At 44.1% G+C, this 110,673-nt stretch overlaps 1 protein-coding gene across 6 annotated transcripts; it reads left to right on the top strand.

Annotated features, from left to right (window-relative positions):
• The first annotated feature begins 16,118 nt into the window (after positions 1–16,118).
• On the top strand, positions 16,119–104,953 carry ENPP2 (ectonucleotide pyrophosphatase/phosphodiesterase 2). Of its 6 annotated transcripts, none has more exons than XM_083621954.1 (26): positions 16,324–16,599; positions 42,348–42,450; positions 49,846–50,001; positions 52,273–52,398; positions 53,673–53,733; positions 59,068–59,165; positions 60,456–60,535; positions 61,852–61,971; positions 64,951–65,006; positions 66,724–66,789; positions 67,899–67,971; positions 74,716–74,868; positions 77,266–77,374; positions 79,066–79,191; positions 81,144–81,175; positions 82,987–83,114; positions 84,455–84,542; positions 85,144–85,231; positions 86,173–86,345; positions 88,063–88,111; positions 89,533–89,672; positions 92,120–92,255; positions 94,533–94,610; positions 97,474–97,606; positions 100,572–100,728; positions 104,279–104,953. In XM_083621954.1, exons 1-26 carry the CDS (start codon positions 16,579–16,581, stop codon positions 104,450–104,452), a joined length of 2,724 nt encoding a protein of 907 aa, XP_083478080.1. In that variant the 5' UTR covers positions 16,324–16,578; the 3' UTR covers positions 104,453–104,953. The 6 variants fall into 6 exon arrangements, with proteins under 6 accessions (XP_083478083.1, XP_083478080.1, XP_083478081.1 ...); XM_083621953.1 differs by lacking the exon at positions 16,324–16,599 and adding an exon at positions 41,764–42,046; XM_083621957.1 differs by lacking the exon at positions 74,716–74,868 and having other exon boundaries at positions 16,119–16,599.
• Positions 104,954–110,673: the final 5,720 nt, after the last annotated feature.

Raw genomic sequence — 110,673 nt, 5'->3', positions numbered from 1 at the left:
TTCACATTTATTTTATTTTATTTTAGTGTTCATCTCTCAACACCAACTCTGACCCTGCTAACCCCTAACCCTAAAAGTCATCCTTTGCAGCATCCACACATCACAAACACTATCTATAACAAACACACCCCAGGGTGCAAATTCATTCCCTCTGTTTCTAATGTTCAGGCTGTGAGTGCAGAATGGGGCCATGGTTCGGTTGCCACCTGCTTTGCATGCAGGTGCTTTGCATGCAGAAGGCACGAAGCTCAATCCACAACATCTCCAGGTAGGGAGACCCCTGCCTGAAACCCTGGATAGCCACTGCACATCAGTGCAGACAATATGGGGCTACATGGACCAAGAGTCTGACTTGGTACAGTGGATGCTAGGGTTGTGAACATGATCTGTTGGGGATGCACGTCCGCAACCTGCAGCGGAGCGTCTGTGCACGCGTGGGTTGCGATTTGGCGCTTCTGCGCATGTGCAACCACTGAAACCCAGATGTAACCTGTTCCAGTACTTCCGGGTTCCAGCGGTGCGCAACCCGAAAAAACGCAACCTGAAGCGTCTGTAACCTGAGGTATGACTGTATAAGGAAGCTTCCAAGTGGAGATGGTCATGTAGCCAAAACAATCATTCATGCACAAGGAGAAGATATCAGCAGGCTTGGCGGAAACCCTAATATTTATGTTTTGCAGAAATGCACAAAAAATACAGTGGTACCTCGGGTTACATATGCTTCAGGTTACATACGCTTCAGGTTACAGACTCCACTAACCCAGAAATAGTACCTTGGGTTAAGAACTTTGCTTCAGGATGAGAACAGAAATTGTGCTATGGCGGCACAGCGGCAGCAGGAGGCCCCATTAGCTAAAGTGGTGCTTCAGGTTAAGAACAGTTTCAGGTTAAGAACAGACCTCCAGAACGAATTAAGTACTTAACCCGAGGTACCACTGTATTTAGAAAAGGAATCCTAAGGGAGGGGAAATCCAAAAACAGCTCCATGAGGAAGCCTTCAAGCTTTAACACGAGTATTATATCACTTTCCTCACTGGTATTTAGAAGCAAACTACCTCCAACAATGGATGCTGTAAAAAGCTACCACAGCTGTCATTGATGGCCCTATCCTCTCAGCGGCAGCAGACTTGGGCACTATGGTGCCCTGTGCAAGGCCAAAATTTTGCCCCCACCCCAAGCCTTCATACTGCTTTCCCAAAGGGGAAAGGAGGTGACTGGCTTTGGGAAGAAAGCATAAGGGTTATGCTTTCCTTGGGGAAGGAGACGGGAGGACTCTAGAATGTTCTCAGAGCCTCACGCTTCCTTCCCAAAGCATGCACACTCACTTGCACAACCCTAAATCTGCCCCTGCTCTTAGCCACATGCCATTTTTGTGTGAACATCATGCCCAGCTGGGTAAAGGTAAAGGTAAAGGTACCCCTGCCCGTACGGGCCAGTCGTGACCGACTCTAGGGTTGCGCGCTCATCTCGCTCAAGAGGCCGGGAGCTGGCGCCGTCCGAAGACACTTCTGGGTCACGTGGCCAGCGTGACGAAGCTGCAACTGGCGAGCCAGCACCAGCGCAGCACACGGAAACGCCGTTTACCTTCCCGCTATAAAGCGGTACCTATTTATCTACTTGTACTTAGGGGTGCTTTCAAACTGCTAGGTGGGTAGGAGCTGGGACCGAACGACGGGAGCTCACCCCGCCGCGGGATTCGAACCGCCGACCTTACGATCAGCAAGTCCTAGGCACTGAGGTTTTACCCACAGCGCCACCCGCGTTGGTAACCCAGCTGGGTAACCGCATCTAAACGTGCATGGAAATTGCTGATATGGTCTTTAGCCCATGCTGTGTCCGTTTTGGCCCTGAGAGATTCTATGTCGCTAGGCCACCTGGAAAATTAGTTCTCCAGTCCAGCGTCCTTGAAGTTAGTTGCTGTGAACTTTGCCTGAGGCGAAATCTAGTGGTTAACTTTACAGTTGAGGGCAATCTCTGCCCTGCCTTGCCCTGAGGACTGTTAATAATCTTTATTTTTGGAACACGGCTGGCTTCCCTCAGAATTTTTTACCTCAGGACAACTCCTGCGAATTTGGCTTGAAGGGGAATTTTGGTCTCCACTCTAGTTTTGATGGTTACCCATCCAAACAGAGCTCTCTCTCTCTCTCTCTCTCTTTAGAGAGAACAAAACCATAATCTTCCTAACTCTGCAGAAGCTGAGCACCACATACAACTTGACAAGGAAAGGGGAGGGGATTTAAAAGGAGCAATAAAATAAACTGAGGAGACACATACGCTGAAAGGAAGGAAGCCCACAAGGTTCTTTGTGACTTCACTTGCTACAAAAGTGTTTGGGAACCTTTTGTGCCACTCATCTGACCCCTGAGGTGTCGGAACAAGCGTACTAATTCCTGTTTTGTATCATAGTGGAGAGAGGATGATGAGAAAGAGCAGGCAGGTTTACTTATACCGTGACTTGTCAACTGGATGTGCAAATGCTCATGAAAGCCCTCATGTGTTTGTTTTCACTGAGTCGAAGAAAGTTTGCCATCTCCCTTCCATTGCATTTCCACCACGTCTAGAATATTAAGTTCAGTAAGCCCACAACTTAAGCACATTTGACTTGTGTGCATTCAGCTTTACATGCATGGCAAAAAGAGGAGAGAAAAAATAGAAAGGGGTGGGGATTCTGGGAGCAATTACTTTGGCAACCGCACCTGCCACTGAACCCAATGTGTTTTGACTATACACAATTTTGGCTTTAGGTGCAATCCCTATAAGTTGCAGGCTTACTGTAACCAAGGTACACTTTTTCTGTTTCATAACACAGCACATGTTAAGACCAGGGCTGTGTACATATCATACATTTAAAGTGCATGACTTGCCCCAAAGGATGCTGTGTGAGGAGTGAGATTGTTAAGGGTGCTGGGATTTGTAGCTTTGTGAGGAGTGTATTACAGTTCCCCAGGTATCTTCAGGGAAAGCAATGTGCTTTAAATGTGTGCTGTGTGTAAAGCAACCCTGGTTTAAAATGTGCAAATGTTTTCCTTGAAATTCTGCTAAAAAATAATAATTTCCAGTCATTTCTTTGCCTTAAGGGAACATTGGTAATTGTAAAAGAAAGTAAGTTGGGCAATGCTTTTATTAAGACCAACCAAAAAGTCACAAAAATGTGGCAAGCTTTCAGGGTCTCCAGAACTCTTCTTCAGGCAAATATGTTTCACAAAGCAGGAGGTGGTTGAATGAGGGGGAAAAACAGCAAAAAAGTAGAAAAATTAGGGTGGTTGTTAAAGTCACTAGGTCTAAGATGGAAATTGCAGTTGAAAGCTCACATCCACACCAGGTATTTAAAGCACTCTTATGCCACTTTAATAGATCTGATCTCCACCCCCTCCAACATTCTGGAAACCATACTTTGTGAAGGGTGCTAAGAGACTCTTAACAAACAACGGTTCCCAGGATTCTTTGCACAAAATCATGACTGTGAAAGTGGCCTTACTTGGAAAAGTATTTGCTGGTTTGGAGGAGGGGACCACTTGCAATCTCCAATGGAAGCAAGTTTATTTACGCCAGTGTTCCTCAACCTTATGCTCCCATGTACTGTGTGGAAGTGACCCACGTCTGTGCCAGCAGAGACCCAGTTTCTGAGATACCAGGTTACTCTAGGCTGTCCACTTTCACATAACCTAAATCAGAGGGAAACCAGTGACGAAAAGAAGAAGGAGAGGGCAGTTCATGATTAAAGCCTTTCAATGAAAGCAGGAGAAATTCCTCTGTGGATGTGTCCACTTCATCTTGGGCCTATTCAGCCAACCTTCGCCAACAGAAGTCTTGTCATGTGGCTACATCTCGGCTCTGTATTTCCTTTGTTTTCCCCTCAGCTGTTCTCGGACATGGAAAGATGGCAATTACTGTTGTCACACAGCAGTTACAAATGTTCCTTTAATGCTGGCTTCACCGCTCCCGATAACACGCAACCTTGGAGTTTGTGACGTGGCTGTTTTGGCACTGTTCTCCATGCGAAAGCTCAAGTTGACTGTTTTGTTTACAGGATCCCCTAGCTACGGTTCTCAGGCAAAGAAGGGCATTATCTCCTTCAGGAAACTTGTACACAATGTCCAAGAATGAGAATTTGTGGCAAAGTGTGGTCTTGTGTTTGCTCAAGCCTGCAACTGATTGCGAATTGCTGGGGGGAACAAGTTGGATGGGTGCTGGGGGGGGGCAGTGCTTGGGAAGGTGCCACTGAGCTAAACGTTTTGACTTAGCATTGGAGATAAGGGTTTATGTTTTGACTGGGAGGCCCCCTTCTGAATCTAGGGGTATAATATGGATTAGTGGATGAGAGTGGGGAAAGATTAGATAAAAGTAGAACTGGATTTGGGTGCATTGAGCATCCCAGAGCTTATCAGATCCCAGTACTATTCCACTCTTTCAGAGATGCTCTGGACTGACGCTGTCTCTTCTGACCCGCTTCCTGACCTAGAACATCGAGGGTGAAACTCTGCACAATACAAGGCACACCAAGCTCCAGGATGCCTTGGATGATCCCCATTTATTGCTCCCATTTATTGATTTGAAGCATTTGTGGACTGCCCCAAAACACAAGGTTCCCTTAGCAGCTTAAAATAAACAAAGCAAAGCAATTTATACCTGGTATGAATGTAGAATCATAGAATCATAGAGTTGGAAGAGACCACAAGGGCCATCGAGTCCAACCCCCTGCCAAGCAGGAACACCATCAGAGCACTCCTGACATATGGTTGTCAAGCCTCTGCTTAAAGACCTCCAAAGAAGGAGACTCCACCACACTCCTTGGCAGCAAATTCCACTGTCGAACAGCTCTTACTGTCAGGAAGTTCTTCCTAATGTTTAGGTGGAATCTTCTTTCTTGTAGTTTGGATCCATTGCTCCGTGTCCGCTTCTCTGGAGCAGCAGAAAACAACCTTTCTCCCTCCTCTATGTGACATCCTTTTATATATTTGAACATGGCTATCATATCACCCCTTAACCTCCTCTTCTCCAGGCTAAACATGCCCAGCTCGCTTAGCCGTTCCTCATAAGGCATCGCCTCCAGGCCTTTGATCATTTTGGTTGCCCTCCTCTGGACACGTTCCAGTTTGTCAGTGTCCCTCTTGAACTGTGGTGCCCAGAACTGGACACAGTACTCCAGGTGAGGTCTGACCAGAGCAGAATACAGTGGCACTATTACTTCCCTTGATCTAGATGCTATACTCCTATTGATGCAGCCCAGAATTGCATTGGCTTTTTTAGCTGCCGCGTCACACTGTTGGCTCATGTCAAGTTTGTGGTCAACCAAGACTCCTAGATCCTTTTCACATGTACTGCTCTCAAGCCAGGTGTCACCCATCTTGTATTTGTGCCTCTCATTTTTTTTGCCCAAGTGCAATACTTTACATTTCTCCCTGTTAAAATTCATCTTGTTTGTTTTGGCCCAGTTCTCTAATCTGTCAAGGTCATTTTGAAGTGTGATCCTGTCCTCTGGGGTGTTAGCCACCCCTCCCAGTTTGGTGTCATCTGCAAATTTGATCAGGATGCCCTTGAGTCCATCATCCAAGTCGTTGATAAAGATGTTGAATAAGACCGGGCCCAAGACAGAACCCTGTGGCACCCCACTAGTAACTCTTCTCCAGGATGAAGAGGAACCATTGATGAGCACCCTTTGGGTTCGGTCAGTCAGCCAGTTACAAATCCACTGAGTGGTAGCATAGTCAAGACCGCATTTTACCAGCTTCTTTACAAGAATATCATGGGGCACCTTGTCAAATGCCTTGCTGAAATCAGGGTAGGCTACATCCACTGCATTCCCTTCATCTACCAGGCTTGTAATTCTGTCAAAAAACGAGATCAGGTTAGTCTGACATGACTTATTTTTCAGAAATCCATGCTGACTATTGGTGATCACAGCATTCCTTTCTAGGTGTTCACAGACTGTTTGCTTAATGATCTGCTCCAGAATCTTCCCTGGTATTGATGTCAGACTGACTGGGCGGTAATTATTTGGGTCCTCTCTTTTCCCCTTTTTGAAAATAGGGACAACATTTGCCCTCCTCCAGTCTGCCGGGACTTTGCCTGTTCTCCAGGCGAAGAGCCCTGCTGAATTCGGCCAAAGGAACATCTGTTCCAGCATCCTGTTCTCACAGTGGGCAACCAGTAGATGCCCGTAGGTGCACCAGCACTCTCATCTTTATAATAATAATAATAATAATAATAATAATAATAATAATAATAACAACAATAATAATTTTTTATTTATATCCCGCCCTCCCCAGCCGAAGCCGGGCTCAGAGCGGCTAACAACAATAAAAGTAACACAGCATTCTAAAATCAATTCATTTTAAAATCAATTCAAAATCAAATTAATGGCAACCATTGGGCTAGAGTTCTGTGAGGATTACCAAAGGAGGGGGTCAGACTGTGCCCTGACCAAAGGCCTGGTGGAACAGCTCTGTCTTGCAGGCCCTGTGGGAAGATGTCAAGTCCCGCCGGGCCCTAGTCTCTTGTGATAGAGCGTTCCACCAGATCGGGGCCACAGCCGAAAAAGCCCTGGCTCTGGTTGAGGCCAGCCTAACCTCCCTGTGGCCCAGGACCTCCAAGATGTTTTTGTTTGAAGACCGTAAGGTCCTCCGTGGGACATACCAGGAGAGGCGATCCTCCCCATAAACATTCCCAGGCACCACGCAGTTAAGTGAAATTTCGTATATTGGGAACACCATTGAAAAAGCTTGCAAACATCCTCTAAACCTCTGGGAACCCTTGAAAAACCAGCAGCACTTACAAGATCCGCCCACAATCACTCTCCCCAAACCTCCTCGCTCAAAGTCCAACTCTTCATTGGCCTCAAAGGTCAATGCAAGGGCTCCTGGGATTGCACTTGCAAAGGCTCCTGGGATTGCTAGATGCTGTTTTTGTGCCATTTTTGTCATTTCCACACACTTTTAGGGCTGTTTTTGTCTCTTCCAGGTTTGCAGCAATGTGCACGCACCTTGAACATGCATGAATGGGGAGTTGCCTGTATATAAAAATGTAAGGCTGTGGCCATGCTGCAGTTCACGTGGCTGCCAATAGGCTGCCACACCAACTCCAATATGACAACAGAAACAGGCAGGCGAGTGAGCTGGGGTTGTGGCAAACCATTCTCCAAAGTGCCTCACCTCTCCTTTAAAAGGTTTGGGTAAGCTGTGAGGGGAGGTTGTGACTGACTGGGAATGCAGTCAACAGCAACTTGTGGCCACAGGTTTCCAAATGTAATAATAATAATAATTTATTATATATACCCCGCCCATCTGGCTGGGCTTCCCCAGCCACTCTGGGCGGCTTCCAAAAAACCATTAAAATACTGTAATACCTCAAACATTAAAAGCTTCCCTAAACACGGCTGCCTTCAGATGTCTTCTAAAAGTCTGGTAGTTGTTGTTCTCTTTGACATCTGGTGGGAGGGCGTTCCACAGGGAGGGCGCCACTACCGAGAAGGCCCTCTGCCTGGTTCTCTGTAACTTGGCTTCTCGCAGTGAGGGAACCGCCAGAAGGCCCTCGGCGCTGGACCTCAGTGTCCGGGTAGAACGATGGGGGTGGAGATGCTCTTTCAGATATACTGGACCGAGATTCGTCCTTGGTGCAAAGCTTGTTGCTCATTGAAAGTTTGGTCCTTATGGAAAAGGGCTCGCTGAACAGGAACAATCCATAAAAATTACATGCTTGGTTCTTTAGTAGTATTTAAGATGCCAGTTGTGACCTGTGATTACCAGCCTGTATTACAGAGTCTTTAATACCTGAACAGAACTAGAATCACTGCAGAGGGCTTGCTGCCAATAACATTTGAAGGAGAGCTCTCACATGGGTGGGGCAAACTGATGTAATCGCTTCTCGTGTCAGCGTTGCCCTGTCAGCATTACTAGACCAGTATTTTTTAAAAAAATCTTTATTTATTTAAAGCACTCGTTACCTGCTCCTCATTGTTTCCAACAATCCGAGAGGGATATGCAACGACTGCAAAATACAATTTCACCAACAGCAAATCGCACCACGGCCCCAGCATTAATGCTCAGCAAATATACAGGAGAGAGCCATAGTGCACAGGCCATCTGGGTAATAGCTATATGGCTCCAATCAATGAAACGGTCTCAAAACACATCAGACCATTGGTCTGCCTGAGCTCAGTATTATCTGACTATCTCTCCATACTGTTTCACAGAGATCTTTCCTACCTCTGCTATCTGAGATGGGAAGACCCTAGGGTAGCGGAGGGAAGCCTTTTTTCAGTCTGAGAGCCACATTAGCTTCTGGGCAACATTTTGAGGGCCGCATGTACCGTATTTTTTGCTCTATAAGACTCACTTTTTCCCTCCTAAAAAGTAAGGGGAAATGTGTGTGCGTCTTATGGAGCGAATGCAGGCTGCGCAGCTATCCCAGAAGCCAGAACAGCAAGAGGGATCGCTGCTTTTGCTGCGCAGCGATCTCTCTTGTTGTTCTGGCTTCTGAGATTCAGAATATTTTTTTCTTGTTTTCCTTCTCCAAAAACTAGGTGAGTCTTATGGACTGGTGGAAAATACGGTAAGTGATAGACAGGGCCTAAGGCAAATTGCTCACACAGCAACAAATGTAAATATTCCCCTTCAACACATATTCAAACCCCATTATCAGAGTTCAAGAGCACATGCCCAGTTAGGCAGGAATCAGGGCCAGTGAGGGGCATGGCCTGAAAAAAGTCCCAAGGGCCACATAGAGAGGGTGTTCGGTTCCCCATACCTGCACTAAGGACTGAACCTGAGATATTCAGCATGCAAAATACCTGTTGCTCTATCACTCAGCTTTGACTCTTTCCTGCAGGTATACTTTTAATGGCAATGGCCATCTCTCTTTGCACATATGTGCATACATGCTTGTGCACTGCACATGCGCACACTGGCTCATGTTTATTTTTCTATGTGCAATTGCATGTTACAAGATCACACACGAGAGAGGATAAAAGAGTTGCTCACATATGCAAGGATAAGCTTTTGTCTTTCCGATACATGTGGATAGTTCAAAATCCTGCTTGTCTACAAAATAGCTTGGTTCTTTGACCAAGGTGCCCTGTGCTTTATATTTTGAAGAGGGATCTCAAAGCTGTTTACAACCTACATTAAAACAGCAAATAAAACAATCCCAAATAAAACAATCCTGGAGAAAGTCAAAGTATGGGTTCAAAGCAACATAATTAACAGGAAACCAAAATATTGTCATAAAGATGTCGAAAGAAAACATTACCAAGGAGGACAACTGCAGGATGCATATTTAATGCAGCAAAGTTAACAATATTTTTTAAAATCTTAAATCTTACAAAAGAAAACATTGCTAAGGGAAGTCAACTATAAAAATACACATTTAAAACAGCATAATTACCGGTAGCAAGAGAATAAAATAAGAGATTCCCATTGGATTCCCTAGAAAATTTGAGCTCTTCTCTTTGCACCCTGACAAGGAGAGTTTGCTTAAGGATCACAAGATCACATACACCTGTAAACAAACCTTAACATGTGCATTTATAAGCCTAAATCACAGTGCACAGGCTGGAGGCTGTTATTCAGTGAAGTTTGCACCCTGGTTATATGCATGTTTATTTGAGAGAAAGTCAAAGTGAGCTCCATTACAGTGTGCTTTTTCTTAAGCACGCACAGAGCTCCAGCCAAGCCTACATACTTGAGATTTATAGCTGTAACCTTCTGTAGATAATATTTATTACATTTTTGTACTGCCCTTCATTTCAGGGCAGTTCACAGCGTAAAAACACAAGATAAAAACACAAAAGACATAATAGAAACAATAACAAAACAATAGCCTCTCCTCTTGCCTCAAACACATTTATAGGATGTTAAAGGCTTGATGGAAGAGGAACATTTCGCTTGGCGCCTAAAAGTGGATAATGAAGGCACTAGGCGAATCTCCCTGGGGAGAGCATTCCACAAACAGGGAGCCACCACAGAAAAGGCCCCTTATCCTGTTGCCACCCTCTGGATCTCTCATGGAGGAGGCACATGAAGAAGGGCCTCAGAAGATAATTGCAGGGTCTGGGTAGGTTCATATGGGGAGAAGCAGTCCTTTAGGGTATTGTGGTCCTGAGCTGTCTAAAGCTTTATAGGTCAAAACCAGCACTTTGAATTGGGCCCAGAAACTAATTGGCAGCCAGTGCAATTGGGCTAGGATCGGTGTAATATGCTCAAACCGTTTTGCCTCGGCAAGCTTCCTTAACTCTGCAGGGGACTGGACTGCCAATCTCTTTCATTAAGGATAATGAGTTAGTTAGCAAGCTTCTTTTCTGTTTTGCAGTCTCTGGTTTGCATGGGGTTTTTTTGTTTTGTTTACCAATAAATCCCTTGGAAAATGCAGGACATTGCCGAGTTGATGATCAAAGCGCAGTAACGGAAGCTCCTCCTCTTTCTCCCCACCCCCCTTGAAAGTGAACTCGACGAAGCTATGCCAAAAAAGCTAAATTATAGATGCAGCTCAAAAGCATACATTCTGATTGCGGGATGCGACACAAGGCCGACCCTCTCAAATACCATCTCAGAGTAAACTTTTTCTGCTAATTGAACCTTTGGGCTTCAGTGGGCACCACAGTACTGCTGTCCAGTTCAAGCCACATTCATCTAAGGCAGCAATTGCCAAATGATGGGTTGCAACTATCAGTTGAGTCACAGGAGGCTGGCAGTGTTGGCGAGTTGGCTGGGGATAGTTGGCTGTCCTCCAGGAGGGATTTCAGAGGTTGACTGTGCATACATGGAAAAGCAAATCTCCTGCATTTCAGTAAGCACCTCTACCTCCCAGTGTCCGAGGGGACAGAACATTAGATGGGGCCTTGCTTGGGAAACCAGGGATAGAAATAATTGATCAATGTTGGCAGGGCCCACCTCAGGGGTCAACACTTCTGGCCCCCAACCAAGGTGGTTACAGCAATCAGCGGTTGACTACCAGCCCAGGGAACCTTCTGTAATGCTGCAGGAGATATTGTCAAGGAGCTGTCAAGAGGCCAGGTCAACCACAGGGCAGGCACACACAGAGGGAGCATGGAATGCAATTAATAGTAATAATAATAATAATTTTCATTTATACCCTGCCCTCCCCAGCCAAGACCGGGCTCGGGGCAGCTAACACCAAATATAAAACAGTTGATTAAAATAGAACTTAAAAAAACAAGATTAATACAACATTAAAATGCAGCCTCATTTCAGCAGAAACTCAAAAACTTTTTTGGGGGTGAAAACGTCAAGTCTTCACCAAGGCTAACTATCCAGACTGGTCCTACGTGGGCCAGAAAAAGCCAGGGAAGTTCCGTCACAGAAGGAAAAAGAAAGAGGGGGAGGGGATCAAGTTAATTCCAAGCCAAAGGCCAGGCGGAACAACTCTGTCTTACAGGCCCTGCGGAAAGAAATCAGATCCTGCAGGGCCCTGGTCTCATGAGACAGAGCGTTCCACCAGGCCGGAGCCAGTGTTGAGAAGGCCCTGGCTCTGGTTGAGGCTAATCTGACTTCCTTAGGGCCAGGGACCACTAGGGTGTTGCTATTTATGGACTTTAATGTCCTCCGCGGGGCTGAAAATAACAACACAGCAGAGTCTGTCGGTTTGTCTTAATATAGCTGAGACATTGCTGCAACAGACCCTTTCATTCTGCATCCCTCCCGAGCGGATGAAGACTGCGTCGTGGGAGTGAGCTCCTCCTCTGGGCCTGTCTGGCCTGTTGCTCAGCAATGTGCATGACTCTCCTCAAGTGGGAGGGGAGGGGAGTCAACAGGACTGGGACTGTCTGCACTCACACCATGGCTAATGGCCTGTAACTCTGTTCTGGAAGGCCCTCCTTCTCCTGATGCCCCTTGATCGCTCAAACCCCCTGCTTCTAGCAGTTCCCAGCTCATCCCTTCTTCAGAATGTCTTCAGTTTCCCACCACCAGGCACCAGGCTTTAAGGTGTCGTCTTCTGAGCCCTCCCTGGGGAGCTCTTGGGCTGGTGGCTCCCACCACTCTTCCTCATCCAGCCAATCCCTGACAGATACCCTCAGGGAGTTGGGTCTCAATTGCAGAAGATGTATGTGTCTCCTCACCAATCAGGACCGGATTACAGAGGCAGCACCCTCCAAACAAACCAAGGCCAAGCACAGAGAATCCATCTATGTCCCAACGTGATCCCAAGGCAGCCAGGCAACCGTCCAAGGTCAATATTGCAGGGAGTTCAGGCAAGGTACAACACAGCAAGGCAGGGAGAGTAGCATCAGGAGCTATGAGCCAGGGACCTGCATCGTTTCCAACATCTAGGAGACACAAGTGGGCGACCTAAACCACAACCTAACCACAGCTGCTGACACTGAGGAAGTAGAAGGGATTGGTTACTCACGAGTAGGGATAGGGAAGAACTTGAATTCAGGTCGCATTTTAAAAAGTGGATCTACCAAATTTGCACTCTCTCAAACAATATGCAAACCGAAACTCAGCCATCCTTCAAAATTTGCCCTTCTCTGAATTTTGTACTGCAGTGCACATATTAGGGCACACTGTGCAACTGCACACACCCCAAAAATATTATATTATAAGGCTGTTTGTCAGTATGCTTTTTATTATGTTTTTATCATTGATGTTCTGTAATGTGTTTTTAATGTTGTTCATTGCCCTGGGATCTTTGGATAAAGGGTCTTGCTGCCACGATAGTAGCAGAACAGTTTCCTACTAGGAGGGATAATCCAAAATATCTATAAGATGAGGTTGTTTGTTTATACTGTGTAGTGTCATCGGTCCACCTGGCATTTTAACAAAGTAACTGGGGCAAAAGGAGATAGATGCCCCAATATGTTTACAGTATAAATTCTAGTAGTCAGGAAGACCATGAAAGTAGGGAAAGAATGGAAGCACAGAGAGGGATTGGATATGCAGTTAAAAGTATTTACGATTTCATTCCTGGGATGGGACAAAGTCAAAAAGTGTTAAACCAAAGGCTTTGTGGGAAAGATCAGTTTCAAGGAAGGATTTGTTTACTGTAAAATGAGCGGCTGTGCAATTTTGGCACGCTGCGGGCATGTTTATGGGTGGACTTAACAACATAATATGAATATATTTGAACGATGATTCACACTGGAAGATTGAATACGGAATTGTTCCATAACACTGGAAGAATATGCATTGACTATAAGACACAGGCTTGGTTTACTCCATTACAGTGGTACCTCGGGCTACATATGCTTCAGGTTACATATGCTTCAGGTTACAGACTCCGCTAACCCAGAAATATTACCTCAGTTTAAGAACTTTGCTTCAGGATGAGAACAGAAATCGTGCTCCAGCGGCATGGCAGCAGTGGGAGGCCCCATTAGCTAAAGTGGTGCTTCAGGTTAAGAACAGTTTCAGGTTAAGAATGGACCTCCGGAACGAATTAAGTACTTAACCCGAGGTACCAGTGTACTTTGGGAAGGGACGCGGGTGGCGCTGTGGGTAAAACCTCAGTGCCTAGGACTTGCCGATCGTATGGTCGGCGGTTCGAATCCCCACGGCGGGCTGAGCTCCCGTCTTTCGGTCCCAGCTCCTGCCCACCTAGCAGTTCGAAAGCACCCCTAAGTGCAAGTAGATAAATAGGTACCGCTTTATAGCGGGAAGGTAAACGGCGTTTCCGTGTGCTGCGCTGGTGCTGGCTCGCCAGAGCAGCTTCGTCACGCTGGCCATGTGACCCAGAAGTGTCTCCGGACAGCGCTGGCCCCCGGCCTCTTAAGCGAGATGGGCGTACAACCCTAGAGTTGGACACGACTGGCCCGTACGGGCAGGGGTACCTTTACCTTTAGCACTGTACTTTGGGAAGTAAGGCCCCACTCTGATATTTTGCTGCCTGAGGCAAAGGAGAAGATACACACAGAATACAATCACAACCTCCTACAGAATCTGACTAGACCGGCAATTGAATTTTATTTCGACACTGGTGATGGGGCAACCATTTCCACCTCATCTGAGACAGCAGGCTAGCTTAGGAGATGCAGAGCAGACTAACTTAGGGGAATTATGGCAAGTGGCCTGTCACCTCCCACCAACTGCCGCCTGAGGCAGATGCTTCGCCCTGCCAAATGGTAGGACCAGCTCTGTTAATTCATTTTTTGAATTAAATATTCGAGAGGCGGAAGGCATTTCCAAGGCCTGTGTTATAAAAACATGAGCATAAATATTGCGGGGGGGGGGGGGGCAAAAGTAATGAGGTGATACTTTTATGTGAAAATTGTCCAGTGCAGTATGACCAATCAACAAAACAAATGGCAACTTTCAAGCACCAGCTCGAGGCTTGACTCTTTGTTTGCTCTTCATGGTTTTGCAGACCAAGTCCGTATAAGGCTTCCTAATAAACAGTTGGATCCGAGTTACAATATTGCTGCAGGTCCCTTCCAGCTCCAAAAATTAATAATAATGATAATTTTATAAACTTTGAATTATTAAAAACTTCCCTAAACAGGGCTGACTTCAGATGTCTTCTAAATGATTCTATAACCCCATTCAGGCATCTAGGTGCCTCAAAGGGAGAGGATGAGCGTCGTGGCTTCACCCAGTGTTGCCAGCCCTGTCATACTTCACAAGTTGAAGGGATAACTTGGGCCCCATCTACACTATAGAATTAAAGCAGGATCATGCCACTTCATGGCTTTCCCCGAACCATCTCCCAGTATGCTAAGAGTGCTGGGAGATGTTAGGAGACCCCCATTCCCCTAAACAGAACTACAGTTCCCAGAGTTTCTCAGGAAGAAGGATTGGTTATTAAACGATTTCTGCCAAAAGACATCCATGCCGCTCATATTTCACATGTAAGCAGTTTTCAGAAAGAAACTGTGACCTTGTGATGCCTTCTCCAAATATGCAGCTCTGAGTATATTTTGCTCTGCTTCTCAAAATATCACAATGAGTTGGTGACTCATAAATAAAAACAAGATAAGGCAGGGGTTGGAATTTAGTTCCACGTTTAACTCACAAGTCCCTGGAAAACCAGCAGCCACCATGTACTGAAACTGCGTACAAATGCGATGTTCATTCAGCTTTCATGTTTTTCCTTTTTAAGATAGCAAGTTTCTAGCTCTCATGTTTGCAAAGCTAGTAGTGCCTGTTGAAACCTCAAAAGCCAGAGAGGCATGGACGAACAAGGTTTCCAGGGATTGGGGCTTCGATGCCATACATGGCTGCTTGCCTCTATCCATGACTGGCAAACAAACCCCTTCCTTTTGCCTAATTTATGCAGGTTGCAGAATTCCAACTTCTCTGCAGAACCGGGATTGTGCAGAATTGGTTTCTTTTAGGAAGGAAGTGGGGGATATAAATTTAATTAATCTATCTATCTATCGTTTATGCAGCTAGAAGAAAACAGTGCCACTGAAGCATCACAAAAGCACAACAAAACATTTACTGAGCCTAGTCTGCCCCTAAAGTTAACCTCACCCACGCTTTTAGTTTCTGTCTGGTACTTGCTAACGCATCAAGAGGCGAATGCATGGAGCATCTCCTCTCATCCTCCCCCCTTTTCTATACAGGTCCTGCTCCTGTGCTTTTAAGAACAGCTTGGCAGGCAGAAAGCCAGGTGGTAAGGGGGTAGGGAAAAATCCGTCTCTGCACCAGCAAAAAGCATCACCTGCTTATTTTCTGCAGGTGCTGGTCCGACTGCTACTAAGACCCAGGGACAGGTGGCTGTTATAAAACGCTTGCAATCCTAGGGGCATTATCAGATCTGCCTCATCACATTTCTGTGTGCATAGGGTTGTAGCCTTAAGTCTTACCTGGCAGTAAATACCACTGAACAGAGTGCAACTTAAAGAGAGCACACCCTACGTTTAAACCAGGTCGCCTGCTGCGAAAATGCGGGGAACTGCAGTTTACCCCTCACTGTGCTACAGTTCCCCAGTGTGTTTGGGGTTTTTTTTTGCAGGGAGGGGATGCTCTAAATGTATGGTGTGGGTGTGGCCTGAGTATAGGATCGTGCTGTTCAGGTACTTTTGGTTCCCTCTACAGGGAGGGTCTGCTATAAAGCAGTCTTTGCATTTTTTAGTCTGGGCTGTTGATAAGTTGAGGACATTTTACCACAAAAAAAAGGCTTTGAGCAATTCTACCAAAGGTCATCCCGTGAAACTATTCCAGTGGAATCCGGCTAGCTATGCATTGTTACCTCTGGATAAGAGACCCTCCCTTGAATTTGCTGCTGCTGCTGCTGTTGCTACTGGTGGTCAAACTCATTAAACTTGCCTAGCCAGCTTATGCTTTTAAAAGCCGGCCTCTGTGGGGGGTGGTAAGCGATGACACTTTTTTCCACGGAGTCATTTCAGGGAAAGGTTGTGTGTGGTGTGGGTCTGGGGAGAGAGAGTGAATCAATCCTGGAAGCAGCTCCTTTGTTTGAAAGACATCTTCCCATTGAACCATTGTCCTTCGGGGACAGCTGGCACCCTGAGTTCATCTGCACCGGACCAGTCTCAAACGCAAACGATACACTGGACAAAACAAGACAAGCCAGACTCAGGGTGGCCGCATCTCACACCAGGAGAGGGAAAGCTTTCGGAGACCACCAGAAAGAGAAAATAGGGCTGATCAGCCTTTTGTTCAACCCATGGATAAGAAAAGCAAACTGGTAAGACACACATATGTCTTTTGCCTTGTTCTGTTTTTCGTTTAATTGCTACACCATGAATATGCGATGCTGGGGGGGAAAGGGATATTGTCTGTTTTACTGCTTTGTAGCTGCACTCTTATTACACCCCTACTTTGGGATTTACTTTTGAGGAAATGTTTGGTGCTTGCAAGCAGACCTCTGCATAGGCAGAAATGGCTTTGGGCTAAGAGGCAAGGCAGGAAGCATTTACAATTGTGGGGATTGCTTATTGCATCACGAATATGTGGAGAATTTAAGGCAAGCCACATCTAATTGTAATATAGTATTAAGAGCAGTAGTCAGAAAAGCATTCCATGTTGGATACAGTGAATGTCGCAAGCCTAAGTAGGCTTACTAGGGACAGAGTCCAAACTATTGGAGAGAAATTAATCTTTTCCGAGTTTATTGTGACTTTTAGATTTATATCACTGGCTTCGAAACAACTTTTTTGCAGAGCACAAAGAATTTGTTGGCATTGTTCTGGAGTAAAATTGCTTTAAAGGTGGTCGGCCTATATCTGCTATGTCTGATGTTGGAGGGTTTAATTTGTGCAAGTGCTGGGTCTGTGATCCCTTGTAGTTAAGCTTATTTTATCAGAGAAATGTGCACAGACTTCCTTCCCAAAGTGATAATGCCTTCAAACAGCAGTTAAGCCTCTTTCCTGCTGCTTGCAAAATAGGAGCTGCTGTTTAGAGCACCATGATGATAAAAAATACCTTACACATCATTGTATGTATTTCCTAATGAGATATTTTATGGAGATGATATCTTGGGCTGGCTAACTTTGTAAAAACGAGACCCAATCCTACCATAATATTGTGCTTCTCAGATTCTCCCTACGTGGGTACCTATGTGAAAAAACTTTAGAATAATGATTCCTGCATTTCCTAGCAATCAAACTGTCAACATTTGCTTCTGTCCTTAAATTGCGGTTTCTCGCCAACACACTGCTTAAGTAATTAGCAGTGGTGATGTGTGTCCCCTCCTTTCATTACAGGAGAAGGCCAAGGATAGCTTCAAAAGCTATTTATCAGCAAAACCTGAGAAGCTGATAAAGCCAGTGGTGGGAAATAGAAAAAGAAAGAATTTTTTTAAAAGTGTAGAAAAGAGGTTAAAAGATCAAGATAGAAAAATAAGATTAAAAAAACAAAGAACTTCTGATTCTTCATCGGTCCACTATTTACAAAAAAATAAAATGACTTCATCCAATCCATTGGAACAGCCAACAAAGGCACTTCCTATACACAAACATGATCTCCACTCCTCAAATCCAGATATCATTATTTCCATTTTTTCCACGCAAAAAGTCTACGAGAGGTTTCCAATCTTTAACAAACGTTAACTGTGACTTTTCTCTGATTTAAACATGTTGATTTTTCCATTTCGGTGAAGTCGCTGCAGAGTTCTTAACCACCCATTTTCATGGCCCATCACTGGGTGTAGCGCCGGCCCACCCATGAGGCGAGTTGAGGCAGCTGCCTCAGGGGGCAGATCTGGGCCTGAGGAGCACGCTGCTCACTGCCGCCGCCGCCTCCTTTGCTGTGGGCGGTGGCAGCGGTGGCATGGCTTTGGCAGGGCAAGCTTGTGGCGATGGAGAAGGGGGCAGGAGGCAGCAGCAAGGCATTTTGCCTCCAGCAGCACAACTTCCAGGAGCTGCCCCTGTCTGGGTGGGTACCTCACTGGTAAGCTGTGCTGACATAGTGTCTACTACTCCCTTGTTATTTTCCATCATAGGAAAATTCCTTATGAAGGGGAACTCCAAATTGCTTCTTGCTAAGGGACTGGTTTGCTCTGTTAACCAGTTCTTAAATAATGCCTTTTCCGTTGTTCTCTTGGAGCCCTTGTCCCGAAAGAAGCAATGCAGCACTTCGGTTAAAAGCTATGAATCATATCCAGGAAACTCCTAGTTACCCTCAGAAGTAGATTGTGTTTCACAATAAACATGAGTTTGATCTGCAATGAGTAATTTTTTTAAAACTCCCAACTCTAGGGGTGCTGTTATGTTTTTTACTGGATGGATTTTTGGGGGTGTGGTGTGGGTGTGAGGACTTTACCTGATTATTTCTTTCCGCAGCAGCTAAATAATAAGTGACCTAATTTGTCATGACTTTTTGCTACCAGATATAACCACATGGCATGGGAGAGAAGGAAATCCTGAGCACAAAACAGCAATTATACTCAGAGTAGACCCGTTAAAATTAACAGGCACCTCTACATTAGGTAGATTAGTCTCAGCAAGTCTAACTTAGTTCTTAGTGGAACTGGGTCTTTAAAATATTTATTACTCTCGTAAAGGAATCGTACAGTATGAGTGATTCTTCGCATGTTAATTTTTTTAGGAATTCAATGGGACTTGTTCCCAAAATGGCATGCAGTCTTTCAGCTCGGAAGACTGCTGTTATACCAGAGCTTGGGTGTGCAAGAATTGCTGCTTCCCGTGCTGCTCTAGCAGCTATGTGAAAGCGAAATAGCCACAGTTTCCAGTGTAGGCTGAAAAGGGCAACTGTGTGTTTCCATCCACCGATCACAATGGCACTTGCTGAGGGTGCCTAGGAAGCACTAGTCAATACAGTGGTACCTCGGGTTACATACGCTTCAGGTTACATACGCTTCAGGTTACAGACGCCGCTAACCCAGAAATAGTGCTTCAGGTTAAGAACTTTGCTTCAGGATCTCCCGTACCTGAAGATGACTGGGGATTGAGCCTGGGACCTTCTGCATGCAAAGCAGGTGCTTTACCACTGAGCTAAGAGCCTATGTTTGCACCTACTGACATACCCCAGCATGGGCTCTATACATATTTTAACTTCAAAGCATTTGAATCACCTTATTTCCTTCAAGGGACGTGGGTGGCGCTGTGGGTTAAACCACGGAGCCTAGGACCTGCCGATCAGAAGGTCGGCGGTTCGAATCCCCGCAACAGGGTGAGCTCCCATTGCTCAGTCCCAGCTCCTGCCAACCTAGCAGTTTGAAAGCACGTCAAAGTACAAGTAGATAAATAGGTACTGCTCTGGCAGGAAGGTAAACGGCGTTTCCATGCGCTGCTCTGGTTCGCCAGAAGCGGCTTAGTCATGCTGGCCACATGGCCTGGAAGCTGTACGGCTGCTCCCTCGGCCAATAAAGTGAGATGAGCACCACAACCCCAGAGTCGGTCACGACTGGACCTAATGGTCAGGGGTCCCTTTACCGTTTTTATTTCCTTCAGAGAACTCTGGGCACTGTAGTTTAAGGGTTGCTGGGTACTGTAGCTGTGCAACAGGTAAACTACAGTAGCCAGAGTTCTTTGAGGAACAGAATCTGATTTGAATGTGTTCTAAAGGTACAGTGCACACAAAGTCGAACAACTACAGTCATCTCTGACAGCAGTGCAAGCCTCACTGTGGTTCAAATACATCCACTCGCATGGAAGGGAGAGAGGGATGGGAGCCATATGGGCAAGGAGGAAAGCGCATTACAAGCACATGGGCATAGGAGAAAATATGGACCCAGCTTAGTAACTCAGAGGGAAGCAGCAGTGTATGAAGAAAAGGGGGGGGGTCAAGTGGTTGTGTGGGTGCTTTTGGCCTAGTTAGGCTCCCCACTTTCTCCAGTTCAAGTGTGCTTCTAACGCCTAATTAGCCCAGCCTCCCAGCACATCCCTAAAAATGTCAGAACAACATAACAATGTAGACTTCAAACAAAGGTTAGTTCTGTTTCAGCACCATGCAACCAAGTAAAACGACAGGTAGGATTGTTCTTTACAATACAAAACACTGGAACGTGCAGAAAACTTTAATAAAAGCAATGAGCAATAATCCAAAAAAGGGGGAAACTGGGAGGTGACAAGGCCGTAGGAACAATCTGAAGCTGACAATTGTTATACAGCGTCAGGTTACAGACGCTTCAGGTTACAGACTCTGCTAACCCAGAAATCGTACCTCGGGTTAAGAACTTTGCTTCAGGATGAGAACAGAAATCGTGCGGCAGCAGTGGGAGACCCCATTAGCTAAAGTGGTGCTTCAGGTTAAGAACAGTTTCAGGTTAAGAATGGACCTCCGGAATGAATTAAGTACTTAACCCGAGGTACCACTGTAAAGTGAAAATGCAAAAAAGAAGAAGCAAGTATTTACTTCAAAAGAAGATGTATTCTTCTCTTGGCTTGGCCAACTGGAATATAACACAGTTTACTCATTGCAAATGGATAGCTGCGCTCGTTTACCCAGTGAGTCCCTCACCAGGTGAGCAAATTACTTAGTCCTTTGACCTGTTAGTCCTGTTTTATAAGCAAAACCCACACATTATTTTTTTGAATTTTAAAGGCCAAACCACCCAAATGGCAAGGCTGAGCCACCTCACAGCTATGTATGAGATCATCGGTTACCTAACTTATCCCCGAAAAGTGAAAAGGGGGTGATATTAACTGGGTGACATCACGGCACTTGAGCATATGACTAGTTCCACCAATGTGTGTCTTGGAGAGTAGGGGAGAGGTTTCTTAACCTACCTGCCTATTAAGTCATCTGTAGGTAGGTGAGCTTGGAGGGGAATGCACAGGTGAAGTGCACAGGTGTCGTTTTAACACTAGGGGGACTTACAAGCATCCTTAAATAGCACAACAATTCTGCCTCCAGACTGTCATTATTTTGCAGGAGTGCATAGAGGAAATTTGGGTTTGCGCCATTAAAAATCTGTCGACATGGTGCAACCATGTTTATTTATTGACATATAGCAACAAATACAAATAAACCATACTGGAAAATTAAATTACTGGAAAATTAAATTACATTAGAAGCGCAGGACATCTAGTACCATAGGTACACACAAGAATAACTCAAGAAAGCCGTATTTCCGAAGATGGTACAGATAGTGAGTGTTGTGCATCTGAATGCAAAACAGGAAATAAAGTCATATAAACATTCTGGGATTTCCATCCCTCTTCAGACCTGCAGCTTATGGTTTTGGGGCCTTGTTTTCTGCATTAGCCAAACCCCACAAGTTTTTGAACCATAAAGAAAGGTGTACATTTTGTAGTGCTTTCCATTGTTGAGCTATGGAAACTCTGGCTGCAGCCAACACTCTGCCGGAAGTTCTTTAGAAGGAGAAACTTGCATTTGATCATCCCACATGTTCAGCAAAGGAGAGACTTGATTTGATTATATTTCCGGATAGAAATCAGACCAAAATGATGAAACCAGGGGACATTCCCACCATAAGTGGAAAAAAAGTCCCTCTCCTCTCACAACCTGGCCAACAATCCTGTGCTGTTGTACAGCGCAACAAATTTTATACTATTCCAGGACTGTCAGCTTATCCTAATAAATTGGGTACTATGCTATGTGTTGCTGTTCTTTGATGTGAGTGGCTATGCAATGGATCAACACAGCTGCATTTCTTGGACTCTCTGTGGAGGGTTGTAGCTATGGGGGGCTGTCACAAAAAATTGCCTATACTGTACTTCAAAGCTGACCACAACACCAGTGGTCACACAGCTGGGTAGCCTTGAGGTAGCTTCCTCGATGTAAAGGCAAGCTTCAGAGAATCCTGTAACAAAGGACCATCCGCACTATACATTTAAAACAGTACCATGCCACTTTAAACAGTTGTCTCCCCCCCCCCCCCCAGTTAAGGTGAGCTGTTAGGAGACCACTATTCTCTTTCCAGAGAACTCTGGGAATTGTAGCTCTGGGAGGGGAATCTGGATTGCCTAATAAATCTCCGCACTCTTGACAAACTCTCCTGCCAACCTAGCAGTTCGAAAGCACGTCAAAGTGCAAGCAGATAAATAGGTACCACTCAGGCAGGAAGGTAAACAGTGTTTCCATGCACTGCTCTGGTTCTCCAGAAGCAGCTTAGTCATGCTGGCCACATGACCTGGAAGCTGTATGCCGGTTCCCTCGGCCAATAAAGTGAGATGAGTGCCGCAACCCCAGAGTCGGCCACGACTGGACCTAATGGTCAGGGGTCCTTTTACCTTTGCCTTTACTCTTGACAAACTACAGATCCCAGGAATCTTTAGGGAAGCCATGAGTGCTTAAAGGGGGATGATGTGGCAGATTGGGGCAGATGGGGCCTTGGTGTTCTAGACTGAAAGGAACCAAAAGCCTCCCATGCTAGAGAGAGCAATGCTGTAACCACCCAGTAACAGTAGGCCAAAGAGAAGCAGTTGGCATTCGTCTTTTTCCTAGAACCATCGAATTCTAGAGTTGGAAGGTACCCTGGCGATCATCTAGTCCAACCCCCAGCATTGCAGGAATATGCTGGCGTTCCATACGAAGATCAGACCTGCAACCTTGGCTCCAACCAGCTGAGCTATCCTGTTTCAGTAGACAAAGGAGGAGTGAAGGAATGAATTTTATTATTTCGGTCACAGACCAGTTCCAGCCCACATACAATATCAAGGACGTCATAAAACACAATAGGGATACATTTGAATTTGCAATTAGGTATAACATGGACAATACAGATATAGCAACAGTTAAAAATATATATAAATTAAAACTTAGTCACTAACATATAACCTAAAATTGTCATTTAAGGCCTTAATCATTACAATAGCACAGCTTGTTCCCTAAGTTTTACGGAAATCACATAGAATTTGGCTACCCTTAATGTAATCTCAGGATCCTTGAAGGAGGAGTGAAGTCAAACTGTTGGAAGGTTACGGCGCCTGCTGTGGCTGTCGAGACTGATACAGGAGAGAGATGTTTCGTTGCAGCTGGGGCAAATGAAGGCATCTGGTTGTGCTGCTGCACATGCGCTCTTGGCAGCTCCTGGGATTCTTTGATCCTGAGCTAGACTGATGGGCTGACTTTGTTTAAGGTAGAATCCAATGGTTCTCAGCCATAAAGCCCAGTAGTGAAGTAGCCCTAGGCGGCACTGTGGTTCATTAGGACAGCATCCAAGATGGCGTAGGTATGGGTGGCTCCAAGCTCAACTTCCAGGGTTGGTCTCCAAGGATAAGGTGCCTGTGAAAGCTGCACACAGTCGAGACAGTACAGTGCTGTAGCCAATTGGAATGGTTTTTTTTTAAGGAAAAGTAGAGGGGGTTGTAAAAGATGCAAAGGAGCTGAAAGCTGTCCATGCCCCAATTTTGGACCTGGTTTTGAAATTCCCAAACTGGTGTTCCTGAGGAATGGTGTGCAGGAGAGTTCAAAGAGGAGGAATTGTTGTTGTTGTTGTTGTTTAGTCGTGTCTGACTCTTTGTGACCCCATGGACCAGAGCACGCCAGGCACTCCTGTCTTCCACTGCCTCCCACAGTTTGGTCAAACTCATGCAGGTAGCTTCGAAGACACTATCCAACCATCTTGTCCTCTGTCGTCTCCTTCTCCTTGTGCCCTTAGTCTTTCCCAACATCAGGGTCTTTTCCAGGGAGTCTTCTCTTCTCATGAGGTGGCCAAAGTATTGGAGCCTCAGCTTCAGGATCTGTCCTTCCAGTGAGCACTCAGGGCTGATTTCCTTCAGAATGGATAGGTTTGATCTTCTTGCAGTCCATGGGACTCTCAAGAGTCTCCTCCAGCACCATAATTCAAAAGCATCAATTCTTCGGCGATCAGCCTTCTTTATGGTCCAGCTCTCACTTCCATACATCACTAAGGAGGAATTAATCTGAGTTATTTATATCTCTCCTTTCAGGATACCAATCCTTTTAAGGCAGGCTGAGTAACTTCAAAATGCATTCTTTAAAGCCACGGGGAAAAAAATAGTTTCCACATATATAAAAAGGAGTTTTGTATCCTCCCCACGGAACAGTTGGTGACCCCATGTGTGCCAGGAGCCAGTCCAGCTGGGCTTGGCATCTCTGCCCTCTTGCCTCTGAATACCAGTTGCTGGAAGTCACAAGAAAGGAGAGTGCTGTTGCACTCAGGTCCTGCTTGCAGACTTCCCAAAAGCAGGGTGTAGCTAGGAGTGGGTTAGAAGCCCATCCGCCTGTGCACTCGGACAGATGGGCCAAAGGAGGTGGAGGAAGAAAGGAAGGTGGAGCAGAGCAGATCTGACCCCGATGGCCACAATGGCAGAGCAGGAAAGGCATCAAGAAGCAGACTGGTTCATGGTCCCTCCCGGCTTTGGGTTCAAGGGAGCCTAGATATGCTTCTGCCCAGGGGCATCTGACTGTGAGAACAGGAAGCTGGACTAGTTGGGTCTCTGGCTTGCCCCAGCAGGTCTCTCTTGATGTTTTCAGTACTGGGATATTTCCCACAGGGCAGCTGGGGGATGGGTGTAAATCAGGGGTTGGCAAGGTTTACCTCTCCTGGGCTGGTGCACTCCAGAGGAGATCCCTTCGTGGGCTGGATCGTGAGTGCATGTGAACACGCACGGCTGCGATTTCTGGCGTCTGTGTCTGCGCAGACACGATTTTCGCCATCTGAGCATGCACAGACGCGATTTCCGGCACCGTGGAAGCGAGTCCCCATGCCACGCTGCACCGGTTTAGCACAGTGCACAGGTACTTGCTGAGTGGGCAGCTCGTGGTTTGAGGGCGGCTCGTGGTGCAGTTAAACGGCCCCCATGGGCTGCTTGTGGCCCACAGGCCTTAGGTTGCCTACCCCTGGTGTAAATGGACGTCTGGAGTAGGCTCAGAGGTGTTCTTCACCTGCCTCCCCCTTTCTATTTATGTGAACATCTGAGCAATAAAGGAATAGAACAGGAGGAATCTCCCGATCTCTCTTATGGGCAAGATGCAGATGTTCTGCGCTGGTGTTAGGTTGTGTAGTGAACCCACTTCTCCTCCTCCTGCTGCAGCATCATGAAGATATCTGCTATACCAGCCTCTCCAACTTGTTGCCTTCTAGATGTTGTTGAACTGCAACTCCCATCAGCCTCAGCCAGCATGGCCAATGCTTAGGGATGATGGGGATTGTAATTTGCAACATCTAGAGCAGCGGTTCTCAACCTGTGGGTCCCCAGATGTTGTTGGACTACAACTCCCATCAGCCCTGAGCTCTGGCCTTGCTAGCTAGGGGTGATGGGAGTTGTAGTTCAACAACATCTGGGGACCCACAGGTTGAGAAAGGCTGATCTAGAGGGTGTCGTGATTTGGGAAGGCTGTGCTAACCGGTGGAAGAAGGGAGGTGGCTTTTATTGAAGAGGAAGTGAAGCGTAGAATGGGTTCTGACAGCATCACGCAGGAACTGGGTCGCCAGCTTCCTCCCCATTCTGTTCTGCTCTTGCACTAATTTTGCCATTTGAACTGGGGAAATTCCAGGCGTATGGCAAGCCTACTTCATCACTACTGAACTTCCGTGCTAAGTCTCCCTGTTTCCGCTAACGTCCTCATCTGACTTGCACCTTTTTTATTTTTTATTTTTTAAATGATATTTATTCAAAATTTCATCAATACATAAACAAAAACAAGAAAAACAGAAAAATACAGCAAAAAAATAAAACAAAAAGAAAAAACCAAAAAAGAAAGAAGAAAAATACAAATCTCAGGTTACAACTTTTCATTTGCTTATTTCTTGAACCTCCTCACACCTCCCTTTTTGTATTCTAGTTTAATTCATTATTCCAGCAAATTCTTCCCATGTTTCTCAATTTTAATTTAAATGATTAATCTTCACAATCTATCTTATTTATTAATTCAACATAACCTTTCCATCTTTTAATATAATCTGTTATTCAATTTACCTTAATCTCTTTAACCTTATCTTATCTTAAAAATCTTAAAATTTCAAAGTTTACATCATATTCATTCATATCTCCTTAAATCATTTCTGCTAAAGCCAATTTAGTTCCTTTCCAGCATATTCCCTGATATTTCATTAATGTTGCACTAATTCCAAAATTAACAAAAGAATTTCCCTTGATATCTCCAATTTTTATCCAACATCCCTTCTTCCTGGTTTCGGGTCATGTCAGTCCTTTCTGTCCATTACTGACTTGCACCTTTTTTAAATGCACAGGAGGAAATAGTGGCAGCCCTGCGCCGGAACTGGTTCTGCCATAGGCCTTGCTTGTGGGTTGCATGATGCTGTCTTTCTGGGGCATCTTTTGGCCTCTTAGCATTGGATGTCTGCCTAGTTGCTGGAGCAGGTCAGGAGAAACAGGATTGTATGAAGCACAATGGCTAACAGCTGCAAGTGCATGTGATCGCGAACCAGCTGAATGAGGAATTGAGAGAGGATGACATCACCCAGGTTCTTTTGCCATCCTGCGTGCCCCAGCCCAACCTCCTCTGATGTCTACGCTGGTGGAAGTAATGACATCATGAAGATAATGCTTGTTTATCCAAGAGAAGCAGTAATATTCGAGCTGTTGCCGCCAGATGGTTTTTCTTTCTTTCTGCTTTGTCCACTGCCTTTGATCCTGGAAGGAAGAGCGAGCCGTGAGAGTTTGGTGCCAATAGGAGTGTTCAGAACTTACCAACAAAGGTGTCTGTGCTCTCCATTGCATGCCTGGTGGGAGCTGGCCTCTGTTAGGGGGTTGTGGTTAGTGGGGGCACCGTTTAGAGCCAGCGGGGCAGGGAACCAGTAGCCCACAAGTTGTATGCAGCCCATGCTGCCTCCCTATCCAGCCAGCAAGCATCTCTAGGTGCTATCACCTCCCCCCTCTAGAATCACCCCCATGCTGCAAAAAGGCTTAAGTAAAAACTCCTAATAGAAAACCATTTTTGGACCCTAAGTGTTGTGTGGTATCTGTATATTTCCCTTACAGAAACCACTGTTCCTAGAGCTCCCCAAGGAAGAGAATAGGGGTCTCCCAAGAACTCTAAGCAATGGGATGCGGGTGGCGCTGTGGTCTAAACCACAGAGCCTAGGACTTGCCGATCAGAAGGTCGGCAGTTCAAATCCCCCCGATGGGGTGAGCTCCCGTTGCTCTGTCCCAGCTCCTGCCCACCTAGCAGTTCGAAAGCACGTCAAAGTGCAAGTAGATAAATAGGTACTGCTCTGGCGGGAAGGTAAACGGTGTTTCCGTGTGCTGCTCTGGTTTGCCAGAAATGGCTTAGTCATGCTGGCCACATGACCCGGAAGCTGTACACCGGCTCCCTTGGCCAATAAAGCGAGTTGAGTGCCATAACCCCAGACTCATCCGCGACTGGGCCTAACGGTCAGGGGTCCCTTTACCGTTAAGAACTCTATTCACTCTTAGCAAACCACAGTTTGCAAGGTCCGTTGGGGAAAGCCATCACTGTTAAAGTGGTGCTTTAAATGCCTGGTGCAGATGGGCTTGGAACACTATCTGCTGATGTGGAGGAAAGCGACACGTGTTTGTTTACGCCAGCGTTCCCCGACCCGTTCCATAACTCTGCTGGCTGGGGCTGATGGAAGTTGTAGTCTAAAACATCTGGAGGACACCAGCATGGGGAAGGCTCAGTTGTGCCAAGAAACAGCCATCTGTGTGGGGGCAGAATCGGGTGAGAGATTTCGGATTTTCCCCCAGGAAAACTGAAGTTTTTAAAACGCTTTGCTTTTTTTAATTTGTGAAATAAAAAAAGGTTGAAGGAGCTGCATATGTTTAGCTTGGAAAAGAGGAAACTGAGCGGAGATAGGAGAGCCATCTTCAAATATCTTAAGGGCTGTCACATGGAAGATGGAGCATGCTTGTTTTCTCCTGCTCTGGAGGGTAGGACTTATGGCAATGGCTTCAAGTTAGAAGAAAGGAGGTTCTTACCCAACATCAGGAAGAACTTTATGACAGCAAGAGCTGCTCAACAGTGGAATGGTCTCTCTTTGGAGGTTGTGGATTCTCCTTCCTTGGAGGTTTTTAAGCAGAGGTTGGATGGCCATCTGCCATGGATGCTTTAGTTGAGAAACCTGCATTGCAGGGGGTTGGAATAGATGACCCTTGGGGTCCCTTCCAACTCTACGATTCTATGAAACAGTACAGTCTCTTTAATTATTCTTGCACCCTATTGACATACTGTTCTAGATTTCTCTTTCAATTTCTCAGTTCCTCCTATGACAATAGACAGGTTTGATATGGCGCAACTGCTCTATTGTGTGTCTTTAAAAAGAAGCACATTTGGTTCCCAAAACCAGCCAACGGTAGAATACCAGGTCAATTATGTAAAGAAACAGTTACATTTGTTTTGTTTTGCTTATATATATATATATATATACATATATATATATATATATATATATGTCTGCTTAACTGGGCAGCAAATCTTGGGCTGTGAACATTTAAAGCACCTCCCCAACCCCACCCCCCCAAAAAAAGAATTCTGGGAACTGTAGTTTATTGAGAATTGTAGCTCTGTGGTTAGTAAACTGCAGTTCCCATGATTATTTGGAGGTGACAATGTTCTTTAAATGTATGGTTTGTACACAGCATTAAAATCAATTGTTTCAGTGACCAAATGGCTCAGCTCTTAAACGAGGACCGAAAAGGTGTCACTTTTGTTTCTTTTTATTTAATAGAATAACATCTGCAGGCACCCTGCCATTCTTCATCTTGGCAGTATGCAATTATAAGAAGCTCTGGTGTCCTTGGATGTAAATTCTGGGGACTTGCTGGGATACAGTAAAAACCACACAGCTTGTCTCTTAGTTACTTCCATGTGTGCACCATCTCTTCTTCGGGATATGAAAGATTCTCTGTTACAAATTATTTTAAAAACCAAATAAGGAAACATTATCTATTGTTTTTGCCAACAATGTTTCAGTTATTTTTCTTTCTTGGGAAAAACAAAAAGTATTGTTCTAACCAGCAAGAGGCATGCTCTTCTAAGCTTTGCAGTAATTGGGGAAAAAACAAACCCCACATATATAACACAAAGATAATCTGAGTCATGGTGACTGTGATGTTTGTAAAGAGCAATCCTTCTGCTTTAGGGATGGGCATAGCTGTCAACTTACAGATTTGAAAATAAGGAACCAGCAGCCTCGAAACTAAGGGATCAGCAACCAAAATAAGGGATTTTCCAGGCACAGGTATGTTCAACTTCTGAGCCCCTCTGAGCCAAAGGCAGAAAGCCCAGCCAGCAGCCAAATGAAGCCTCATCAATAAGGGACAGCAGCGGGACATGGCGCTGGGATAAGGGACTGTCCCGCCAAATAAGGGACACTTGACAGCTATGGGGATAGGCCAGGGGAATTCAGTTCAGTTTGTGCCGTGAAGGTGAACCTATCCAATTCTTAGTTTCTGAAATTACATCTGAACCGAAACACAGCCATCCTTTGAAATTTTGTTTAATAGTCGGCCCCTCTTTAATGGGAACTAAATTTTGGATGTGGAGGAGAGGTTAGGGATTTCTTAATAGAACTCTTAGCACATTTACCAAGTTAGAAGTTCTAGGATTCTTAGATACAGGTGAGGGGTGAACGTAACAGGTGTTTATTTATATCCCACCATGGAACCTGATTTTGTGTACCTGGGACTTCAGTTGATCTTCCACATCCAAGTACTGAACAAGTCCAGATGTGTTTAGCTTCAGCAACATGGTAGCCTCACATGCCTTCAGATCATGCCATAGTATAAAACCAATGCACACTTGTAGATAAGCCTCTGAGAGTCATTCAGGTTCTTCCAGAGAGTCTGCGTGTCCCAGAAGAAAGGAAGCTTTGGATAGGGGATTGCTGTGTCCGTGTCAGGCCTAGGGAATGTGAAGCCCTTCGATGACAACTCCCATCATCCTCTATCACTGGCCATGGTGGGTGGGGCTGGGGTTGATGGAAGCTGGAGTCCATCAGCTCCTTGGAGGACTGCAGGTTTTCCAACCAAGGTCTATGCCAGGGTTTCCAGCTGTTGTTGGACTACAACTCCCATCATCCCTAGCTAGCAGGACCAGTGGTTAGAGATGATGGGAACTGTAGTCCAAAACAGCTGGAGATTCAAGTTTAGGAAACCCTAGTATGTGCTAAGGAAGGACCACCAGGTTCAGGGCCATTCTTTACGAAGAGACTTGTTTTAATAGACCAACTAAACCATCAATAAGAGAATAGCAAATTAAACTTTGTGAATATATATGGCGAGATTAATGACAGGACTAAGAGGACAATTAGATCAAAAATTAATAAAAGAATGGGATTGTGTAAAAGAGTATATGAAAAAAACATTGTTCTGGGGTTAACATATCGATATGCAAGGAGTGGTGCTTGCAGGGTTAAGAGAAGGAAGAAATGGATACAAGAGACGTAAAGGAAAATTAAGGCTGAGAACACAACAACCAAGATAAAAATGAAAGATTGAAGTCACACATAGATGGAGGGGAGTCAAGATTGTATGTATTTCTTTTACATTATATCTTTTAAGAACAAGGACTATGTGAAGAATTGAAAGGAATTTTAGGTTGTCACAGTTGTACTGTGATTAATCTTTTTTTAAGGTATTTGCTTTTGTTATGTTTTGTTTTTTTGTTTCGCAATAAAGAAAAAAAATCAGCAGATGATAACACAGAAGTGCGGTGCGGTAAGCAATCTGCATCAACACTGTTTGTGAGATGTTTAGACAAAGGGCGATTTATTGCATCCAAAACCAGTGCTAGTTCTTAGCACACTTTTTAATGTAACTTTCACTCCCCTCCTTCAAAACAAAGTTTCAGTTTTATCCCCTCCTTCAAGTTTCTTATTGTGGTAGAAGTGGCACAAAATTACAGATTTCCCCATGACCTTGAGCGAGGTTTCTGGCGGTTGTGGGGCTCTTTAGGAATGAGCTCCCTAGCAGTGGCCCACTTCAGTTTGCTTCTGAAGCTGCTACATGTGCAACCTTTCATCAGATGTTGCAGAAATTATAGGGGGAAAGGGAGTTTTGTGTTCACAGTTACGCAACAGCTGCAGCAGACTGTATGGAGAATCCAGGGCCAGCAAGTTCAATACAAGAAGAGTTGTTGGTCCCGTCACCCGAAGCGTTGCACTGATAGCGGCTCAAAGGCACACAGCAAAAATCTTCATCTTGTGGAATGGTAGGGCTGGCACTGTTTTGGGGTGAGGGCAAAGCCACACTTCCATTGGTCCCTTGTTTTCTTCTGCTTGTTCTGTGATTTGCCAAAATCCCTACTGGCATTGGTGCTAGCTATTTGTGATAAAATAGACACCTGACACAGGACTTGAAGATGTATCTTTACTTGTCAGGTTGGCAACAGTTGATGACAACGATGACAATACTAATAATATATTATTTATATACCCAGCCACTCTTGTTGGCAGCTTCCAACAAAAAAATACAGTGGTACCTTGGATTACATATGCTTTAGGTTACAGACTCGGCTCACCTAGAAATATTACCTCCGGTTAAGAACTTTGCTTCAGGATGAGAACAGAAATCGCACGGCAGCAGCGCGGCGGCAGCAGGAGGCCCCATTAGCTAAAGTGGTGCTTCAGGTTAAGAACAGTTTCAGGTTAAGAACAGACCTCCAGAACGAATTAAGTTCTTAACCCGAGGTACCACTGTAGTAAAAACACAATACAGCATCATACACTAGAAACTTCCCTGAACAGGGCTGCCTTCAGATGTCTTTTAACAACAAGTATTATTCATATGTGTGTGTGTGTGTGTGTGTGTGTGTGTGTGTGAATACAATGCGTTTCTTTCTTTTGAGCCCAAGAGAGGGTTTAATCCATTTTGTTTTCAAAACTCCTTCATAGCATTGCCCGAGTTATTAATCCATAGCTTGCTTCTCCTTACAAACTCCTCCGGACAGCATCTGCTTAAGTCACCACACTTCCATGTTCTCAGTCAAAGAATAAACTAACAGAATAACCAACCAACTGCCAACTGCCATACCCTTTCCCCAGTACCCTTTATTCTTTGTGAAATTATTTGCAATGCAAATGCAAATACTAATACTAACAATCTCATGCTCTACCCACTAAGCCAGGGGTAGGCAACCTAAGGTCTGTGGACCGGATGCGGCCCAATTGCCTTCTAAAACCGGCCCATGGATGGTCCAGGAATCAGCAAGTTTTTACATGAGTAGAATGTGTCCTTTTATTTAAAATGCATCTCTGGGTTATTTGTGGGGCATAGGATTTCGTTCATTCCCCCCCCCCCAAAAAAAATATAGTCTGGTCCACCACATGGTCTGAGGGACGGTGGACCGGCCCATGGCTGAAAAAGGTTGCTGACCCCTGCCCTAAGCTCTCCCACAACCTCTGTTAGGTTTGGTTTCATTTTGGAGGAGAGATTACTGGAGACTTGGGGCCTTTCTGCAGTACTTGGGGTTTTTATTGTTAAATAAGCAAGTCAAGTGTAGGTGGAAGCAAACTACATAGCACTTTTGCAGACCAGCAAATCCATAGCCGCACTTCAGATCCTACAGAAAGGCAACCCAAGAGCTGGAAGACAGCTTCTCTCCCCCCCCCCCTCTATCCCTGCCTCTTACTCAAATTGCACTTTTCACAAATATATTTCTTGACCAGCGTTCTCCAATTTGGTGCCGTCCAGATGTTTTAAAGTGAAACTTCGACCATCCAAGCCAGCATGGCTAATGATTGGGTATGATGGCCATTGTCCAAAATATCTGGAGGGCGCCAGTGGGCAGGGGGAGAAGGTCAGTGCGGATGGCAGGAAACATTTATTATAGAGCACAGATGATGTCGATAAATACAATAAAATATACATTCTTACTGATTATTCAACGAAACAAGAGCTTCCATTTAAACAATGTTGGCCAATTCATCATCTATGCGAAATGACAACAAACGAGAAAGTTTTGGATTGCTATGAATGATTTGGAAAGTGAAATCATTCCCTGCTTCCAGTAAAGGGCCAGTTCATTAGTAATGCAACCCCCTACAGTAAAAGTCTGCTTACATAAGAATTAGCACTAGTCGGACTCGTGTTTAATGAATTCCTTCTGTATTGCTGAGATGTCTTCAGCTGTATCCTCACTGGGGCCTTCTAAAGCACAAATCATGCTATTCCGCACCTTTGAGGAGAGCAAGGGTACTTTCACACCAGGCATTTGGAACTGCTGCGCTTGTTTCACTCGCCATGTTTGCACACCATACAATTAAAGCACACGGCTTCGCCCTAATGAATCCCGAGAACTGTAAAGATAAAGGTAAAGGGACCCCTGACCGTTAGGTCCAGTCGCAGACGACTCTGGGGTTGCGGCGCTCATCTTGCTTTATTGGCCAAGGGAGCCGGCATACAGCTTCCGGGTCATGTGGCCAGCATGACTAAGCCACTTCTGGCGAACCAGAGCAGCGCCGTTTACCTTCCCGCTGGAGCGGTACCTATTTATCTACTTGCACTTTGATGTGCTTTCAAACTGCTAGGTTGGCAGGAGCTGGGACTGAGCAATGGGAGCTCACCCCGTTGCGGGGATTCGAACCGCCAACCTTCTGATCAGCAAGCCCTAGGCTCTGTAGATGACACCTAATAGAGGTACAACCCAAGAACACGTAACAAACTACAGTTCACTACTTTGGGTGAAGTCATGTTCTTTAAACATTTGCTGTGGATGCGACCCAAGATTAAGGAGAAGGATGAAGTCTCATTGCCGCCACCACCACAGTTACCAGAATTTTTGCAGTGGAAGCCAGGACTGTTAAAGTATAATAAATGCACTCTAAATGTATGGTATGGATGTGACCTCAGCGAGGCCTTCCAGAGTGGTTTAATTCTGAATTCTGAAAATTGTGGGAGAAATAGGGTTCTCCAAACAACTCCCAGCACCCTTAACAAACCCCAGTTTCTAGGATTCTTTGGGGAGGAAGCCATGATTGTTTATAAATGTATGATACTGCATTAAATGGATAATGTGGTTGGGATCCTTAAGCAAGAGCGGTTGAGCAATGGACTCAGTTGCTCGCTGGGGTCTTTTTTGCAAGCAGAGGCTGAACAACCATCTCTCGGAAAAGCTTTAACTCCAGGACTCTGGAAGCAGGCAGGGAATTGGAAGAAATGACCTACAATGCACCTTCCAGCACTTTGATTCTAATCTGGTTTTCTGAATCCTGAAATCATAATACTGCGAGGTAAGAGGGCAGTTGATGCACCATTTAGGGGTAGTTCCCTTCCCCATTGTGGTTTCAGGCCATGGGTAGGCAAACTAAGGTCTGGGGGCTGGATCCGACCCAATCACCTTCTAAATCCAGTCCATGGACGGTCTGGGAATCAGCATGTTTTTACATGAGTAGAATGTGTCCTTTTATTTAAAATGCATCTCTGGGTTATTTGTGGGGCATAGGAATTCATTCACCACCACCCCCAATTTAGTCCGGCCCCCCACAAGGTCTGAGGGACAGTGGACCGGCCCCCTATTGAAAAAGTTTGCTGACCCCTGTTTCAGGCCATGTGCTGTTATAGATCCTGAAACTGCTATCCAAGTCCAAAGAGGTATCAAATGCTCTTTAAATCACACAAATGCATCAAATGGTGGCATCTTATCTAAAAGCAGCCCTTGGAAAACTAGCCTCAACCATTTCCACCGCCACCTTCACAGCTGGATATAAGTGAGAGCATTTTTGTTTTACTTCAGGGAGGAAAGAAGACCGTGCTTTCGGATGCAGATTTTTTTCAGCTTAATTTATGCTTTAGAATTAGCAGAAACAAGAAGGCCACTGCAGAAGAAGATGCACAGCAAATTTTAGGCACTATAAAAACCTAAGAAGGCTAGGTCAGGGCTGAGCATTGCTGAAGAGCACACACTTGCATTTAAAAGGTCCTAAATTCAATCCCTGGCATCTGAGACCCTGGAGATGAGCTGCCGGCCAGAGTTGACAGTACAGTACTGAGATAAATGGGCTAGTGGCCCAAGTTGGTATAAGCCAGCATCTATATATTGCTAGGACTAGGAGCCCACCCTTTGAGCATTATGCCCTGGCCTGGGTCAATGTTGCCTTTTTCTCAGGTGGGGGAAGCAAAATGAGAAGTTGTTTATTCGTCAATTTATGAATCACCTTTTACATGTCTAGCATATAATCTTGCTCAAAGTGAATCTTGGCACTGTATTTGTGTTGACACGGGCTGCCTACATACTGTGGATTCAAAGTACAGTCATACCTCGGGTTACAGACGCTTCAGGTTGCATTTTTTTTGGGTTATGGACGTGCCGAAAGCCAGAAGTACTGGAACGGGTTACTTCCAGGTTTTGGCGGTCGCGCATGCGCAGAAGCGCTGAATCACCAGTTTGCAACCCGCGCATGCGCAGATGCGGCGCTGCAGGTTGCGAACGCTGCAGGTTGCGAACGTGCCTCCCGCACGGATCACGTTCGCAACCCGAGCGTCCACTGTACATGCCTCCCCACCCCCAAGAACCCTGACAACTGTAGTTTGTTAAGGGTGCTGGGAATTGTAGCTCTGTAGGGAGAAGCTACAGTTCCCAGGATTCTTCAAGCTCTCTCACTCTCTCTCTCTGCATGTGCTTTAAGTGTATGGTGTTTATGCCGCTATGGGTCCTGTGGTGGGTGAACAGCAACTGGGGCAGTTATGCCCACCCCAAAGGAGGTCCTTTCCTTCCTGCAATGGACACATGACTGCCCTCAAGGGATTGTAGCTTTTGTGATTGGATAGACCTTAGCAGGCCACTCCACTTCTATTTAGGAGTCCGTTCTCGCCTATGAAACATCAAGAGCCACATTGTTTAACATGAGAGCTCCTGCAAACGGGTCATCTGAAAGTAAACAGCGTTTTCTGCCAACGTGCCGTTTAGGATCAGCTTGCCAAAGAGAATGGGTCTCCCTGTTTTCAGTTCATTCCCATATAAGAGCACAGCAGAGAACAGCTATCAGCTGTCCCTGCTTCAAATTTCTTCTTGCGAACAAATGCACCTTATAGCAAATTCCCACTTTCTTCGTGCTAGTCATAGCGATCTACCTCACAGGGTTCTTGTTGGGATGACTCAGAATACACGCAGAGAGCTTTCAGTTTGTTAAATGCAACAGCCAGGTGGACAGGTGGTCTTTTGTAAAGCCAGTCCGACCGTAAAATTGAGATGCTTTCACTTAGCTGGCAGATTTTGCAATACCGTCTGAGCGGGGGCGAAGAACCCGAGGGCCACATTCATTTCTGGGAAATCTCCTAGGGGCCACATTTCACTGACGGATGGGGTCAGAGGCAAAAGTGGGCGGAGCCATGATTGTAAGCTTTGTGCAGGTACAGTAATAGGCTAATCTCTATATGCACTCACACATTCTTCCCCATCCACTTCCCAGACAAGCCAGAGGCATTGTCATAATTCATGGAGCCATTCCAGCCAGTGAGTGATGTGACTTGAGGAGTGTCCTAAGGGCCAAACAGAGAGGCTTGGGGGCCATATTTGGCCCCTAGGCCTGAAGTTTGCTCAACCCTGCATAGAAAGGAGCAACAAATTGTCAATTCACCATGGTAGCACCTGAGGAGGATTTCTGATATCACAGACCCTCCAAGTGCCCCTGCTTTGCCAGAGACAGCCCTGGATTTACAGAAGCCGTCCTGGTTCCCGGTTTGATCCCAGAATGTCCCACTTTCACTTAGGATGACCTTATTTCCGTCAGAGAAATGTGGGAGGGTGTGGAGTTGTGCTACTCCTGAGCCAAGGAAGATGACTGAAGGCAGTCCTGTACAGTGGTACCTCGGGTTAAGAACTTAATTCGTTCCGGAGGTCCATTCTTAACCTGAAACTGTTCTTAACCTGAAGCACCACTTTAGCTAATGGGGCCTCCTGCTGCTGCCGCGCGATTTCTGTTCTCATCCTGAGGTAAAGTTCTTAACCCGAGGTACTATTTCTGGGTTAGCGGAGTCTGTAACCTGAAGCATCTGTAACCTGAAGCATCTGTAACCCGAGGCACCACTGTATAGGGAAGGGTTTTTAAAAAATGTTTTGTTGTGTTTTTATATCATAGAATTTTAGAATTAAGGGGCACTGAGGATTGAACCTGCAACCTTGGCACCACACTCTAAACAACTGAGCATATTAGAAGCTGTCCAGAGTGGCTGGGTCAACCCAATCAGATAGGTAGGGTATAAATAATAATATGATGATGATGATTAAACAGGATGCCCCTATTTTCAGTGGCGAAATGTTGGAGGGTGTGATATCAAACGGCTTGGACCACCTATAGCCAGTCTCTTTCCCTGGCAAGCCAATTGACACCAGTTGTTCTGTGTGATTTGACGGCAAGGGTGAATATTTTTCAAAATGGCTCCCTTCTGTCCTAAAACATAGACATACACAGTGTGAAAGCGATATAAAGCAGGCTTGGGATTCTTGTTGCCCTCCATCATCTGATCACTGTTGGGTTCCTAACTCCCTTCAGCCACAGTGTCTTGAGGGCACAGGTTCCTCATCCTGGGTACAGAGGCTCTTCTACAATGTGAGAAAACGGTTTATGCCTTGCTGAGCCTCTGCACAGCCTCATGCTGCTTTAACTACTGGTATATGTGTTTTTAGGCCGTGCCATCCAGTATAAGCAAATACGAATGGTTTAGAATAAACTGGGCATCTCTTTGTAGAACGCAACGTATCATTTGAGCGAGAAATCTTGGCCTCTGCTGAATTGTAATTGCTCTGCCACATAAACCACAGGGCAAAGGCACAGCTGCACAATGTGGATTTGTGTGTGTATAAAATATATACGTATACACTAAGAGCTGCCTGGGGAAGGAGGGGAAATGACTTGTCAAGCAGGAGCAGCTTCTGTTAATTGCCGTTTGGAAGAAGCCAGCAGATGGCTTCTGCTAGTGCCTGCTCTGAAAGTCACAGGCGTCTTGAGTTTGGCAGGGTTGCACGAGTGTGTTCGGTTCCGGGTTGGAGGTAGTGGCGAGTCTTTGAAATATCATGGGCTACCAGGCATCCGGTTAATGAAGCTGCATGGTGTGATCTTGACCTGGGCTCGTTGCAATCATTATCAAAGCTCCCTTTGACTTTGGTGATCCAGACTCGGTGCCTGCCTATGCATTGCAGAAGCTGCAATTGACTTCCATTGAAAGCACACAAGCCGATTGTACCGCGTTCACTAGCACAAGCTCCACGCCTGATAATTATTATTAAATAATCTGGGAAAGTAGCCTTTCCTCCACCCCTCCCTGCAGGCTCGACAATCACAGGTCTGTCCCTTCTTAAGTGTGGTTGTTGGTAAACAGTTTAGTGAAAGATGTTTTCATCAGGCCGGGAAGAAAAAGCTGCCACTACTTTGGTAAATTTGCCTGAGCAAATAAATTTCGTAACTGACAGTTTGGGCAGCAACTGCGTCCTCAGTGATGATCAGCTTTCTGCATAGGATTGCTTATCAAAGGCAGGTTTTCTTTCTTTCTTTAAGAATGAATAGCAGCGTTTTGAAAGCATGGGATGCTCTCTCACAAAATCCATTTCTTTTAATACACGGTTGTGTGCGGCATTGCGATTCAGATCCATGTTGGTAGGCAGGCCACATAGCTATAGAATATCTGCTGGGGAGAGTTGTTCAGTTTGCCATTTGTCAGGGTTGAGATGTGCAACAAGACTCCATTCACAAATACTTCCCACAAAGAATCTGGTGTGCTGTGTAGTTTCTCAGGGGTGCTGAAAGTTGTTAGTAGACTCCTATTGACTATCACACCAACTTGCTTACTGTAGCTCTCCTAACAACTCACTGCACCATTAACAAACTATGCTTGCCAGGGAAGTTTTTAATGGTTGATGTCTTACTGTGTTTTTAATATTTTTTTGGGAGCTGTCTGGAGTGGCTGGGGCAACCCAAGATCGGATGGGTGACATTATTATTATTATTATTACTGTTAAAGTGGTGTAGTACTGCAAATATTTATTTGATTTGATTATTTCATCTATTAAATTTATATACCACTCTTCATTTGAGGATCACAGGGTGGTTCACAATATGAAAAATACATACAGTGGTACCTCAGGTTAAGTACTTAATTCATTCCGGAGGTCCATATTTAACCTGAAACTGTTCTTAACCTGAAGCACCACTTTAGCTAATGGGGCCTCCCGCTGCTGCTGTGCCGCCGGAGCCCGATTTCTGTTCTCATCCTGAAGCAAAGTTCTTAACCTGAAGCACTATTTCTGGGTTAGCGGAGTCTGTAACCTGAAGTGTATGTAACCTGAAGCGTATGTAACCTGAGGTACCACTGTACTACAAACTACAAACAACAAGCAAAATTAACAATAGCCCTGCCCCAGTTTAAAAGGCCATAGATTGTTTAATCAGCCAAAAGCCTGAGAGAAGAGGAATGTTTCTCCCTGGCACCTAGATAGATGCAATGAACCAGGCAGAGGGCCTTCTCGGTAGTGGCGCCCGCCCTGTGGAACACCCTCTCATCAGATGTCAAGGAAATAAACAACTATGTGACTTTTAGAAGACATCTGAAGGCAGCCCTGTTTAGGGAAGTTTTTAATGTTTGAAGTTTTGTTCTGTTGGAAGCCGCACTGAGTGGCTGGGGAAACCCAGCCAAATGGGCAGAGTATAAATAATAAATTATTATTATTATTATTATTTATTATTATTTATTGTGAATGAAGGTGCCAGGCAAGCCTCCCTGGAGAGAGCAATCTACAAATGGGGAGCCACAACAGAAAAGGCTAGTTCTCCTGCTGTCACCCTCTCATGAAGGGGGCACACGAAGAAGACCCTCAGACGATCATCACAGGTTCTGGGTTGGTTCATATGGAGAGAGGCGGTCTTTGAGGTTTTGTGGTCTTCAGCAATTTAGGATAGATGCTAGAGACAAGCACACATTTTTCTTTGTTAATTGTTAGATTGACCTCTAATGAAGGTCAAGGTGGTAAACATGGTTCTCCTCCTCACAACCCAGCGAGAGGTTGAGTTGAGAGAGCTTCGTGGCTGAGCAGGGGCTTGAACCAGGTCTACCAGGTTCTAGTCCACCATTACCTCACCAACCAGTGCACACCTTGCTCGTGTATTGCAGGTACCAAGGTAGATTTGATAACACATTGTAGGAAATGTCTCGTGTGGAGAACAGTACAGTGGTACCTCGGGTTACAGACGCTTCAGGTTACAGACTCCGCTAACCCAGAAATAGTACCTCGGGTTAAGAACTTTGCTTCAGGATGAGAACAGAAATCGTGTGGCGGCAGCGAGGGGCCCCATTAGCTAAAGTGGTACCTCAGGTTAAGAACAGTTTCAGGTTAAGAACGGACCTCCAGAACAAATTAAGTTCTTAACCCGAGGTACCACTGTATGTGTTTGTAGTGTGGCTTTTAGCAAAAAGAATAAACACCTCTTGGCTTTAAATCAAGTGTAGATAAGCTCTTGTAAACACATGACAGTAGCCGACATTTAGCAAGGAGTCTTCAGCAATATGTAACAGGGGAAGCAACGATGACCTTTTGATATGAGAATTTGGGAAATTCTTGTAACACTCCATGTTCATTTGCTGGAGCAGTGGCGTAGCGTGGGGGGTGCAGGGGGGCCGGCCGCACCGGCTACAACATCTGGGGGGGGCGCTCGCACTCGCAGCCAGTGGCGTAGCGTGGGTTGTCAGAACCCGGGGCAAGGCAAGTAATTTGCACCCCTAACCCGTGGATTTGCGCCCCCTAACCCGTGGATTTGCGCCCCCTAACCCTAACCCCCAGATGTTGCGCCCGGTGCGGCCGGCCCCCCCTGCAGCCCCCACGCTACGCCACTGCTCGCAGCTCTCTAGTGGAAGAGACTCGAGTGCTAAAATCCACGGGTTAGGGGGCGCAAATTACTTGCCGTGCCCCGGGTGCTGACAACCCACGCTACGCCACTGCGCTGGAGGGTATGAGAAAGTTGTAGGTGTTACAAGAAAGGAGATTCCGACTAAACATACAGAAAAACTTTACAATTGGGAGATTGCAGACTCTCCTTCCTTGGAGGCTTTTAAGCAGAGGTCAGATGGCCACCTGTCATGGATTCTTCAGCTGAGATTCCTGCATTGCAGGGGGTTGGTCTAGATGACCCTGGGGGTCCCTTCGACTCTACAATTCTACAGATAAAAAGTGCATGAGAGTGCAATCCAATGCACAATATCTTCAACGGGGCTTACTCCAAGACTCACCTCTGAGAAAACATGCGTTTGGGTTGCACTGTGGGCAAACTTTAAAAAACGTTTGTTGTATTGTAATTATATTATTAAAGTCGTAGCGCAAGAGGTTTTTCTCCCTGCAGTTTGGCCAGGATAGACACACACACATACACACACATTTGGTCTCTCTCTCTCAACCCATATATTAGTGAGAAGAATAAAATGAATATGGGCTTATTGAGTACAGTAACATAAGAAATCCGTGCGTTGCCAGAAGAGGCCACATGAAAGAGAGAGAGAGAGAGAGAGAGAGAGAGAGAGAGAGAGAGAGAGAGAGAGAGAGAGAGAGAGACTGTGTGTGTGTTTGGGGAGCGAGGGGGGGTGGGGAATCGAGAAGGAGGATGACTTGAGCTCCTTGCACTGGAGAGCTGCGATTTGTGCGTGGAACATGATGAAATCTCCCCCTGGACAAATCACATCGAGGCTGTCAGCCTCTCCAGGTGGGATTAGCTGCAGCTAATAGACTGAGCAAACAGAGTCCTGCGCTCAGTTTTAAAGAAAAAGAGAACCCACTGTGGAGGCTTTTCAAGAATCCTCTTGAGCATGGCTAAGAAAAACGGTCTCCAGTTACATCAGGTAGGAGCGGGTTTTCTTTAAGGAGGAGTAAAGCGATGTCTCTCTCTCGAGGGTGCTGGTGGGGGGAGACCTTGCGCGAAAAGAAAACGCACTCAGGGAAGTCCGAGATGGTTAATATTCTGAAGTTTCAGACTCGGTCAGCTTGCTTTTCCAGCAGTTAGGAATTGTGGGCAAAGGGGAATATGTTGAAACCGCTGGTTTATTCTATTTTAATTGTAAATGTCTTTAAAAAAACCAAAAAACAGATCGGCTCCTGGGTGGTTTATTAACTCCAGCTCTCTCTCTCTCGCCTTGTTCCCAGGTAATATCCTTCTTCACTTTTGCTCTTGGGGTGAACGTGTGCATTGGATTTACGGCCAATAGAGTCCGGAGATCTGGCGAAGGGGAAGAGTTCCCATTTCCAGGTACAATGATGATTTAATTTGCCCGTTTTGCAACGCCTTGATGTCTCGGGGTGGAGGAGCAAATGGCTCCAAAATGTAGTTTTCCTGTGCCCCCCCACTCCCGTTCTGGATTATAGCAAAGGTTATGTGAAAAAGCCTGAGTCTGTTGACATTCTTGCTTATAGGTAACCTATTTACTTCTCTCTCTGCGTGTGTGACATAAAGAGAGAGAGAGAATGAGACCATATTTAATTATGGTCTGGGGTGATATAGGGTTTTGTGTGTGTGGTTACATGGAACAATGCATTCTGTCACTTAACAAAAAAAAATATACATACACCGACTGCAGCAGAAAATAAAAGTTAAGAGGGGTGGTTTATTTAAGGATATGCGCCGTCTACCCCTCTGGCGCTGCAATTCTTGTTTGATTGGGACCAGTTTGTGTTTACTGATGGAAAGAGATTTCCTATTATCAGCTAATCACGCTGACTTCTGAACTAGCAGGGGAAATTTTGGGAGGCCGGGGTGGGGGAGAGGAAGGGGGACTGAGGAAAACAGGTGCTGCATGAAACAGATGTTCTCTAATGGTTAGGTTTTCGTTTAAAGTTGCATGGTGTTAAATTTCAAGAGGGATTAAAAAAATGGTGGTATGTTGGGACCTCAACCGTGTTAGGATGCAAGCGATACATATTTCAGATGTGGAAAATGGGACAGTGGGTGTGCTTTGCCTTATCTGTGCTGTGACTGCAGCCATGTGCATGTTTAATTGGAAGTAGGACCTGGTGTGTACAATGAGGCTTATTCCCAGGTAACTGTACATAGGATTGTATTCTACACACCCTCCAGCAAATGAAAATGGGGTGTTTGTAAGCACTTCCCTAAATCTCATAAAATCGCAGCGTTGGAAGAGACCCCAAGGATCATCTAGCCCAACCCCATGCAATGCAGGAATATGTAGCTTTCCTATATGGGGATTGAATCTGCACTATCTTGGCACTATCTTGATCATTGCCCTCCCCTGTTACATACTGCTAACGGCTCGTTGCTGGATGTTGAATACTCTGTGTTTCCAGTAGCCTGTCCACACTGATTTAAAAGGGTGTTTGCTGTTTTAGCTAAAACCTGTACTAGAAAACACAATGGGAGGTGGCTTCTAGCATGGCAATCAAATAGAATCTCCATGGTTAAAAGCAGCGTACTGCTGAATATCATTTTTGCTAGGGGAAACATGAGGCAGGGAGGGCTGTTGCCTTAAGGACCGGGTCAGACCAAGGACCTATCAAACTTGCCATCTTGTTTCTAATGATGGCTAGACAGATGTCATTGGGGAACCCTCTGCCATTCCCTTTTGTCTGACCCCAGCAGCTGGTATTTGCTTATCAGCTTCCGAGAGGTTTTGTTCACCACTCTTAGAAGCTCAGCCTATGTTTCCTCCTTGTTCTGCAAAGTAGATTTCAGACCTTTATGCCCACATGGCTCAGTCAGTAGAGCATGAGACTCTTAATCTCAGGGTTGTGGGTTTGAGTCTCACACTGGGGGAAAAAAACCCCTGCATTGCAGAGGGTTGGACTAGATGACCCTCGCTGTCCCTTCCAATTCTACATTTCTAAGGTTCTAAGATTACATATCTGCCCTTCCTTCAAGGAGCCCAAGGTGGCACTCATGATTCTCCTCCTGAATTTTATCCTTGCATCAATCCTGTGAGATGTACGGTAGGCTGAGAGATGAGCTTCATAACTGAATGGGGATTTAAATTCTGGTCTCTTGGGTGTGAGACCAGCTCACAACACACAGTATCTCATTCTAGTCCCGTGTTCCCATCCTTTCAGATCTGCAGTTCCGTGTTTTTCAGAACTGTTGACTCCATACTGCTGTCACTTTTCTGCAACACGTTAAACTCATAGATTTAACTTTTGAGTATATCACCTGAAAGTGACTTTAAAGTTTCAGAGAATTCGCTGTTATTTAGAGTGGCTAGTGTTAATAATTAGAGAAGTTGAAGATGGATTGTTTCATCCATAAAAAGTTTTGTGGGGGAACTTTCTGGCTGTCAACTACCAATGTGATTACAAATGTCTATAGTGTCCTTAGATCTTCAATGTTCCCTTGTGGACCTTTCCGGTGGATGCAAACATGCCCTCGTTTCGGCTGCAGCATCCTCTTTCGTTTTTTAAACTACCCCAAGACTGTTTGTGTTTGAGAAGCAGAAACTGCAGCCAAGTTGCTGTTTATATTGCAGTGGTGTGTAAGTGTAGGCTTGTGTGCTTTCCTTGCCAAAGTTGTTTCTAACGTATCAAAGTAATGGAAGCAGGATGTAGAAAACCCGAGATCAGAAAGCCTTGTGTTCCAGCGTCATAAATGGGAGAACTGAACGATGGTCTGTGAAAAGGAGGGCGTGCTGTTCTGCTGGATGACTTGCGTCTAACTGGTAACAAATGCTCTGATCAAAGGAGCCTTCTTCAGGCTCTGATAAGCACATATGATTCCTATTATTAGTAATGGAAGTTGCAGATGGGGCAGAGCCTCTTATAAACGGCAAGTTGGACGTTTGCGGCAAGAGGCCTCCTGCACCTCTGCTGAGTTGGCTTGTGCATTTAAGTGCTTAACATCCCTTTTGACCAAATTCTGCTGTCTGATCCATCTGTTTTCTAAGCTAACATGGAAAATGTTTTCTCCAGCTGTTGCAGAAGATAGCCTGCACCGTCCTTGCAGGTGCTGGATACAGTGCTTGCAAAACACACACACACAAAACACCCAAGCATATGGCCAGAGTTATTAAAACAGCCCAGCTGACATTGGAAGGTTACTGCTTTCTGGATGCTAACCACCTTTCGTAAAGGGGCTTTTAAACAGTACCCCCGGCTGCATTTTGCTACTCTCTTTGCTAACAAAGTCTGAGCTGTGTGAAATGTGTGCTGAAAAGTTGTGGAGCTCGACTACGGCAGCTTGGCATGGCTTGCAATATACCTTGAGCAGTTTTGTTGACTTGCACATGTTGTGGGTGAGATTTTCCAAGTTTCTTGTTTGTCTGTTACATTTGCTGGTAAAGGACAATGCAACAGAATTGCCTTTTTGACTCTCTCTCTTTCCCTTTAAAGTCGCTCATTTAGATACAGTGGTACCTCAGGTTACATACGCTTCAGGTTACACACTCCTCTAACCCAGAGATAGTGCTTCAGGTTAAGAACTTTGCTTCAGGATAAGAACAGAAATCTGGCTCCGGCGGCGTGACAGCAGCATTTAGCTAAAGTGGTGCTTCAGGTTAAGAACAGTTTCAGGTTAAGAACAGTTTCAGGTTAAGAACGGACCTCCGGAACGAATTAAGTACTTAACCCAAGGTACCACTGTATAGGCATTATATTGGCTTGTTAAACCTACATTTTCATGGCCACCAGATGAGTAGTTTAATTGCGGTTAGCACCTCAAAACATATTCTTAAGTACTGGGAAGTTTTAAACACCAAAGTAAACCTGGATCTTTGTTTCTCTCCTGCGTGCTTTGGAGCAAAATAGTAATCTCTGCTGCTTGAAAGTATGTGCCTTACTGGTGCTGCATTATTATCAGTATGCAAATTATAGTGGTTTTTTTTTAATGCCATGCATCATGACCTTACCTGTCTTTTTTTACTGCATTTTTGCAGATAGGAAACTGCTGATCTATATGTTTGTGAAACCAGCCGTAGTTTTGCCCTTGACTTTCCCCTCTGTGGTGATACAGGAGACTGTAATGTTCAGCAGTATTCGTACTGTGGATGTTTGTGCATAGCAGTTGATTTCTTGTGCCCTAGTCCTGTAAGGTAAACCAATATTACACAATCGCCCTAGGTGGGAGAAGGAGACCAAGCAATGCTATTTAAAGCTTATGTAGCTACCGTATACAGCTCCTTGGGCCCATCTAGCCTCGTATTTTGTCTTTGTTGACTGCCTGCAGCGCTCCAAGGTCTTGGGAACAGGCATCTCCCAGCCTTTAAACTTGAGATTGAACGAGGACCCCCTGCTTGCAGAGCCCGTTTGTCAGTAAAAAGCAAATAGCTGTTATTAAAAGGAGTGATTCTTATTGTTTCAGCCCTTTCCCTACCATCAAACCAAGGAGGCATTATTAAAAGGATTGATTTGTATCATTAAACCACTTTGCATTGCCATAGATGAAACTTGCAGGAGTGGGGCTTGGGTTTTCTCTGCCTGCAGAATATTGCCATTTAGCAGCATGGGCAGTCTAGATCTTGCAGAATCTTTTGGCTCACCCAAAGCCTTGGTATAGACCATTGCATGTACTAGAGAATGTGAGCTGTTAAGAATGTTTGTTATGAATGAATAGCACTTTTCTTCTACCGAACCCATGTCTGTTGGGCTCAATTCATATGTTACCTTCATGGCTGCTGCTGCCACAGCCTCTACTCCCTTACATAAGTACAGTGGTACCTTGGGTTACAGATGCTTCAGGTTACAGATGCTTCAGGTTACAGACTCCGCTAACCCAGAAATAGTACCTTGGGTTAAGAACTTTGCTTCTGGATGAGAACAGAAATTGTGCGGCGCAGTGGGAGGCCCCATTAGCTAAAGTGGTACCTGTGATGTCATCTAGCGAACTCTGAGGGCAACCCATGATGTCATGTGCTGTATTCGCCACCCTCTGTAGGGACTTCCTGTCCATGGCTGTCAAACCAGTGTACCACACTGTTATACAGTATGAAAGGACACTTTCTATTGTGGCCCGGTAGAAGGAGGTCATCATTTTTTGTTTGACATTGTTCTTATGCAAGACCCTAAGGAAATGGAGTCTCTGTTGAGCCTTCCTAACCACCTGGGTTGTATTGATTTTCCAAGTGAGGTCTTCACTAAGGTGAACTCCCAGGAATTTAAAGGAAGAGACTCTCTCCACACACACACACAACGGGGCAAGTTCCTCTCTCTTCCTCCGAAAGTCCAACACCATCTCCTTTGTCTTGCTGATATTTAGATGCAAGTTGTTCTCTAGGCACCATGTGGAGACTTTTTGAACCTCCTCCCTATATGCTGATTCATCTCCACCTATAATTAGACCCATTATGGTGATATCATCTGCAAACTTAATAATTGCAGTGGATCGATCAGATGAAATGCAGTCATATGTATACAATGAGTACAGGTAGGGACTCAGCACGCATCCCTGTGGGGTGCCAGTGCTGAGCTTCAGAGAGGTAGATGTAACAGGCCCAATCCTCACTATTTGTGTGTGATCCCTCAGAAAGTCTTTAATCCAATCACAGATGGTAGGGGGAAAGTCCAGGTCCATCAGCTTTTTAATAAGAATGTCCGGAAGGATGGTATTAAAAGCTGAGCTATAATCAATAAACAGCATTCTGACATAATTCCCCGGTCTCTCCAGATGACTCGCTGCAAGGTGAAAAGCTGTGGCTATGGCATCATCTGTTGACCTATTTCTCCTGTAAGCGAACTGGTGTTCATCAAAATCTGGTGGTAAAAACATGTCCTAAGGTGTTGAAAAACCAATTTCTCAAAGCATTTCATCACTACAGATGTTAATGCAATGGGTCTGTAGTCATTTAGACAGTTAATTGCTGTTTTCTTTGGGACTGGGACAATGGTGGCTGCTTTCAAACATGATGGTACACAAGCAGTCTGCAGGGAGATCTTAAAAATCCTTGTCAGGACCCCTGCTAGTTGATCAGCACAGTTTTTTACCACTTTCCCCAGCACCCCATCCAGACCAGCCGCTTTGCTGGGATTCTTCCCATGGTATTGCACTTTTCATGGTACATCCTGGGAACCTACAGACCACAACTGCTTTTGGTCACTTGGTTTTAAAATCCTTTATCAAGTGGATGCACAGCTGTCCGACGTGTTGGCCGCACAATATTTCTGACATGGAAAATGTTAGAAACCATTCTTCACACATAGCTAGTTTGTGTGAGTGTCACAAGCAACAAGGCTGTCGCTTATGTGAAATGCAATAATACTTGCTGAGTTTTGCTTCCTAAAATAAACAATTGTGCATGGATTTTAACAGACCCCCCCCCCAAGCCGAGGGTGTTTGAGGTGTTCTTAGCTGTAAAATCAGGCTGGCTGGGTTCCAAGTGCAAAGACCTCTGCTGCTCAAGGTTTGCCAGTAAGCCAAATGAAATGGATAAATGAAACCATTGAACAAATCCTTGAAAGACAGCGAAATGGCACACCGTGTCATCGTCTTGTGAAATGTCACACTGTAATTTGGCAGGAGATGATGCAAGGAAAACTAAAAGCCAAAGGGTAACCTAAGGGATCCAAGTGATGGAGCACCCACTTCCATTTTGGTTCTGGTGCTGTTTTGTCTAATGTGGTACCATCCAGATTAGGGAAGGTGATGCTAAACTTAGCAATTGATTTCTGTGAAACTGGTAGGATGCTTCCTAGGGAATATGTAACAAAAGTTGTTGGATTATATGCTACATAAACCAGTAGCTGCGGGATTCTCAAATCATTTTTGAAAAACAAATTTAGCCTAACGGACAACTGCAAAGCTGTGCCTTTAGATCATGGTAGTGACACTGTTTTGGCTAAGGCTGATGAGTTGTTGTGCAAAATGTCGGAGAGGGGCACGTTATCAACCCCTGTGCAGGACAACCTGAAAGTAAAGAGCAATGTTTCTTAGCCAGCACATGGTATAAATGAGTTAGATTAGTTTCCCTGTTCATTTTATTCATGGCAAGTCAAGAATGACTTCAGCTGAATGCTTCTGCTCTTGGTTTAACTTGACTGACTCTTTTGCTCGAATACCCAATTTTCAATGCTTTATGCTATGAGCCATTTAACATGCTTCTTCCTTGTCTCCAACTCACATTGCCCATCATCTCCCTCCCTGTCCCTCACACCACCACTGAAACTTGCTGCAAGCAGCCAGGGTTGGTTTTGCTGTGCTGTAAACTTGCATCCTACCTTCCTCATAGATGGTCCATGTGACTGGCTGGCCAAGACCTCTAGAGGGTTTGAGCCTTGACGCCTTCCAGGTCCTTGCCTGTTCTCCTGTCTACACCTAGGTCCCCATCTCCATGCTATTCTCACCTTCCATTCCTCCTGTCTTTGTGAAATAATTCTCAGGTCTTTGACAGTTTGTTTTATGTCCAGTATCCGGAGTTTCCAGTTACCATAAGTTTGGTGAAACTGTGGGGGTTCCAATGCAAAACTTGGATTTTTGGTTTGGCACAAAATCCATACAGCTTTAATTCATTGCAGGTTAATCCAGGATAAGAAAATGTGACTGGAGAACACACCAGCTCTTAGATTGTTTGACGAGACTTAAACAGTCTCTTTTCTCCTGTCTTTTATTGGGCAATGCAGTGGGCCTGTTAGCTCAGATTGGCAGTAAGTAGTTAACTTTAGCCAGCTACTGGTTGCTTGACTCATGGTTTCCTCTTTCTCTTTTTTGCCCCCAACACAGTCTTATCCGATTCCTCTTGGACCAGTCCTTCTGGATCCTGCAAAAACAGGTGCTTTGAACTTGACGAGGCAGAGCCTCCAGGTTGCCGCTGCGACAACTTGTGCAAGAGCTACTTCAGTTGTTGTGCAGACTTTGACGAACTGTGTTTAAAGACAGGTAGGAGAGCTTTTAAGTGCCTGCTTTGTACAAATCACTACTGCTGATGAGCGCTATCGTGGCCTTTTCTACCTCTCCGTGTGCGCTGACACGCTTTTAAGACTTCTCAAATGCATGGTCGTGGATTCTTCTCCATAAGGTGAAATTTAACCTCCATAGGGAAATTTAACCTAAGTTTCCTCAGAAATAGAAGCCAGAGCACTAACAGTGGGAAGTACATCTCCAGACCTTTTTATGTCTGGGAAAAGATTCCTAGCACTAAAACCAAAACAATTGACAACACACGTTTAGCATCCTGAAGGAAAGGGTTACCTACTCTCCATTACCTCCAGTCTCTAACCACAATCTTGCATCCCAGCCCATATCTTCCGACCTGCTTTTAGTTAGGCTCCTTTCCAAAGAGTCAAAAGAGCACCTGTCTGTAATCTGAGGTGGTACAGTTCAGGTACAGTTTCAGCACCTCGGTGAGAGCTCAACCATTGCTTCTGTCCACGTCTCCCAGATCTGAGCATCTTTTAACACAGTGGGAAATGCAGCTTGTTGAAATCTTAGGACTCATTTTTGCTACTATTTCATATGGACACGATCCTAGATTTCAGTGGGGGAAAGAATTAAGCATGTGTTGTCTTTAAGCCTCTCCTGTTGAAGGTCATTGAAGTTGCTTGAATTGTCTCCTTGTTTGGCATTCAGTGCATACCAAGCTACTTGACCTTACACTCTGTTTGCAGGATTGGTTCATAATCACTTAATAACCAACTTGTAGTAGGACAGTGGTGTGTGTGTGTTTGTGTACGTGTGTGTGTTAAGAATCGTATGCAAGCAGAATATAAGCAATCTCTTCCATCTTTTTTTTCCTTTTGAGTGTTTTCTTGGAGTTATGCCACAACATGGCTTGGATTGTATGAACAGAGGGAAGTTCACAGGAGGAAAATGGCCCCATTTTCCTTCCCACCCCTTTCAGTTGACTGCCTCTTCAAAAAACAACACACACCCTCTTTGGAGGAAAAGGTGGCTCCCTCCTGAACAGTCATGCATGAGGCATAGGCAGAGGGGAGGGGAGGTGAAACTGTCCAAAGCTTGGAAAAGCTTTGGGGCAATTCTTCTTCACTCTACCCCACATGTTGAGGAGGGAGCCTTGGCATGGACAAAATGCTAAACTACAATCCAGCATTGCAAGAACAAGTCAAAGCGAGTGCCATTCTTGCACAGTCACCCCTCCTGTGGCATAATCGCCAGGTGGAATTCAGAAGCATTCACTTCTGTTTTAGACCACTATGTAATCTTAACGATGGTTAGTGGAAATGAGCCAAATTCTAGCCCATAAAACTGGTTTGTTGTCCCTAACCATAGCAGGAGGGCCAGCTTGGCCCTGCAACCAGGTGCCCAGGGCCATGGGTGTCATGCAGTGTGCAAGGCCCTGGTGCCAAAATTTGTGGGTGCCCGGCCCCTTCATGAGGAATTTGGTGGGTGCGCGGGCCCCCAGAGAGCTGGCACCTATATACCATAGTTTAATAATAGATTAACCAGAGTTTAGAGTTTAGCTGAAGCTTCCCATCTCTTTGTTATGGATGTGCTAGAGAAGGGAGGGAAAGGTATGTGAGTCCATGGCTGGCCTGGCCTCATTTGTAACACTAAACTATGGTTTGATGTTTGTTGTGGCCAGATGCAGCCAGTGTACATAATACACCCCACTACTTGATAGAACTACTCAAACATGTCCTTATAAAAGAAAAGAAGTGCAAGTATGGAATGCTTTACAGTCTTTACCTCATTGCTTCTTCTAACATAACATTTTATAGATTGGAGGAAGTGTCAGTCTTCTCAATGAGCATGGCTGAGCTGGGATTGAAATAGCTCTCTCAAAGTTCTGAGTCTCTGGACATATTTAAAAGTACATATTTAAACTGGTTCAACAGTGAGCCCTTCTGTGGGGGGTGGATAGCATGTATCTAACAAACTGAAACCCCCCAGGATTTTGGGGGATAAGGCCATGGCATTTAAGCTGGAATAAAGACAACAACAACAACGTAGTGTAGATAACTCCTATGTCCTGGACCCTGCTACCTTTTGAGTGCAACTAAAGCATCAGTGGCTAAACTTGGACCCTCCAGACATTGTTGGACTACAGCCATTCCACGTTCAAAATGAAAACATCCAATAAGGTGAAAATTGCTGTGGAATTGTTTTGCCCCAAAGGTGTGGGGCACGTGTGCATAGCTGTCTTTAAGAAACCACTGTCTTCATGGTTTTTTGTTTTTGTGATAATGTTAGCTGGAGGCTGGGAATGTACGAAAGAGCGATGCGGAGAGACGAGGAATGAAGATCATGCCTGTCACTGTTCTGAAGACTGCTTATCCAGAGGGGACTGTTGTACTAACTACCAAGTTGTTTGTAAAGGTACTTGTTTTCGTTCTTCTATCTGCTAAAGGAATCCAAGCATTCCGGATCATGCTCCTCCTAAGCATGTTTTGGAAGGGAGATATGAGTCACGTAGTTCAAGCTGACTGATGCTTCATTCGTTCTGCAATGCTTCCCCTAAGTTAGCGCACTGCTATCTGGAGAGGCTATAGTGTGACAAAAGTGGGAGAAAACTTCTGGGACGTTTTTGGTGTTACTACTTATGGGTTTCAGCAGGAAGTTACAGAACATGCACCAATTGGAAATGAAGCAATATGGCCACCCCAAAACATTTGCGGGTACAAATAATATTGAGAGTCGTTTTTTAAAAGCCCAGTTAAAGACACCACTTCGTAGATGTGTGCCCATGTAGAAACTGGTTGACAAGTCCTTATTTTTTCTCATGAGACGATTCAGATATTTTTGTACTTAGTAACAGAATAACAACAACACGAATGATAGTCATGCTGTTCTATAGGTGAAATAGGATCTCCCAAGTGGCCTCCCATCTTTTCCCTTGTGAACAGACAATAGCAAAAGGTTTCTATGACTTGATGACCTGATTGTTGAGCATCAATCCTGATTTGTTTGCAGGGAGGTTAGATGATGGGTTTGCAGCAAATGCTACCCAACAGTTTCCGGGGCATTTTCCCACCACTTTCTATCTTGCAAAAAAACAACAACACCACACTTTATTTTTATTGCCCCAAACGCACCTTAATTGCACAACCTGAATTTGCTGGGGTGTGATTGAATCTCATCTGAAAACAGCAACAGAGGTGCATTGTTTATATATGCTTCCAGCCATACTAGTCAGGCAGAGTATATTGTTGTGAAAGAAGGTGATGAAATTTTAACTGTTCAAAAAGGGCCTTGGGTTGTGAAACGGTGAAATAATTCTTTTCAGGATTTTGTCACAATGAGATTAAGCATCCAAAGCTGCAGTGAGCACACACTGGACAATGAACATGCAGCCAGAAAGAAGTGTTGAGTTAAAACACACACAAAGTTTGGCAAACCTGCACCCTACACATCTGTATACAATAAAAGATTCTAAGATCGGCTATGATCATTCAAGGATTCATGAGAACAAACAAGGCAGTGCAGCTGCAATCTGATGTGCTCTTTACTCGAGAACAAGCCCTGGTGATCAGTAGGACTGACTCCTGCAGAAACATATAGGATCCGGTTGCCTGCCATCACCTTTGCTGTAAATGGAACTTGCAACTGTATAGGTCGTGTACAAAATGGTTCTTATTATCATCCCTCTTTAGGAGAGACTCACTGGGTTGCGGATGAATGTGAGGATACACGGACACCAGAATGCCCAGCAAAGTAAGTGCTTTGTTTTATGTGCTTATTTTTATCACGTGTAGGAGATCTATTAAGTGTCGGCTGCCACTGGTGGTCAGATCAACTAAGCGGTTCGTTTTGGTGTCCTGTTGTGAAAACTGAGGCTTGTTGCAAGCATCTAAAGAACGGAGAACCATCATACCTTATACATTTTCTGGGCGATATCCAGTTGCGGCAGCCCATTTGCAGAACAGCCATTCTGCTAGTGAGAGCACTTATTTACGATTATATACAATAGCCAAATCAAATGGATGTATTTCGCTTGCAGAATGCATTGTTCAGCCCATAGTGCAGCAGCTACTATTATACTCTTTGTCAATTTAGTTTTGTGCTGCTCAACAACAGCACAGACTCTTGCACAACATGGTGCTAACATTGCACTGGATCTCTCTCCATGCCTTTACATCAAAATCTTCTTGTTGTTGTTCTTCTTTGGCGATCACTCGTAGCCGAGTAAGATTGTCTTCCATGAACACGGTCTTAACAGTGAGTCCGTAAGTGACTGTGGAGGCCAATTCTGGATCCACACGTCCTTCCACACTGGGGACATTGGGTTCTGGATGGGAGTTGATCACAGTGAAGGTTTGCCAAGCATGCCTTCCTCTTAGCATGTTTCTCCCTTAAGTCCTGAGTCCGAGTATTTTCAAAGCCCATGACACCTTTGGGAAAGGCTGCTCTCCAGCTGGAGCACTCACAGGCCAGTGTTTCCCAGTTGTTGGTGTTTATGCTACATTTTTTTTATTTGCCTTGAGAGAGTCTTTAAACCTCTTTTGTTTTTGCCACCAGCATTACGCTTTCCATTTTTAAGTTTGGAATAGAGTATAGTAGTTGCTTTGGAAGATGATATTCAGGCATCCGAACAACATGACCAGTCCAATGAAGCTGATGTTGAAGAATATTGCTTCAACACTGGTGATCTTTGCTTCTTCCAGCGCACTGGCATTAGTTTGCCTGTCTTCCCAAGAGAAATGTAAAAATATTAAAATATAGGGTTGTATTCATTTAAGTCCTACTTGAAGTAGACCCTCTGAAATTACTGTTTTACACTGTAGAACTCCCCTGTGATCTTCAGGTGAAGGGCAGTATAGAAATTTAATAAATAAAAATAATGAACCTAAGTCCTGTTTATAGATAGATAGATAGATAGATTCTTTATTGTCATTACACACGTGCAACATTGCACAAGTGCAACGAAATTGGATGCCATCCCTTAAAAACAACAAAAGCAAAACAACAACAACAACCCACAAACCACATTCCAGCCACACCCACACCCCCACCCATCAATCTCCCAAGTCACACTATCGAGTTACAGCATTCAAAAGGGCCACAGCTCTCGGGTAGAAACTGTTTTTCAGTCTATTTGTCCTTGACTTGATGTTTCTATATCTCCTGCCAGACGGCAGTAGTGCAAACAGACTGTATCCCGGGTGAGATGAATCCTGCAGGATGTTGTTTGCTTTCCTAAGACAACGGGAACCGTACAATTCTTCCAAGGATGGGAGAGGTTGACCAATAATCCTTTGTGCTGTGGTTATGACCTTCTGGAGCACCTTCCTCTCCCTAGCTGTACAACTGGAGAACCAAGCACAAATACAGTATGTAAGAATGCTCTCTATGGAGCCTCGGTAGAAGGACACCAGCAGTCTCTCACTCAGATTGTTCTTCTTTAAAAGTCTGAGGAAATAAATTCTCTGCTGGGCCTTCTTCACCAGAGCAGTGGTATTTGCGCTCCAAGTCATGCCCTGATCGATAGTTACTCCCAAAAACCTGAATTCCGCCACCCTCTCCACCCGTTCCCCATTGATATACAAGGGCTGAATGTCCGCCTTTTTTTTCCTGTAATCCACCACTAATTCCTTGGTCTTAGCCGTATTAAGAGCCAGATTGTTCTCTCCACACCAAACACAGGTTAAACACATTTAACCTCAATGTGTTGGCTCTGAGTAGGACCAGCAGTGAATACTACCCATGTATTATAAACTTATAACAACACCATTTTCTGATGGCAATGGGACTAAGTTTCCCTGTGGATTTTTAACAAAAGATAACTTATCTGCATGGAAACACAAAGGTAACAAATAAATTTAAAAAATACTTATAAGGTGATGCCTTATTTATTTATATAACTCTTTTTTTATAATATTTATTAAAATTTTACAAAAACATAAATTTGCAAAATACCAAAAAGAAAAAGAAAAAAGAAACATACAAAATTACATAAAAGAGAAAAAAGAAAGATACGCATACAGAGTACGAAAAAAACAAACGAATAGATACAAAAGAATTAAAAACAAACCCACTTTTTATAACTTTAAACTCATTAGCTTGTTTCCTTGACTTCCTCACACCTCCCCTTTTTGTATTCCCATTTCAATAATCAGATCAGCAAATCCTTACCCTCTTTCGTTTATCTTAACTCTATATCTTAACATATTATAGCTCTATATTTTCATCCCTTATCAACTCATTTTTGCATATTCTCACTAACTTTGTTGCTAGTGCCTCTTATTTTCAATCCAACATCAATTTTAACATTCATTAATTTTACAATGTTTCTGAAGATAGTCTTTAAATTTCTTCCAATCTTCTTCCACCAACTCTTCTCCCAGGTCTCGGATTCTGCCAGTCATTTCCGCTAATTCCATATAGTCCATCACCTTCATCTGCCACTCTTCCAGGGTGGGTAAATCTTGTGTCTTCCAGTACTTTGCAATGAGTATTCTTGCTGCTGTTGTTGCATACATGAAGAAAGTTCTATCCTTCTTTGGCACCAATTGGCCGACTATGCCCAGGAGAAAGGCCTCTGGTTTCTTCAGAAAGGTATATTTAAATACCTTTTTCATTTCATTATAGATCATCTCCCAGAAAGCCTTAATCTTTGGGCACGTCCACCAAAGGTGAAAGAATGTACCTTCATTTTCTTTACATTTCCAACATTTGTTATCGGGCAAATGATATATTTTTGCAAGCTTGACTGGTGTCATGTACCACCTGTATATCATTTTCATAATATTCTCTCTTAAGGCATTACATGCTGTAAATTTCATACTGGTGGTCCACAGTTGTTCCCAGTCCGCAAACATAATGTTATGACCAATATCTTGTGCCCATTTAATCATAGCAGATTTAACCGTTTCATCCTGCGTATTCCATTTCAACAGCAAGTTATACATTCTTGAAAGTATCTTAGTTTTGGGATCTAACAATTCTGTTTCCAATTTTTATTTTCCCACCTGGAAGCCAATTTTTTTGTCCAAATTATAGGCCTCTCTTATTTGATAATAATGAAGCCAGTCTCGCACTTTATCTTTTAATTTCTCAAAACTCTGCAATTTCAATTTATCTCCTTCTTGTTCCAATATTTCCCAATATTTCGGCCATTTGGCCTCCATATTGAGCTTTTTCTGAGCCTTTGCTTCCATTGGTGACAACCACCTTGGGGTTTTATTTTCCAATAAGTCTTTGTATCTTATCCAGACATTGAACAATGCTTTCCTGACAATATGGTTTTTAAATGCTTTATATGCTTTAACCTTGTCGTACCACAAATATGCATGCCACCCAAAAACATTGTTAAAACCTTCTAAGTCCAAAATGTCCGTGTTCTCAAGAAGCAGCCAGTCTTTCAACCAGCAGAATGCTGCTGATTCATAGTAAAGTTTAAGGTCTGGCAGGGCAAATCCGCCTCTTTCCTTTGCATCAGTTAATATTTTAAATTTTATTCTGGGCTTCTTGCCCTGCCAGACAAATCTAGAAATATCTCTCTGCCACTTCTTGAAATAGTCCATCTTGTCCAGAATTTGCAATGATTGAAATAAAAATAACATTTTTGGCAATACATTCATCTTTATAGCTGCAATTCGACCCAACAAGGAAAGCTTCAAATTTGACCATGTTTCTAAGTCTTTTTTCACTTCTGTCCAACATTTCTCATAGTTATCTTTGAATAAGTTTAAGTTCTTAGCAGTCATATTAACCCCCAAATATTTTACTTTCTTAGCTAATGTTAAACCAGTCTCCTTCTGAAACCTCTCTTTCTCAATCGGTGTTAAATTTTTCTCAAGAACTTTAGTTTTTGACTTGTTCAGTTTAAATCCTGCCACATGACCAAATTCTTGAATCAGTTCTAATACTCTTTTCGTACTAGATTCTGGCTCCTGTAGCGTCAAAACTAGGTCATCTGCAAAAGCTTTCAATTTATATTGTTTGGCTCCGACCTGAATACCTTGAATCAGACGGTCCCTTCTAATCATATTTAACAAAACCTCCAGGACTGAAATAAAAAGCAATGGGGAAATTGGGCAGCCTTGTCGTGTCCCTTTCTCTATCTTAAATTCCTCTGTCATCACATTATTGACTATTAGCTTAGCCTTTTGTTCTGAATAAATTGCACTTATACCATTTTCAAACCCTTGACCCACCCCCATCCCCCGAAGGTTTTTCTTCATAAAATTCCAAGAAATATTGTCAAAGGCTTTCTCCGCATCTATAAAAATTAAAACTGCTTTAGTATTAATGTTCACTTGCAACTTCTCCAATATGTTAATTATGTTCCTCGTGTTGTCAGACAAGTGTCTACCTGGGAGAAAGCCAGCTTGGTCCTTATGTATCTCTTCCACTAATACTTTTTTTAATCTATTAGCCAAAATATCAGCAAAAATTTTGTAATCCACATTGAGCAGGGATATGGGGCGGTAGTTCTTAAGTTGTGTCTTTTCAGACTCAGTTTTCGGTATAAGCGTAATATAGGCTTCCTTCCACGACTCTGGCACTTTTTTCCCCTCCAAAATTTCATTACAAACCTCCTTCAGTGGCTGAATTAACCAATCTTTCAAAGATCTATAGTATTTTGAGGTTAAGCCATCCGGCCCTGGAGATTTACCCAACTGCATATTCTGAATGGCACCTTCTACCTCCTGTTCTGTAATTTTGTAATTCAGCATTGTCTTATTTTCTTGAGAGATTTTTTGTAATCCACTTGTTTTTAAAAATTGGTCTACATCAAACTCTTTCTGTGGCCCTTGTGTATATAACTCTTTAAAATACCTCTGGAAGCATTTTCTAATTTCCACTGGATTCTGAATGTTCTTTCCTTCCACTTCCAAATTAGTGATATTTATTTATATAACTCAAATGAGTGAAGGGCATGTGTGCCCGGGATTTTTGGCTCTGCTCAGGCATAAAAATTGTCCTAGGTCACTTTGACACAAGTTGTCCTGAAACCACAGAGAAGAGGCTTTCTTTCCCAATTTGTTTTGCCACATCTTTACTCCAGCTTTGAAGTTCATTAGTAACATGCTTTGCCTCCCACAGTTTTGTTCGCCCCCCATTGATAATCTTTTCGGTCGATGGCTTCCGTGCATCGTACATGAAGAAAGGCGACAAAGTGATGCGCAACATTGAAAAACTAAGTAAGTGCATGTGCTTTATTGGGACAAAAGCCCTTTTTTGTCTTTGTCCCTTCCTAAACTGCAATTTAAAATGTATTTAGTAAGCCCTACTGAACAGAGATAAGCTGGAGACTGGTGACTGGGAGCGGCTGCCAAGACCACATAACACCGGTCTTGAAAGACCTACATTGGCTCCCAGTACGTTTCCGAGCACAATTCAAAGTGTTGGTAAAGGTAAAGGGACCCCTGACCATTAGGTCCAGTCGTGGCCGACTCTGGGGTTGCGACGCTCATCTCGCTTTATTGGCCGAGGGAGCCGGTGTACAGCTTCCGGGTCATGTGGCTAAGCCACTTCTGGAGAACCAGAGCAGTGCACAGAAACGCCGTTTACCTTCCCTATTTATCTACTTGGACTTTGACGTGCTTTCGAACTGCTAGGTTGGCAGGAGCAGGGACCGAGCAACGGGAGCTCACCCCGTCATGGGGATTTGAACCTCCGACCTTCTGATCGGCAAGTCCTAGGCTCTGTGGTTTAACCCACAGCGCCACCCGGTGCTGACCTTTATTTATTTTATTTTTTAAAATAATTTTTATTAACTGGCCAATCATATCAAATTAAATCACATCACATAAATTCCAAATTACAAAGCCAAATTTTTAAATTTTGTTGGGGGAACCCATACTTCAAGATCCAAAGGGGGATTCAGATCATCTTCTTATTACTGCGTTAATGTCCAAATCACAACACCAAATCAAAACACCAAGATAAGACTGGATAGAATTTTGAATTTTGCCCGGTGCTGACCTTTAAAGCCCTACATGGCCTCGGTCCTGTATATCTGAAGGAGTGTCTCCACCCCCATCATTCTGCTCAGACACTGAGGTCCAGTGCCAAGGGCCTTCTGGCGGTTCCCTCATTGCGAGAAGCCAAGTTATAGGGAACCAGGCAGAGGGCCTTCTAGGTAGTGGCGCCCGCCCTGTGGAACACCCTCCACCAGATGTCAAATAGAACAACAACTACCAGACTTTTAGACGACACTTGAAGGCAGCCCTGTTTAGGGAAGCTTTTAATGTGTGATGCATTGCTGTATTTTAATATTTTGTTGGAAGCCACCCAGAGTGACTGGGGAAGCCCAGCCAGATGGGCAGGGTCTAAATAATAAATTAATATTATTATTATAAGCATGTACAGGATTGCACAGTTAGTACAGCGAAACACCATGTTTCATGATTGACTTTAATGGCATCTGCTGTATGTAAATATCACTGTACCGATCTATATTAAAACCACACCACAAACTTCATTTTCAGGGTCCTGTGGGACACATGCGCCATATATGAGGCCTGTCTACCCTACAAAAACCTTCCCTAACTTGTATACCCTGGCGACGGTAAGTTTTGCTGCTTTGATGCGGGGAAGGGAATGGTCACCGAGCCGAAGTGCAAATTTGCATATACCTGTGTCATGTGAAAAAGACCATGGAACGGCTTAGGTGAGAAGCTGGCATTTAACCTGTTGAGCTTTGTGAGAGTATAAAAAAGTTTTGACTTGAGCTATCCTCCCCTCTAGCAGGCATTTGAACATCCGTATTTGCTATCAGTTTGGAAGTGAATTGGGTTCATGCCCTTGTACATACTTGGACTCATTGGTACCCGCCATAGTTGTTGCTAAATTTAAAAAGAGAAATTACACACACACACACACACTGAAAAAAACAACACTCCAGCTCTCTGTCAACTTCCAGGATCTGTTTGATTTCAGTCCTTCGGATCACTGAGAGTAAAGAGATTAGAGTAGCTAATCTTATTGTCTGGAGAAGCAACTTCAGGAATCACCTTGGACTCCGAACCAAAACTCCACTCTTTGCTCCATTTTGGGGGGTGGGGTGGGGGGCAAGGCCAGGCTACTTCTCATCTACAACTATGCTGAAATGTTGAGTAGAGTTTGCTGTCTTCCATACTAGGGAAGAGGAGGTGTAAAATGGGGTCTGGAGGAACTGGGTTCTGAAATGGAAATGGAAATGGAAGTCTACGGTTGAGCCATGGATTGTTTAAAGGCAGCCATTTCTTTTAAAGGGGAGCAATAAAATTGGGGGGAGCATAATAGTTAACAGTATTCTGGAGGTAAGATCATGACTGTGGAGGAGGCATGACATGAGGTTAAACTTGCCTCTAAAGCATCCTTGTTAAGGATTCACAGCTCGCCCCACTCCATTACTCTTTTCCACATGGGGGGAAAAGGGTTGGAGGGATGTACTGCCAGCTTCAAATGGTATTACAATACTTACATTCTAGACTGACTGAAAGTCAGTTAGGGATACAGCTGGCAATATTGCATATAACTAGATTTGGACTTCGTTAGGGCAGCAATCAAGTAACCATTAACTGCATTATCTCTCCTGCTCTTTCTTAACTCTTGGGCCATGTCCTGATTCCTGTGTTGCTTACACTGGTGTATACCCACATAATCAGTGATGGGGAAAGCACTAGTGTTGGGGAAACCCAACAGAAAAGAGCTTTTAAGTTCTCTGCCTTGCTTGGGAGGCAAGGCCCCTTAACTTGGAAGACAAGTTTTTAGCACTTCAACAAAAAAACAGAAGTCTTCCCACGCACTATGATTTCCACTGAAACTGCTATTTTTTTCCATTATAAGGTCATATTGAATAGTTAATAATCTGTTCGATTTTTCAACATTTCCAACACAAAGGGCCTCTATCCTGAATCCCACGGAATCATTGGCAATTCAATGTACGATCCTGTATTTGATGCTGCTTTCAGCCTCCGAGGCCGAGAAAAATTCAATCACAGGTGGTGGGGAGGTCAGCCGGTAAGTTTCTGTTTGGTTTGCCTTAGCGAAAGTGAATCAATAAAAATAATGGACATTTTGTGTGTGTGTGTGTGTGTGTGTGGTATTAAATCTTCTGGCTTTTATGTTGGCACGATTGGGGCCAGCTATGTCAAAAATTAGTCATGACTCGGCTCCACTGGGAGTCGGGGATAATGTCACTTTTACTCCACTGGTTTTGAGTGAGACTTTGTCATGGCTAACTTCTAGCCAGATCAGGGTTGCTGGATTGGTTATGCAGAAAAGCCTATTAAGGGAAGTCCTTGCTGAAAATTGGTTCTGATACTGCTAAATATAAAGGTAAAGGTAAAGGGGCCCCTGACCATTAGGTCCAGTCGTGGCCGACTCTGGGGTTGCGGCGCTCATCTCGCTTTATTGGCCGAGGGAGCCTGCGTACAGCTTCCGAGTCATGTGGCCAGCATGACTAAGCCGCTTCTGGTGAACCAGAGCAGCACAGGGAAACGCCGTTTACCTTCCCGCCAGAGCGGTACCTACCAGTATTTATCTACTTGCACTTTGATGTGCTTTCGAACTGCTAGGTTGGCAGGAGCAGGGACCGAGCAACGGGAGCTCACTCCATCACGGGGATTCGAACCGCCGACCTTCAGATCAGCAAGCCCTAGGCTCTGTGGTTTAACCCACAGCACCACCCACGTCCCTTCACTGCTAAATATAGCTTTAGCAAAAGACTGGGATGCCCATCATAATGATACTCTGGTTTAAAATTTGGTTTAAATTCTCTTTAATTATTTTTAGATATACAGTGGACACTCGGGTTGCGAACGTGATCCATGCAGGATGCACGTATGCAACCCACAGCGTCTGCAACCTGCAGCGGCGCATCTGTGCATGTGCAGGTTGTGATTCGGCACTTATGCGCAAAGTGTGATTTAATGCTTCTGCGCACGCACAACCGCGAAACCCGGAAGTAACCTGTCCCAGTACTTCTGGGTTTCGGTGGTCCGCAGCCCGAAAATACGCAACCTGAAGTGTCTGTAACCCGAGGAATGACTGTATCCCTGTGGCAGTATGTTACTGTAGCTATAAAATGCAGTCCCCACCCACCTTCATTTTAGCACTTAACAATAGATCCTCGGACAGAAGCAGCTGGTTACAACCCTTCTATTGCCAATTCCACTTGGCAACGCCAAGAGTGTTATGGGTCAAAAGCTTTTTGAATAATTTAAGACACCACCATGGCAGTATCCTGCTCATGTAAACAGAACCTTATTAGGAACATTAAAAGGTGTTTTACACTTTCAAAAAGTGAAAGCAAATGCAAAGGACCCGTTCACCCGGGGAGATTGATCTATGGTTCTTGTTAGTACAGTGTCCAAAAGGAACATGGTGCTCCTACAGGCAACAAGGCAAAAGGAAGCATTTTTCTTGTGCAGTGTTCCCAGAGATGACATTGAGCTCCTATTGAGTCTCTGATTGCTCCCATGGCCCAGCCCTACTGTTAGGCAAAAGTCAGGCAGCAGAAAAGATTCAACCACAATTCTGATTGGCTTCCGTATGTGGGATGGGGAGTCATTGTATCCTTGGCCTTCAGCAGCAAAATACAGTGATAGCTCGAGTTACAGACACTGCAGATTACAGATGCTTCAGGTTACAGACTCTGCTAACCCAGAAATAGTACCTCGGGTTAAGAACTTTGCTTCAGGATGAGAACAGAAATCATGCGGCGGCGGCACGGCAGCAGCGGGAGGCCCCATTAGCTAAAGTGGTACCTCAGGTTAAGAACAGTTTCAGCTTAAGAATGGACCTCCAGAACGAATTAAGTTCTTAACCCGAGGTACCACTGTACTGGCTGTGGCTGGAGGTGCTGTGTTTTTTGCCAGGCTCCCAAGAGGGGTCCTTAAGATGCTTTGAAGCTGAACTTTCTAACTTAGAATTGCAAGCTGGGGGTTTAACTAGGCAGCAACTGCTAATGGGTAGATCACAGAGGATAAATGATTGATGATAGTCTCAACCATTGTGTACAGCCCAATGCCACACCTCTGTCCTATAATTTTGTTCCACTGCAAGAGATATTTTTCCCTCTATGTTTTTCATCCCTGCGTAGGTGGCATGCGGGTGTTAAGGGCTGTACAATGTTTGACACAGACCAAGGCTTCAAATCTCTTGCAGAGTCTGGTCACATGATAATTCAGAACATGAGATGGTGTAGAGCCTTCATGTGGTGGTCCTCAGCCTGTGTGGTGATCTTAACTTGTGCCCAGCAATGAAAATGCCATTTCACAACCTGTGTTAAAAGCTGAATTCTTTGCATGACAGTGAATTCTCACATATGCAACCGGCTTGCTGTTGTGAGACTGGGAGCTAACATTGTACAGTGGTACCTCGGGTTAAGTACTTAATTCGTTCTGGAGGTCCACACTTAACCTGAAACTGTTCTTAACCTGAAGCGCCACTTTAGCTAATGGGGCCTCCTGCTGCTGCCGCGCCGCTGGAGCACGGTTTCTGTTCTCATCCTGAAGCAAAGTTCTTAACCTGAAGCACTATTTCTGGGTTAGCGGAGTCTGTAACCTGAAGCATATGTAACCTGAAGCGTGTGTAACCCGAGGTAGCACTGTACTTCAGATGTTTGTGTGTGTGTGTGTGTGTGTGTGTGTGTGTGTGTGTGAACATTATACCGGTGACTTCAGAGATTGAAATTTTCAGCATCCGGAAAAAGGCACCAGCTTGCACAATCAGGATTTTAGCTCTGGTTCTCCTTTTAATTTTTTTTCAGTTATTAAATAACCATGACCCTGATTCTCTAACCTGTTAATCAAGGAAACTATTCAGATTTCTGCTGCTAGCCCGGTTGGATGCAAATGCTCAAATTCTAATCTGTAGAACTGGAAGCCAATGTTTGGGGCTGAGGGTTTTATTTATGACATTTTGTTTTAATAAATGTACCGTCATGTAGCCGACGGTCTGCAGCTCTTTGTAATCGCCTTATATTTTCCTAATTAGATATGGATTACGGCTGCCAAGCAAGGAGTGAGAGCTGGTTCATTCTTTTGGTCTACGTAAGTACACCCGCACAAGATGGAATTGGTAACTTAACTGCAATAAACAAGAACTGGGAAGCAAATACCACAGAAATCAACAGGTCTTAATTTCCAAGGAAGGATAGAATCGGGCTGAAAAATGTCCCTGGCTTCATCTCTTGAGAGCTTTCAATTCAGCCAACATCTGTTTTCCAATTTGCCCACCACTGATACATGTGATGAAGTGTTTTGGAAAAGCACTGTATAAGTAACTGTTAACTAAGAACCAATGTAGAGGATACACTAGAAAGATAAAGTAAAAAATGAAGTGAGGAGGGGGAAGCAATCTGCGTGGCCTTCCAGATGTTGCACTGCAGTGGTCAGGCATTATGGACATTGTAGCCCACCATATCTGGAAAACCTGTTGCCTACCCCTGCTTTACACCATTGACACTTCAGAAGTTACTGGTTAATAATAATAATAATAATAATAATAATAATAATAATAATAAATAATAATAATAATAATAATAATAATTATTATTATTATTATTATTTATCTATATCCCGCCCTCCCCAGCCGAAGCCAGGCTCAGGGCGACTAACAACAATAAAATAGTACAACATTCTAAAATCATTTCATTATAAAATTAATTCAAATCAAATTGATGGCAACCATTTAACTAGAGTTCTGTGAAGATTGCCGAAGTAGGGAGTCAGGCTGTGCCCTGGCCAAAGGCCTGGTGGAACAGCTCTGTCTTGCAGGCCCTGCGGAAAGATATCAAATCCCGCAGGGACCTAGTCTCTTGTGGCAGAGCGTTCCACCAGATCGGAGCCACAGCCGAAAAAGCCCTGGCTCTGGTTGAGGCCAGCCTAACCTCTCTGTGGCCTGGGACCTCCAAGATGTTTTTGTTTGAAGATCGTAAGTTCCTCTGTGGGACATACCAGGAGAGGCGGTCCCATAGGTACGAGGGTCCTAGGCCATATAGGGCTTTGAAGGTTAAAACCAGCACCTTAAACCTGATCCTGTACTCCACTGGGAGCCAGTGCAGCTGGTATAGCACCGGGTGAATGTGATCTCGCAGCGAGGACCCCGTAAGGAGTCTCGCTGCGGCATTCTGCACCCACTGGAGTTTCTGGGTCAGTCTCAAGGGCAGCCCCATGTAGAGCGAGTTACAATAATCCAGTCTGGAGGTGACCATCGCATGGATCACAGTGGCTACATGTGATGAAGTGTTTTGGAAAAGCACTGTATAAGTAACTATTAACTAAGAACCAATGTAGAGGATACACTAGAAAGATAAAGTAAAAAATGAAGTGAGGAGGGGAATGCAATCTGCGTGGCTTCCAGATGTTGCACTGCAGTGGTCAGGCATTATGGACATTGTAGCCCGCTATATCTGGAAAACCTGTTGTCTACCCCTGCTTTACACCATTGACACTCCAGAAGTTACTGGTAAACTGGAGTAGATAGTGGAGGCTCTATCTGTGGGACTAAACCCACCTACGATAACCCCAAAAGTTATTGTGCTTTTCCTTAGCAACACTAAGCCTATTCTATCATTTAACAGGCTTTGTTACGGGAGAACCATAGCCATGATTATTAGCAGCAGTGCCTACATGCTCTCAATGTGAACCACATACTCAAGCATAGCACACCCAAGCTTTGTGACAGTCTTGTGTGTGAATACGGGCCAAAAAAATAAAATAAAATTGTGCTGCTGTTTCTTACTCAGTTTGCTCTGTTCTGTTCTAGTATGATCCCTCACGAGCGCAGAATATTAACAATCCTGCAATGGCTAACCCTGCCAGACAATGAAAGGTAAGTCATATTTTCTTTTCCCTTCTAAGTGTGGCTGAATGCCAGCGTTGCCAATATTCTCTGTAGATCGCAAGCTTTGATCCACTGTCCTGCTCCTTGTTGACCAGCCCTTGACGTGAATGCCCTGTTATTGTGGACGTGGACGCTCTTGTTATTAATGACATGGGCTAGGGTCGGTTGGCACAGAGTGTCTGTGTGTTTGAAATGCTGTTTCGTCTAATGTGGCTTAATGAGTGTTGCACCCTGCGATTTGGGCCGATGTCAAGATTTTTAATTGTGTCGCTGAGTACACACAGCTCTAGATCCTGCCAGCGGGCACAGTCTTTGGTTGTTGTTGTTGTTCTCCCTTTCTCCTGACCTCCGTTACACAACTATGGAATGTTTCTTCCTGAGTCTTTGCTCAGCACCTCTCAGCATCCCTTCTAATATTTTTAATGAAGTTGCGGTACAACGAAGGGCTTAATCAGACTGTGGAAAACTTGCGACAGAGTTGCAGTCCTCTTGTTTCTCTCCTTTTGAAGGCAAGCTTTGTTTGAAAGGGTTGGTGTGAGCTAACCTGCTATGGGAAAACTGTTCAGACAACAATTTTCTTTTTCTATTCTTTTAATAACATTTTATTGATTTTCCAAAAATAACAAAAATAAAAACAACAAAACAAAACAAAACAAATTGACTTCCCTCTAATCCCTTTCTTGGTTCTATTATTTATCAACATACTGCATGTCTATTGTTAAATTTTAACCTATTTAAATCCCTATTATCCATTCATAACAAAATTACAAGTAATCTTAAAACCCTGCTAATGTATTAACCTGTGTACATTGCTTCTGTAAATATGCAATAAACATCTTCCATTCTTCCTTAAATTCATCGTTGTCTCTTCCTCTTAGTTTCATAGTCAATTTTGCCATTTCAGCATATTCCATTAATTTAACTTGCCAATCTTCTTTTGATGGGACACCTTCTTCTTCCCAATGTTGTGCTAGTAAGGTCCGTGCAGCCGTTGTTGCATACATAAACAAGTTCTTTTGTGATTTTGATAGGTCCGCTCCTATAATGCCCAATAAGAAAGCTTCTGGTTTTAAAAAACATTTTTCTTTTCTTTTCAGGCCTTATGCTTATGCGTTCTACTCTGAGCAACCAGATATCGCTGGCCACAGATATGGCCCCTTTAGCTCTGAGGTTAGTATAGTTCCTCTTCCGTAAATAGCATGGCTCTGAGCTCAGTGCTTTGCCAATACTCCAGAGTTGGGGGAGCCTGTTGCTCTCCAGATGTTGCTACACTCCATCCTCCTTGGTCGTTGGATAGTTGGAGGCCATGAACATCTGGAGGGCCGCAACTTCCTTACAATTTGCATTACAGCAAAAGCCATAGAAAGGCTAACCTTTGACTGAATTGTGTGTGTTGGAAGCTGATGGTTTAATCTGCACATCTGTAAGCATCCAATGAGAGGACAGTCTGTGGAAAACAGAAAAGATATATATGTAAAAGGGGGAGGAAAGCAATACTGAAAACTTCCAGCTCTAAGAAGTCCCTCCTGGAGTGTCATAAAATCATAGACGTGTGGCTTTAGGCAGGAGCAAAATTTATCATTGACAGGCCACCTCTTGGATATATTCAAAGTTAAACAGTTTTAAAGAGCAGTATGTGGAAAACAGCATTTCTTGTGCTTAGGTTATGTTTTCTGCCATATAATAACTATAGCAGTTAATGCTATAGCAGCTCTCTGAGGTTCCCTCCTTTTCGTTTTTAAGGAAATGGCTTTGCTTCAATTTTTGCGTTTGGTGGATGTGTACCTAATAATCAGGCCCATTTTAATTGTTGATAACGATCAATATATAGAATCAGTAAGTTGGCCAGAAATATTGGTGCTCCTGATGAGCAACTAGATGTTTAAAAATGCAACGCAACCCTCTTTTAGATTGTGTTTCTGAAAACCCCCTCTCTGACCGCAGTCAGAACCACTCAGCTAGCTCCAGCGATGAGTTTTTGTGTGTTTCGAATGACTGCCTTCCTTTGCATGTCAAACCGCTTGTGAAATTTAGAGGAGTTTCACAAGTGCTTTGATATAACAGGGTCACGTTAAACGATAACGACACTCACTGTTTCCTACAGTGCTTTGAATCAATTTTCTCACTGCTAGTCGCAGGGGGCAGAATGATAAGGGTGGCAAATTTGTACACTGCCACCACAATTTACCACTCTGGAAGTGCCAAATTAAGATAGGATCACCTAGCAGGTTGGTGGGGGATGGGAGATGGACCTTCTCTGCCTAAGACAATAGAGGGATCCTGGCAGACACAGCAGACAGTGTTGGATTAGATAGACCAGTAGAATAAGATAGCTTCCTGTTTTCCTGTGGGTGTGAGTTTCAGGGGATGAGAGCCTTGTTCTGAAGTATAGAATACCTTTACATTTTTTATGCCATGATCTCAGGAGATGGGTGGTGTCCTGACTAATGTACAATCTCGATTGGGTGACACCAACTCCAACCAAAATGTGTGGAACCTTGCATATATCAGCCCGCGGGTGGCGCTGTGGGTTAAACCACAGAGCCTAGGACTTGCCGATCAGAAGGTCAGCGGTTCGAATCCCCGCAACGGGGTGAGCTCCTGTTGCTCGGTCCCTGCTCCTGTCAACCTAGCAGTTCGAAAGCACGTCAAGTGCAAGTAGATAAATAGATACCGCTCTGGCGGGAAGGTAAACGGCATTTCTGTGTGCTGCTCTGGTTTGCCAGAAATGGCTTAGTCATGCTGGCTACATGCCCCAGAAGCTGTACGCCGGCTCCCTCGGCCAGTAAAGTGAGATGAGCGCCGCAAGCCCAGACTGGACCTAATGGTCAGGGGTCCCTTTACCTTTACAGGCAATTAAAGTAGCAGAGGGTCAAACCTAGAAGCGACACTAGAGATCAGTCATGGAAATGCCCCCCTTCATCTTTCTTTTACAGGCAGCCCCCCATTTATGTGGGGGTTATGTTCCAAGGCACCACACGTTTAAGTGAAATTGTGTATATTTGAAACACCGTTGGAAAAGCCTGCAAACACCCTGTCACGCCCCTGCACCACCCCTTTTTGTGATGCTTTTGGATCACTTCCGGGTTTGGTGTGATGCGTTTGTGCGCGTTTGCACACATATTGAACACGATTAAATGAGGAGTTGCCTGTATTTACAAGCAAAGATTGTGAGGGCTTCATATTGAAAGAGGGGTTTAAACTTTCACATGCTTCCACCCCCCCATTTAATCATCCCCCCAAAAAACATGCTGCTACTTTCCTTGTTTTGTGTGTGTGTGTGTGTGTGTGAGTGAGAGAGAGAGAGAGAGACAGACAGACAGACAGAGAGAGAGGGGGAGAAGACAGGTACCCAGATCTCCCATATCACTCTAAGTTTGGCCTGAATTTTCTAAATGAATATTTCAAGAAGTCAGTACAGCTGTGCATGCTGCACAGATGTCAAGATTTACTAGGGGCAGAATGTTTTTTTTCTCTTTTACAAAAGGGATAGGAAGCATTTAATGTTTCTCCTTTTTCAGGTTTTTCTTTTCTTTTTTTTAAAGAGTTGTGAATGTCTCATAAATCAGCTGGGAGGAAGACCTCATTGGGGACCCCTCAGGGTTGCTTGCTTAGCAATCATAGTAGTTTGGCTATTGCATGCAAACTGCTTTCTCCCCACCCCCAACGCTTCCTTTGTACAGAGCTGGCTGCTCTTTAAACATTTGGAACAGATCTGGGCCTTTTCTGTCCATATGGTATTTGAGCAGCACATTAGACCTTGGAGGCAAACGTTCGAGGGATGGGACTCATGTGTTTGGCTTTTAACCCGCCTACGGATTCGGGGTAATCGTAAAGAGAGACTCAAACAATTATGTAAAACTTTTCCTCCTAATCCAACATTTCCCAACCTATTGTGCTCCGGGTCCTATTTGACTCCTATTCGCTTTATCCCTGCGGTGGCAGCGGTGGGAGCTAGAATCCAAAACAGCTGGAAAGGCCCCATCTTGGAGGAAGCCCACCTAACCAAGTGACACTTCATGTATTCTCTGCTTAATAAAGGATCCAGCTGTTCTGTGAAGTTTCAGCCTCTGACTCATTGTGTGCGAGAGGTACTGGGGGGTACATTAGACCCCACTTTAAGTGATTGCAGGTGGAAACTGTTGCATCCAATATATTGGTTGTAAAGGATCTCTCGTGCTTAGTAAAAACAGTTAACACAATAGCTGCATTGTGTTCATGCTGCAGTTATATAAGAAGCTGGTGAAATTTCAGTATGTATTCGACCCCAGTGTTGCTCCTGTATATTTACACAATTTATTTAAGATATTGGGGTTGTGTGTGACTGTGCAGAACAGATAATATAGAAGATCATTGATCATAGAGTTGGAAGGACCATGAGAATCATCTAGTCCAGCCCCCTGCAATGCAGGAATATTTTGCTCCATGTGGGACTTGAACCCACAGCCCTGAAATTAAGTCTCATGCTCTCCCAATTGAGCATGACAATGCCACTAGGGAGCTTTGAGTTTGGGAAACACATAAAAGCAGGGTTGGGGCAATTAATCTATTTCTGACCCATTTCATTCTTGCATGTGTTCATTTCATGATTATGTTTTGACCATTTGGGCATGAATCACTGGTTTTTGTTTTGTTTTGTTAAGTTTAGAAAGGCATGGGTTGAGACACACACATTTTAAACTTATTTCTGCATGCACATTTTTTGGGACTTTCTTCAGCAGAGAACTGCACTGGAGAAGTGTGAAGTCTGTAGCATCAATACATTCTGATCTGTGTGTGTTACAGTCTGGAAAGTGTGAATTAGGTCCGTTTGCCTCAATATTCAGACGGAAAGAAGTTATCCTTCATCGATACATGCGACACACTGGGCTCCAAGAGATTCTTGTTGCTCGGCTCAAGGAGATAGCTCAGTGGGTAAAGCATGTGACCCTTAATATCAGGGTCATGGGTTTGAGCTTCACGTGGGGCAGAATACTCCTCCATTGCAGGGGGTTGGACTATATGAAAGCCGTGGTCCGTCCCAACTCTACGGTTCTAGTAATCAGTGCAATAGCTGCTTAAGACTGATGCCTTCATTAAGATACTGGATTTCCAGCACAGATTTTACTCATAGGAAGATCCAAACTGCTTGGCTTTAAAACTGTGGCGGGATCATATCTCACTAGTGCTAAACCAGAGTCATCGACTCTCTGTGAATTTCTGAGCTCAAGTTCAGAGTGCTTGAAGGGGCAGATTTAGGGCTGTGTGAATGGTGCACACTAGGCACTGAGTTGAGGTGGTGCAGTCTCGATGCCCAGAAAGCAAGGCGCTGGGCTTTGGGAAGGAGGCGTGAGGACTCTGACAGCTCTCTAGAATAGCAGCATGCAGAGAGTAAATTCCTCCCTTGTGGTTGAGTTCACTGGTAATCCAAGAGGTAAGTCTTGGGGATGTGAGGAAGTGGTATCTTTGTCCTAGAACTCCAGGCTTGGTAGTGCATTGCCTCTAGTGATCCTGCTGGACCCCAGCCATCAGTACTGGGTTGCCAGTTGCCACATGGCTTGTAGATGACAAGGCCCAATGAATTAGTGTGCCAGAAACAGAAGTGATGCAGAGGACGCACGACCAGTTCTTCCAGAGTATTAGTTTTAAGCCACTCTGCCAAAGTCCTCCACTTGGATACATGCAAGGAGAACAGGGTCAGAAGTGTGCTAGCTCAAGGTCCACGCAGTTGGGAAGGAGCTGCCGTGGACCTTGAGCTAGCACACTTCTGACCCTGTTCTCCTTGCATGTATCCAAGCGGAGGACTTTGGCAGAGTGGCTTAAAACTAATTCTGACCAGCTTTCAAACAATTCATCGGCAAACCATGGTTTATGAAGCGGGTTCGTTTAACTAACCAGAGCTTGTCGCAAACCAGAGCCAAGATTCATGGAAAGTGAAACTAAGCTGCCAGAAGTTGATGTTCTGGCTATCTAGCAGGAGGAGGTGGGACGGGAACATAGCCATGATGTTGTCTACTGTTGTGGGAAGTTATCCTTTGAGGTAGACCCTTGGCTGGCCAGATTCTGCCTCCTTTGTGCGTGTGATCCTATAACTCTTAATTACAAAGCTAGAGATCTTATGCATCCATCTTTCACCCCTTGTACTGATAGCCCTTGTTCTTCCTCTTTTGAAGTGATGCCCTGGCTGGTTAATAGAGACTTGGCTTTCTTCCTAGCTCTAACTTCTTTGGAAAGAGAAGCTATCACTTTGCGAATGTATGTACGAAATGCGCGGTCTACTAGGTGAGCTGTGAACCGGACAACAAACTCATGTGCTTACGGACTGTTTTGCTGCCCCTCTAACATGCTACCCTGGGATGGCAATTCTGATTTATTTAGAACCACTTGGTGGCCCAGTTTAGAGCTCTGGCTGTGCTTCTTTTAGAAAGAGCGAGTAAACTATGAGAATCCTTCCTTTCCTCCCTCCTCTGCTCCTCTCCTCATCAAGACTGCACGAAGCTTGAACTCTTCCTCCTCTTCTATATGTATATATTTTTTAAAAAGAACCTCTGAAGCTGCTTTTTGGAGAGAGACAAATGGAATTGGATTAGCATCTCCCTTCCAGCTGCTTGCCTGGGAAGCAATGAAACAGCATGGCAGATGGTAACACTGTTTTTCCTCCAAGAATGCGGGTCTGCGACTGAAACAACAAAGACGGCGGATGGCTAAGCGGATAGGAACAAACGGCGTTGTAAATCACTGCCGAGTCTGAACCTCCTTCGCTGCGTTTCCTTTCTTCATCTTTTTTTATTTTTTAAATGAGCTGCACTGCACTATCTCCCTGTATGTGTCATCTTGCACTCTTCTGAGAAGCTGATCCTAAAAGATGCCAGAAACTCTCATTGGAGTAGTCAATTGGAGTTGCATGCCATGTGGCTTCTTTTAAAGATCAATTTAAAGTCGTCTTGGACAACTGCGCATTGCTTGCCTCTGAGGCTCTTCTTTTCCCCAAATGGTTTTCTCCCTCTTCTTAACGCAATGGACAATTCGCTGTTACCTCCTGTCTCCGGCATCTATCTTTAGGCCCTTTCCCAACAGGTGCCACGGTGATTTTGCCCAGCAACAAAAATAAGTCCAATGTTGGTGAAAACTACCTGGCTAAAAACAAAATGGTACCCTACAGGTGGCAACTGTGGGATTACGTCTCATTCAGAAATATGTGTGGGGTTGGTTTGGTTTTTGTTTTTTTTTTACAGAAAAGATCAATATTTACAGAAAATATCAATAGTGTAGTGCTACTTCCTGCCAAGAATATTGTGCCTTCTGGTGGTTGTTTTTTTAACAAATAATAACAATAAGAATTGGGCATGCCTCTTGGCACATGGAACAGATAGATACAGACTAGCATGCTGGCCACATGGAAATAAAATGTGAATTGTTTTTGTGGCCTCTTATACATTTGGCTCCCATTTTGTGGATTATCAATATTTTAAGGCATAAATGCATTAAAAATCTGATGAAATCAAATTTTAGAGCATAAAATGGGGCCCTTTATGAACACAGAAAGCTGTTTACTGAGACTATAGCTCTACACTGACTGAAAGTGGCTCTCCAGAGTTTCAGACAGGACAGGAGTCTTTTCATGCCAGGGATTGAACTTGGAACCTTCTGCCTTCAAAGCAGATCCACTACCACCGAGCCACAGCCCTTTTCCCACTAGAAAATAAACCTCTGCTTCAGGGAATTGTTGTTTCTGTTGAGCTCTAGTTCTGTTCTTATAAGTAACTGACTGAAGTAACTTCGCCCTGACTTGACCTCTGAACTACCTCTGGTGGCCTTAACCAAGACTTGGTGTACTGATTCCTAAATCTGCTGCTGGCACAGGTAGTTTTAACCATCTGGTGTTAGCCGAGATGAGCTTTTTCTGAGTCCAGGCATCTCTCTCCGCCAGTACAGGAGAGTAGTTTTGGCTCACCTCTTACTCCATCTAAAAGACCTAAGAGAAAGATCACTCCTAAGAGGAGACAGAAAAGACGTGTTGAATCTTCCAAGAAAAGAAGAAAAGCGCCAAGAGCGGAACAATACTCTGCGGAATCCCGTCGGAACAAAGTAAGTTTACAAAATTGACACGCACCAAATTCTCAAGCTCTTGTTTGATTCTCTCTTTTTTTCAACTTTGGAATTCTCTTCTTCCGAGTGGAACTTCCATTGCGACCATCTTGAAAATATGTCAACAGACTGCTACTGTTTAATCAGCAACGGTAGTCTGTCTCCTCTCCCTCTTTTTTGGACTTGTGTTCTCCTTGTACTAGCCCGATCATCTTAACTGTTTCAAAATATGTATATGAATGGTACAGACAGGGCACACCAGCAAATAAATCCTGCTGGAAAAAAGTTCATCCAAAGTTCTCTGTCCACAGATGGAAATGTCTAGACAAGCCCTTAGAGTCAAGCTTTTTACCAGACTTCATATCATCCTTTTCGGCTAAAAATCATTTCTTGAAATGGGTGTATTTCCATCTGGAATAGTCTTACCAGTAATGCATGAGGGTTACTGAGGAAATATTACCAGTTTACTTCCTTTCTTAGCATGGCACAAGGCTGTTATTAGCATCCCCTTACAATGGGGCATCAGAGGAAAAGCTGGGTCACAAGAATTGGTCTGTAAAATCTTTTCAATTTCATGGCCATCAGCTTAATATTTCATGTCAGCCATTTGTTTTGGAGGCCTAAAATGCCTCCTCAGAACTTGAGGGATGTTTTGAGGTGGTGAAAATTGGCAAGTGATATTGGGGCATCTCTTTGTTTGAGCAATCACAGCCCAGGATTAGCAATCTGCACTTGGACATCTGTGGGATGTCTTCACTAAAGCTTTAGGTTCTTCATAGGTCGTAGAAATGGCTTGGTTTGACATTGTGGAGGCTTGCCGAAGGTTCCCTAACTTTTGAACCTGCAGAAGTAGACTGAAGTTGATGTTTGTGTGTGCTTTATTTTACAGTATTAAAAATGCCTAGCTTTGGATTATTTCGGTCAATCTGGACGTAGGACATAAATGTATGTGACTGGTTGTCTTTTTCATCTTGCCAATGCCACTGCTTCAGGTTTCCTCAGAGGCAAATATTCCCGCAAAAGCAAACAAGCAAAACCCACCCCAAGCTGCTCATTTGAAATTCATGAGTACTCCAAGTCCAAACTCCCACGTTTAAGACTTGTGCATTAGAAAGGGGGGGCTGTTTCTGTGGTTCACTAATAAATAGGCAAAATGCAGTGTTGTGTAGGAAAAGAAGCATTTGCCCAGTAGCTTTCATTCTTAAACAGACAGCCGCTCAACTTTGCTCTAAAACTACCGTATTTTTCACTCTATAAGACGCACCAGACCATAAGACGCACATAGTTTTTGGAGGAGGAAAACAAGAAAAAAAATATTCTGAATCGCAGAAGCCAGAACAGCAAGAGGGATTGCTGCGCAGCGAAAGCGACAATCCCTCTTGCTGTTCTGGCTTCTGGGATAGCTGCACATCCTGCATAAGACGCACACACATTTTCCCTTACTTTTTAGGAGGGAAAAGGTGCGTCTTATAGAGCGAAAAATACGGTAATTTGTTAGATGGTCAAACATGAAGGCTATGCAGTCCTCTGCTTGCATTGTCCCACGAGGAATCTGAGGGAAGTATATGTTATTAAATCCAGGCATTGTATTTGTTTGGAGAAAGGTATTGGCAAAAAACATCCATGCTAGGTCTTGGTAGTGCATTGTGTGGTGCTTGAATATTTTGATTGTATATGTCTATTGTTTAAAAGTATGGATTTCAGGCATCTTTAATATCTTTAGCCAAGGCCTTTTTAAACAGTTTAAGCAAGTGGACTAGGGGCTCACTTAAAATTTGAAGTCTTCTGTTATGTTACTTAAGAATACGAGTCTACAAAAGACCTGCGTTCTAGCATACTTCACAAGCTGGTTGGTATTTCCATATGATCATCTCAGTTTCTTAGATCAGTGATTTCCATCCAGGGGCTAAACCTTCACCACCGTTTGAGGGATTTTGCAGAAAATCTTACTATCACTTTGAATGTCAAATATGATAACGCTCATGTGGAAAACATGGAAGGATAACATCATGGGGAGTGCAAATTAGTGGAGATGAAGTTTATAGTCCTATACACACTTATCTGGAAGTAAGTCCCATTGAACTCAAAGGGGCTTACTTTTTAGTAGATATGTGTAGGATTGCACCATAAGCCTTATCAGTGACTACTAAGCATATGGAAAATGGGATGTTGGGTTTGCTCGTCCCTTGGTCTGCTCCAACACCGGATTAGACTAAGTTCTTTATCTTTCTGGACTTTATTTTACTGACACTATACATTTGAAGGTATGGTGATAATGCCCCAAGTCCAAAGCTGGGGTTTGGCTGTGTAAAATTGAGCTGGAAAATGAACCAACGTGTGAGAGTTGGGTGGCAAAGAGCTGATTTTCACCCTTTGTGTAAATATATGCATATTTAGATGTTGCATCCGCTAAGAGAGATTGACAAGATCCTGGGACAACTAATGGATGGGCTGAAGCAGTTGAACCTGCACCGATGTGTCAACATTATCTTCGTTGGTGATCATGGTAATTATTTATTTTATTTTATTTTTCAAAATTTATGCAAAAGTCTCAGCTAATTTTTTCTGAATATCTAAAGGTATCCAGTTAGCAAAAGATGTCAAGGGAGTGTTGGTAAATGAGAGACCTGCTTCTTCAGGAGTCATTCGAATTCCAGCGTGTGTCCTCATGTTTTTAAGACATACACATATTGTCATGTCTTCAGTGGAGAATAGGGAGAAACATGTGAAATGAGTGCAAACACAAATATCTAAAGGAAGGAAGAGGATGAGGTGTTGTCTTGCAGTGGTTTGTTCCCACTTCAGGCCTTCTGAAGTCTAGTCTCATTTGGAGATTTGTATTTGACTTTATCACATTTATCACTAATGTGTCAAACAGTTTGCTGAGAGATGAACTACTGAAAGGTTAAAAGCAACAACAAAACAATCCGACCGAAGAAGGATAGTTCAGATGTCACCCGCCCGAAGAGTTCACTGCTTGTCTCGCAAACCTATTAATTTAGCCATAAGAACTGAGATTCTCCTTGTGCTGCTGGAACAACTTTTGAAACAAGTCCACACAATACGAGTTCAGTCTAGGACAGAGATGATGGCTATCTAATTCCTTATTTGAACATAGGTTGTTGATGGGTCAGGGCTGCAGCCCCCAGAAGTGAATGTCAAAACCAGTTTGAGCTTATTCTAGGCAGATAGGATGACCTCATACAACTTTTTGATTCTTTAAGTTTTGGTGTGTGTGTGTGTGTGTGTGAATTCTTTTTACTGAAGTCTGGCCAGGGTAATGTGCAATCAATCATTTCTAAGAAAGAGTATGACAAGTATAAAGACAGACAAGAATAACGCCAAGAAGCTACAACTATAACTACAGAAACCTTGACAAGGTTGATAATTTAGTCATGAACCTCAGGTGTATTAAGCCACCTCTTATCGCTAACAGGTGTTTTGTAGGGCCATTTTACTTTTAAAAGCCAATGCATTAGTATTTTCAGTGTTCAGGTTGCAGTCTTAAGTATGCATTCTAGAGAGAAGAATCATGCAAGTCAGTGGAACCTAAGCTCTGAGTAAACATGCTGAGGATTGGGCTGCAAGTCTCTATTCTTAAATTTGCTTGAATTCCTTAGTAGAGGTTTACTGTGCTTGTCATAGTTCTTTGATATTCTAACTGCAGTTTGGTGTAGTGGCTCCAGTGTGCTGTAGTGGTTAAGAGCAGTAGTCTCGTAATCTGGGGAACCGGGTTCACGTCTCCGCTCCTCCACATGCAGCTGCTGGGTGACCTTGGGCCAGTCACACTTCTTTGAAGTCTCTCAGCCCCACTCACCTCACAGAGTGTTTGTTGTGGGGGAGGAAGGGAAAGGAGAATGTTAGCCGCTTTGAGACTCCTTAAAGGGAGTGGAAGGCGGGATATCAAATCCAAACTCTTATTATTATTATTATTTCTAAGCCCTATTTTATGCCTTTATCTTCACTGCAATCACTATCTTAGCAAAATCTTAGACACTTCTGATTTACACGTCTTATTTATGACTAGGGGTGTTCTCAGGGAAGTTGCCATTGGACGGGGGGCACATGCTGTGAAGTTAAAGAAGTAAGCTGTTCAGGGCTCCCAGAGTCTTAACCTCTCCATCAGTTTGCTCTCAAGTAACAAATATTGATGCCGGAGTCTCCCTACCCCCTTCTAAATCATGTTTCTTGGTACAGGGATGGAGGATGCCGCTTGTGAAAGAACTGAATATTTGAACAACTACCTGTCTAATGTGGATGACATAATTCTGATACCAGGAACACTGGGGCGCATTCGTGCCAAAGCTAACAGCAATGTCAGATGTAAGTTGATCTTAGCAGTGTTCACCTTGCACCTTTGCGTGTGTCCCGATATATATATACTTTTCCTGCTGCCAGAAATGATGTTAGTATGAAGATAACACTCTTGCTGAGAGCGATCTTGTTTTAAGAGACACTTCCTAACTCAGGGATTTTGAGATACCGGTGATGTTTAAAGGTAAAGGTAAAGTGACCCCTGACCATTAGGTCCAGTTATGACCGACTCTGGGGTTGTGGCGCTCATCTCGCTTTATTGGCTGAGGGAGCCAGTGTACAGCTTCCGGGTCATGTGGCCAGCATGACTAAGCCGCTTCTGGCGAATCAGAGCAGTGCACGGAAACGCCGTTTACCTTCCTGCCAGAGTGGTACCTATTTATCTACTTGCTCTTTGATGTGCTTTCGAACTGCTAGGTTGGCAGGATCAGGGACCGAGCAACGGGAGCTCACCCCGTCGCAGGGATTTGAACCGCCGACCTTCTGATCGGCAAGTCCTAGACTCTGTGGTTCAACCCACAGCGCCACCTGTGTCCTACCAGTGATGTTTAGGAATGACAAATTCCCTATTTATTTTCTTGCATTTATCTTCCACTTTACTTTCTCCATGGAACACAAGGGGGCACACATTTATTTCTCGGATGATTGCCAATCCCAGTACTGACCAGAACCAGACTTGCTTAGTTGTAGCAAGCCTTGAGTGCCTTCAGATCATAACCTGGTGCCTGTTGTTTGACAAGGAATGGGGAACCTATAGTCCAACAGGTGTTGCTGAGCTACAACTTCCATATATAATATAATTTATTATTTATACCCCGCCCATCTGACTGGGTTTCCCCAGCCACTCTGGGAGGTTCTTAATAGAATATTAAAAACATGAGAAAACATCAAACATTAAAAGCTTCCCTTAGCAGGGTTGCCTTCAGATGTTTTCTAAAAGTCAGGTAGTTGTTTATTTCCTTGACATCTGATGGGAGTGTGTTCTACAGGGCGGGTGCCACTACCGAGAAGGCCCTCTGCCTAGTTCCCTGCAACCTCACTTCTCGCAGTGAGGGAACTGCCAGAAGGCCCTCAGCGCTGGGCCTCAATGTCCGGGCTGAACGATGGGGGCTGTGCTGCTTGGAGCTGATAGAATCAGAGTTGGAAGGGACCACAAGGTTCATGTCACCCAACCCCCTGCAGTGCAGGAATCCTTTGTCCAACGTGGGGCTCGAACCTACAGCCCTGATATCGAGATCCTCATGCTCTACATCAGTCATTGGTTGTTGTAGTTGAGCAACATTTGGAGAGTCACAGGCTCTCTATACCTGTCCTAACAGGTCATTATAATATTTCATCCAATGGGTTGGATCTATGGAGCTGAGAGTAGAAGTGTCGGGAGCAGCTGGCATTATTCTGCAAATAGGCAATAGTCCCCACAACACTATAAACCAGTAAGTTTTAGAGTACCATATTTTTTGCTCTATAAGACTTGCTTTTTCCCTCCTAAAAAGTAAGGGGAAATGTGTGTGCGTCTTATGGAGCGAATGCAGGCTGCGCAGCTATCCCAGAAGCCAGAACAGGAAGAGGGATCGCTGCTTTCACTGCGCAGCGATCCCTCTTGCTGTTCTGGCTTCTGAGATTCAGAATATTTTTTTTTCTTGTTTTCCTCCTCCAAAAACTAGGTGCGTCTTGTGGTCTGGTGCGTCTTATAGAGCGAAAAATACGGTAGTTATGCTTACCCAAGTAGAACATCATCCTGCCTTCTTTGTTTCACTTTTCTTGTGCAGTGCTCTAGCACAAAGCATAAATGTTTCTTCCACAAGCAGGGGACCCTTTCCACACGTCTAAACGCATGGTTTGGATCCATCCCAGAATGCAAAATAAAAGCATTTTTAATACAAAAGCTAATTCTTGTTCTGAAAACTTTTTCTCTAGCTCAAGGTTCAGTTGATTTCTTTTTTCTCCCCTTTCTCCAACAGATGATCCAAAAGCCATCGTTGCTAATCTCACAGTAAGTATTTGCTTAGCACACACTCTTGTGGCTTCTAATTATGGGCTGAGCATTTACAATGCTTAACTAACACGGGACTTGGTCAAGAGGATGCTGATCAGACCATCATAAAGCCTCCTAAATAGGATCGTTCATGGGTGTGGAAGAAAGCACATCATGATTTCCACTGTTTTGTTGCTGCTAACAGATTTTTATAACTTTTCTGGATAACATGCACCGACTTAATGCCTTAATTCTCTGAACACAGTCCCTTTATCCCATCCCTTTGGAAATGGAAAAAGAAAACTCTTTTCCAAGTAAATATTTTGCTAGTACTCCATTGAAAGAATTGACATCTCTGTTTTCAAAAAGTGGAGAAAAAAATGAGTTTAGACTTGGAGTTTGGATCTTTGAAAAAATGGAAGTCATCTCAGCATTGTGTTAACACAATTTCTTTCCACCCTCAGCTCCCCAGTCTTAAATATTTTGGTGGAAGAAATTAAGCAAACAGTCTACAACTCACTGCAATCAATTGCAGATGAGAAACTCTCAGCCCAAACTGTTGTGGTTGTATCCAACCAAGTTATACTCGTAGGAGACCCATTTAAATTAATGGATCTAAAGTAGGTATGCCCACTATTTTCAATGACTCTAACACTGGATTTGGGTTGTAAGAAGGCTGCTATTTCCCTTCTGCTCTTTCTTCATCACAATTGGCACTGTTTCTGTTTTGCCACGGTTCGGTTTCCACCCAACACTCAACTTTTCACGTTGCTGCCTGCTGTTTAGTTTCACTTCTGCACCTTACAAATTTAGCGTAATCATGTAATTATTTGCACACTGTTCATTTCAATGTGAAGGAAGCATCAAAACAAAGTGTAAAGAAGTCATTCATTGTGCATTGGCCACGGGCTTTAAAAAAACAACATGGTTTTCAGCGAATACAAATCGTATTAGCTGGATTGATACCGATCATATTCACCAGATTAATTTCCTTTCTAGACCTGGGATGGTCAATTTATGCTTCTGTTTCCTACTGGAATTCTCTGACATCCCTAGATTAGATGTTACTGTAGGTGTTTGGGTCATGAAGCCTCAGCTTGCTGCTTATGTGCCTGTAGCCTCAAATTAAGTTTTCACCTGAGCATGGGTGCTTGGCAAGCCTGCTGCCTGTGGAGCTGCTGCCAATCAGAGTAGACAATACTAGTAAAGGTAAAGGGACCCCTGACCATTAGGTCCAGTTGTGGACGACTCTGGGGTTGCGGCGCTCATCTCGCTTTATTGGCCGAGGGAGCTGGCTTACAGCTTCCGGATCATGTGGCCAGCATGACTAAGCTGCTTCAGAGCAGCACACAGAAACACCCTTTACCTTTCCGCTGGAGTGGTACCTATTTATCTACTTGCACTTTGATGTGCTTTCGAACTGCTAGGTTGGCAGGAGCAGGGACCGAGCAACGGGAGCTCACGCTGTTGCGGGGATTCGAACCCTAGGCTCTGTGGTTTAACCCACAGTGCCACCTGTGTCCCGACAATACTAGTATAAGTGGGCAAATGATCTGACTTGATATAAGCTTTATAAGAGATAGAGGGTGCACTGCTATTAAGTAAGGGTAGGTTTAGAAAGGGTTCCTGCTTCTGGCGGCAGAGGACTTGGATGATGACCTGCCATTCCCTCTTATAAACTCCATAGCTCAGTTGGTAGAGCATGAGACTCTTAATCTCAGTGTCATGAGTTTGAGCCCTGAACTGGGCAAAAAGCTTCCTGCACTGCAGCAGGTTGAGCTTGATGACCCTCGTTGTCCCTTCTCCAACTCTGCAATTCTGTGTTTCAGTGCAGGAAGCCTGACCAGCACTTCAAGCCATATTTGAAGCAGCATCTCCCTAAGCGTTTGCATTACGCCAATAACCGAAGGATCGAGGATATTCATTTGTTGGTGGAAAGAAGATGGCATGTGGCCAAGTAAGCAGACTTCTCCCTCCGCTTATGACTTTTTGCCTTTCGAGATTTCCAATGAACTAGATCTAACACCTGTTAAAAAAGCAGTGAATTGAGCTTGGTTTCTTATCCATAGCTAAAGAAACTAGCCATGTCTGTATCAGTGGCTGTTGACGTACAGAATTGCTGCATGGTTACTCATTAGTCTCAAAAAGAGAGTCCTATAGAGAATTATAAAAACGTACATCTTGCAAGCTGGACTCGATAATATTGAAGAGTTTCCTATTGCAATAGTTTTTCTTTGATTTACTTAGCGGCAACAGCTATAACAGTATGAATGATCCTCAGAATTATAAAATAATATTGCTTAGACCAAGGTTGCAATCCTAGCCTTGCTTATTTGTGGTTTACTTGTGAGTAGCTGTTGCAAGGATTGCAGCCTTAGTTTTTCAAGAGTTGAGAAGAGGTTTCTTGCTAAACAAAATTCTAATGGTATGTGAGATTTTCAGTAACATTTAACAAGGGTGGCTGATTGTCTGTCTGTCTGTCTGGGGGCAGGTTGATTCAGTTCACAATTAAAGTTGAATCTTTCAAATCTGCAGTTCCCTGAAGAATATGGAAACAGAAATGCAGCTGTCCTTTGAAATTCACACCTATCTGAATTTTTAGCTGCCCAATCAAAAGAATGTTTACAAAAATGCATATATTAGCGGGGAAATGCGAATGAAAGCAAACATATTGGTGAAAATAACATGCAAAAACGTGTGGTATTAGGATAAATTGCTTGCATATATACACATGTCAAAACTCCATACAAAAGCGTGTGTGTTGGGTTTAAATTTGCACAAAAATGTTGAAGAATTTGGGTTTGGGTTTTTTAAAAATTGCAAATTGCTGCAGAAATGTGAAGAACTGAATTTGAATTGAAAGTCAGAGAGTCAAAACTAACAGATCCTTTTCTCCCTACCTTTGCTTAAATAGCTGTCTTTCTGCAATCGGGTCATTTCCAGATGACCTGCTAATTGAGCAGTCAACCTGATTTATTTGCACAAAGTTTATCCAATGGTTCCGCAACCTTGCATCAAGCCATTGTTATCCCACATTTTAGTGCATTGTTGCAACGTTTCCCTTGCCGCTAAAAGTTAGGTTTGTGGGGTTTTTTTGGTGGGGTTGGGGAGCAGGCTTGCTGCACAGCCAGGCCAAATCCGCTTCAGTCCTGCAACCTGAATTTGCTGTGATTGAATCCCACCGGTAAAAAAAGTGGCAGTCTATAAAGGTGCCCTCCATGGGGAACTGAACCTTAAGCTGCATTTGAACTCCTTTGTGGCAGTAAAAGAACAACAACATCTTCTTAAAACCTCTAGGAGACCTGGAGACGTGTTTAAGAAAATATCAGGAAAATGCTATTTCCACGGAGACCACGGCTACGATAACAAGATCAATAGCATGCAGGTAAGCGGTAGCAGAATACTCAGAGGTGGCATGGCAGGTGTTGTTAGCACAAAAGTAACATTCCTGAATTAGCTTAAAGGGTAGGCAGAATGCTTTGTCTCCCAGCTGGGTAGTAATATTGCTCTCCCTGCTCATTAGAGGTTCAGAGGGGTTGTGTATTTCCACTCTTGGTGCTAAGCAGAATGGGGCTGAGATTGGAAATGAAGCCTCTGGCTACTGTTTGAGATGAGAAGCCGACATTACCTTCTTAATGCCTATTCCAGCACAGGAGTAGAAGTAGGTGGGAAGTCTCAAAGTAGAAGGCGGCATTTCCAGATATTTCTCTCAAGCACTGGAATGGGCAAGGCTGGATATGGGGTGTGTGTGTGTAGGAGCATCTGGCTGCTTGTGTTTGTGACATAGGGGAGACTACAGGTCTGGTGAGTATGTGTGTGGACATTGTGTGTTTACGCGCAGACATGGGCCACAAGCAGCTGGCACGTGGCCCTCGGAAGACTGGCTTGAACATCAGTGTGGCCCTCTAGACTGCCACTCCCAGATTACAAAATGCATTTGGCCACAATGACGCTACTGTTTCTTCTTTTCTGTCTTTCTCTCTTAGACGGTCTTTGTAGGCTACGGACCTTCGTTTAAATTCAGGGCAAAAGTGCCTCCTTTTGAGAATATAGAACTTTACAATGTGATGTGTGGTAAGTGGAAACACTCGTTTTCGCTTTCTTTCTTTCTTTCTTTCTTTCTTTCTTTCTTTCTTTCTTTCTTTCTTTCTTCTGTTCTAGGACCACATTTTTCTTTTGAGCAGTTCTGTTGCAGGCTGAAGAGCAGAATCCTTATATTGTTGCCTCTTGCAGGGCAATCTGCCATGCTTCCTTAACTCCCGTTGCTCTGTCCCAGCTCCTGCCAACCTAGCAGTTTGAAAGCACACCAGTGCAAGTAGATAAATAGGTACCGCTGCGGCAGGAAGGTAAACGGTGTTTCTGTGCGCTCTGGTTTCTGTCATGGTGTCCCGTTGTGCCAGAAGTGGTTTAGTCCTGCTTGCCACATGACCCAGAAAGCTGTCTGTGGACAAACGCCAGCTGCCTCGGACTGAAAGCGAGATGAGCGCCGTAACCCCATAGTTGCCTTTGACTGGATGTAACCGTCCAGCGGTCCTTTACCTTTACCTTAACCTTAACCTGCCCTTCGGCAAAAGTGCTTTCAGTGTGGCTGACTAATAATAATAATACCCCAGCAATAATTAAAATTCAGATAATGTCACAACAGCCAGGAGTAAAACATGGTGGCCAGGTGGAATTGGCTTAAGCAGAGATTGAAAAGATGTTCACCTGATGCTGGGAAGACTGTTTCTGTCTCTCTGCCCGTCTCTCCATCATCTATCCCTTCCCACACATGCCTCGAGGCATTGTGTGGCATGCAATAAAAACAGTTAAAAACTGCACAAGCAATAACACCAGATGAATTTAAAAACAATGCGAAGTAACAGCCATGGCAGAAACCTCTCCTAAAGAACAATTTCCTGGCGACACACCATGAGTTGCTGCCTCGGGAGACAAGGGGCCATTCAGTTTGCAGTCTTGAAAGTGCCACAGCGAGCTGGCATGTGGAACTTAGTTTCATTCTATGCACCTTCCAGATCTCCTTGGATTAAAGCCTGCTCCTAACAACGGGACCCACGGAAGCTTAAATCACCTCCTGCGGAGCAACACGTATAAGCCAGTCATGCCAGAAGAAGTTACTCGGCCGCTCTATCCTGTGGCTACAACACCTTCGTCTGACTATGACCTGGGATGCACCTGTGAGGACAAGGTAAGGCTGTGGGAAGCTCTGGCTACCAGGAAGGTTCACCAGGCAATTGCCTCTTTGAATGTCTGCTAGCAGTGTCTGAAATGCTTCATGGTGACCAGTGTGCAACGTGACCTGACAAGTGATATTAATCATTCTCTCCTGGACCACCATTGAATGTGTCTCAGGTTACCTGTAGTAGGCTGATTTTCCCCCTTGCAATGAGCAATTCTCTGAACTGGTCTCCTCCCTGCTGATGATAATAATAATAAATAATAATAATAATAATAATAATAATAATTTATTTATACCCCGCCCTTCCTGGTTAAAAAACCAGGCTCAGGGAGGCTAACACCAAATTTAAAACACTTTAAAACACTTAATTATAAAAGCAGCATAAAATACAGTATAAAAACATGAATAACAATAAAATTCAAAATTCAATTAGATAATCCCCAGGGCTAGCTGGCTGAATTAGTCCTACTTGGGCCAGCGAGGAGGCCAGGGGAGAATTAGCTGTGGGGTCTCAGAGCGGGTGATCTTCATAAAAGGGGAGGGGGAGGGAAGAGAAGGGAGATAATAGACCAGGCTGAATTCAAATTAAAGGTCAGGCGGAATAGCTCTATCTTACAGGCCCGACAAAAGGAGGTTAAATCTTGAAGGGCCCTAGTCTCATGGGACAGAGTCTCATGATGATGAGTAGGAGGCAGAGAGCAAGTTCCACTCCCTAGACAGGTTGTAAGGAGATGGGCGCTGGCTGAGGTTGATCTTGCTGGATCCAGTAGCACCCTGGCACCCAAGAAACCTCCAAGCTGTACCCCTTCCCCGGGAACCTCACTGAGTTTTTCTCAGTTTTTCTCCCTTAAAAAATACATGGAGCTGAAGGAGGTAGATGGAAGAGTGATTCTCTGTCCCGCTTCCTGTTTCAGCTCTATGTGCCTTTCAATGATCAGGTTAATTCTACTGGATCTGACTTTTACCCAAGTTCATTGGGAAAGTGTTGCCTATGTGTGTGTTTTTGTTTCGGCGGGAGCAAGGGAGGCGATCAAGGGGAAGGGGAGAGTAGTCACAAAAGCAGCTGGTGCTTACAGCACTTGCTGAAAATTCCAAATGTCACAGTAAGCCCCCAAAGGTTGGTAACCCTTTGGTTTTTAAAAATCTAAGCCTTTGTATGTTTTTTGCTGCAAAGGGAGCCAGTTTTCAAATGCTAAGATGATGTGGCATGCAGATTCCTGGAGAGATGGGGCCTGGAGTCTTGCCTAATGAAAGGTTCATGCCCATGTCCTGCTATAAGGAGGCCTCCAGGGCAAAGCAGTGGACTTGACTGCAGCTTGAACCTTGCACAAATCCATCCAACCCGTATGGTCAGTCTTCTCAGTTTAGCTGCACGGATTGGCCTGGGCATCCTACCAAGGAGAGGACTGTTCGGACACTCATCAAGAGAAGACCTTAGACAAAGAACTGAGCGGATTTTTTATAACCCCTTTTGATTTGGCATGCGTGCAGAACTTTAGCAAATTCTTTCTTGTCAGTAGTTGCTTGCAAAGGGGTATAGCAGAGACATGTCCTTACAAATTAGGAAATCTTACCCAGAGCCCTTCTGACAGGACTAGTCTTGCTTTGCAAGGTAAATATTGAGAATGGGAATAAGAGAATGTTCTCTTAGTCCAGCTGCTGATCTTTTAGTTCAGCTGCCAATCTCCTATGTGCTCTCTGTGTGTGCTTTCTTTTTTTTAAATAGAATAAGTTGGACGAACTCAATCGGCGTCTTTATGTCAAAGGAACGGAAGGTGAGGACACGGGGGCCAACTCCGTAAAATGAACCATTTTATTTCTCATGCTTAGCTTACTGCCAGTTTAACATGATAAGAAACCAGCCAGCATCTTGTGCATTTCTAACCAGGCAAATTTTGCTAGAAGTTGTTTAGGGAGCTTATGCACCCCTCACCCAAATCCCTTGCTATCTATCTGGTCCCATCTCTTCTGCCACACTTAATAGCTGCCGTGGCTGCAGTGCTACGGTGGCAGCAGGCATGAGCCAAAGGGCAGGGCACTTTGATTCCCATGGCCAAAGATTCCCCTGGGGAATGTAGTTTTATAATACTATGTGCTGGGGAGATGCCTTGCCTGGAAGCCTGTCACTGGTGGAGCAGTTCTTGTGTGCATTCACACATGTGGAGAATCAGTGTGGGGGGGGGGGATTGAGTGAGCAGAGCCTGAACCAGATAAGAATTTTTGGGTGTTGTAATACTTGTTTCTTATTTGAGGTGTGGGAGCCCGGGAATGCAAGTTGCAGCAACACTGGCTATCTTTAGAGCACTTCTGAATGTTCAGAGGGACCCACCACGCTGTTGCATGATTCCTTTCAACCCTAGAAAGCAGACTGGTTTTACTTCCAGTGTGCTTAAAGACACCTGTGTGTATCTTGTATTTTTTTAAGGTGTACACAAGTTCAGTGTGCTTGCAAGCAGGGTCTTGCAGATGTTGATTAGACCACGAGGTTGGTTGTAGCTCTCTGATGAGTATACACTTTGTGGCTGGCTAACCTAGGTTTGCCATGACATAATGTTTGAGCAGGGGTGGAGAGTCTGTGGTCCTCCAGGTGTTGGGCTCTAACTCCATCCCACCCCAGCCAGCATGGGCTGGGATGATGGGAGTTGCAGTCCATTAACTCAACCACAGTTTCCCTGGCCTGATGCGCCCCCTAGTCCAGTGTGGTGTAGTGGTTAAGAGCGGTAGACTCGTAATCTGGTGAACCGGGTTCGCATCTCCGCTCCTCTACATGCAGCTGCTGGGTGACCTTGGGCTAGTCACACTTCTTTGAAGTCTCTCAGCCCCACTCACCTCACAGAGTGTTTGTTGTGGGGGAGGAAGGGAAAGGAGAATGTTAGCCGCTTTGAGACTCCTTCGGGTAGTGATAAAGCGGGATATCAAATCCAAACTCTTCTTCTTCTTCTTCTATTCAGCTTGCAGCAGAGAGCACTACCCAGTCATACTTTATGCTGCTTTGCAATTCTGCTCCCCAAATTACTGTTGAAAAGCTGCCTAGTATTGGGTAGTGGTGCAGAGATCATAGGTGTGCCTGATTATTGTGGTTTGGAGGGGTTTAAGTTTATAGGTATATATTTCTTTGCAAAGTGGCTTTTATACATGTATAAAATGTATGTGTTGTATTGCATGGGTCCCATGCACAATCTTCTGTACGTTGCAGATAACAAGCACCTCCTCTACGGTCGCCCAGCTGTTCTTAACCGTACAAAATACAGCATTTTGCACCACCACGACTTTGAAAGTGGCTACAGCGAAACATTCCTGATGCCTCTCTGGACGTCCTACACTATTTCAAAGCAGGTGACTGTTTTCCTGAATCTCTTAATGCATCCTATCAGACACATCATGGACTCGGCTGGATTGGTAAAGAAAAAACAATTTATACATGTCGTATATGCGATATAACACTGTGCCACACACTGTGGTGTGGAGTCCTGTTTTTCTCTACCTGTTCTCCCTGTTTAAAATTACAACGCTTTAAACTGAAACACTTCTTTGATGTGTCGAGATCCAGCCCATGTTTAAGTGGTTTTCCCATAGTAAGACAGCCCTTTGAATACTAATGGACCTGCATGCAGCAGGAGAATATTTTTTTTCTTCCATACAGTATTACATTTGAATTGTGGACCTTTGTGCCATTGCCAAAGTCCTAAAGGCGAACATTACAAATGAGCAAATAATGAAGGCATGTTTTGCACTGAGAGAGAGAGATTATTTGGCACGATTGATTTGTACAGCACCATCTGTGTAGGCAGAACTGTGAAGGTCGTCCTCTGGCCTGAGTAGCCTTTAGTCCACATTTTGACAGAGAAAAGGACAAGGGAGGAAGGGAGGACAGAGGCAAGGAGTAATAGGGAGGGAGCTTTTTAAGGACACAATGCCATTCAAAGGGCATATTTCCACCTTGAGGGTTTTTTAAAAATGCCTTTTGTTGTTTAGTCATCTTAGTCGTGTTTGACTCTCCGTGACCCCATGAACCAGAGCATGCCTTGGAAACTCTCACTTTCTTTTCAAAGCTTCTCCTTTTTTATGTCCATGGAGTTTTCTTGGCAAAATACTGGAGTGGTTTGCCAGTTCCTTCTCCAGGTGGATCACATTTAGTCTAAACTCTCGTCTACGACCTGTCTGCCTTGGGTGGCCCTGCACGGCATAGCTCAGAGCTTCTTTGAGTTATTCAAGCCCCTTCGCCACAACAAGGCAGTGATCCATGAAGGGGTTAGGATGCCTACTCGGGTCCAAAACACAGGAACAGCCCATCGCATGTGCCCTGATCACTGCTTCTATGGACTTCAGGAACAAAGCTAGAAGGAGGCCCCCATTTACTGAGTCAGACCATTGGCGTATCTGGCTCAGTATAGTCCGCACTGATTGGCAGAGGCTGCCCAGGGTTTCAGGCAGGGAGTCTTTGCCAGCCTTACCTGGGAGATCCCGGGGATTGAACCTGGGACCTTCTGCATGCAAAGGAAATGCCCTGCCACTAAGCTATGGCCCCCTTCCCCCAAAGCCTACCCTCCATTTCTGTAAGCAGAACACAACTGAAAGGGTTTGCCCTTCTTGGAAGCATTTAGCTAGCAACTGCCTCCCCCCTTATGAACCAACACACAGGCCCTGCAATCATCCTCTGAGGCCCTTCTTCATGTGCCTCTTCCACGAGAAGTCCAGAGGGTGGCAACACAAGAGTAGGCCTTTTCTGCGGTGGCTTCCTGTTTGGGGAATGCTCTCCCCAGAGAAGCTCACTGGCCACCTTCATTGCATACCTTTAGGCTCCAAGCGAAAACATTCCTCTTCTCCCAGGACTTTGGCTAATTAAAGAATCTATGGCCTTTTAAACTCTGTGTGTGGGGGGGGGTATCGTTTTTGTTTGTTGCTATGTTACTCCCCCCCCCCCTCATTTTAACATTGTAAACTGCCCCTGTGATCCTTGGATGAAGAGCAGTATAGGGATCTGATAAATGAATAAAGTTGTGGGTAACAGGATTCTGGGTTTTCAGTCTAATCCAACAGAACTCTCCTCCTGTACTCCAGGGTGCGAGATGGGGATTGGGTTTGCATTGCATATCTAAGTACGAAACATGCAGGAGGATAGGCTCTTTTAAGAAGTGGTGTACTTGGGTCGGTCTTTTTCTGAACAACAAGGGAAGAGTAGGCATTAGAACGAACTCCCTCCCTTGGAAGATTGGCAGTTAAAGATGGTTGAATACGTGGAGTTGGCAAAGCTGACAGGGAAGATCCGGAATCGGCGTGATGAACTGTTTCAAAAGGACTGGAGCAAATTTATATTTTATTTGAAAGAAAATTGTAAACATTTGAAAACGTTTGTAGGTTTGACTTGAAATGTTTCGTAATGTGAAAATAAGGAGCTGATTTACATATAAGAGGGTGAATGTTAAAAGTAGATATAAGGTAAAGAAGTGTTTATAGAAATGCAATGAATTTGTTAAAGATATGTGGAAGTCAGAAGGAGGGAGGGGAAGGAGGTTGATGCTCGTTTTGAGCAATACTTTTAAGTTATGGATTTGTGTAATGAAAATGAAATGAAATATGGAAAACTCAATAAAAATTATATTTTTTAAAAAAGGAAGAGTACTTGCTAGGGGATCCAGAAGCTCCATATTTTCCTGCTGAGAAGTTCTGAATATTAAGCAGCATGTAAGAAAATTAAATAAACAGGAGTATTTCTTCTCCTTCTCCTTCTCCTTCTCCTTCTCCTCCTCCTCCTCCTTCTCCTCCTCCTTCTTTCAATGCAGGCAGAGGTGCCTGGAGCCACAGAGCAGCTGGCCAACTGTGTGAGGCCTGACCTACGCATCTCTCCAAGCAATAGTCAGAGCTGCACGGCCTACAGAGTGGACAGACAAATGTCTTACGGATTCCTTTTCCCTCCCCGTAAGCTTAAATTTGGATATAGGGCATGGCGGCTACAGATTCTGATGCTCGCTGGCCATTTGTGCCAGTATGAATGATGGTGATGGAACCTGAACAGGGCTCCAAACAAGGGGAAGCAAATGCATATGGGAGAGAACTCGCTGCTTTTGGTTGCTGCTGTTCCCACAGCTGAAGAGGCAAGCTGCTTCATAAGCTTGAGCAGCAGCAGGTCTCTTCCAGTTTAGTATCCTCTCAAATGATCTCGGGCAATGCTGAGGACACACATACTCTTCCCAATGCAGAGTTCTGTGGAACCCTGTATCCTCTAACTTGAGATGATGTTAATTTACCAGAAGTAAATCTGATTTATTTTATATTACCTCTCGGTCTTCTGTTCCTTGGTACCAAGGTATACTTAGCACTATCCCTTTAGGGATACAATATTATTTCAGCATTATACTATCGTTTTGCTGGTGGTGTGCAAAAATCTACATGCCGCAGAAAGGAAGAAGTCGGGAGGTACAGATTTCATGCAGCAGCAGAAAAACCTGAACCCAGAAAAAACACACCCAGGGGGTCCATGGCATCAGCGCAATCCAGTCAGATGGGTGGGGTACTTATCATCATCATCATCATCATCATCATCATCATCATGCAATTATCATGTTAATTGCACAGTGAATTAAATCCCCCCCAACTAAACCTTTGTCATTTTTGCGTGGCAATATCACAAATTTTGTGGTCTGTTTTTCGTATACCTAAAATCCTTTGCTTATTAGGGTCTACCCCGCATTTTATTCAAAAAATTGCTTTGCACAGGTAGAAGGTGGAAAGATAAGTCCTTAGGATCCCTTCCCCCAGAAATTTTAAGATACTATGCTGGTTGTATTGGGTACATACACGCTTTTGCTGATCTTGCAGTTCCTATACTGGGGACCAAAAGGAGCTAATGTATTGGGGGGAAAGAGGGGGTTTCTAACTGGATCTGTGATGGGGGCAAAGGATTAACCCCCCTCCTTCCACAGTCCAGCTCCACCTCCCCCTGCCAATTGCCCCAACTATTTAGGTGTCTATTTTAATCTCTCTTGTACTATGGCAAACAAGGGACGCGGGTGGCGCTGTGGGTTAAACCACAGAGCCTAGGGCTTGCTGATCAGAAGGTCGGTGGTTTGAATCCCCACGATGGGGTGAGTTCCCGTTGCTCAGTCCCTGCTGCTGCCAACCTAGTAGTTCGAAAGCACATCAAAGTGCAAGTAGATAAATAGGTACCACTCCAGCAGGAAGGTAAACGGCGTTTCTGTGCACTGTTCTGGTTCGCCAGAAGCAGCTTAGTCATGCTGGCCACATGACCCAGAAGCTATACGCCGGCTCCCTCAGCCAGTAAAGCGAGATGAGTGCCGCAACCCCAGAGTCGGCCACGATAAGGGGTCCCTTTACCTTTACCTTTACTATGGCAAACATTGCATTTAGTTTGGCTGTCTGTGTTTTGCTGCCAAAAGGAGTCCTTTTCCAGAGGACCAGGAACCAGCCAGTACTGTGTGTGCAGAGGCCTGGCCTTTACAGAGTCCAGGTGTGCCAACTTGGCCCCGCGACTGTGGATACCTGGGGTGCCACACTGCATGCATTGCCCTGGCGCTGAAATTTGTGGTTGCCCGGCCCCTTCATGGGGAATTTTGTGGGTGGGCAGGTACCCAGAGCCCCAGGGAGTTGGCACCTAGGCCAGCGTCTTCCCACATGGCAACTCCTTGAATGAGTTAAAGGAAGAGAAGCTCTACTTGCTAAAGCATTACCTACTAGGCCCTGGGATTCAATGGCTGTACTGTCCTCTTCTCTTAGGAAGAGCACACAGAAGTCATAGAGAAGCATGCATGCATAACCAAATATCGGAAAGAGTGTCTTCTCAGGTGTTAAGGTCATCAGAAGCGGGTTCTCTTGGTGGTTGCACCCAGGAATTTCTGGAAGTGGTGGCTGTTGCCCAGGGTATTTTCTGTGGCAGCCTCTGAGCTGTGGAGTCCCTGCCCCACAGACGTGTATCTGACACCTTCCTTACGTAGTTTTCATATGATGTTTGTCCTGTCCTTTAACAACTCACTTATCTATTTGTTTTTAACAGATTTTTATATTGCATTTTTTCTATTGTTGTAGCCTGTTCTGGGGTAGAGGGATGGTCAAGAAACCATCACTATTTGTGGTTGTTTTCTCCAAATACAGGGGATGTCTGTCCTTGCAGCATCTCAGTAGATACCATATCCACCAATATAAAGTAATCCCGATAGAATGTATCTTTTTCTCTTTCAGAACTCAGTTCCTCAGCAGATGCAAAATACGATGCTTTTCTAATAACGAATGTCATTCCGATGTATCCTGCCTTCAAAAGTACGTACCTGGTTCTGATCTGCATTGGTAAAACTCTGCCTCTGGCTCTTTGGCGCATGTGTCTCTCTTCAAAGAGGCAGTGAACAAGGAAAATAACTCATTTAGGGTGCAAGTTCTCTCCACAGGGCTTAAAAGTTGTATGAGAACTTACTAGGTCTTTGTTGTTTAGTCGTTTAGTCATGTCCGATTCTTCATGAGCCCACATCTGCTTTCAATGCCAGGGCAGAATCCTTAGGGAAAATTTCATCTACCTGGTAATTTCAACGTGCACCAGGAAGCAGAGAAAGATCAGATTGTGCGTGGATGTTTTACATCAGTACTTTTAATGTTACGTTTTCACAGTACCGTTCACAAACCTTCTCATAACTATAAAGTTCATGAAAGCATTGATCATAAAAATAACTCCCCAGCTATGATTTTATGATGGGCATTTGCATGCCATCCCATAATGTAATATGATTTATTAGCAGCTTGCAATAAATAAATAAAGTTAACCATAAAATCAAACTACAGAAACAAACATCACAAAACTGTCTTCCACTGCACCAAATTAAAACATAGATTTAAAACGTAGCTGTCCCCATCTGACCACATAAATTTGTTTACAAGGCCTGGTCTTTACGTTTCACTGAAAATGTGCCTCAGAAATGGCACCAGGTATCCTAGGAAAGCTATTCTATAACCAAGGTGCCATTACTGAAAAGGCCCTCTCCCTGGTGACTATCTGCCTCACTTTACTTGCGAGCTCCACCCAGAGCGCAACCTAGGAAGAGGATCTTAAGGTTTCGGTAGGTATATTTGAGAGAAGGCAATCTTTAGGTAACCTTTTCAAAGCTCTTAAGGGCTTTAAAGGTTAAAACCAGCACTTTAAATTGGGCCCAGAAACAGACTATGAATACAAAAACCAAAAACCAACATCATGCAAACCAGAAATAATAATAATAATAATAATAATAATAATAATAATAATAATAATAATAATAATTTGTTGTTTATATGCCTCCCATCTGACAGGGTTGCCCCAGCCATTCTGGTCAGCTTCCAACAAATTAAAACATCATACACAGTAGAACATAAAACATTTAAAAATTCCCTATACAGGGCTCCCTTCAGATGTCCTCTGAGAAGGAGGCACACTGAGCTGAAGAAGAAAGCAGAGGAGCTCCTCCAGATGAATTGTTTATTTGAGCATTCATCCTAATTTGCTTGCATGAAGCTATATGCCTTCCTGTCAATCAATTGCCGTCCCATACTTTTTAATGTGCTTCCCCATCACTTTCCTAACTGCAAGAAGCCTAGATTATTATTATTTTACAAGTGGATTTGATGTGACTGAGCACTTTTAAACCACTTGAATTGCAAAACCGTGAGTTTCCAGTGTGCAATTTAATCCCTCCCTAGGAACGCCGACAGACTGGCAGCGACTCATGAGCGAGTCTGTAAAAGCCTTGGTGCCTAAATGGGGCCATTGTAGGCACTGCTTGCCTGCGGAAGGCATCCTAAAAAAACACAAAAAACAGCACAGGGCAAATAGCATGATCCACCTAAAAGCACAATGTTGGGGAGCTACAGTTGGCATCTATGCGTGCTTGTATGCGTAAGGTCATGTGTAAGGACAGCAAAAGAAACCCATCCTGTTTTTGTAGGCAAGAACAATGCGATATCTGTGTGGTGTCCATTGCAATGCCAGTCTCAGAGTGGCACTGTGTATTTCCTTTGTTTTGGACTGGCCAGAGGGAGGGAATTGAGATAACAAAACATGGGAGCAGGAAAATAAAAATAAAAACAGAAAAAAATAAAATGAATTTGTATTATCTGCTGATCTTGGATACTTGACCCAAAAGCATGGGAAGTGAATCTTTGAATACTGTGTCAGGTTTTCGAATATGAATGCATAAACATAGAATTGGTGGATTATGTACTATGTTTTTAATAGGAATTGTCCTTGAGAATTATGGTTTTAAAATTGTTAGTTAATGTAATCCTAATAGCATGATAATGCAGCCGTACATATAATTTCTATCAATAAAAACGTCCATTAACCTCCTGGTTATAGCGATGCAGATTAGTATAAATTTCCTGACAGCCCCACTTCGTCAATTCCAGAAAATGACCACGGTCCATGTCGTGTGGTCTACTCAAACAAGCTCCGATTCTCACCTTTTTTGTTAAAATGAATTACTAGCAAAATGCCCATAATAGTGGTGGACTTGGATTGTGTGTGGAGACTTTGCTGGTGTGTTACAAACCCCCTAGGGGGTGTGCTGTGCACTCTCTGTTCTGCAGGTATGCATTGTGCCAGTATGGGATTCCCGATTGCGAGGGCTGTCCGGTGTCAGCGCTCACAGCAGTGCTTTGCATGTTCCATATAGGAATGAGCTGCAATCACTCAATATATGCAAGAGAGTAAAAGGTGTAGCTGAATGAACTGTAAGGGGCTAACTATGCTCCCTGTCTCTGGTGAACCTGGTCAGTGAGAACTTCGCCTCTTCCATATATATACAGTGGTACCTCAGGTTACATACGCTTCAGGTTACATAGGCTTCAGGTTACAGACTCCGCTAACCCAGAAATAGTACCTCGGGTTAAGAACTTTGCTTCAGGATGAGAACAGAAATCGTCCTCCGGCGCCGTAGCAGCAGCAGGAGGCCCCATTAGCTAAAGTGGTACCTCAGGTTAAGAACAGTTTCAGGTTAAGAACAGACCTCCAGAACGAATTAAGTTCTTAACCCGAGGTACCACTGTAGAATCAACAGAAGTTTCTCTTTCTTAATCTACATGAGAAGTGACTTTTATAAACCACATTTCCTCTTATTGCTTTTAAGGATAATTTGCTCTCTCTCTCTCTCTCTTTTAAATTCAGAGGTGTGGAATTACTTCCAACGGGTTTTGGTGAAGAGATATGCCATTGAGCGGAACGGAGTCAATGTTATAAGTGGCCCGATCTTTGATTACGACTTCGATGGTTTACATGACACGCCGGACAAGATAAAGCTGTAAGAATCTTCTCCTCTAGGCTGGAGTCTCTTTTGAATGGCAACTTAGGAGTTGAACTGAACACTGGGACTTAGCTATGCATGCCATAAAGTAAAGGTACCCCTGACCGTTAGGTCCAGTCGTCGACGACTCTGAGGTTGCTCACTCATCTCGCTCTATAAGCCAAGGGAACCGGCGTTTGTCCACAGACAGTTTCCGGGTCATGTGGCCAGCATGAATAAGCCGCTTCTGGTGAACTAGAGCAGTGCATGGAAACGCCGTTTACTTCCCCGCCAGAGCGGTACCTATTTATCTACTTGCACTTTGATGTGCTTTTGAACTGCTAGGTTGGCAGGAGCAGGGACCGGGCAACGGGAGCTCACCCCGTCGCGGGGATTCGAACTGCTGACCTTCCGATCAGCAAGCCCTAGGCTCTGTGGTTTAGACCACAGTGCCGGATTGTGCTATTACAGGCATGTCCAACTTAAAGTAGGCTTTGTTCTATGATCCAATATAAAAACTGGCAGTGATCTACCACCCAGGGATGGTTGAAGGGTGGTCGGGCGCTGGCTGCTTCCCCCAAGGGGGCAGAGATAGTGGGCAGATGGGTGCTGGCTGCTTCCCCGACAATGTCTCCAATGGAGGGTGAGTGGTGATCGACCAGAATTCATCGCAGGATCTACTCGCCATTCATGATCGATGCGTAGGACAAGGTGGTGCTATTAGACATGTACCCAAGGGAAACCTTCTTGCTCCGTTGGGTCCAAGCACTGGCCCAGCCCATGTCCAAGCCTGCATCCCTATTTGTTAATCCTGCATGCAGGCTAGGATCCGGCTCCTGATAGGTGCCGCAGGCTTACACCCACACCACCTTATCCAGACAGGGCACTGATGCTGCAATTCCCTGTCGGGTTCTTAGAGGCGCCTCTGCCGTCCTATAACACTGCTGCACTGAAAGGGGTGACCAGACTTCTTGGAAGTTTGCTCCTTTTGGTGGATTCCTACTGACTTGTTCAGGGGGTGACTTCCCCCAGAATCAGATTGGCTCAGGAAATAATGCAAGCTGTGTGCAAAGTTTTTAAAAAACCCATACCCTACAATAACACCTAGAGCAGTGCACAGTGTGGCATTTCAGCATTAAAGACAAAGTACTTTAACACAGTGTAAAACCAAAACCAAAACCAACTCATAAAAATAAAAGGGTATTGGCAGATTGCCCCAAGTTTGAGAGGTGACCTACTGAACCTCTCTGGGGCAGACGTTTCACAAGCTGCATGCTGCAATCTAGAAGGCCCTGTCTCTCATCCCAACCTATCGTGCTTCTGGAAGTGATGGGATGCATAGCTTAATTCAGGCTTCCTCAAACTCGACCCTCCAGATGTTTTGAGACTACAGTTCCCATCATCCCTGACCACTGGTCCTGCTACCTAGGGACCATGGGAGTTGTAGGCCAAAAACATCTGGAGTGCAGAGTTTGAGGAAGCCTGGTTAATTCATTAGACAGGCACACAGGATCATATGGGAGGAGATGATGCTCCGCAAACAGCTGTAGCTGAGCGACAGAGCATAATAATAATATAATAATAATTTATTATTTAAACCCCGCCCATCTGGCGGGGTCCCCCCAGCCACTCTGTGCGGCTTCCAACAAAACACTAAAATACAATAACCTATTAAACATTAAAAGCTTCCCTAAACTGGGCTGCCTTTAGATGTCTTCTGAAAGTTTGGTAGTTATTTTTCTCTTTGACATCTGGTGCGAGGGCGTTCCACGGGGTGGGTGCCACTACCGATAAGGCCCTCTGCCTGGTTCCCTGTAACTTGGCTTCTCAGAGTGAGGGAACCACCAGAAGGCCTTTACGCTGGACCTCAGTGTCCGGGCAGAACGATGGGGGTGGAGACGCTCCTTCAGGTATACTGGACCGAGGCCGTTTAGGTGAAAGCATCTGCTTTCAACGCAGAAATCCAAGGCTCACTCGCTGGCATCTCCACATAGAGCTGGGAATGTCTGGAACTCTGGAGAGCTACTGCCAGTCAGTGTAGACAACATTGAGCTAGACAGACTGTTTCCTGTGCTTCAGATATCCTGGTACCAAATTGTGTAGCGCTTTTCAGGTCAGCATCAGAACTTTGAATTCTTCCCAGAGAGATCACTTTCATCTGCACTCACTTGCAAAACTTGGGCTCTCTGATACAATCAGCAAAGCAGGCTCCAGGAGTCAATCCGGCAGCCATATTTTGCACCGGCTTCCAAATGCTTTTCAGAACAAGCTCCAAATGGAGCACACTGTAGTAATCCAGACTGTGTGTGCCCAGGGCAAAACACTTGTCGAGCTGGAGAAGAATTTGGGGGGTTTCTGCAATGTTCTCCTCAGCTTTGAATTGAACATTTACAAGCTTCTGAGCCTTCTGCTCAGGTCCAAACCCAGTGAGTTTCACCAGCATCTCTACTTCACTTGGTAACCTTAACTAAACCATTAGTCCAAAACACTTGTATCTCGTGCCAAAATACCAGTCAGTATTGCTGAGTTTTCTACAGCTCCGAAAGATATTTTTAAGCGCTTTCTATGCCTTTCTGATGAGGTGTTTTCCCTCTTGAAAAGGATGAAATATCAAAACGTGATAGTGATAAATGCAGTTGTATTTGTGGTGGGGCTTTTTGCTTTGGATATTTTAACACACCTGTTTCCTTACATGTGTGAAGAGGATTTTGCCATCATTCTAGAAGGAACCTTCCAAATGTTATTGAACTTCCAAACCCTCAGCATTCCTGCTGGCCATGACAGCTGTTGAAGTCCAGCAACATATTCTGGACAACCTAGTATCTGGACAACCACTTTTGTTGCAAAAACTTGATATACTATAAATCCTTTTTAATAGGTAGCTGAACTGGGGGCTGTTATTTACCCAAAATCGGTTTCAAAATGTCCTTTAGGTGTGTTTGTAATTTTAAAAAATAACCAAAAACCCTCTCCTTTCTTCTAGGTATGTGGAAGGAAGTTCAATCCCAGTCCCAACCCATTACTATAGTATTATAACAAGTTGTTTAGATTTCACTCAGCCAGCTGACAAGTGTGATGGACCACTGTCTGTTCTGTCATATATATTCCCACACCGCCCAGACAATGATGAGAGCTGCTTTGTAAGTTCGAACAGATACCTTTGCTTTTTTTCTTATGAAACCAGGAAACAGGAAGAAAAGAGGGAGTAACTTCCTGTCTTGTTCGGCTGCAGTGATGTTCTGTCTGTTTGTTCTACCTGATGCAGGTCAGGAATTCTGTAACTGAGCTAAAAGTCCAAAAAGTGAAACTTTTAGCCCATTTTTTGGCGGTGGGGAATTTCACTCCCTTGCATTTTGGGACAGATTTCAGAGGACAGGGAACAAAATTTGCTGACACATCACCTGCTTTTCAGATGTTGGTGACCAGTGTGTATTCATTTAATCCTGAAAGAGAAAAGAAATAAATCATAAATTAATTCATAAATCTGAATTAAAACTTTATCCCAGATAAAGTTTATTCCCACTTCAAATTTTAATTTGTTTTGACATTTTTTGTTAGTTTGGAAAATTATTGAGAACAATGAAACAAATGTGACTGCAGTGAACATGGTTTGAAATGAATTTAATGACCAAATACTGAAACAGAAGCAGGGTTTAATAATGGGAAGAAGTGATGCCACAAGAACAGCAGCAATCTTGTATTCCCAAAGTTCTAATAACCAGAGAATTATCCAGCACTAATTTGGATAATTCAGGGTGATAAATTGTGAATGTTCATGAACATGGCCAACCAGGTTGAAAACAACAAGAAAATGACTTATAAAAACATGCTAGAATTCTCTCTTTTTCTTTTTCTCTTTCTCTTTCTCTTAGTAAAGCGTGTTAAATCACTGAACTATGCAAAAGTATGCAGCAATTAATTTCTATATACAGGCAACTTTGAATTTACGTGGGGGTTACATTTTGGGGATGGTACATAAAGCCAAAATTGCCTATAGTCAAAACACATTGGGTGCTGTGGCAAGTGGGATGACCAACATATCTATCTATCTATCTATCATCTATCTATCTATCTATCTATCTATCTATCTATCTATCTATCTATTTATCTATTTATTTATTTACATTTCCAGATGTTGTTAGACTGCAGCTTCTATCATCCAGCAGGCCAATGGTCAAGAACGATGAAAGTTGCAGTCCAACAACATCTGGGGAACCAAGACTGGGAAAGGCTGTTTTTGAGATGTAAGACTCCCAAGGAACACAGGTAAGCAATCACAGACTACTTAACACTGTAAGTACTCTGGGCTTGCTTACCTGTGTTCCTCACAAGTGATGCTTATTAAGCCTATTTACACAGCAGAAGAGTTCCATTGTGAAAACAGGCATAGGCAGCTGTATTTGCCATCTGCTTCTGTTGATTTAAACATGTAGAGATTTGCACTCAGCTTCTTTCCGATGGGAACAGTTTGGTGTGTGCGTCTCTCCTCTAAGCACTCTTAAGGGCTTGGATGAACCATTTAACACATCCATACTTGGCTAGAGAGGTGCTACTTCTTCACAATTAATCATTGCAAGTAGTAGCGATCATCTCTAGAGTCTAGAGTACTATCAATAAAGAGGAGAAGTAAAGTCATTTCTCAAGAGGAGAGGAGAGGTAAAAAGAGATGGAGGCAAAAGCAGTTTATAGACTCTCTAATAACAAATTGTAAGTTTTGTGTGTGAGAGAGAGAGGTGTATACAAACTTGTACAAGTATAATGTATGCAAGGTATATTTTGAGCAGAGGGTCAGAAAAGAGCAGGTATTTAGCTGTTCTATTTGCTGGTGGTTTATTGTTTAAAACAACCCCCTTCCACAAACGCAGAACTGTGTGTCCCCCCAAATATGTTTGCTTGTGTGTGCTTTTACGGAGGCGAGCAGAAAACAGCAAGCAGGGAAAGAGCGCAAAGCAACCCTTTTCTTCCTGCCAGACCTCAGTTTTATAATCTCAGTAGTTGGAGCAGGTGATGCAGGTTTTCTGTGGAAATTTTTTATTTTCAGTTTGCATCAGGGTTAACATTCTGATGTCCTGGAATGTCAGGTGGGGGGAAATATTTGACTCACAAAACAATGTCTTAAATATGTGAAATATACTCGGAGTCCTGTACTGATTTCATGCTCTTTATTGTAGCTTGTAAAACAGTGATTGAATTGCCCCCCAAACCTCAGGCTTTTATATACATTAGTTACACAATGAGTCCTGTCTGATTGGCTGATTCTGCTTCCCTCCTGGAACCTGACTGGTCTTTTCCTGCAAGCCAATCAGTTGTTGCATTCTAGGATCCTACTTGCCTATTGTTCTAGGATCCAAGCTTAGTACATAACAATATGTAACTGCTCTGGATTTTCAAGATGGTTTCAAATGACACAGCACCACCTGGTGGCTGCGTACAACCTTCCAATATGGCAGTTGCATACATGTGGGGAGCCAATCGCCTTCTGTAGGGCCTAGAGGTAAACCCAACCGTTGCTAGCTTCTTGGTGACAGCAGTGTGGTTGGAATCACTTCACAGCCATGTAGAACCAGGCTGCGTGATGCTATGTGTTGCATGAAATACAACATTTTGGTTTAGAAGGCAGCCTTAAACAGGGATCCTTACATTTTTTAGTAGTCAGCATCTTATATTAAATATTGCCATGAAATACCAAAATTCTGGAACAAATGTAAAATAGTGAATGGGAGCTGAAGTATTCAAAACCGACCTGGTGCTTGGATAGCATGAGACAATCTTGGGGTTGTGTGTTTTAGCTCCACGTTGAGTAATAATAATAATAATAATAATAATAATAATTTATTTATACCCCACCCATCTGGCTGGGCTTCCCCAGCCACTCTGGGCGGCTTCCAACAAAGTATTAAAATACATTAATGCATCAAACATTAAAAGCTTACCTTTTAATGCCTTCAGATGTCTGCCTTCAGATGTCTTCTAAAAGTCTGGTAGCTGTTGTTCTCTTTGACATCTGGTGGGAGGGCTTTCCAGAGGGCGGGTGCCACTACCGAGAAGGCCCTCTGCAAATTCCTGCATTTGCAGGGGCTTGGACTAGATCACCCTCGTGGCCCCTTCCAACTCTACAGCTCATGGGTAGGCAAACTAAGGCCCGGGGGCCAGATCCAGCCCAATTGCCTTCTAAATCTAGCCTGTGGACGGTCCAGGAATCAGCATGTTTTTACAAGAGTAGAATGTGTCCTTTTATTTAAAATGCATCTCTGGATTATTTGTGGGGCCTGCCTGGTGTTTTTACATGAGTAGAATGTGTCCTTTTATTTAAAATGCATCTCTGGGTTATTTGTGGGGCATAGGAATTTGTTCATTTCCCCCCAAAAAATATAGTCCGGCCCCCCACAAGGTCTGAGGGCCAGTGGACTGGCCCCCAAGTTTGCTGACCCCTGCTACAGCTCTACAATTCTGTGAGACGCCAACTTTCCCTGCAGGTTCGTCTTAACAAATTGCAAACTCTCTCTTATAAAGACCATAGTTTAAGTAAAATAAATTACGGAGAGTGGGACGCTCACTTTAAGAAGGGAGAGTGCATGTCTGAATGAACGAATGAAACTTTATTTGCATCAGCCATCGTCCATAGCAACAAAAGAACATTGCGGTATATACAGAACAAAATAAAATAGTCACATTGCCTTTCAATTACAGAACTCCTCCGAGGACGAATCCCGGTGGGTTGAAGACCTCTTGAAAATGCACACCGCCAGAGTACGTGACATTGAGCAGCTCACCAGCTTGGATTTCTTCCGGAAGACCAGCCGAAGCTACACAGAAATCCTCTCTTTAAAGACATACCTGCATACATTTGAAAGCGATATTTAACCTTCCTCTTTAAACTCAGCCCATCCATCCTCTCATGAAGTGGTGTATATTTTTATATTATATTTATTAATTTGAAACAGGACATTAAAATTATTAGTCGTATTTTTTGTTTGTTTGTTAATCTTGCATCAAATCTTAAAATATATTAAAGTCTTGTGTCAGTTGTTTTTGATTTTATTTTATTTTTAACGTAGGGTGTATGTTTTGGTCTCTCCCTGTCTGCCCTCCCTTGCCCCCGAGCTGAGATTTTTTGAGTGCTTGCTGACATTCAAGTCTCTTGGTCAAAGCTTTTTCAAATGGTGCTTCAGAGTTGATTAATTACTTGGAGGAAACCTTTTAATTTTTCCAGCACTCCCTTACCTTCTGGTTTTTGTTTTTTGTTTAGTCCTGTACTGTGTATCAAACATGTAAAATGACAATTACTGTTAACTATGTGATAGACATATTTAAGCTCCATAGAGAATAGAAACTTAAATATAATAAAACCACACATTCAGGTTTTTTTACTTTGTGTTCCTTTCTCGCACAGTGTTTTGAAATTCTGGATGTCAGAGTCTTTCCCCTTAGGTTGGGTTTCCAACCTGCTACTCTGTGGCTCCAACAGGACGTAAACTTACTGCATGGACTTAAATATGACCCCCCAGTTTTAAATGCAGCAGACTGAACATCCGTGGAAAAATTAAATTAATTCGGGTAACATGGTGAGGTCAGGGGGTGGAGCTATAATGCCCTAAACCAGGTTTCCTCAACCTCGTCCCTCCAGATGTTTTTGGCCTACAACTCCCATGATCCCTAGCTAGAAGGACCAGTGGTCAGGGATGATGGGAATTTTAGTCTCAAAACATCTGGAGAGCCAAGGTTGAGGAAGCCTGCCATAATCGCTTTGTAATGCCGCTGTCACAAGAAGCCCTGCCCAGGGATAGGGGAATAAATTTGATTCAATTCACATTCATAGGCAAATCTCTACCTAATTCGCACTTCCCAAAGCATTACATGAACCAAAATGCAGCCATCTTTGAAATTTGCACCTCTCTGAATTCTGAGGTGCAAGTTATCCAGCCCAAGGAATATCTACAAAATTGCATATATTAGGGTAAAGTGAGCGTAAAAGTACATGTGTTAGTAAAAAGAACCTACAAATATGCATTATTTTACGCAAACTTTCCTTTGCCAAACTGTGCATGTTGAGAGAAATTAATACTAAAATGCTGATGAATTTTCAGAGGGATTTGGGGTTTTTTAAAAAATAAAAAAAATAACTTTGTGAACCGATGTGGAGAACTAGATTTCAGAGTGGAGAAACAAAGACAAACAAATTCACTTATCCCTATTATAGAAGGGCACCCTAATTCCTTCGTGCAGAGCGAATCCTGGGTTTGCTGGAACTTGACGTGACCCGATATATTGCCATGTATCCCTAATCCAGCCTGCCTACATTTTCCTCTGGCCATGCTTGCCCACAGGTACATGGCATTCAGAAGGTGAGGAATGTGGACCTCAAGTTGAAAAGGATTCCTTGCCACTGTCCTACCAGGAATGAACCAGTTCAGCCCTCCAGCCACCTGGGGAAGGAACTGAATAGTGATGTTTATGGCTCCTGGGTAAGAGGATGCAAGAAGTGAGGAAATAGCACCCATATTTCTTTCCAATGCTCCTGAAACCCTACCCTGCTGTGGTGTGCTTCAAGGCTCAAAATGGCGGCTAGCCATGAGGGGAGTTTTCTAGAGTATGGGAAATAGGATCTCTGTCCCCCTTTATCCTTGCAACCACGCTCACTATTGTGCTCTCCATAACCTCCATGTTGCAGATCCACTTAACCCTAATTCCTTCAGGATACTGTCCATCCCTCTTTTCCTTTTAAACTTGTTTCCATTTTCTCTTCTGTACTTGACACCCTCAACATTTTGTCAGCCCAGGAAGCAACTGGATACAGGCCCTTAATAACAACAACAACAACAACAACAACAACAACAACAACAACAATAATGTACAAACCAACATTCTCAGAGTATGTGAAAACCATGGTTTGTTTCATGTGCCGTGCTTCCAAATTGATAAGCACTTTACTATATAAACTTGATATTTAGAGGGAATGCTGAATTCTGACAGACGTCTGTGTGTTGACAAGAGAATAGGTGTCGGACATTTTGGGGGTATGCCTCATTTATGAGTGGGTGGTGTTTTTAATAGTAAAGAACTCTACATCATGTCCAAATACAGGAGAACATTATATAATCTATGGCTGTGTATTCGCCATATATTTAAAGCACATGACTTCCCACGAAGACTCCTGGAAACTAGTTTGTTAAGGGTGCTGGGAATTGTAGTTTTGTGAGGGGTAAACTACAGTTTGCAGGCATATTTGCTTTGAATTATGGTATAAACGCAGCCTAATTCTCCACACCAAGGCAGGGCTTTCTGTTCTCTGTTCCCTAGCATACTGGCCAGTTCCATCTCGAATTAAAGCATGCTGTGTTAGTTTTAACAAGGGATAACAGAGGTTTTAATTGGCACCTATGCTGACCGGGTCTCGTAGTGCTACTCAATGAATGAATAATAATGTTTTCATGTCCCAAAGTAATAAGGTTGCCCACGGAAACTCTAGCCAGGTCAGTTTTCTTTGGAAGAGAAAGCACTAGAGGCAAAATTACTGCATTAATAAATAAATAAAAAGCCCAGGTAATTACACACTTCCAATATTTCACAGATAAAAGTAGAGACACTCTTGGGTGTACTTGCAACACACTTATTTACAGCTAGACTCCATGTGATGCTCATTTGCATTATTTCCCAGAACATTTTTAAAGGAAATAGTCCTGAGGGAAGCATTGAATGAGAGCACAAAGAGCACTGGTGGGAGGTTGTGCTTGACCCTTTCCATTCCCATCAATTGATTATTCAAAAGCCCTTCCCAAGCTGGTTTTCCATATGAGGAAAAGACACATGACCCCTGTTGGTGAAAAACAGCTTGGGGAACAGCAGAAAGAAAAATGAGTAAACCAAACCTCTCCGCGCTTTGTGCTTTTATTTGCAGCCACCAAGACTGCTTTGTGTCTTAAAAAAGCAAAAGCTAAACATTGCAATACAGTCGTACCTTGGTTCTTGAATGCCTTGGTACTTGTACATTTTGGCTCCTAAACACGGAAGTAAGTATTCTAGTTTTCAAACGTTTTTTGGAAGCTGAACATCCGACACGGCTTCTGCTTGAGTGCAGGAAGCTCCCACAGCCAATCAGAAGCCGGGTCTTGGTTTTTGAACAGTTTTGGGAGTCGAACGGACTCCCGGAACGGATTAAGTTCGAGGACCAAGGTTCCACTGTATACTGATACATCAAAATGACTGAAATAAGGATGGAGATATGTATTTAGACGTGGGTGGCACTGTGGTCTAAACCACTGAGCCTAGGGCTTGCTGATTAGAAGGTAGGCGGTTCGAATCCCCGCAATGGGGTGAGCTCCTGTTGCTCAGTCCCTGCTCCTGCCAACCTAGCAATTCGAAAGCATGTCAAAGTGCAAGTAGATAAATAGGTACCGCTCCAGCGGGAAGGTAAATGGCATTTCCGTGCGCTGCTCTGGTTCGCCAGAAGCGGCTTAGTCATGCTAACCACATGACCTGGAAGCTGTACGCCGGCTCCCTTGGCCAGTAAAGCGAGATGAGCGCCGCAACCCCAGAGCTGGTCACGACTGGACTTAGTGGTCAGGGGTCCCTTTACCTTTATGTATGGAGAAGCAACAGCTAGCTTCATGGTTTCCCCTACATTGTGATTTTTGCGTTAACACACACCCATCAATATTGGCAATATATTGGCAGGTCAAAAATTATGAAACCAATATCGCGATGTGGACTTGAAATCGGTTTTGGACGAGAAATCGCCCAGCCCAATCGTAACCATATAAATATGGTGAAAAACAAATTCATCAAACCGTTAATCCATCTCGATGCAAACTAATCGTGATTCAGAAGAGCAGAAACAGCTGCTAAGCACCTGCCCCATCCCAGTTGACATGACAGTCTCCGCGAAGGGACTTATTCACCCAGTGCAGCAAAAGCACACTCCCAGGCCACACGATCTCCCATAGTTTTCAGCCTCAACTCTTTTAACTCTCAGATGAAGAAGAAGAAGAAGAAGAAGAAGAAGAAGAAGAAGAAGAGGAGGAGGAGTTTGGATTTGATATCCCGCTTTATTACTACCCGAAGGAGTCTCAAAGCGGCTAACATTCTCCTTTCCCTTCCTCCCCCACAACAAACACTCTGTGTGGTGAGTGGGGCTGAGAGACTTCAAAGAAGTGTGACTGGCCCAAGGTCACCCAGCAGCTGCATGTGGAGGAGCGGGGAATCGAACCCGGTTCCCCAGATTATGAGTCCACTGCTCTTAACCACTACACCACACTGGCTCTCTAAGGATAACATTTCTATGTTGTCTTCAGAGAAGTGAGGCAACATGTTCTATAGAAGATATAGAGCATCTACCATGCTTTTTCTCCATGTGGGATAGTTAAGATAACACCTTTCCACAGCCCCTTTTGGAAGATTGATTGATTAATTCTATTTCTATGCCGTTTTTCATTCAAATAAATCCCAAAGCGGCTTACAAACAAAAGATAAAAATAACATAATGGAACATCACGAATACAGCATAAATCGTATAGAATACTTAACAAGTCATCAGTTAAGACAATCACAAATAAAACAATTGCCATCTACATAACACTATTAACAGAACAACTAAAAAAATAAGTTAAACATCACAGTTACACCAGTTACAGGATTCACAAAGTACGACAGCATTCATATCTATAAAACAGTTGAATTTGTTGAAGAGTATTCTGGGCTCTCTCCTTGCAGGGGCACAAGACCCAGACAGCAAGAGATGTGTCCGTGTGATAGCCCAACTATATTATTAGATGGCCCTTTTCACTCCGTTTTATAGGGGAAGTGCAAATATTCTCAATTTCTGAGGACATTCGGTGGTCTGACTAATCCTTATTAAAGGAGACGTCCCAGCGGGCCTGTGATTATAGACCTCCTATTAAAGTGAGCATTGATTCTCGCAGACATGGATTAAAAGCACAGAGCTCCCCTCAGAAAAGTGCCAGCAGTTGACTGTGATACACTTCGCCTTTGGACGGGAACCGCAGTTTCCAGTTTTGAAAGTCTGTCTGTCTCACCATGTTCTTGGCAAAGGGCTCGGCCGTTTGCTCACAGCTCCTAACCCGGCACTAAAAATAATGCCGATTGATTTTCCAGAAGCAGAAAATATACCGCTGAAAACAACCTTTGATCTTCAGAAATAGGTCTGAGGCCCGAGCGCACATAAATTACTTGCCTTTTGTGCATCTGCTGTCTGGAAAAGTAATTGTACGTTTCGGCAGCTCGGCTGTGAGTGGGCTTCTTTGTTTGTGTCTTAACCATTCACAGGTGGCTAGTTTCTACACACACACACATGCACGCAACCCTTTCTGTTCTCCATCCAAACCACTGAGAGGCATTATTAAGAGTTCAAGGGGACATTCTAGCATGACTGGGGCTTGCTGAGTTCTCATGGTCAGCTAGAGAGGTCCAGGGATGCTCCACTGTTGAGTCAAGGTCCTTCTCAAGCACAGAAAGCTGCCTTATAACGAGACAGATCATTGGCCCATCTTGTTTATTAGTGTCAACACTGACTGACAGTGTCTCTCCAAGGTTTCAGACAGCGAGCATTCCTAACCTGACCTGGAGACACCAGGGATTGTGAAATATACTCGGAGTCGAGAGTGGATTTCATGCTCTTTATTCAGCTCATTGTGGTGAGGAGAAATGGAAGTTCCCCAGAATGTCTGCTTTATATACATTATTTACACAATGGGCCCCACGTGACTGGCTAATTCCGGGATTCACCTGTAGGCCAATCAGGTTGCGGATTCACTTCCACCTGGAGCTGGATTGGGTGGCTCCTGTGGACCAATCAGACTGCTGCATTCTGGACCCTATTGTTCTAGGACCAATCAGACTGCTGCCTTTTGGATCCTATTCAACTCAGTACATAACAGATTGGAACTGGCAGCCCATTGGAAAATATGGAGCAGCAATCCAATTGTTCGGATGGACAGCTCCCTTCAATGCTCAATACATCAATAAAAGGGATACACAGATCCTCGAAGTATTCTTATTTTCCAGGGACAGTCCCAGATTTACAGAAGCCGTCCCGGTTTCTGATTTGATCCTAGAAGGTCCTGCTTTTC

This window comes from Podarcis filfolensis, assembly GCF_964270895.1.
Source record: "Podarcis filfolensis genome assembly, chromosome: 7".
Taxonomy (NCBI): domain Eukaryota; kingdom Metazoa; phylum Chordata; class Lepidosauria; order Squamata; family Lacertidae; genus Podarcis; species Podarcis filfolensis.
This window is presented reverse-complemented; position numbering and strand designations above follow the sequence as displayed.

Bases quoted from the DNA above. Each gene is read 5' to 3' on its own strand.
- ENPP2 (XM_083621953.1), top strand. From the start codon at position 42,014: ATGGCTAAGAAAAACGGTCTCCAGTTACATCAG. The intron at 50,002-52,272 runs GTAGGAGAGCTT...TGATAATGTTAG, and splicing joins CGAACTGTGTTTAAAGACAG to CTGGAGGCTGGGAATGTACG. The intron at 81,176-82,986 runs GTAAGTATTTGC...TCTGTGTTTCAG, and splicing joins CCATCGTTGCTAATCTCACA to TGCAGGAAGCCTGACCAGCA.